Here is a 105,699-nt window from a genome sequence, read left to right on the forward strand (position 1 = left end):
ATTTTACAAATAAGAAAACCCAAACCCTAAGATCTGTGTGGTTTGAGCAAGATGACGTGTTCACTGTGTGGTACAGCCGGACTGGGAACATAGATTGTGTGTCTCCAGGGTCCCTGCTGGACCACTACGCCATGCTGTCTCTCAGAGCAGGGATCTGCGGGTCGCGTCCATGGTATTCCCAGTGCCCACAGCAGTGCCTGCTGCCTGGTAGATACTCAATAAATATATGCTGCCTGGATGACGAAATACCCGTCACCGACGAAATACCCTTCACCTACGAAAGACAAACCCTGTCCACTTGCTGAATATGGCAAGAGAGGTCCTCTAGATAGGATTCGCCCTTCTGCAGACTCAGCTCTTGTCGGCCATCCTGCTGTGTCCAGAGCACACCAGGGATGGGAAATGCCCTTCTCCCATTGTTTTCTTGGTGAACATGAAAACCCTAGTAACTTTCAAGCGTCACCTCCTCCATGAAGCCTTTCCTCCCCCACAGCAGAATTGGCCCCTCCCACCTTTGTGCCCTCACAGTATCCTGTGCAGACCATGTATATATCCTGCACAGACCTGATGTCCATCATGGCATTCGTCCTGCTTTACACCTCATGTGCATATACGGTTACTATTAGATCCTTTCACTGTTTCAAAGGGCCTCAGTTTGGAAGCTAATCAATTTGAGGAGTGGCAGAAAAAGCAGCTATCAGAAGACGTGGTTTATGGTTCCAATTTCATTGCAAACTAGCTGCTTGACCTTGGCCCAGCTGCTTAAGATCTTTGGGGCTCAGATTGCCAGTTTTTAAAATGAGCGGGTTGGAATACACGACCTCCGAGCTCCATGGCAGCTCTAAGGTTCTGTGATTCAGAGCTGATACCCCCTTAATAGACGAGGACCTCGCAGATACTATAGGGACGAAGTTAGTGCTGCAGCAAGTGAACACCAGCAAGTCCTGGAAGAGGGAGATGCACTGCCCTAGTTCCCCAAGCTGTGGGAACTGTCTTCCTCTCTCCCTTCTCCAGCTCTGCCACACTATTGTTTGCCTATGCAAGTTGGCATTTTCCAAGTAGTCGTGTTTTTTTTCTTCTCTCTTTAGACTGTAAGCTCCTTGAGGGCAGGGTCCAAGTCTTATATTTTAAATCTTGAGGACCCAGCAGGTAGTTAGAAATTGGCATGAATTTTGTGATTGATCGTGATAATAGTCATACAGAGACCGAATCAAATGTGAGACAGTGGGTGGCAGGTTTAATCAGAAGTGTACCAGGTAATGAACAGAAAGCAGTGGAAATTAGGGGCATTGTTCTAGTATCAATAGCATCCAGATTACATGCCTGTGTATTAAGGAGCAACTTAAAAGCATATAGAAAGAAATATGGTCCTTTAAGAGGAATAACTAGGATTCAGAAAAAGGAAGCCGCTGCAGATTCTATATTTATCTTCTAGCAAGCTGGAATTGAGAATTCAATTTGCCTACTTTTCTGAATTTGTTGACTATAAAAATGCATAAAATATAGAAAATAGTAAATGAGTACGAAATACTCAAATGAAATAGAAAATGCTGAAATATATTATAGAGTATACTAACTTTTGTGAAAAACATGAACCTTCACCAACACAAACATAATGAATTAAAAACACAGATGGGTAAATCTTGTGATCCGTTTCAATAATAAAGGATTAAGGTATAGATGTAGTGTCTCCCACATTCCTTATACCAATAGAATTACACCGGAATAGAAAGTGAACTAAGGATATGCAGCTCACCAATAAGAAGATAATTAGATCAACCGTAGAAACAGATCTAGTAATGACGATCAGATCAAAACAGGAACTCTAAGCTGTGGCAAATCAGGTATAATTGCAAAAAATACACACAGAAATCTCACCTTAAAAGCAGTCAATATTTTCTTGCAGTCCCCCAGAGAGTGTGAAAAAAGATTTAGCCAGAAAGCAAAAGAGTACTGAATACATTTCAGAGTTTAAATATTTAGCAAGCATTTTGGAAAATAACGATTGTCATTTTAAAATTGCACACTTCAAATATAATGAGCAATATAATTAAGGACGCATTTTGAAAAAAAATTGACTGGAGATATTAAGTTTATAATATCACATCAAAAGCTGTGCTCCAGGGGCATGCCCAGTGGCGCAGCAGTTAAGTTCGCACATTCTGCTTTGGTGGCCCCGGGTTCGCCGGTTCGGATCCCGGCTACGGACATGGCACCACTTGGCACACTATGCTGTGGTAGGCGTCCCACATATAAAGTAGAGGAAGATGGGCACGGATGTTAGCTCAGGGCCAGTCTTCCTCAGCAAAAAGAGGAGGATTGGCAGCAGATGTTAGCTCAGGGCTAATCTTCCTCAAAACAAACAAAAAGCTGTGCTCCAAAACGGACTCTAAAGATGACACCCAGAACCTGGAGACAGCAGAAAGCCTAGGTCACAAGAAAAGCTGGAAGAAAAAGAGAGTGAAGAACTTGGCCTAAGAGTCTCACACTTCCCTCCCGGCTCGGTCTGCAGTAGCAGGGGCTTTAGTTTCCAGCACCTCTATGCCAGACGAGGTGACAGCTGCAGGGACAGACTACCTGGAATAACTGCTATGGCATACCCTCTGCTCCAGATGAAACGCGCCTCTCCTACTCTATCAAAACCAAACTCCTCTGGACAGGTTCAGCGCCCTCCAGCCTTCACGCTCCTCTGTCCCTCGAAAGCGTTATTCATCAATCCAATAACCATGAACAATGAGTGCCAACTTTGCCCGGCACTGTTCTAGGCACTGTGGATGCAGCGATGAATGTGAACAAGTTGCACAACACTCCCTGCCCCGTGGGGCTGACACCCCAGTAGAATTCTACACCCAGTTCTTACTGTCTACAGTATCTTCCAGCGATTCACTGTCATGATTGTGCTCTGAGTATGTCACATCTTCATGGTATCTCCTCCATGATGTGAAGTCTTCAAACGTAAAAGCCAAGGTTTCTTTTTTTCCTTTTGTGAAGAAGATTGGCCCTGAGTTAACATCTGTTGCCAATCTTCCTCTTTTTTTTCTGTATGTGGGATGCCACCACAGCATGGCTTGCTGAGTGGTGTGTAGGTCTGCACCCGGGATCTGAACCCATGAACCCTGGGCCACCAAAGCAAAGTGTGTGAACTCAACTACTACATCACCCAGCCAGCCCCAAAAGCCAAGTATTCTAATTTCAAAGTCTCCTTTCTCCATCCAAGCACTGAATTTAGTGTTGGGCACAAGGTACTCAGCAATAAAACAAATCCTTCACGTAGGAAAAAAAGAAATAAAAAGAAATAGAGCAACCAGTAATCTTTCCTAAATAAGTTGTCTTCCAGCTTCCAAAGGGCATTTGTGTCCATTAGTCCATTTGACTCCACAATAATCCTAGGAGGGGACACGGCAGGAGTCATTATTTGTGTTTTATTAAAGAGAGAACTGAGCTCTCACCAGGTTAAGGGACTGGGCTAAAAACACACAGCTGGGAAAGACCCCTCACAAAGCAGCCTTAGCTGAAGCTGACAAAAGGCAGTGAAAGCCCTTGGAGAAGACGGGCAAAGATCAGACCCACTGGGAGGATCTAGGAACAGGCCTAAGTGTTTAGGCAGCTGGCCCTTTGGGGACGAGTCTGGGGCATTGCAAGACTACCACCAACCCAGCCAGGGAACAAGCACAAGGTCGCAAACAGACCCTGCAACCCCAGGGTGCCAGAAACTTCCCCCTACCGGGCACAGGTGTAGTGAAGCACAGGGTGCCGCATCTTTCAGCCTACTCTCTGGGAAGGCAGGAAGTCCCTTCCTTTCAGAACTGGAAGTGAGGGTGGCCCGGCCCCAAGGGAAGCTAAGGCTGCGAAAAAAGCAGGTGGGTCCCAGATGCTGCTGCAGCTGCCCCAGCAGCCAAAGTCAACCCCATGAGTCAGGAGAGGCGGGTCTGCACAAAGGCAGGCCATATGCCTGGAAAAAATGGCAGCAAGGAGGCACTGGGCCAGGGAGGGCTGTGGTCCCCTAGTCCCAAGGAAAGGGTGAACCATGTTTCATGAAACTTATAAGAATCTCATGTGCCATCCATGTTCAATGATAAGAGAATCTGCAGGACGTTTCTGACTTCCTTTTTTTTTCCCTGATCAATTCAGATCTTACTTCCAGACTCAAAAGAAAACTTTCTATCCCTTAAAACTCACAATCACCCAACACCAAGTTTTTATCCTTCCTAGGGTTGACACGTAAGTATGTGATACTGATTTTGGAAGGTCTTTTGCAGGATACAAATGTGGCTTGGACCTTGCCTTCAAGGAACTTATAGTCTAGCGGAGGCAGATGGAGGGAGATGTTCAGGAAATGTTAAGTAATAAAACTAGAGAGTATGTGATTAAATGCACCAAACGATGGGTAAAGGTAAGTGGGCAAGCAAGGTCTACGCTGCTGATGACGGAGTAGGTGACAATGGCCGACTCGGAGAAAGGAAAGAACACAGCAGGTGGGGAGCAGCAGAGTGATGGAGAGAAGGACGGAAAGAAAGAGACCGCAAAAGGAAGGTGATGATGAGAGAGAGGCAGACAGAGAGAGTCCGGGAAGAGAGGAATATGGAGATCAGAGACACCGGGATGGGGGAAGAGAGACTAGGAGCTGGGCAAGAGGAGAAGCTATGAATAAGTCACTACTTATACTCTATGCAAATTTGCTTAAATATTGAAGCATCTTTACTCAAAACTTTCCTTAAAACTAGACGTCAGAAGCACTGTAAATGCTCATCATCGGAGGCTATTATGTGCCAGATACTGAGCTTTAAGACATTATTCATTTCATCCCAAGAGATAGGTATTTTTCCCACTTTATAGATTAAAAAGCAAAGCTTTGAGGAGTTGATTAGGACCGAATAGCTAGTAGCCAGCAGAGCAGACCTGTAGTCGCTGATGCCAAAGCTTTTTAACCACGGGTTATGTTACCTCCCAGGAGATCTTCAAGACCAACTTCTTTATTTTGGATTAGACTTCCACTCTTTGGGACATCCTGGCTTCCTCCTTAACATTCAAGGCATGCAGAGAAATTGGAAAGTTTAACTTAGTTGACCAGACTACAGAGTTCTCTTTTCCCCACTGAAGTCTCCCAAAAGGAGGAGCTTTGCTTAGCTTTGCTCCTTCTTGGCTTGCTCAAGAAGGCAGAGATTTGTTAATATCTTATTAAGGCACAAGCTTAATCCAGCCAGGGGTCCTCTTCTCAATGCTTCTAGAAGGAATTTTTCTTCCTTTCTACCACTCTCTCCATCTCCCTGCAGCTGCCGTTGAAGCCATATAGTTCATACTTCTAGTGGCCTTCTTGGGGAATCCCCAAACTCTATTCTCCTTGAAAACGGCTCTTTTAGGGCAAAGCAGTGAGCCTCCAATATGCCTTTGCCCACCATTGTGATTGTGGGAGAAATCACTAGCCATCTGCCTATTTCTTACCTCGCCCTGCACATCTGCTTTCGAATATTAACAAAGCCTGCTTGTGGAGAAACCATTCTATCTGTTTAAACGTGGTTTCCCCCAAGGCCGACTAGTTAACAAATGGTCTTCAACTGGAAAAGAGCTGGTTGCAATGTGACAAACCTTTCCTTGCAGTCCTGTTCAAACTAAAGTATTACTATTATTATTCTTGGAGCCTTCTTAGCTTTCTTCCCAGCACACCCCCCTGAGTTAAACCTGTCATTGGCATCCGCTTGCTGAAGGTGAGCAACTTGGTGTTGAGGGTTAATTACTGAAGGGGCTCTAGACCTCGAGAAAAAGGGCAAGACCAAGTTGAGCAAGTTGGGCAAGACCTCCTCCTCTCTCTATTTGCCCCCAAGTATCCCGTGGGTTATAGGGATGAGTGGGAAGGAAATAAAGCCGTTTATTTTGCAAATAGCAATGAGGCCCGACAGTTACTTAATCTGACAATGGCAAAAGTCTTATTCTCCCGCTTAAAAACAAAACAACCAAGCTGCTTTTTCCTCCACCTACAGAGAGCCAGAGGCCTATGGGACCATATCTGGTAGCACCAATGTGAAAGACTGCTGTTTTTAAAACAGATCTTACTATAGTCTGAAAGACTTAAAATGGCTCTAGACCTGATGAAGTTTTGGTGAAGATGTTCTTATCAGTGCCCCGAAAACTTAAGAAGTCTGAATAAAACTGGTATGGGAATAAAGAATATTTCCCAATAACTGGAATGCAAGAGGGTGATACCATGTTAACTTTTTGTTGCTGTTTGTGAGATGTTGTAGTCTGCTATGGCGGAGAGCTGGACTCCTCCTTTTTGGAGTAATTATGCAAGCTGCATAACCTTTCTGTGCTTCTATTGTCTATCTTTAAAATGCGTATAATGCTATCAGGCAGTTTAGCTTGTCGCCTAAGGATGTTGTGAAATAAAGGAGAGAATGTCTGTAAAACTCCCTAAATTTGCATGTAGAAAAACCTCGTGTGGTAATAAATAATAATCCCTTAGGTTTACACAGTGCCTTTACCCTGGAGTTCAAACCTTGCTCGAAATAGAAGGTATCATTATTTCAATTGTCTTTCTCTCACATCTTCCTAAGAGTTGAAGGTTGTTTATGGAAGTTCCATGATTCACTCCATGCCCTTCCTCTCTCCATCCCCATCAGGGGTTAAAGAGTGGGAAACCAAGGCAGGGAGCAAAGATCTGTGTGCTACCTCTCAGCAGGGGTGTAGTGAAGCCAATAGTGCCGACCCGGAGGCGTAACGCCCGAGCCACGGTCCTTGATGGGATTTGTAATTTAAACGGGCCCCAAAGCACGAGATTGGCTGGGGAAATGCCCTGATCGCTGCCGGGCTGCTCGCATGGCGTTGCTCAGATACCTCTGGCCGGGCTCCGTCGACGTCCCCAGCCTGCGAGCCCGTCGGGCAGCTGTCGAGCCGCGGGAGCCCGTTCGTGGGCAGGGCCGGCGCGGCTCGGGCGGCCGCTGCCCCGTCGCTGACCCTCGCGCGAAGCTGCGCGCACCGAGAGGAGACATCTTCCCGGCTGGGCCTCCCGCGCCCGCTGCGGCCCCGGGCGGCGGGGTCGGCCCGGTGGCTGGGGCGGCCCGCGCACCCCTCCATGGGGGGCGCCCCGACTCGCCGGGGGCGGGGTCACGTCCCACCCGGGCCGCCGGGGGCACCGGCGCTGCGGAAACCCGAGCGTGGCCGAGGAGCGGGGGCTTCCAGGGCCACCTCCCCGGGCGCCTCGGGCCCGCGGTGGGCGCGCCGGCCGCCGCCGCCCCCGGGCCGTCGCGGAGACCACTCTGGCGCCCGGCACCTGTGGACGCCCTTGTCAAGCGCCTGGAGCTCCCCCGGGGAGCCGAGCCCAGGACAGACATGCCAGCCCCGTTTCCTGCCCCTTCGGAGCGGCGAGGAGTGGGTGAGGCGGGGCCGGGCCGCTGCACCGAGGAGCCCCGAGCCCAGGGCGCACGGGCCCCGCGGCGGGGGCGCCGGGGCCTGCCCGGGGATGGCGGGCAGGCCGGCCTCGGCCCAGCGTTCGGCGCGCGAGGGGAGGGCAGCCGGCGGAAAGGCGCCCCTTCCCCGCGCCCCCTCGCCCTGGGCAGGCCCGAGCGGGGCGCCCCGGTCGGGCCGGCCGGGCCCAGCGGCCTGACCCCGGGAGACCCCGCTTTGAGGCGGGCAACGGCTGCCCTGGCCCAGGCCGCCCGGCCCTCAGGTTGTGTGACTGTCACGGGCCGACTGGGGCAGAGGGCGGATGAAGGGGAACGGGGCGCTTCTCCCCACTGCGTGGGGGGGTGGTTGTGCTTTGTGGGGGGTCGGGGGTCACCACCCTCCCCGGAGAGGTGGGGGAGGGCCGCCGGCGCAGCTGGCCGGTGAGGGGCGGGGTCACAGAGGCGAAGTGTGTGTGTTCGAGCGAGGGCGTGTGGGGGGGAGGGCGCGCGCGGAGGAGGATCTGTGGCCTGCGCGCAGGCGCGAGCAGCGGGCCGGGCCCGAGCCCTGGAGAAGGCCGGCGGGGAGCGGGGGCGGTGGGCCGGCGGGAGGGCGGGCAGGCTGACGCGAGGGGGGGCGGGGAGCCGCGTCGGCGTCGCCGGGCGCGGGCGATTCGAGGCCGGCGCATCCGCGCGTGCGCGCGCCGGCGGAGTGTCCGCGTTAGAGGGGAGTGACGCGTGCGCGTTCACGTGCGCCCGGGAGAGCGGTAAGGAGCGAAGGGAAGCTTGAAGGGGGGTGGGGGGTGGAGAGGCGAGCCGGAGGAGGGGTGGGGAGGCGGCGCCTGCGCAGTGCGCCGCGGAGGAGCTGTGTGTATGTGAGAGTCTGACGGGTTCAAAATGGCGGCGGCTGCTTCAGCGGCTCCTCCTGTGTGAGGGAAACAACACCCCTCCCCGGCAGCGGCGGCGGCGGCGGCGGCGGCTGCGGCTCGCAGAGCACCTTCCCAGCGGCCGGGCCTGTCGCCGCTCTGTCTATCCTGGGCAGGGGGCGCTCCGGGAGGAGGGGCAACGCCAGGGGGCCCATCCCCCGGAATCCCTCCTCTGCGACTGGGGAGTAGCCGGGGGCTCGTCCCGCAGCGCGGAGCCCGGGCTGAGAGGGAGACGCGAGGGGAGCCCGGGCCCCCAGCCCGGCGCGCCGCGCCGCTCCCGCCCTCTCCGCCCCCCGGGGCCGGGGCCCGCGTTCCGGGGGGCCGGGGCGGCGCGGGGAGCCTCGGGCCGGCCGGTCTCAGCTGATCGGCCGCCGCTCCCGGGCTCCGGAGGCGGCCGGGCGGCTGCTGGCCGAGGGCACGGCGAGGAGGGCGCTCCCCGCGGCCGGGGCTGGCCCGGGGCTCGGGCTCGGCTGCTGACCGCCGGCCCGGGGGAGGCGGGGGCGCCCGGGCTCGGCGCCGAGGGGTCGCGCTCCCCTCTCCTGACGCCTCCGACTCCGGGTTCCAAAGCCAGAAGAGGAGGTTTGATTCAGCAACTGTTTCCTCTCTTTTCCGGGTCGCTCCGACCCTTTCTGGATACTGGGCTGATCTACGGAAAAAGCCGAAGTCGACGTTTGGGATTTAATTTTTCCTCCCAGTTTTTGGAATCTTTTACTTCTCACTTGGACAAGAACTCACGAGCAAAATCCCCGGTGAGATTCCCCCTCCTACTCCCCCCCCCCCTTGGAAGTTTGGTTCGCTGTGGGTATCTAAAGACTTAATGTAAAGTTTCTATTTCTTTTTCCGATGGGTGAACCATTGAAACGCTTTTCCCTGGGGGAGCCCGGCGCGACTTGCCGTTTTTCCTCTCCGGCCCTAGCTGCTCGCAAGCCCGGCGGTCCTCGGCCAGGGGGTGCAAACGCGGTTTCCCTCTCGCCTTGGGGCCAGGGCTTCCTCCGGGAGGGCTCTGCCACGAACTGCTCTCGCAAACTGTGTCATCAGGTCCTCTGGTCTCGTAGCAGTTTTGAAAGGATGCTGTTAACGTGGCCGTCATGTAGTTACAAAAAGGAAAAGAAATCTGCATTTCCTATGGAAGCCATTATCCATGAGAATATTTAGAAAAAAGAAAAACGTTTCTTGGTATTATGGATCAGCCGTCGCGCAAACCAGTCTTGATTTAATTTTTGGAAAAGATGTATTTTCCTTTTATCTGTAGGTAGGATCGTTCGTTTTATTACTTTATCCAGAAGGATCTGGTGGGATTTTTGTCCCTGATTTGCAACTTTCTTGAATTTGTTTCAGAGTTGTCCATATCTTGTGTTGGGGTGGAGGGTTGGTTTGGGAATGAAAAGATCCGGCGAGACTAGGAAGGCAGGCGACGATTGTGTACGGCTTTACTAGAGGGGTATGGGAAATTGTTTGAGAGTCATTTTTTTGAATTTTAATTTCTTGTGCTCTTTTTATATAATCTGTCCTTTTTCCCTTTAGTGTCTGATTACCAGTGAGGGAGAACTAATTTGGTTAGGATCTGGATTAGTTCAGTGCCTGCTTCACCTGGTCAGCTCTCTACAGAGAAAAGTCCTGCCCTCCTCCTTTTTTTTTTTTTTTTTTTCCGCTAATGCTGCCATGAAGGGGAGTCTTACTTATTGTAATCCTGAGGGGAGAAACAAGTGGTATGGCCCGTCCACAGGGAACTGAAACCAACACCTCCTTTTGCCTAGGCCTCGGACAGTTGTAATGTAATTAACGTTGATCTTGACATGGAACCACTTGCCCAAGAGCAGGAGAGGTCCCACAATGGTGAAGAAGAACCAGATTCCTCAGAGAGCCTTTAATTTACACATTTCTTAAATGCTCCTTTCTGTGAAAAGAAAGCTTGAGTTTGAGGATGAGTTCTCATCTCTACTCATATCATTATTCTTTAGTGTTGCAATCTGGTTCCTAAGGAGGAAGAGGAAGGCAGCCCTGGAGTGGTTTCTTTACAGTAATTTCAACAGAAGAGTGAGAGATGGAACCCGAAGAAGAAAGGATTCGTTACAGCCAGAGATTGGTTAGTATTTTCTTGTCATTTTTTTTTCAATTTTGAAGCAGAATAACTATTTTGTTTCCATTTGTGAACATACTGTGATTAAAACTTTTCAGGTAGCTTTTCTGTGCACCAGGGGAAGAGAGAAGGTATATTAATATCTCATTTGGTTTTTAGGCCAACTAGTTAGAGCCTTAATATTCATCCTATTTGGAAATGGAATTACGTGTAGCCTTTAACTTTTGTAGAAGCCGTTGTAAATCAAAGGATTTTGTGGATTACAACATGACAAGGATTCCTAATTTTCCGATACTGACATTGTAATAAATTTAATTTAGATTAGAAAGTAAATTTTAGGATCAAAACTATTTGAGAAAGGTTAGTTCTATATTTTTAGGTTATGGTGTGCCAAGATTTGTGGCTTTGAGCTGGGGAGTAGAACTGTGGATTTTTTTTTTTTTTTTTTTAAGAGTTAACACTGGAGGGTTGGAGGGGATTAATTGAGAATCGAGAGAAGGTAGAATGCTGGATGCTGATAAAGTGCCGTGTTTTGTATTTTTGGAGGGATGTATGAGATACATCTTGTTGAAAGAAATTTTTGCTTAGTGATGATTTGGAAGGAGTTAGCTTGTGTGTGCGTATGAATGCTTGCTCTTTTAGGCCCTGCTTTCCTCTCAAGGTTTCCCTGTTGGAGTTTAAGAATTTGATTTCTGTTTTTCCTAGTGAAAGAGAGCTTTATTAATATTCTCACCATATATTCATTTCAGAAATTTGAATTTGTGTTTGTAGAGTGGAGTATAAGGAAAGCCACAGAATTGTATGTATTATGTGAAATTTGGTGATCTGGAACACCTAGAATACTAAAGGAATTTACAGTGGTTTTATTTGGCTCTGCATTTTACACTGAGTGTGGAGGAAAAAAGAGTGGTTCTCTAATCCATTTTCTGATGATCTCCACTCTTTTGAGGAAAAGCTACTTTTTTTCTTTTTAATGTGACTGGTAAGAAGGTATGGAGTGTATTGGCAATTCTATTCAGCAGGCATGTATATGTTCTGGCAAGCCTTATTTCAGAGTGTTGCCTCTAGTCTCCCAGTCCATGTGTTACAACTGGAATTCTTTATCTCTGACTTTAGGAATAAAGTGTATCAGTAGTGGAATTTTGTATATTTAGGGATTTTTTTTTTTAACAGATTGGCGCCTGAGCTAACAACTGTTGCCAATCTTTTTTTTTTTTCCTTCTGTTTTTTCTCCCCAAATCCCCCCAATACACAGTTGTGTATTTTAGTTGTAGGTCATTCTAGTTGTGGCATGTGGGACGCCGCCTCAACATGGCCTGACGAGTGGTGCCATGTCCGCGCCCAGGATCCGAACCGGCGAAAACCTGGGCAGCCGAAGAGTGGCACGCGAACTTAACCACTCGGCCGTTGGGCCAGCCCCTAGGATTCATTTTTGTTTTGACATTTCTTGAATTAAACTTTTCTTTGGGAAAAGTAAAGAGGACATTGCAAAACTCTCTGCCCAGGTAGTTATTGCGGTATGGAGTTCATTTTTATGTCAAGCTTATAGAATTGTTGAGTTGTTACGTATAATGGATCTTGGGATCCAGTCTTTCAAAGGAAGAGCCTTTCAGCAAGCAAAAGTTTTCACATTTTTTAATAAGGTAGGGAGGTGTAGTGGTAAGGGGATCTGAGGAGTCTGACTTTTGTCTTGATAAGATACATATTTTTTTAATTGCAAAGTGATTGCTACCTGTTGCACACTTTAACCCTTTTCTTATCTAGCATGTTTTTGCTACCTGAGCAGTGTTGTGTAAGAGGGTACATCCAATATTTTGGGGGGGGTCTTTCTTACTTAGAATTTTGAGTAATCATCTTGAAATTTAGGGTCACTGATACCTGTTTTCCTTTCTGAGATTATGTGACAAATTATACCTGAAGTGTAAATCCCTTCCATAAGATAACTTGTCCTGAGAGCGGGTTGGCTTATTTGAGTGTCGGTGTGCCTAGCAAACTCTTAATGTCTCTGTGTCTGTGGTGAGTGCTCATGTTACAGAGTTCTCTACTAAGTTAGATCTTATTTGAGGAATTTTAAGACTAACCTAAAGGCATAAAGGCTGATTTTTAAAGTAGTGAGCTGTGTATTTTTTAACACTGTGTCTATCTTTAAAGTAGGTCAAAGTATAGAACTTATTTTGTTCCGCAGTTATTGGCCCTGGAACATAAAGTTTGAAAGAGAGACAAAACAACAGGTTGACTAATTTGGCCTAGTGGTTAAAGTTTGTGTGGTCTCATACAATGTTTGTTTGTCAAATTGAATTGAATCGCCTCGTACATTGATTATCATGTTATTGACTGTTACTTCCATGTTGTTTTAGGGGACAACCTAAATGGTCGTCCCTCTGTGACATACTTTCAAAATAGCCTCTTGGGAGAGAAAACATAGTAGCAGTATTAAAAGTCTGAGTCCAAACTCATTTTCGAACACGAATGACTTTTTTGTATTCAGAACTCTTTACCTATCTTTAAAAAAAAAGTTGCATTCTTACTAATAAGGATAACTATTCATGATTGAATAGATCCTTTTAATGCTTTTTACTAAAATAGCCATTTCAGCTGCACAGGCTGAATTTGGTAAAGTGAATTTTAATGTGTTTATATCATCTTTGTGACAAGTCTTTTTTTGTGTGTGAGGAAGATTGGCCCTCAACTAACATCTGTTGCTAATCCTCCCCATTTTGCCTGAGGAAGATTGTTGCTGACCTGACATCTGTGCCAGTCTTCCTTTATTTTCTGTGGGATGCCACCACAGCATGGCTTGACGAGCAGTGCTAGGTTTGTGTCTGGATCCAAACCTGCGAACCCCAGGCCACCAAAGTGCAGCGTGCAGACTTAACCCCTGTGCTACCAGGCTGGCCCTGACAAGTCATTTTTTAAAAAATTAAAAATAGCTAGTTTAAAAAATACTGGCCTGTCTTTTGCTAAGCTGTTACTTACCTATTAGATGTGGAAGAGATACCTGTTACATGTGGAAGAGAATTGTACCTTTGAAGATGGTGTGTATGTGTAGATTTGGGGCATAATCTCTACTTCTGGAACCAGAATACTTATTTTGCAGTGTAGGCAAAGGACAAGGGAGAGTAAACAACGTTTGACTTTTCTTAAGCAAGACATACGTTTTATGGTCTTTTTTTTTTTATGAAAAGAGTAGTAGTTTTGTATATAGATTCCTAGAACAAAGCCAGATGATCTCCAAGGCAAGTTGATATACCTGAGGAGGTCTTCAAGAGCGAGGGGTAGAAGCTTCAGTTTTGATGATAGGTGGATCTTTGGTTGTCCTGAGGTGAAGAGGATTTATTTCTGTATTTCTGGTAAATTTATACGTAGGACCTTATTGAGAAACATTGACAGGAACTAAAGATGGAACTTTTTTTCTTTCGTTTTCTTCATTTGTTTTCAGGAGCCAAAGTTTTGGAGTAGTTTTGGATATTTGTGACTGTCTGTGTGTATTTAAGTATTTATTTATAGAGAATGTTCAGCATAATATCTTACAGTTAGTTTCTTCATCTAAAATGTTAAATCCTTAGCAGTTATAGTTGATGATCTTTTAGGTTTTTGAAATCACGCTAATCCTGAGTAATCCTTATTATTGCATGGAAAATAAGGGCAAAATAATGTACATCTGAAGTAAATGCTTAACTGAAGATTTTTTTTTTGAGGAAGAATTAGTGCTGAGCTAACATCCACTACAAATCCTCCTGTTTTTGCTGAGGAAGATTGGCCCTGAGCTAACACCTGTGCCCATCTTCCTCTATTTTATATGTTGGATGCCTGCCACAGCATTGCTTGATGAGCTGTGCGTAGGTCCATGCCTGGGATCCGAACTGGCGAAGCCTGGGCTGCTGAAACAGAGTGCACGAACTTAACCACTATGCCACCAGGCCGGCCCCTAAATAAAGATTTTTATGCTGTGTATTATGATGACCTTCAGTTTTAACTTGGGACTTTATTTTAATTGGGAAAGATGACCTTTGTCATATATTTTAATATATTGGATTATAATATCTGCCCTCAAGCTGTATAGTATATTATGCGTATAGTTACATTTAGTATGGAAAAAATTCACTAGCCCCTGCCAAAGGCAATTGTAGAAACAAATGAGTACCTAAATCAATGTAAAAGACAGTAAAGACAGGCTCCTTGAGGGTAAAAGAAATTATGTAACCTGAATATTTTTTTTCTCTTGAATTCACCAAGGCCTGGTAGTGTTATCTGAAGGAGGAGATGTTGATTTACTTGAGAACTCAGTTTTCTTGTCAGTCTTGATGATGAGATTAAGAGATTTTCTAAAGGATGTTATTATACTATTAGATGTTCAATCTTGTTACATATGGTTCTGTCTGAAATAGCTAAATCATTTATCCGTTGCAAGAAACTGGGGGCACTGAAGCCCTGATGATATTCTCACCTTGCTTTGGGTTGCCCTCCCCAGATTGAGCAGCAGTTACCAGATTATTCTTGTACAAACAGTCTCACTTTGAATGACCCTGCTCTTTTTGACCAAGAACGGACTGGGCAAAATAAAATCCTAATTTTAATCCATTTTTTTCCCACTATCATGGAAGTGTCATATTGTTAACTAGAAAAAAATTATAGGTAGTCTAAATTGTTGAATTTGCTCCTTTATAATTATTTCATCAGACTTCACCTTCAGTCTGTGTAGATGGAGGAGTACGTTGTTCTGGGTGTTGCAGCCTCCTTCCTGATCATGTAGGAAAAACTTGTTGCCCATTTTTGGGTGTTTCACAGTGCGGATAATGAGGAAGCTAATTCTTTATTCTTATGCATCAGTCTTCCACAGTAAGCTGTATTTGGGGGACCCAGAATGAGGACTATATTTAAGCCATATCACTTTCTGTTGTTTTATTTTGCTGAACACTGATCACTACCATACGTAAGTTTGTGTGTATCTTTCCATTAGAGTGTAAGCTCCTTGAGAGTTGGAACTCAGTTTTTGTTTATGGTATGTACTGGACGCTTCCAATAGTGCCTCACACGTAGAAAGTGCTCAATAAGTAGCCTCAAAAAAAGAGAAAGTACTCAGTGTACAACATAGAAATTGCTCAGTAAGTATTTGCTGATATTATTGAAAGCCCTGATAAATACTTTTCTTTGCTACCGGTTTTCTTGAGTGCTAGGAATAGACCACTAGAATGGTGGAGAGTTTGGTGGACAGGGCTGAGCAAAATATCTGGGTGCTGGGTCTTCGAGTGTGTGTAAGAACCAAAAACAGCTATAGCAGATAAAAACTTATACTTAGCGTACGTCCCAGATGAACACGTTAATAGTATTTGGGCCGTTAGAATAAGTGAGAAAATATCTAGTTAAGTTTAAAAGGTCACTCTGAATTCTGAGTTCTCCAGCTTCTCTAATCCTGTCCTAAACTCTCCATGGCAAGGTTTTTGCTGACTTTTAGACAACCTTAAAGTTGTGAAGCTGTGAGTGACGGTGTTTGTGTTGTTCTCAAATCTTGGTTTCGGCAGTTAAGTCGGGAAGGTGATATATTTACTGCAGACTATGCAGAGGGACGTAACGTTCTTTATTTTATGCCTTTTTTTAATTTTTCTTCTTGGGAAATGGATATCCTTAATCAGAGTTCATTAATTTATTTATCTCATTTTTGGAATAATACTGTGTTTTTGCATTGTGCCTTCATATTAACAAAGGTTAGAATTCAATAAACATTTATTCTGTGCGAAGTACTAGATAGGTTCTTTCATATACGTTACCTTATTTAATGCTCAAGACAACACTGTAATGTAGATGGTATGGTTTTAAACCTTAATTTTTTTTATTATGGACATGGAGGCTTAGGGAATGCCCTCGACTTGCCCGAGATCACAAAGTTGGTGAGGGGTAGAACCAGACCTTGAAGCCCATGTTTCTTCTCTCACACCATATCATCTCTCTTGTGATGTATTTCATACAGAAAACAAATGATACCCACTCTTGTTGTAGGAAGTTGTAGACTGAGTACTTTCTCTTTTTTTGAGGCTACCTTTTTTTTTTTTTTTTGAGGAAGATTAGTCCTGAGCTAACATCTGCCGCCATTCCTCCTCTTTTTGCTGAGGAAGACTGGCCCTGAGCTAACATCCGTGCCCATCTTCCTCTACTTTATATGTGGGACGCCTGCCACAGCATGGCTTGCCAAGCAGTGCCATGTCCGCACCCAGGATCTGAACCGGCAAACCATGGGCTGGTGAAGCAGAACATGTGAACTTAACCGCTACGCTGCTGGGCTGGCCCCTTGAGGCTACTTTTAAAGTTTCTCCCCTAACACATGTCTGCTTAAAATCCTAAATGAGATCACTACAAATATTTGACAGCCAGTGTTTGATCATGTTTTAAAAAAAAAATTGGCACATTCTTTCTTTTTATGAACTTTCGACTTACTACACTTACTCTATTAAAACAGCACTGTTTGTGCAGTTTGTGTGTGTGTCGAGCCTGTTATTTATGCATGTCACTCATATCATTGTTTTCTCTTTTTTTTTTTTTTGAGGAAGATTGGCCCTGAGCGAACTATTGCTAATCCTCCTCTTTTTGCTAAGGAAGATTGGCCCTGAGCTAACATCCGTGCCCATCTTCCTCTACTTTATACGTGGGACACCTGCCACAGCATGGCTTTTCCCAAGCGGTGCCATGTCCGCACCCAGGATCTGAAACGGTGAACCCCAGGCTGCCGAGAAGCAGAATGTGTGAACTTAACTGCTGCGCAGGTGGCCCTTGTTTTCTGTTTTAAATTTTAGGTTCTTGGGGTTTTTCTCTATCTGTGATACTTGGTAAAAACTTAAACCATAAAGATAAAAGGCAGCAGATAGTGACCAAATGAGTGGTTTTGGCAAATAACAGTGGTGAAGGCCTCCTTCAGTTATGTAGAGAGGAAGAGGGAAGAGTGTGGGCTTGCTGGAGGTAAAGACAGCATCAGCTTTACTATGGAGTGGGAAGCTTATAAGGCCTATTCTGAGGGCAGCCATTAGATTAGTAGGACTAAAGTAGGTTTGTTTTGGGAGGCACTATTGATAGTGTTGGAAACACATTTTAAACAATTATGAAAGCCAGGTGTGAATAATAGACAGCCATTAGCAATTGTGGCTTGTTTTTAGTTGAACAGTAATTTGATCAAAGTGATGTTTGAGTAATATTTTTGCAGTTTCAGATCAGGGAAGTGTCTAGAAGAATATTGAAATAGGTTACCTCTTCAGGTGATAGGTACCTAAACTCTAGGGCAGTGGTTCATTGAAGTGTGATGTGATCCCCTCACCAGCAGCATAAACGTTATCTGGGCATCTGGGAACGTGTTAGAAATGGAAATTTGGGGACCCTGCCCCATACTTACTGAATCAGAAACTCTGGGCTTGGGGGCCCATCAGTCTGTGTTTTAACAAGCCAGGTGATTCTGATGCATGTGGAAGTTTGAGAAGCACTGCTCTGGGATATAGGTAGTAGAAATGGAAAGGAAGGGATAGAAGCAAGACACGTTGGCAGTGGAGGACTGACAAAACTTACTGATGGATAAGAGCATGTTGTGGTGGGGAAGAGTGCTTGATTGGGGATCATGAGCCCTCAGTCCTCGTTATCAGCTCTGTCACCAACTAGGGTTTTCAACAAGAGAACTGACCTGTCACTGGGGGGTTGTGCTAAGTGATTTCTGAGGATTTTGGAGGTAAAAGCAAATGAAGAATTAAGGTAGACTCTGAGATTAAGTCTGGGTTACCAGAAACTAGACTGCTTATTTGATCAGAGGGAGGAATTCTTGAAAGGGGGAGGAGAGAACACGAGTGGATGTTGTAGACAGTTGAAACAAATTTATTTAAAGCAGGGGTTCTCAACTGGAGGTAATTTTTCCCCTTGGGACATTTGGCAGTATCTGGAGACGTTTTTGATTGTCAGACTAGGGGAGTACTACTGGCGGTTTAGTGAGTAGAGGCTAGGGATACTGCTAAAACATCCTAACTGCACAGGTCAGCCTTCCACAGCAAAGAATTATCTGGTCCAAAATGTCAGTAGTGTGAGAATGAAAACTCTGATTAAAAGGGGAATATTCAGTAAGTAAGTTCTATCTATGTTTCCATCCTGATTATCTGCTGTTCATCTTAGAGTTTTATGTCTAATACAAAACATCTCAAAAGCACTCTCAGATTGTATTTCCCAGGGCTTTGCCCAAAGTAAGCATGAAGTGGGATTTTTCTGTTGAATTTTCACCAAAGTAACTTCATGCTTATGGCATATCCTCAACCCAGTTGCAGATTTCTTTATTAATCCTTTTAACTTATCCTAAGATCAACTTATTTGGGTAACCAAATTAAGTATTCACTGTCTTGAGATCAATGGTTAAGTTACAACAAAAAATTTCCTTCTGATATTCTCTTTGAAGGACAGAAAGATGAGATAAAAGCTGTGTGTTGATGTGAGCAGATATTGAAATATTAGGAATTGCCCTGTAGCTGAATAGTCCATGACCGTTCCTGAGAAACAGCCTCATGAGCTGATTGTGGCCTTCAGTGTGAATTCAAGGTAGCCCCAGTCTTACTCCATCTCTTTGTATCCCTGGATCGCAGAAGTTAGGAACTCGTTTGTGTCAGGGCACTAGTCTGGTCAACCTATTCTTGTTTCTGACAGAGATGTCAAGAGGCTGTAGGTTCGTAGAGATAATGATCATTTTATAGTAGTTTCCAAAGTACTTCTGTGTTTCTTGTGTCTTTTGATCATCTTAATCTTTTGACAATCACAGTTCTAGAGGTTGCCAGAACTTGGCGATGGTGCTACCATGTTGCACAATTCCAGAAGATGCCATTCACGTATCTTAAAGATTTTATTTTTCCTTTTTCTCCCCAAAGCCCCACAGTACATAGCTGTGTATTTTTAGTTGTGGGTCCTTCTAGTTGTGGCATGTGGGACGCTGCCTCAGCGTGGCTTGATGAGTGATGCCATGTCTGCGCCCAGGATCCCAACCAGTGAAACCCTGGCCTACCGAAGTGGAGCGCGTGAACCTAACCACTCGGCCACGGGGCCAGCCCCTCACATATCTTAATCTATGTGAAAGATGCCCTTGGAGTGATGCAGTGTACAAAAAATGGTGACTCTTTTTGGATGAATAAGGTAAAGGAAAAGTCATCCTGTATATTTGGAACAAAAAGTGGGGCGAGCCCAATCTGATGGCTACTAGTACACGTTAATTGAGTGTACTAGGTGCTTGGTACTGGCACTTTACATATGTTAACCAATTCTCAACAACCCTTTGAGGTAGGTTCTGTGATTCCCATTTTCTAATTTGGAAACTGTGGCATGGAGGAGTTAAGCAACTTGTCTGAGGTTCTCCAGCTAAGAAGGGAAAGAGCCAGGATTCAGAGTAGACAGTCTGACTCCCAGGCCTACTAAGCAGTACTGTTGCTTCTTTGACTTTGTTGGAGCACAGTTTGTAAATGTTTTGCTGATGGATTTAGGGTGTTCCCCAAGTCCTCCTTTCTCATTCAGGAGATTCATTCACTTAAATGTTTGTTGAGTGCTTACACTGTGATGGGCACTGTATTTGAGCCTTGTCTTTTTAGAACTTCCCAATACGGTGGTTTCTGATAGTGCTGAATGCTTTGAAGAAATTAAGAGAGTGATGAAATACCTATAGAGGGGGGATCACTCCTTGAGCTTGGGTAAGGCTCCCTGAGAAGATGGCATTTTGTAACTGAGACCTGCGTGAAGAGGAGCCAGTGTTGTGAAGTTCAAGGGCTTAGGGGACCAGATCTGGGTCAACAGAGCTCTAAGTAGAGGGACCAGCTAATGCAAAGCCCTGTGGTAGGAATGAGAAAATATTACAAGCACTTAACCATGTGTCAGACACCATGCAAGGCTCTTGGGGGGATACACTGATGAGCAAGCATGATCCTCTGCCATGAAGCTTATAGTCTGGTAGAGAAGTCAGACATTAAACAAATACTTATACTAGTAATATTAATTATAGTTAAGCAAAGGACTACAAAGTAAATACAGGATGCAATGAGAGTGTATAATAGGATGATGTAATCTAAACTTTGGGAGTGGGAGGAGGTATCAGGGAACACTTTTCCTGAGAAAGCCTCTAAAGCTGAGACCTGAAGGGTGAGTAAGAGGTAAGCAGGCATAAAGGAGAAGTGATTAGTTAATGCAAAAGCCCTGAGGTTGGAAGGAGTCTGACATGTTTGAGGAACTTACCAACCAAACAAAGCCAAAAATGCCATTGTAACTAGAGAGAAGGGAATGAAGAAGGGAGTTAAAATCTTGATAAGATAGTAGGGGTCAGGTCCAGTAGGACTTTATTCTGAAGGCAGTGGGAGGGCGCCAGTTCAGCAGAGAAGTAGTATGCTTGGACTGAGGTCAACAACTATATTATAGAGAGGATCGGGAAGAGAGCAAGAATGGTTTTGGTAAGGCCAATTAGGAGGCTGCTGCAGTGGTTCAGGTAAGATATGATGGTAGTGTGGTTGAGAGTGCTGACAATAGAATTAGAAAGGTTTTGAGAAATATTTAGAATATAGACTCAAGGATTTTGGTTCATTGGCTGTGTGGAGGGTGAAGTTAAGGGGGTACATACGAGCATGATTTCCAAGTTTTTGTCACGTGAGTGGCTTGTGCTGCAGTTTGTTTGTTTTTTTTAAAGATTGGCACCTGAGCTAACATCTGTTGCCAATTTTTTTTTCTTCTTCTCCCCAAAGACCCCCAGTACATAGTTGTATATCCTTCTGGCTCTGGTATGTGGGACGCTGCCTCAGCATGGCTTGATGAGCTGTGCTAGGTCCACACCCAGCATCCGAACTGGTGAAAACTCTGGGCTGCCAAAGTGGAGTGTGTGAACTTAACCCCTGAGCCATGGGGTCGGCCCTGATGCAGTTCTTTTATTGAGATAGAGCACACTGAGGAAGAGCAGGTTTGGAGGTTGAGGGGAAGAGCATAAGTTCAGTTTTGTGTAAGTTTGGATAGATTGAATATGAGGTGCCTGTGAGACATCCTGGTAGAACTGTTGAGTGGGTAACTGGCTATGACTCTGGGCCTCAGGAGGGGCTTACTGGCATACAGCTGGGTCTCATCGGCGTACGTATGGTAGCTGAAGTTGGGTAGACATGAAGTGACTTACAAAGGGAGTGACAACAAGGAGCCGGAGAGGTATGAGGAGAATCAAGAGTACAATCATGTGCTGCATAACAACATTTTGGTCAACGACAGTGATCCCGTAAGATTAGTACCATATCGCCTAGGTGTAGTAGGTTGTACTGTCTAGGTTTGTGTAAGTGCAGTCGATGATGTTCGCACAACAATGAAATCACCTAATAATGCGTTTCTCAGAACATTTGCCTGTCATTAAGCAGCACATGACTGTAGTCGTGTCTCGGAAGCCAAGGGATTGTGGTACTTACTCTTTATCGGGCACTGCTCTAAGCATTAGTGTGTTTTTACTCATTTAATGCTCATAACTCTATGAAGTAGATGCTTTTGTTATCTTTATTTTATACATCAGAAGAATGTCACAAGGAGGGACTATATAATTTTCCCAAGACCACCAGGTAGTAACTGGAGAAGGAGCTTTTCAAACCTAGGTTTGCCTGGCTCCAGTTTGTGTTCTCAAAGACCACTTTATACTGGTGGTGTTTCACAGAGGACAGAGGGGTCCGCTGAGGTGGGTGCTGCTCAGAGCTGGAAAGATTTCCAATGGATTTGGCAACAAAGAGGTTATTGGTGACTTTATACAGGAGTTTCAGTGGCATTTGGGGGCAGAAGACATTCTTCAAAATAAATGTGAGATTAAACAGTGGCAGTGAATGAAGAGAAAGTTCGGAGAGGTTTGGCTGTGAAGAGAGAAGGGAAGCAAGTTAAAGTGCAGGGTCCAGAGAATGTTCTCTTGGGTTTTTGTTTGTTTGTTATGTTTGGTTTTGTTTTAAGATGGAAGAGACCACAGCATTTTTTTATTTATGGCATTAACTGTTACTCCTTCCTCTGTGATCCTCCATATTTAATCATTTGCTAAGGCCTGCTGGATTTCTGATACTCATCTCCTTGTAGTTCCCACTGCCACTCCTAGTTCTGACTCAGTCTGGACTATTGTAGGAGCTTCCTCCTTAGATTTTTTTTTCTGAGTATCTTTTCTCTTATTTCTTATGTTGTGCTTTCAAGGTTCTCATCATGTTGTTCTCATCCTCTATGACATTCCCACTCTGTAATCACTGGTAGTGTGGATGCACACTGGACCTTGGTTCATGAGACCTAGCTTTGAATTTCAGCTTATAAACTGTAAACTTGGGTGAGTTACTTAACCTTGATGAACGTTTTCTTGGGGGGAATAGTGAAACTAAAACTCACCTTTTGGAAATAGTTTATAAGTGCTTGGTTAACTTGAAAGATTTTGCTGTTGTAGGCACAAACTTACCCTGGTATTCAGGCCTCAATTCGCTCTTATAGTCTTATTATCTACTCTTAACCTATGTATGTTCCAGCCAAACCAAGTTACCTGCTTGTTTTTTCCCCCTGCTTGTGATAGCCTGTCTCCTGTCCCCACCCTAGTTCTCATCCTCTAAAGCCCATTTGCAGTATTTTCCTAATCCCACGTATTGAAGGAAACCTCTTTCCCAAATTTTCGTAATATTTTCTCCCTCCCTCTCATGATATCTAACCGGGTACAAGGTAGAAAGTGTAATTGTATCTAGATTATATTCTCCTTGAGGACAAGGCATGACTTCCCTGGCACAGCGTCGTTTACAATATTGAGATTCTAACATTACTGGTTAGTTAACTTTGTCTTGAAAACAAAGTAGAATGTAATGAAATTAATTTACTCCATTCTGTGGTTAAGTGCTGACAGTTACTAGGAGCGTGGTGGTCAGAACAGAATCAGAGAGAAGGGGAGCCAAGGAACAAGGATTTGCCATATCTGATTGCCCCACTTGTTCTGGTCATTAGAGAGAGGAGGGACAGACTGCTCACGTTCCTTGACACCATCCAGTTACTGCTGCTCTTGTATTGTGCTCACCACGCTACTTTCATAATTAATTTGGTTTCTCTGTTTCTTCATAATGGGACATGGGTTCCCTGGATAACGGGTATGAGTATTCCCACTCAGTGCTGGGCATTGTGAAGAAGTTAACTGACAGTCCTTTTGTCTTACAGAGTTGAGTACTAGCCTACCAAGATCCCTCCTTTGAACTTTAAAGGAGACAGAAATGTCCACTTAACAGTAATGGTGTCTACAAACATCCTCCTTTGTGCCAAAAAAACATGGTATGTAGAATACTAAGGTACTTCAGTACCTTAGCTCAGACCCTTTTCTCAAGGAAGCATTTCTTTGACTAGGTCAGACCTTCCTGTTGTAAGTTCTCATGGTATGGAGTACCTGTTAGGCACAGCACTTACCAAAATTGCCGCTTTATGTTTACATGGGTTGTCATTTGATTGTTTCCCTTTTAGAGTGTAAGCATCATTAAAGGCTACTACAGTGCCTTTTCTCACCCTTTTATCCCCATGCTTGGTACAGTACCTGGTCCACAGTAGGTGCTCAATGTTTTTTTTTTTCCTGCGAATGTGCATATCTAAAATCCCGTCCCTTTCACGCCATGCTATCTTCTTGGTAAGCTCCTAATTATTCTCCAAGGCCCCCAGATGTTCTTCTCTTAAATTCTTCCCAGTTACATTCCCAAGGCACTTCGTATGCATCTCTGTTGTGGGACCAGTTACTTTGTGTTGTAATTAGTTGACCATGAGTCTCCCCACCCAGCTCGAGTAGACTTCAAGGCAAGGACCATGTCTTATTCCAGTGCTCAAAAAATGTCTACTGAATTGAACAAAAATGTGTTGTGCACTTCCTAAAAATACATAGAACATATGTAGCATAAAACTGAACCCCAACAATAGAAAGAACCTTAGATTGGTAATCAGGAAGCCTATGTTAGTTATCTAAGCTTTATTTTTTTCACCTGCTCTGTCCTTCTCAGTTCTAGTGGTTTGAACCAGTTATTTTCAAAGTGTGATCCTAACCACATCATAGGGAACTTGTTAAAAATGCAGATTCTTGGGTCCTATCCCAAACTTGCTGAATCAGAAACTCAGAGTGGGACCCGGCAATCTATTTCAACAAGCCCGCCAGGTGATTCTGATAGATGGTATAGTTTGAGAACCATTGGAATTACTTTAGCAGTTTGTTTTTCTGTGTGTTCAAAAAAATGAGTTAACTATCTTAATTTAAACTTCATAGCTTAAAATTTTTTTTTTTAAGATTTTATTTTTTTTTTCCTTCTTCTCCCCAAAGCCCCCCGGTACATAGTTGTGTATTCTTAGTTGTGGGTCCTTCTAGTTGTGGCATGTGGGATGCTGCCTCAGTGTGGCTTGATGAGCAGTGCCATGTCCGCGCCCAGGATTCGAACCAACGAAACACTGGGCCGCCTGCAGCGGAGCGCGCGAACTTAACCACTCGGCCACGGGGCCAGCCCCTTTAAAATTATTTTTAAAACTTTTCTTCACATGTGTTTCCTACCAGTTGAATTTGCCGACATTTTTCTAAACCGATTATAGCTATGTAGGCAAGGTATCTTTGAATCAGAGGCAGTAGCTTCAGAAGTATTGGAAGACTGTGGCTTAATGCTGCTGCACAAAGCAAAGTGTGTGTGGGTGTGTTTATGTATATATATGCGCAGCCAGCACACAGACGTGCTTCTCTCTATCAGTGGAAACTTCTCCGTGGTAAGTGATTAAGGGAAGGGAAAGATAAAGCACAGGCCTTCATTAGGCAGACTTGAATGAGTGGCATGGCAGAACAAGAAGTATCAAAAAGTATCAAAAAGGTTGCTTTTGGCAGTAGCTGGTATACATAGTTTTTTTTACCTCCTGTACTAAGGAGCTTTCTTAGCAATAAATGTTTGCCTCAGTTTTACCTGTGGCAGGTGGTTGTTATGGACTGAAAAGTGCTGATTATTGTTGGTATTCATTTACTTCCTGTAGAGGGAGTTGTACACTTTACTGCTGGAAACCTTAATAAGGGCATATCTTGGATGCATATTTTGTGTCTAGCACTATGGTAAGTGCTTTGTATGTGTGGCCCATTTCCACCATTGTTTTGGCTTAGTATGTTGAGTTTAAATTTACTCTCTGTTAGATAAAGGGAACCTTTTAAAAACAGAGTTCCTAACAAAAACTCCTTTTAAGATATAGTGATGCTGCTGGTTGAATGCTTTTAGGATTTAGTAAACAGTATTACATTTGCTCCATTTACCTCTTGTTATAAACTTTAGTTATAACTCATCTCAGACTTTCTAAATTGAAAACATTTATTTTCTTTCGTTTTTCCTCACATGGAAGTTGCTTCCCCCCCCCCCTTTAATTATTATAATTTCCTTTCCCCAGATCTTTTCTACCTATTTAACTATTTCTTAGTGTGGTTACCAAAATTATAAGAATTGTTGTATGTTCAGAAGTTTTGTTCTTTTTGGTCTTTTGCTCATTTATTTATTCAGTAAGCATTGTTGGGTGTACTGTTGGTGTTTAATGAATGTGCTGGGTATACAAAATGAATATCTTGTACCCTGTCCTCATAGTCTGATAAGAGCCGTATAAGCAAATAATTATGTTATGCTGTGATAAATGAAATTTAGCAGGTACGAAGTACAGAGGCAAGAGAAAGGAGGGAGTGACTAAGGAGAAAGTCTTCAAAGAAGAGATAACTACTGAGTTGGATATTGGAATATTAAGAGTTGTCCAAGCAGGCCAGAGAGTGAGGAAGGAAATTCCAAGCAGGGGAGCCAGCCCATCCAGAGGTTAAGAAGTATGAAACAGCACTACAAGCTCAAAACAGCATAAGGATCAGTGTTACTAGAACATAAGAATGGGAAGGGATCTGAGATGGGGAGAATCTGAGTCATGTTAAGTTGTTTGTACCTTGCGCAGTAGGTAATGGGGAGACATTAGAGGAACTGTAAACATGGGGGAGACTTGATCATACTTCTCTTTTAGCAAGATCGCCCTTGGAGGATGCTGGGGAGGATAAACTAGTGAAGGAAGAATTGCAGAGGCAGGGAAATGAGATAAGAGTTTACTATAGTAGTTTAGAAAGAAATGATACCTAAAGCCTTGGTACCAAGAATGGAGATGGAGGAGAGATTGAGTTGAGATATTTTGGAACAGAGTTGATGGGACTTGATGATCGTGTTAGATGTTCTTGGGGAGGGGGATGACTCCTTGGTTCTTGGCTTGAGTTCTTGGTTGATGGGGGGTGTCACTAATTGAGAGAGAATACCATAATTTTATACAAAGGTAAGAATATAATTTTGATTTATTTATATTAATCTTTATGTCTATAGTAGCGTATTTAATTCACCAAGTATTTATTGAGTCTACTTTATGACGAACCCTACCAGACATTCTGGGCTAATGTCAAGAGGTATCCACATAAATTTGGATGACTTTTTACTAGGTAAAACTAGTTCAGAAACCATTATGCAGTCATGTGTTTCTTAACAACAGGGGTACTTTCAGAGAAATGTGCCATTAGGCAATTTCGTCATTGTGCGAACATCATAGAATGTACTTACACAAACCTAGATAGTATGGCCTACTACGCACCTAGGGTATATAGTACTGATCTTCTGGGATCACTGACACATATGAAGTCCATCATTGACCATGTTCTGGCGCATGACTGTTTTAATTACTACATGGATTATTTAATTTTTCTCTAGGCCTTTTACCCTATGCTTGCCCAGGTCAAAGGCTCATAATTTAACACTCATTCACTTAGCTTTTTAACCCCTCCCTGTTTGGAATGTTACTCCATGTTGTCTTCTATATCATTTATGAAAATATTGGGAACTGTCCTAAACGTTATGTTGTGGGAGACACAAACATCTGGAGACATCCATTAACTTCTGTCTCTTATTTCCTTATTTTTTACCAGTTCTTCATATGTGATACAAAATTCTTCCAGAGTGTCTATTTTAAAAATTCTATAGAGAAATCTTGTTAAAGGTTTTTATAATTCTAAATAAACTGTATTTCTTGACTTTCTCCCCTTAAGGAGTCCATGTGGCCATTGTAATAGCACATTCGGGAAAGCCCCTGTTGACATTTATGCCATCCTAAGTCAAGTTGGAACTTTGAGGGACTCTCAGTTACCAGTCATGAGCCAAGGGACTCTACTGGATAAAAGTAGAATAGGAATTTCTAGCACCATTGTCCAGCAAGTGCATGGTGGTGGTGGTTTTAGATCTGGAAAGTGCCAGGTCTCTAGGCCTCTTAGCCTTTCCTGTGTAAGAACAGCCTTCTCTCTCATTTTTCATAGATTGAGCATTTTCTAATCATCTAGATACGTCTTAATTTAATGAGAGACTTAGTTTTAAGACCCATGAAACAGAAAACTATTGTTTTACATATTGTTATACATTAAGATGTATCATTAAGATGTGTAAGATACATCTTAATTTAACGAGAGACTGAGTTTTACGACCGTGAAAGCAGAAAACTGTTGGCTAAAATTTGTCAATCTTCTTCTGTTTTAATAATCGTTTGAATGATTTGTGTATGCCTACCCATATTAATCTAGTTCATTGGCTTCTGCCAAAGCTCTGATGGGACTAGAACGGCAAGTTGACACATGTCCATTTGCATCAAAATCTTGTCTGTTCATTTTACAAACTTCTGATAGGTTCATTGCCACAGGACTTTAAACTAGGCTCATTGGCTTAGATGTGAAACAGGCTGTATTCAGTTTCTGAAAAGGAGAATTTCCTTTGGGTATAATGCTTTTTTATATGCTGTTAAATTCTAAAGATAGATTATTGGCTAGTTGTACTACGGAATTAATTTGATATTAAAAAGATTCCTATTGAAATAGTAATTAAATACAGAGGTAATACAGAAGACTTGAGAAAAATTCAAATAGGATTTTCCCATGGGTAAAATTTTGTTTACCGGAATATAATACTGATGACTCTTCCCCTATTAGAGTTTTTAATTTCTCCCCTCAACTTTGATAGATTTGATATTTGAGGAAGAAGCTTAAAGGATTTTCCCTTCTCTAATGATAAAAGTTGTTGTATGTCTGGTTGTGAAAAATACAAGAAAGTTACTCATAATTCCAAAATTAACCATCATTAGTGTTTTAGCCGATCTGTGTGCAGTTTTCCCCCATGCATAAAAGTATTTTTGTGTAGCTGAGATTATGCTTGATATAATTTTATATCTTGCTTTCTAAATTTATCATAATCATTTTTCATGCCACTGAAAACTCTTGTAAGTCTTGTGAAAGTTATGATGTGATTTCCTATAGTTTATTTGCCCATTTTTCTGTTATTGAACATTAGGTTGTTCAGTAACCTTTTGTTCAGTAGTCAAGAAACTTTTGGGGGGCCTTAAAAATAAAAATGCAGTGAGCATAATTGTGTTTTTCTTATGTTTCTGAGTATATCCTTATCATTCTTAGAAATGCAATAGTTAAGGTTATGAACATCGAAGAACTTAGTGTGGAAAAATTTAAACATACACCAAGTAAACTATAGTGTAATGAGCTCCCATATACCCATCACCAGCTGTGACAATCATCAACACAGAATTCTTTCATCTGTATCCTCCACTCTCTCTCAATTATTTTGAATTAAATCCCAGACAGTTTTATTTATTTCATCTGTATATACTTCAGTTAGGTTTATCTAAGTTTTTAGTAAAACTTAGTATTTGTTAAAAGAAAAAACCTTACTATTTATTAAGTATAATGCACATACAGAAAAGAACATAAAACATAAGTTTATAGTTCAGTGAATGATCGCAAAGTGAATACCCTTGTAACTAACGTAACTAACACTCAATGAGATTTGGAATTGCCGCCACCTCAGAAGCTTCTTCATGCCCCTTCCAATCACTAATTTGTTTTTCTTCCCCAGTTGAGACTTCTAGCACTATAATTTAGTTTTACTTGATTTTGAACTTTTAAAAAATGGAATAATACAGAGTGTATTCTTTTGTATTTGTCTTGTTCTACCCAAGATTGTGAGATTTTTCCGTGTTTCTCTATAATATAAAGCCTTTCTAAAAGCATAACCACATTACCAGTAACACAGTAAAACAATGAACAGTTTCTTGATATCTTCATTGTTCAAATTTCCCTAATTATCTGTTTAAAAAAAAAAAATGGTTCGAATCATGAGTCAGACGGGTCCATCCACATGTTGCGCATGGTTGATATGTGTCTGAAGTCTCTCTTAACCTGTAGGTCACTTCTCCCCTTTGTGTTTTTCTTGTGGGAAAGTGTGATCCCTTGTCTTGTAGAATTCCCCGCTTTCTGGATTTTGTGGTTGCATACCCATAGTGTCATTTTTTAAAGAAATTGAGATATATGTAACATACAATAAAATGTACAGGTCTTGTGTTCAGTTTGGTGAGTTTTGACAGTGTAATCACTATTTGAAACAAGATAGAGAATATGTCCATCTTCATGGAAGTTCTCTTGTCCCCCTTTGCAGTTAGTGTCCCGTTTCATCCCTGTATCTGACTTCTGTCACCACAGACGAATTTGCCTGTTTGGTTTTCATGTATATGGAATCACAGCATGTGCTCTTCTGTGGGGGGCTTCTTTCACTTAACATTATGTTTTTGAGATCTGTCTGTGTGTTCCCATAGTTTGTTCTTTTTTATTACTGAATATATTCCATTGTGTATATATACACCCACAATTTGTTCTCTTTTTGATGGACATTTTAGGTTTTGAGTTTGGGGCTGTTATGAATAAGACTGTGATAAATATTCTTGTACAAGTCTTGATGTGGACATGTCACTTTCTTGAGAAAATACAAAGGAGTAATTGTTGGGTCATATGGTAAATGTGTGTGCAACTTCATAAGAAATTGCCAAACTATTTAAAGTGCCGTTCAGTTTTATACTCCCGCCGGTGATGCATGAGAGCTGCACTTGCTCCGCATCCTTGCCAGCTTTTGGTTTGTGATGTTAGCCATTCTGCTGAGTGTGAGGTAGTATCTCATGACTTTAAAGTGTATTTCTCTGATGTTGAGTGCCTTTTCATATGCTTATTGGCCATTCGTGTATCATCTTTGATGAAGTGTCTATTCAAGTCTTTTGCCCCCTTTTTTATTGGTTTGTTCATCTTTTATTTGTCATTTGTAGTTCTCGTATATTTGGATACAAGTTCTTTCTTAGACCTCTGTGCTGCAAATACTTTTTCCCAGTCTGTGACTTATCATTTTATTTTCTTAACAATATATTTTGGTGAGCGGAATTTTTTCATCATTTTTTCCCTCCTATGATTTATTTCATGCTCTTTAAAATTTGATCCTCAAGACAACCCTTTGAGGGAGAATATGCCCAGAGAGGTAAAATGACTTGTCTTAAAGTTATACAACTACTAAGTGGTAGAGCAAGGCCCGGAAACCAGGTCTTTTTCCTTCAGGTTGAATTTCTTTCCATGACACCATATTCTCCCTCTTTCTTTTCCCATGACCTGAAAATGATACTGTACTCAGTTACTTTCTCTTTTCTTAAAGTTCTCTGGCCTCTTTTATTTTGGGACCTTTGCATATGCAGTTCTTTCTGAGTTGAACGCTTGTCCTCCTCTCTTTACTTCTATTTATCCTTCAGGTTTCAGCTTAGATGTTACATCCTGTGGGAAATTTTTGACATCTCTCTCCTTTCCTGCCAGATAAAATTCCTATTCTCCCTATTGCTTTAACATTAGATTCTTCTGCTGTCATAGCAAATAATACCCTAGTTGTCTTTCCACTTATTTTCTCTAGATTCTGAGGGCAGGAACCATGATAGTCTTATTTACCAGAATTATTGACAATATTCTGGTAAATAATTTTAACACATGGTAGATGCTAAAACATATAATGAATTCAATTGAATATATTCTCTCCCTATCTACTTGTGACATATTTTTTTTTGTACTGTGTCCTTAAACCCTATGGCATATTTAATTTAACATTTTTGTGTAGCATCATGATGTTCCTTTTTTTTTTTTATTGCGGTAGCATTGGTTTATAACATTATATAGATTTCAGGTGTACATCATTATATATTGATTTCTGTGTAGATTACAACATGTTCACGACCCAAAGACTAATTACAGTCCATCACCACACGCATGTGCCTAATCACCCCTTTCACTCCCCTCACTCCCCCCTTCCCCTCTGGTAACCACCAGTCCAGTCTCTGTTGCTATGTGTTTGTCGTCGTTTTTATCTTCTACTTATGAGTGAGATCATACAGTATTTGACTTTCTCCTTCTGATCTGACTTATTTCACTTAGCATAGTACCCTCAAGGTCCATCCATGTTGTCACAAATGGCCAGATTTCATTGTTTCTTATGGCTGAGTAGTATTCCATTGTGTATATATACGACATCTGCTTTATCCATTTGTCCATTCATGGGCACCTAGGTTGCTTCCAAGTCTTGGCTATTGTGAATAGTGCTGCGATGAACATATCTTTATACATTTGTGTTTTCATGTTCTTTGGATAAATACCCAGCAGTGAAATAGCTGGATCATTTGGTAGATCTATTTTTAATTTTTTGAGGAATCTCCATACTGTTTTCCATAGTGGCTGCACCAGTTTGCACTCCCGCCAACAGTGTGTGAGGGTTCCCTTCTCTCCACATCTTCTCCAACACTTATTGTTTCCTGTCTTATTAATTATAGCCATTCTGACAGAAATGAGGCGATAGCTCATTGTAGTTTTGATTTCCATCTCCCTGATGGCTAATGATGTTGAACATCTTTTCATGTGCCTGTTGGCCATCTGTATATCTTCTTTGGAGAAATCTGTTCAGATCTTTTGCCCATTTTTTAATTGGGTTGTTAGTTTTTTTGTTGTTGAGATGTACGAGTTCTTTGTATATTTTGGATATTAACCCCTTTTCAGACACATGGTTTGCAAATATCTTCTCCCAATTGTTAGGTTATCTTTTCGTTTTGTTGATGGTTTCCTTTGCTTTGCAGTGATGTTCCATTTGTAATTGTTGAATTCCTGAAAGGATTGTAATATTATTTTAAAGTGAGGGTTATAAAAATTTATTTTGTATTCCTTTTATACCTAGGAAGTAATTCAGTAATTATTCGGTTATTGAATTGAATATTTGACTGACTTTAGGCAGTTTTCTTTATCCATTTACTTTATTTTTATCTATTTACTTTTACCGTTGACACTGTCTTACACCTCTAAGTTAAACTATTTAATTGCCTGAAAGGTATTACATCTGAAAAACTAATGTATAAATTTCATAGCTGCTATCTTTGACTTTGAACATCAGGTATTATTGATTCCAGCTTTCTTTCATAAAGAGTAGATAGGTTCTTAAAAAGTAACTTACAGAATTTACTGAAGTTGACGATTGTTCTGTGGTTAAGTTAAAAAATATCCGTATTCTTAGAAAATAAACACTTAAACATTAAGGCTCAAAAGGCCATAATATATGCAACTTAACTCTCAGATGATTTGGGAATAAATGGGAAAAAAATGCATACATATATATAAACACACACACATATACACTCATATATATCCACATATATATGTACAGGCAGTCCTCACTTTGCATGGTAGCATGTGACTGTAAAAATGACCCTGCAAACTGAAACCGTGCAAGATGATCAGTGAGAAAAATTGTGATGTGACCTTGACAATTTTTGTCAAAATGTTAAAAGCTGTTTCATTGTTGGTTTCAAATATATGGAGAAATGAAAAAACAGCAAAACTGATATTTATTTGGTATACTGTGTAATTTAAAGCATTAGAAACATTGAATATTGAAGTGTTTTATTTCTTTGTTAAAAACTTTTCAAAGTACTTTGAATAGTGCTTATTACCTCCTTCCTGTTGTGAAACTTATGATATGGAACAAACGTCTTTTGGATGTCTTGGCTTCCAACTTTTTATCCTTTGCACTTTATTTATTTCTTTCCTCTCCAAAGCCCCAGTACATAGTTGTATATTCCAATTGTGAGTCCTTCTAGTTCTTCTATGTGAGCCACTGCCACAGCATGGCTACTGACAGAACAGTGGTGTGGTACCGTGGAAAGCGCCAAACATTAACCACTAGGCCATCAGGGCTGGCTCTGTCCTTTGCACTTTAAATGTCGTGAAATAGCTTTGAGAGTTCCTGTATGTTTTTTGCTGTTGTAAGTTCCTCTAGGACATCTTCATTCTTTTTATCATAATCACTCTCCTTGCTTATGTTGATAAGTTTGCTTGCACTTAGTTCCTCTGATGCATATAACTCCATTTATTTTCTATTCAGATTTCACTTCTAGCATTATCACTTTTTATTTCTTTTCTTCGTATTCATCTTTGTAGGCCAATTCCCTCTTTTGACTATCCATTTTTGTAAAATGTGATGTGGGTTTATCACTGGGAGACTAGGAGGCAATGTAACTACATGCTTTGTTTGTATGTAAACTGAATAACATACCCAGTGACTTATCACCAACAGACTTTAAAAGAAGTGATGTGATTGGCCGCTCATCGTGCTGGACATCTGTTATTTACATAGTGATTTGTGGACTGAAGAACTAGCAGTAAAGTTTGTACTTGATGCAACTACTCACAGTTCATATACCATGGTAACTGAAACTTGAACTGTGTTGTTGAGCGACTGGTATTATTTAATTAAACTGTGGTAACTGAAATCTGTGCATATTAGGACCACGCAAAACAAGTACTGGCAGTGTAGTGTGTGTGCAGAGGAGAAGGGTATGGGAGGAGGGCGGAAGGGATAAAAGGGTATATATGTATGGTGACGCGTAAAAACTGGGCTATTGGGGAAGCCAGCCCCATGGTGTAGTGGTTGAGTTTGGCCCGCTCTGCCTTGGTGGCCTGGGTTCACAGGTTTGGATCCCAGGCACAGACCTTTGCAAACAATGAAATTGCAATCAATGGTATCTGTTAGAATTTTCAAAACTTAAGTTATGTTACCAGCTAGTTCTGTGTATTTCAAATCTGACTGCTTTTTAATTATACAAATAAAACATGAATGCTTTATTAAAATATATATAAATTTACATATAAAATTAAAGTATTACAGATAAGGCTAAAGAGCCCCTTAACCACTTCAACCTCAGTCCCTTCCCCAGAAGTAACCATTTTATCAGTTCATGTATCCTTCCATGCTGTTGTCTTTGCCTTTGTATACACACATGTACACAGACACATACACACGTGTGTATATTTTCTTCTTCACACATCAAGAATAAGATAGTGACTAGTAATTTTTTAAATATTTAAATATTACAATTTATTAAATATTACAATTACTAGTCAGTAGAATCTGTATTTACAGGCTCACTAACCAAAGGATAGCAAAATTCAACAATATCTTATGTAGTGTCAGATCTTGGGCCAAATTATAGAATTGTTCATAACCCTAGAAAGGTTTAATCAAAGGGAATAAGCTAGAAGAAATAAACATAGCTCCAGCTGTTTAGCTCGACAGTACACATTTGCTTTTCTTGCCATAAACAGAGCAGAATGTATGAAATTCATGGTCTCTCACTTTACCTTAAGTTCCACAACTAGGAGTCAAAGATATTGTTTGTTAGTCTGACAAGTAAGAAATGATATTTCTTTTTCTCAAAAATGTGAAAATCTTGCCACCATATTTTTTATATGGCATATTAAAATGCTATTATTGATTACATGTGAAATGACTTATTGGATTCAATAAAATATATTATTAAAATTAATTTCACTTTTAAAAGAATATGGCTACTAGAGAAAAATTACATATGTGGCTCACATTATCTTTCTGTTGGACCCTTCTGGTCTTCAACAACCTACACCAGGGATAAGTACTTCTTTTTTCTTGCTGTGAATTTCATATGGGTCATTCCATAGATGTTGAGTGATTTTAGTTTAATAAGAATGTTTAAGCCATTATTTAACTTCTATGGTCAGATTTTTTTCCCCTTGGGAAAAAATTTATAAGTCAGTGGGAATATAGGATTATAGTGCCAAATTTGTGTGTGTGTGTGTATGTGATGTGCATGCTTGCATACATGTCTTGTTTCCTGGAAATTCTTCTTGTAGTACTCATGGTGCCTCTTACACCCATGTTTACAAGAAACAGGTCCTGCCAGTCTTCCTACCTGATTAAGCCTGTCCTTGGAAAAGCAGTGCTTTTCTGTCCCAGCAAAGGACCCTGGAACCAGCCATATTCCTCAACCCAGTTCTTACAATCCCTTACTCCCAAGGAATGTGGGACATGAGGCTTAATATGTCGGCAAACTTTGTATTCATCTGTCTAGAGCCAGTTTTCTACGTTCATGAAATACATTTCCCCCCAAACTTTTTTATTTTGAAAAAGTTCTAATAGAGAAAGTTGAAAGAGTAGTAGAGTGTACGTTTGTATATCCTTCACCTAGTGTTCCCAATTGTTTTTTAAAAATGGTGACATTTCTTTATTTCTGTGTATACTTTTTTGGGGCTGAATTATTTGAAAGTTATTTGCATATCATGACACGTTACCCCTAAATATTTCAGCATGCCTCTACTAAGAATAAGGATATGACCTTACCACAAATCTGTTGTCATACCTAAGAAAATGAAAATAATCATGATATCTAATATTCACATTTTCCTAAATGTCCTAAATAGCTTTGTTCTGACTTTTTTCAATTGTAGATTCAATCCAGGTTTATGCATTGCATTTAATTATGACTCCCGGGGGCTGGCCCCACGGCCAAGTGGTTGGGTTTGCACACTCCCCTTCGGTGGCCCAGAGTTTCACCAGTTTGAATCCTGGGCATGGACCTAGTACCACTCATCAAGCTATGCTGAGGTGGCATACCACATAGTAGAACTAGAAGGACCTATAGCTAGAATGTGCAACTATGTGCTGGGGGGCTTTGGGGAGAAGAAGAAGAAGAAAAAAAATTATGACTGCTTTGTCTCTCTTAATCTGGAATAGAGGTTGGCATACTACAACCCACGTGACAAGTCTGGCTAGTCACCTGTTTTTGTACAGCCCACCTGATAAGAATAGTTTGTTTTTTTTTTAATTGAGTTCATAATACTTTACATTGATATGAGATTTCAGTTGTACATTATTTCTTGTCTGTCACCACATAAGTGCTCCCCTTCACCCCTGTGCCCTCCCCCTCCCGCACCTTCCCCTGGTAACCACTGAACTGTTTTCTTTGTCCATGTGTTTGTTTATATTCTACATATGAGTGAAATCATCTGGTGTTTGTCTTTCTCAGTCTGGCTCGTTTCGCTTAGCATAATTCCCTCCAGGTCCTTCCATGTTATTGCAAATGGGATGAATTTGTCTTTTTTATGGCTGAGTAGTATTCCATTGTGTGTGTGTGTGTGTGTGTGTGTGTGTGTGTGTGTGTGTGTATATACCACATCTTCTTTATCCAATCGTCAGTCGATTGGCACTTGGATTGTTTCCATGTCTTGGCTATTGTGAGTAGTACTGCAGCAAACATAGGGGTGCATATGTTACTTTGGATTGTTGATTAAGAATAGTTTTTACGTTCTTTTCCTGTATTGTTTTTAAAAACTGAAGTAAAATTCACATAACATAAAATTAACCATTAACCATTTTAAAGTGTACAGTTCATTGGCATTTTGTACATTCCATATATTGTGTAATTTGTCACCTCTATCTAGTTCCAATACATTTTAAGTACCCAAAAAAGAAGCTCTGTACCACCGCCCCCTCCCGCCCCCCGCCAACCCCCCAGCTCCTGATAAGCCCTAGTTGACTTTCTGTCTCTATGGATTAACCTATTCTGGATGTTTCATGTAGGTGTGAATCATATAATAAGTGACCTTTTGTGCCTGGCTTCTTCCACTTCACATGTTTTTGAAGTTCATTTACGTTGTAGCGTGTATCAGTATTCCATTCCTTTTTATGGCTGAATAATACTTCATTCTTGTGGATGTATATCACATTTTGTTTATCCCTTCATTCATTGATAGACGTTTGGGTTGTTTCCACCTTTTGGCTATTTTTAATTAATTAATTAATTAATTTAAAGATTGGCCCTGAACTAACATCTGTTGTGAGTCTTTTTATTTTTTCCTCCCCAAAGCCCCAGTACATAGTTGTTTATCCTTGTTGTAAGTCGTTCTAGTTCCCCTGTGTGGGATGCCACCACAGCATGGCTTAATGAGCAGCATGTAGGTCTGTGTCCAGGACCCAAACTGGTGAACCCCAGGCCACCGAAGCAGAACATGCGAACTTAACCACTTGGCCATGGGGCTGGCCCCCTTGGCTATTTTTAATAGTGCTGTTATGAACATTTGTTTACAAGTATTTTTTTAAATACCTGTTTTCAATTCTTTGGTTTTTACATTTTTAAATGGTTGGAAAAAAAGAATAGTATTTCATGACGTACGAAAACCGTATGAAATTGAAATTTCAGTGCTGTAAATAAAGCCATACTTATTCATTTGTGTGTTGTCTGTGGCTGCTTTCCTGCTGCAGTGGCAGAGTTGAGTAGTTGTGATAGAGACCATATGTCCCACAAAGCTTGAAATACTCTTTGGCCCTTTACAGTAAAAGTTTGCTGACTCTAAACAGTCCCTCTGTTTTTTTGTGACATGGACTTGTTCTTTTTTAAACTAATAGACTTTATTTTTAAAGCAGGTTTAGATTTGTGGAAAAATTGAGCAGAAAGTACAGAGAGTTTGCACATACCCCTTCTCTGCCCCCCAGTTTCCCCTATTATTAACATCTTGCGTTAGTGTGGTACATTTGTTACAGTTGATGAACCTGCATTGACACAACATTATCGCCCGAAGTCCATAATTTACATTAGGGTTCGCTCTTTGTGTTTATAGTTCTGTGGCTTTTGACAAGTGCATAATGTCATGTATCCACCATTACAGTATCATACAGAATAGTTTCACTGTCCTAAAAATCTACTATGCTCTCCTTAGTCATCCCTCTCCCCCTTCCTCTCACACCAGCAGCTACTGTTTTCACTGTCACTGTAGTTTTGCCTTTTCTAAAATGTCATATAGTTAGATTCCAAATATAGTATGTAGCCTTTTCAGGCTGCCTTCCTTCACTTAGCAATATACATTTAAGATTACCTTCATGTCTCTGTCTTGACAATTCATTTCTTTTTCTTGCTGAATAACATTCCATTGTATGGCTGTACCACAGTTTGTTTATCTGTTCACCTATTGAAAGACATCTTGATTGCATCTAAGTTTTGGCAATTATAAATAAAACTGCTGTAAACATTTGTGTGCAGATTTTTGTGTGGACATACATTAAAAAGATAGACTATTTTTTAGGGCTGTTTTAGATTCATAGCAAAATTGAGCAGAAGGTACAGAGATTTCTCATATATTCCGTGCTGCGATATGCACAAAGCTTCTTCCCCTATCAAAATCCCTCACCAGAGTGGTATATTTGTTATCAATTGATGAACCTACAATGACACAACATTATCACCCAAAGTCCTTAGTTTACAGTAGGATCCACTTTTTTTGTTGTACTCTGTATGGGTTTTGACAAATGTATAATGACATGTATCCATCATTATGATATTTATACGGAATCTTTCCATTGTAAAGGTATGTTTTTCCCTTTGCAGTTATTAATTGATCTGTGGGATAGTACTTTGGTCATGTAACAAATGAAATATTTGAATCTATATTTGTCAGGCATATGCTGGGTTCTGGGGAGACAGCAGTGAAAAGAAAGTTCTTTACTTTCATGGAATTTGCCTTTTTTCCTCTAAATTTGAAGACAGTAGTAGAATTGGGTCTGTCCTTGGCAGGGGGTGCATTTGCAGTTTAGGGTATGTTCATGTGAGAAAAATAGGATCATTGAAAAAGTATATGCTACTAAGTATAGAGTTTCAGTATGGGATGCTGTATAAGTTTGGGAGATGATTAGTGGTGATGGTTGCCTAACAGTGTGAATGTACTGAGTGCCACTGAACTGTACACTTAAAAATGGTTAAAATGAGAAATCTTACATTATATGCATGTTACCACAATTTTTAAAAAGTATATGTAATTATAATGCATCAGTCAATTTAACTCTGCCTCACTGCCTTTTCTCTGATAATTTTCCTCAGATTTCTGTTGGTCTGTTTGCAGTAATTGGGAGAGAAACTCTTTCTGAAATAAAATTCTGTAGTTCAGTTCTGGTAGAGAGGAAGAGGCGGTGATGTTATATTTCACCCGCTGCCTTCAGTAGAGTTTGTCTTTGTGGCCTCTCAGGAGACCATTGTTGAGATCTCTGAGTGTCCTGGATTGTGCCCAGGCTATGGGTGGAGCTTCAGCTGTTGGTGCAGACAGGCTCTGCCTTTCACTATGTGCTGTTTCCATTTGTTACAGTTTGCCAGATGCAGGCCTGCTTTTGCCAGGATATGAAGAGAGATCTACAACTTGAACCATTGTCTGAATGCTGCTGTTTTGACCCAAGAAATCCTATAGATTCAGGATGAGAGCAATAACCATAATGCCAGCAACAAAGTGATTGTTGACCAGTTTGCGGTGAAGGCGGACTTTTCATTTAGGAAGTAAATCCTGTGATTAAGAGCAATAGCTCTGTTTAGAGGGAAGGAAAGAGCACCTTTCTCTGTGTCTGATGGAACTTGGGTAACCTCTCTTGCCTTCCTTTTTTGCATGAATTGACTGGTGGAGAAGGTGTTGGGAAAAGCTTTAGTGATGGCTGTAGCAACAGCATATCATAGTAAGGTGAACTGTGACTGTCTTGAATCCATAGAAATTTTGTCCATCTGAAACCTTTAATTGCCTGCATGTTGGAGAATATCCAGCTTATCACAAATTCTCAGCAGTCTAAGATTATAGGTTATGTGTGTATAGCCTTTTCTTTGACAGTAGAATAGAGAAATTCGTATGTTACAGCACAGTGTTTTTCACAGTTCTTGACTGGCCTGCAGTAGGAAATACACTTCATGTTACAACCTATTACTGTCATACATATGGATATACATAACTGTAAGAAAAGTGACAGGAAATGGTACTTACCCATATTGTGTTTTCTGATATTTTCCATTTCATTCTATTCTGTTATTTCATTAAAAAAATGCGTATATGATCCCACTTGATTTTTATAACTCATGGTTTAAAAAAGAGTGATATGGAACAGTGGTTCTCAAAGTATGGTATATACCCAGGGTTCTTTTACAGAGGTCTGTGAAGTCAAAATTATTTTCATAGTAATGCTAAGATGTTACTTGCCTTTTTTCTCTCTCATTCTCTAATAAGTGGAGATTTTTCCAGAAATACAGTGGAGGTTTCCAGAACTACATGATGTGTGATGATGACGTTGCTCTCAGGGCTAATAGAATGTGTATTTGTGTATTCTTGTGTTTTCTAGAATTTTCTAAGGCGGTAGGATATAAATGAGTTTTTTTCAGAGATTAACTCAGTTTTCAGTACTCATATTGTGCTCTTACTAGCACTTTTTGATTATACCTGCTATAATCTCTTTAACCTCTGTGTGGTGCAGTGAATCATTACATTGAAATCCTGGAGTTTTCATTGAGCTCATGTGGAAATACAAATACAGTTGGTTGTCTTGGTTTGCAATTATATATATTTATAAAATTCCTCAGTTTTAGTTTGTAATCAGTAAATATTGACATATATAACCGACATAAACAAACGGTGTTTGGGGTCCTCAGTAATTTTTAAGAGTGTAAGGGGTTCCTGAGACCAAAAAGTTTGAAAACTTCTAGTGTAGGGGTTAAGAAAGTAGACTTTTTTTTTTTTTTTTTTTGGCATGGAGGGGAAGTCACACTCTTGCGTGTGTGGTAAAATAATATAACGTGAGATCTATACTCTTAATAAATTTTTAAGTGTACAGAATTGTTAACTATGAGCACAATGTTGTACAACAGATCTCTAGAACTTTTTTTTTTTAAGATTTTATTTTTCCTTTTTTCTCCCCAAAGGCCCCCAGTACATAGTTGTATATTTTTAGTTGTGGGTCCTTCTAGCTGTAGTGTGTGGGACGCCGCCTCAGCATGGCTTGGTGAGCAGTGCTATGTCTGTGCCTAGGATCCGAACCGGTGAAACCCTGGGCCGCCAAAGCAGAGCGCGTGAACTTAACCACTCAGCCACAGGGCCAGCCCCTCTAGACTTTTTTCATTTTGGGTAACTGAAACTTCATACACATTGAACAGCAACTCCCCATTTCCCTCTCCCCCTAGTCCCTGGCAACCACCATTTTACTTTCTGCTTCTATGAATTTGAATAGAATGTAGGCTTGTTTTTAATAACAGTTGGACCTGGATTTGAGTCCCACCTTGGCTACTTGTTAAGTACTCCTGGCTCAAGTTACCCAACCATTTTGATTGTTACTTTCTTCATAACTAAAATTGACATTTTACTATGTTACTTCATAAAGTTGTTGTGAGGATTAAATGAGCTAGAAAAATGGGCTTGAAAGTGCTTAGTACATAGGAAGCATTTTTGTGAGCTATTATTATAATAGAAGATGTAACATCTAGCCACATTGATATTTAGCTATAATAGCATTTCTTAGCAACACTCACCTGTGTGAAACTGAGTTGTCTAAACCTACTCTAAGTTCTTGTTCTGATTCTTCTCTTGCCTGTGCCTCTAGACTTTTCTTAATTGAGTTTTGTTTTCCAAATTGTGAGCTTCTTGAAAATAGCAACTCTCTTCTATTTCTATTGTGTCTTAGACAGTACTCAGCCTGTAGTATGCACTCAAGACACGTAAGTCCTAGTACAAAGGCCATGGGACACACAAGCTTAGAATTCTCATGAGAACAATAGTGGGAAAGAGCTTTTTAGGTCCCTGTTCTGGTTCTTTACTCTGTCTCTCTTAGGAACTTTCTTCCATTACTGAACAGACTTCCTGAGAAGTATAGTGAAGGGCCGGCCCCGTGGCCGAGTGGTTAAGTTTGCGCACTCCACCGCAGGCGGCCCAGTGTTTTGTTGGTTCGAATCCTGGGCGCAGACATGGCACCGCTCATCGAGCCATGCTGAGGCGGCATCCCACATGCCACAACTAGAAGGACCCACAACTAAGAAGATACAACTATGTACCAGGGGGCTTTGGGGAGAAAAATGAAAAAAAACAATCTAAAAAAAAAAAAGTATAGTGAAGAATGAATTATAATTTATTAAATCATTTCAGTTTCTTTGGTTAATCCCATTTCTCTTGGCAGTGTGAAATTCTAACGTAATTGCCGTACCTTTCACCAGGGTTTCTCTCATTACATCCCAACAGTACAAGAGAATCATACCAATAGATGCCAAGTAATTCAAATTAAGACAATCTAATTCTTGTTACCTGTGACTGTATATAGTGGTGACTTCTCCTTTAGCATCTTCTGAGATTTAGAGTAACACAGGCAAGCAAGTGTGAATTTTTTTTGAGTTAGGAATTGAACTGTGTTCTGGAACCTTCTGTTTTTGTCATGCACTCCTCTTCTCTCCTTGAGTCTGTCTTCAGCCTTCTGCTCTAGTCTGTCTTCATGTCCAGAAACTTGTTCTTGTATAAGCTTATTGCTGTTCTCTCTACACTTCCTCTGTTCACACGTGACCATTCCTTCAAGTTCCCTCTATCCAGAAATCAACAACAATAGAACCAACTCTACTACTTAGAGCAGGGGCTTCTCCCAAATAACACCGTCCAGAAATGGTCATTTCATATTAAACTGCTGGCAGTGTGGAGGTGGAGAGGATACACTTGTTGGATTTCATAAAATTTCATCTGTAGGATTAGACATTTGGTGTGAGGAGATTTAGAGATGGTAGAATCATAAAAGAGCTCCTGAAAGGGGTAGACTTGGGGAACTTATTAGAAGCCTGCCACTTGGGATGATAAAGAAGGAGAAAAGCTTATCTGATGTTTAATGCTATTTGGGAAGAGGCATATGAAGTATGACTTGTCTCTAGCCACGTAGACCATTTTTTTTGGGCAAGATAGTTGGTTTCCCAGTCCAGTGTTGATTCATGTTCAAAACCACAATTGCTGATATATTTTGAGTATGTGCTGGCTACTTTATGTCTTTTATTTTCTTTAATCCTCATACAGTCTTGTGCAATGACTTCTATTTTAATTATTAAAGTAGCTCATATATAGTGAGAGCCTGAACCAGGATTTGAACCCTGGAAACCTGGTCCAGACCCCGCCAGTGCTCTATACAGTTCCTCTTTTTATGTATAGGACACTTCACAGTTTGCAGAGAACTTGTACATGTGTTCTCATTTAAACCTCACAACAATCCTGTGCATTAGGTGAAATTCTTGACATTTTCACACGAGAAAATGAAAGCTTAGGGAATTTGAAGCTCAGAGTGGCAGTACCTAGACCCAGGCCCACACTCACTTCTGACTCCAGTTCCTTTGTTCTCATTACATAGTTTTGCTAAAGATAATAAATAATAAATAGGATCATACCTGAAGGTGAATTTTCTAAGAATTTTAACTTGGTTGAAGTTGACTGTTATTGTTTTAGATGTGACACTTAAGTCTGGAGAAATTTAGCAAAGATGTATCATTAACATGCTATCTGGTAGCTTGACTATAACTACTTTATTAAGTATTCCTCTTGGTGTTAGACCTTTTAATGCTGTGGGTCAGTTTACCACTCTTTTTTTTTTTGCTAAGGAAGATTAGCCCCGAGCTAACATCTGTTCCCAATCTTCCTCCTTTTTTGCTTGAGGAAGATTAGCCCTGAGCTAACGTCTGTGCCGCTCTTCCTCCATTTTATATGTGGGTCACTGCCACAGCATGGCTGATGAGTGGTATAGGTCCCTGCCCCGGATCCGAACTTGTGAACCTGGGCCACCAAAGCAGAGTGTGCTGAACTTAACCATTAGGCCACAAAGCCAGGCACTTACCACTCTTATATTAACATTCCTAGGTAAATTCACAAGTGAAGACAGTTTTCTGTGCTTCACCTTTAGTTGGCACAGGTGGGTGACTGAAAACTTAGAAGGAATGAAATCTTGCCAGAATTATAATGTAGTCGTGGTAGTAGGAGAGGGGAGGAATATATGTGTTTGTGGGAGACAATTTAAAATACCAGCTCTTGAGGGGCTGGCCCTATGGCTGAGTGGTTAAGTTTGTGTGCTCTGCTTCAACGGCCCAGGGTTTCACCAGTTCTCATCCTGGGCGCAGACCTAGCACTGCTTGTCAAGCCATGCTGAGGTGGCATCCCACACAGCAGAGTCAGAAGGACCTACAACTGGAATATACAACTATGTACTGGGGGGTTTTGGGGAGAAGGAGAAGAAGAAGAAGAAGACAAAGAAAAAAAAGATTGGCAACAGATGTTAGCTCAGGTGCCAGTCTTTAAAAAATAAGTAAAATGAAATAAAATAAAATACCAGCTCTTGATTTTTTTGCCAGTTCCTTCTAGGGCTTCTATTTCCAGACATGAAATTTCGTGACTCCTCTAAATCTCAAGTTTGACCATTTGGAAAAGAGGTCATATGTTGGTTAAGAGATTGACCTTTGTCTATGAATCAAAGCATTAATCACATCTCCGGAGACAAGGGTCGTGGAGGAAAGCATCCTGCTGAGTGGAATGTAGCAAGGCTGGAAATAGTTGCATTTATACAGTATCTTCTGGCTTCAGGTGACTGCTTGCTGTCTCCCTATACTCGCCTACAGACTTAGGAGAAGCAGCGTGTGTGACACATTTCATGGTTTATATCATTTACTGAGCACATGCCTAGAGTTAACTGTTTTTCAGAACAAGCTGTCCTTTAAGGTTCGCAGTACCTTTCTCAGTGACTGGCGGAAAGGTCACTCTTACTTCCCCTTTAGATTTAAGATAAATGTCTAGGGGCTTTTTCTTTTTCTATAAATTGTTCTTGCCTAACAAATATACTAATCTTTACCTTCTAGGAAATAAAATGACATGGCTTGCACCATTTATCGTGCTAATGACTTATAGTTGCATCAGTTACAGAAGATGGTGAAAAAACCTAGGCTTTACCTTTGTTTCTGTGTTCTGGGTGCCTGTTGCTATAGAACCAAATCAGGCCATAAACAGAAGTGTTCAGGGAGTGTTTGAGTCTCAGTGGATGTTCATTGGCTAATGAAAATAAACTTAAGAAATTGGTTGAGTTGAGGGAAAAACTGAATATTTTTTATTTCATTATTGTTTCCATTTTTGGTGGGTGGCATTTTTTGCTGTGTGCTGATAATTTAAAGATTATTTCCTAATAATTAGGCCTTCTAAAATTCCCTTCTTTTCTGTTCTAGGACGTAAATAGTTAGAAAAAGCAAACATTTTCTATTCCTTTTGGGTTATGATTTCACTTAGACTTACATTAAATGTCAGATAGTAAGAGTGGTTAAGTTTAAAGATTGTTCTGGGGCTACCAAAAGGAAGTGAAGATTTGAAAGAGTGGGGTAGAAGGTCGAGTAAGGAATTACACATCTTTACTTCACAGTTACTCAAGAAATACAACCTCAAGGTGACTTGGACGTTGACAAATGCTGTTACTTGCTTATTTCCAGTTTCTCTGATAGTTTGACTAGTCTACTTTTGGAGGATAAAGTAATTGAACATTTGCGTGTTGATGGAAAGTATAATATTGCTGAGTACTGCTTTTGCCAGTATCCAAGGAGAAGAGTGTATGTATATTCTAGTAAAAACTTTTAGGGGAGCAAAAATGTGCTTTTGATATAATATTTCAACTCAGATTATTTTTCTTCAAGATGGTGTTGAGATGCCTTATCTTCATCCTGAATTTCAGAGGGTAATTTTGCTACTTGTAGCCGCAGTTTTTTCCTTTGCTGAGTTCTGGTGGTAGGATGGTTCATGTGCAGCAAGCACACTGAACAGTTGATTATGCCAAGTGGTATGTAGAAAAGCAGGCAATGTTGGTGGAAGAGATCCAGCTCTTTAACTCGTTTCTCAGCCAGTTGGTTTTGTGGAGGGCATATTTGTGGTCAGGGTAAGTGTATCCTTACTCTTGCAGAGAATTTTAGGATCATTCTGTATATAGTAGGTATCTGATCCTATCTCTGAGGGAACTTTTAGGGAAAAGGTCACTTTGTGTTGTATATCCCTCTTTGAGCATTTTGCCTTCTCAGCTGTCTTTTTTTTGTCTTCCCAAATCAAGAGAGACTTAGGTGTGAATAAGCTTCTTGCCAAGATGATGCCTTCCTTTTATGGGTTACTCTGGCTGGTTGTTGGAATTACTGTGATCTGCTAAAGTTTTTTATGTAGAGAATGTGTTCTATGTGCTATTGATCTCTGCAGAAGTTGGTCTAAGTTAGCCCAGAACATATTTGAAGGCTGACCTAAGTGAACTTTCAACTAAAGAAATACAAGCCTTTTCAGCCATGTCAATTGATCAGTACACATTCTATGTAATATATTAAAACACTTATGTTAAAACTAAGTGTGTGTTCTCCCTTTATCCTTGTGTTGAGGCATTTTACTATTTTAGGGGCAATAAGTGTTACATAGAGCAAAAGATAAAAACTTGGTCCCAAAGTTCAAGTGCAAGGCACTAATTCTCACTGTTTTTGTACAGTTTTAGGGTATGAGTTTAGGGTATTTGTTTTAGGATATTCCCATTAAAATCTCTCATGAGGTGTAATAAAAATTAAATTTTCTAAACAAAGATTATAAGCTTTTATTTTTGAAAAATGTTATATCTGTCTATATATCTATATCTTACTAATAAGGAGACTCTGAGAAATCCAGTAGGGTGAAGGGGAAGCCAGAAAAATTTGAAGAGGTCACTGCTCTAGAGGAGCAACATAGAGTGTATCCATAGTCTTTGGAACTTAGTAGATGTTCAGTAAAGTTATGTTGAATGAATAAACATGTCCTCATATGTTACTGCGTATGTGAGGCCTTCACCAACCCATCTGTGTTAGTTGTTCTTCCTCCTGGATTTCAGTAACGTTTGTATCTACCTGTCTCAATACATCACATTGAATTGTAATACTATAATTTATTTATGTCTGTCTCCCCCTACTGGCCGATGACCTCCTTGAGGGCTAGAACTGTGCCTTTTTATCTTTGAATGCAAAACACCTGCCTATTATTCCGTATTCACTGTATCCCTGTCTTATGAATGTGTAAGTGTTCACATAATTTTTATAGTATACACACACACACACACAGATACACACAAGGGAGGGGGGCATAGGTAGCAATCAGTCTGTATATGTATCTGCCGCAGTGTGTGACCTTGCAGTAATGTTAGGTTTTCAAAAACATGGAAAGAAAGAAAATGAGAACAACATTTTAAAATTCAGTTGATTTTTGGAATATGTATGTGTTCATATGTTTGTGAAGGGGGCAGAGTAATAAGTGAGCTTGTTTCTTCTTTTGGAGTGTGTAAGTGCATTGTAAGGCTTTCAAGTGGGACTTAGGTATATGTTGTAAAGGTTCAGATTTAATCTATATAGCTTTATAAATTTATAAAAATATGCCCCCAAACTTTTTTTTGTAGTAGTATCATGATGTGGGTTCATGAAAATCCAGTTGTTACCTGACTTCTTATACCGTCACCAGCAAAGAGGCTCTGTAATTAAAATATTTCTCTCAGGTAATGGTAAGGTAGATCAGAATCTTAGAGAAAATAGGAGATGAAGAAATTAATCTTGGTAAAAAATATTGGCAGTTTCATCTTTATAGAAGGTGTGTAATGTCACTTCGACTGCAAATACAGAGAATGAGAACCAATTTTAAAAGCATACACAATAAATATACTAAGTTCAGAGCGCTCTGTGATATAAAATGGTCCCAGGTTAGGAACAGCCATATTTTTATAGGAATAGCCATATTTTTATTTCAACCAGGATAGCCGAATGACCAATAAAATAATTTGTCAAGTAAAAACTAAAATTAGTAATCAGGAATTGTGGAATATTAAATAAACAGGGCATAGCTGGAAATGTAGTGTTCCTTAGTAGATATCAGAAACCTCCCACCCTGGGGAAATCCTTTGCTAATAACTCTGTCTACCAAGCATAGTTTTCTAATTTATAAACAGTCTCCTTTGTTGCCAACAGGTCCCACCACTTCACCTCCTCTCTCTGCCAGTGCCATTTCAGCTGGCTAGGGTCTCTTTCCTTTGACAGTTTTACTTCTAGCTACCTCAAGCTATTGGTCTGGTTGAAGTTTCATTCTAAACTCGTTTCAGTGGTACAGAGCAGCAGTTAGGACTATTGGCGTTAAAACCAAAGTGTCTGGGTTCAAATCCCAGCTTTTTACCAGTCACCAGCTTTGGAACTTGGGCGTTACTTCTGTCCTTCATTTTCGTTGTTTGTAAAGTAGAGGATAATTATCTATATGATCCCTATATGGGATCTTGGATTTAGATGTGTTAATTCATGCAGAGTGTTTATTACAGTACCTGGCACATGGTAAGCACTCAAACATTAGCTGCTATTACTACTGCGGTTTTTTTTGCTCTGGCATCATAGTCTGTCTTCAGAGCAGTAGCCCTTCTGAGTGTCATTAAGAAAAATAGCAACAGCCTTTTCATACTTTATACAGCTTCTTCCGTCTCTGACTCCTTTGTGCCCCTGGGGGAATGGGAATTGCCTAAGCTCTCTAGAAAGAACTGCCTCTTACCTCTGGTTGATTGAGATACATGGAAGTTTGTTTAATATGGAGGCAATCGGGGGACAGGAGGACATGAGGAACGACAGGAGGAAATGTAGAAGTCCCTAGGAGGGCTACCCTGCCAACCCACCAAAAGGTCTCTCTCACAGTCCTTGGTCGGGACAGAGGGGGCTGAGTCTAGAATTAGATATTCTTTGAATGAGGACAGACAGACCTGGGGGACTGTTGTGTAGCAAATTTTCAAAATGGCATAAAGTACATGGGCACAAGACTGAGATTTTAACAGGAATCAGATTGTGGAGGACTTTATTTTGGAATACAAAGGACCTTAAATTATTTACCTCCAAAGGAAGATTAGAATCTGGAGATGTTAAATGATTTACTTAACTGCCCAAGACCGCACAGCAGAGCAGTAATCATGTGCAGCACACGACGCATGTATGACGGCAGTCCAGTAAGATTAGTGCCATGCAGCCTAGATGTGTAGTAGGGTGTACCATCTAGGTTTGTGTAAGTACACTCTCTGATGTTCACGCAACAACATCGCCAAACGATGCATTTCGCAGAACGTATCCCTGTTGTTAAGCAGCGTGTGGCTGTAATGTTGTCTTTCAGTCCACGAACACGGTATGTTTTTCCATTTATTTATTTAGATTACTTATGAAGTTCTTCTTTAATTTCTTTCAACAACATTTTGTATTTTTCCAGTATAGAAGTTTTGGGCTTCCTTTGTTAAATTGATTCCTTGGTGTTTTTTTCATGCTGTTGTAAATGGAATTGTTTTCTTTTTCTTTTTCTTTTTTTTCAAGATTTTATTTTTTTCCTTTTTCTCCCCAAAGCACCCCAGTACATAGTTGTATATTCTTCGTTGTGGGTCCTTCTAGCTGTGGCATGTGGGACGCTTCCTCAGCGTGGTTTGATGAGCAGTGCCATGTCCACGCTCAGGATTCGAATCAACGAAACACTGGGCTGCCTGCAGCAGAGCGCGCGAACTTAACCACTCGGCCACGGGGCCAGCCCCTGGAATTGTTTTCTTAATTTCACTTTTGGATTTATTATTGATAGTGTTTAGAAATACAACTGGTTTTATTAGCTCTAAAAGTTTTTTTTGTGGATTCTTTACAACTGCCTATGTATAAGATCATGTCTTCTTTTTGTTTTTTTATGAAGAAGATCAGCCTTAAGCTACCACCTGTGCCAATCCTCCTGTACTTTGTATGTGGGATGCCTCCACAGCATGGCTGACAGTGGAGCAGGTCTGCGCCCGGGACTGGGATTTGAACCTGTGAACCCAGGCCACTGGAGCAGAGTACTCAGAGCTTTAACCACTTGGCCACAGGGCCAGCCCCCAAGATAGTGTCATTTTTGAATAGAGATAGTTTTACTTTTTCCTTTCCAAACTTGTATTCTTTTTCTTGCCTAATTGACCTGGCTAAACTCACAATTCACTGTTGAATAGAAGTGCTGAGAGCAGACATCCTTGTCTTTTTCCTTATCTTGGGGGGAAGCTTTCAGTCTTTTACCATTAAGTATGATGTTAGCTGTGACTTTTTGGTAGATGCCCGTTATCAATTGGAGGGAATTTCCTTCTATTCCTAATTTGCTGAATGCCTTTTATCATGAAAGGGTGCTAAGTTTTGTTTCTCTGCGGTTTTGAATGCTGTTTCTAAATCTATTGAGATGATCATATAGTTTTTGTCCTTTATTCTATTACATTACTTTTATAATAAAAATATTAAAGAAAATTAGATATTAAAAGGAACGGAGAACCTGAAGACCCATTACCTATCACTAAAAGTTAATGAACGTGAACTGTTGGCTTCCAGTATTTCTTTCCTATACATGCTTTTTTAAAAACAATGTTGCCATATTACAGGCACAATTTCATGTGCTGATTTTTAAACTTAGTATTTCATAAGCACTTTTCAGTGTTATTTGTTGTAATAAGCATGTTAATGGTCACATTGTATTCACCAGAGTATGTATTAGCCCTGCTAGCTTAGCCATTTTCCTATAGGACAAGTCTGGTTTTATCTGACTTTCAAAAATGATTTCTCTCTTTCTCACCCCTCACCACTCCCCTAAATATCTAAGAGGCAGATGGTTGCTGGCGTCAGTGAATATTCCCTGCTCAAAATTCCTAATTTCCTGACTCTTATCTGCTGTTTTACTTTTTGGGTATATTACACATCTTCACTCAAAAGCAATTTGTACTTTCCGGGGTCAATAGTGAGTTGTGCTCTTGGATAACATTTTGAGTGAAGCTGTGGTTGGAATAGATTTCAGTGCTCAGTTTGTGCCTGCTGTTACTGTGACACTGGATTCAGTGAGAGCGTCCGTGGGAGGCCAATAACTTCCTTTAGGCTGCCTAAAATCACCTGTATGAAAAGCAACTAGAATAAAAAAGCACAGCACGCTAGTAAACCATTTTGAATTATTTGGTAGTGTTGGTGGGGCTGGAGGAGATTAGTGGCTGCTTTCCTTAGTGTTAAAGTAGCCTTGCCTTTTAGGTTTCACCTGTAGCAGAGTATGTTATTGCCTCCTGATTTCTAGGGTTACTGCAAGGATTGAATATCTTTTTAAAGCACTTAGAAATTTGCTATACATGTTTTACTTTCATCAGGATTTACATTAAGATGAGGGATAGAAAAAACCTCTTACAGTATTAAAACCATCACAAGTGGGGGCTCACCCGATGGCGTAATGGTTAAGTTCGTGCACTCTGCTTTGGCGGCCCACTGTTCAGAAGTTCGGATCCCAGGCGCAGACCTAGCATGGCTTGTCAAACCACGCTGTGGCAGCATCTTACATAAAATAGAGGAAGGTTGGCACAGATGTTAGCTCAGCAACAATCTTCCTCACAAAAAAACAAAAAAATAAATAAAAACCCTACGCAAATGATTTTCGCATTATTGCTGACTTCCCAATTGCAGTAATCAAAACAAGAATTCAAATTCACTTTTCTGTTGTCTTTAAGAAATAGGCATGGCTTAGCTGGAGCAGGAGCCTTCCCTGTATATCCTTATATTCTCCAAACTGAAAGTACAGATGGAAGAAGGCTGCTTCTTGAATATTGAAAGAACAAAAGCGTGTAAAAAAAAAAAAGGAAGGACTGAGGAACTTCTGGCTACCACGTTAGAGATGTTGGGACAATAGGGTGACCGCGTCCTTCTGTCTGAAGAAGAATCGTACCGGTAGACTAGGAAAAGCTGAAGTTTGAAAACATGACTGGGATGTTTTTTGACAAGCATAGTAGAATTTACAGTGCAAGTGAGTGCTTTCTAAAAGTGATTATTTTGGGAAACTACATTTATTCCGATGGTATTGCCCTTGCTCTCTGACTTGCTTGGAAATCATCTTTTGGAGTTCTCTTCAAAGACGCACATAGGAAATAAGGTGAGGAAGAAAACTGAGTGATGTCTTTTAAAAACACAAACTCGTGTTAGAAATTGTCAGTGAAAATATCTCCTCTCCTGAAAATAAAGGTACCTAAAAATATTTTGAGCAGTGATGGCATTATTGGAATAAGTGAAAGGTCTACCAAAATTAGGTCTTGTTTTGGCTCTTGAGCTGCAACTTAACGGCAGCCAAGGTGCTGGGTCAGGGTGTTAGAAGGCTTTTGGCCAAATATGGAGAAGATTAGGTGTCCCTCAGTGTTTCTCCCCAAAACTGGTAAGCTGAGTCTTGCTCTCCTCTGGTTTGAAACAGTGATTTTTATTTCCTTTAATTTTTATTTCTTATGACTCATTGTGACTCTTTTCCTGACCCCCATTCTCCAAGAGAACTTTCTCCAGTGTCTCATTTTCTTATATATTTAAGTAAATTCAGGTGCTATGTAGCCAATTTTAGATTATCAGTATCTGAATTTAAATTCCGGGTTTGGTTATTCTTAGCACATACTAGCATAGTAGGCTGCTTTACCCTTGCCTCCAGCATTCCCACACCAGTTGTCCTGTGTCTATGTAGTCAAGAAATTTCAGCAAATTTTAACAGTGGCTAAAGTAAAATATACTAAAAGGTAAATTTGCAGCATAAGCAACATATTATCTTTTTAGAAAATAACAGCTTATGAAGCATAACTCGCATACCATAAAATTCACCCGTTTAAAGGGTTGCACACTTCAGTGGTTTTTAGTATATTCACATAGTTGTGCAAATATCACCACTATCTAGTTCCAGAACATTTTCATCACTCCTGAAAGAAACCTATGCCATTAACAGTCACTTTCTCCCTCTCCCACTTCCTTTGCAACCACTAATCTACTTTCTATTTCTGTAGATTTGCTGAATGTGGACATTTCATGTAAACATAATTATACAATATATTTTTGTGTGTGTTTGGCTTCTTTCACTTAGCATAATGTTTTCAAGATTCTTCTATGTTAATAGGACATATCAGTACTTATTCCTTTTTATGGCCAAATAATACTCCGTTATGTAAATATACCACATTTTGTTAAACCATTCACCAGTTGATTGACATTTGGGTTGTTTCTACCTTTTGGCTATTATGAATAATGCTGCTGTGAACATCCATGTACAGGTTTTTGTGTGGACATGTGTTTTTAATTCTTTTGGATATATACTTAGGAGTAGAATTGCTGGATCATATGACAACTGTTTTTTTTTGAGGATCTGCCACCTATTCTCCAAAGTGGCTGCACCATTTTGCATTCCCACAGCAGTGTATGAGGGTTCCAGTTTCTCCACATTCTCACCAGTACTTGTTATTGTCCACCTTTTTGATAATAGCCGTCCTAGTGGCTATGAAGTGGTATCTCATTGTGGTTTTAATTTGCATTTTCCCTGATGGCTAATGATATTGAGCATCTTTTCGTGTGCTTATTGGCCAATTGTGTATCTTCTTGGGGAGACATTATCCTTAAAGGTAGATATTGATGGTCTGCTGTTTGTAATGCTGTTTAGGTTAACTTTCTTCCTATAGCTGATGTAAAAGAGTTTTTGCTTCATTACTTCAAATGTTTTAGTCTGTTTTTGAAGGTTGTTTTAGAAAGCTAATCTAGATACAGCTTTTCCCTATGAAAAAATTGTATTTTGTATTCTGGCCTGAAATGTCTGTATAGACAGTTTTTCCTCACTCTGATAAGCAATGATAGACAAAATGTTTAGTAGACCCTATTTGGTCATGTTTTTATTGTAAATTTATATCTCTAGGTTCAAAGAGTTAGCAGAGGTAAAATTCACAAGCAGGGAACCCAGTGGCTCATTAAAGTTTTGTTATATTCTGTTCATTCTGAGAATATTAGCTGACCTTTAGTTGACAGAAAGATCTATGAGACATGTAAAATTGATGCTTGATATAGCAACTGAAGTTGAAAGTAGCACTTTGCACATGTAGGGGAAACTGTGACCACTTTTAGATAGGCATGAAAAAATACGTCATCTCATCCTTATGTCCCTCTCTCCCCAGCGTGGTACCATGCGACGGCGCTATGAAGATGATGGCATTTCAGATGATGAAATTGAAGGGAAAAGAACTTTTGACTTGGAAGAGAAACTCCACACCAACAAATATAATGCAAATTTTGTTACTTTTATGGAAGGAAAAGGTCAGTATCATTTTGATTCGGACCTGAAGCCCCTTGATATAGGAAATTTTAGACACTGGCAACTGTGGACTCAGCATCTGTGCAGCTAAAATACTGCCTGTCAATGCTATGATGCTGTTTACTTTTATTTTCTCTTATTACACAATGCCTCTCATGCACACACCCCACCCCCAATCCTTCCACCCTGTGAGTCATTCTCTGCTACGTGAGAAGAAGCAAGCATTTATTAAAGCAGGAGCATTGTGGGAGCCAGCCCTGGTGGTCTAGTGGTTAAGATTTGGCGCTCTCACCATTGTGACCCAGGTTCGTTTCCTGGTCAGGGACCATACCACCCATCTGTCGGTTGACCATACTGTGGCAGCTGCATGTTGCTGTGATGCTGAAAGCTACGCTACTGGTATCTCATACCAGCAGAGTCACCCATGGTGGACAGGTTTTAGAGGAGCTTCCACACTAAGACTGAGAAGAAGGACCTGGCCACCCACTTCTGAAAAATTGGCCATGAAAACCCTATGAATAGCGGTGGATCATTGTCTGATCTAGCGCCGGAAGGTGAGAGGATGGCTCAAAAAGACTGGACAGGGTTCAGCTCTACTGTGGACAGGGATCACGATCAACTCAATGGCAGTAACAACAACAAAATGTTGTTGGAGCTTTTCCCTAAAGGCCTCTTCCTTCTTCTCCCATCCCTTGGTTTGGGTTTAATTAAGAATAGTACAATATGGGGCTGGCCTGGTGGCGCAGCAGTTAAGTGTGCACGTTCTGCTTCTCAGTGGCCTGGGGTTCGCCGGTTTGGATCCCGGGTGCGGACATGGCACTGGTTGGCACGCCATGCTGTGGTAGGCATCCCACATATAAAGTAGAGGAAGATGGGCATGGACGTTAGCTCAGGGCCAGGCTTCCTCAGCAAAATGAGGAGGATTTGGCAGTAGTTAGCTCAGGGCTAATCTTCCTCAAAAAAAAAAAAAAAAAAAGAAGAAGAAGAATAGTACAATAAAAATCCTTTTATGCATGTACTTGCCCCACCAAAACAGAGGTGGGATTCCATGTGTACCATGCAGCTTTCCTCCTTGGCAAAATGATAAGGATGTCATAATATGTATTGTAGTGGACAGAATTAAATTTTTTTGGCTAAGAGGCAGGGTGATGATAATTTTCTGCTTAGAATTTATGAGATGACTTATTAATAGTACTATTCCCGTTAGTTAAATTCTGAATTTACTGTGGAAATATAGACTTAGCAAACCCCTTGAGCCCTTCTTCTCAGTGTGCTTTCCCTATGTCCTAAGAGATGCTTCTTGAGACAAGCATGTATTGTCTAATAGAGCAAACTGTTTACACAGAAATAGCAAACACCATCTCTACCTTATTACTTAGGATCATTTTATGGTCCTTTTATCTTTTTCCAGCTATACCTCTTGCCTTTCTAACAATTGTTTTCCTATGGTGACAGATTTTAATGTAGAGTATATCCAGCGGGGTGGCTTAAGAGACCCTCTGATTTTCAAGAATTCTGATGGACTTGGAATAAAGTAAGTGTTCTCAGCCTGATTGGGTGTGGTTGCACAATGGCCATGTTACCCCCATAACCCAAATCAGTGATGATAGAAAATAATTTTCCATTTAGTTTTAAAAGTGTGTATTTTTATTCTTTTGTTACAAAAACAATTCATGGTTGTTACAGGTAAATGAGAAAATATAGATGAGTTAAAAAGAAAATAAATTTAAAATCTCCTGAAATCTACCACCCTGAGATAATAATCACTGTTAACATTTTGTTGTATATTCTTTTTTCGTATTATATACATACGATGTACACATGTAATCATTTATATTTAAAAAACATTTTTAAATCTAAATATGAAGATTGATGTTCCTCGATGAGGAGTTCTTAGTACTTTAAGAAAAAACTCACACTGACTAGAGAAGTGCTTCCAATTTACGCTTACTGGTGTTTGTTTCGTAGGATGCCAGATCCAGACTTTACTGTGAATGATGTCAAAATGTGTGTGGGTAAGTATTAAGCTTGTGGCCTTTGTGTCTTTGAGGCAAAGATTTAAAACTTAGGACTGAGTCCTAAATCTCTGACTGAGATTTGAGGCTTAGGAACATTGAAGTATATATTTGATTATAGTATGTACTACTTGAAGTAGTTTCTTGATTAGAAACTACTGTTTCATTAGCAATTGAGAATTTTCTCAAAGGGAGTTAAAAAGTTTCCTCATTTAGTACTCATTAGACGGAGAACGTTTCAACCTCTGCTTCTTTCCTAGCTACCATTTTTATCACTGTGCATCCATCCTCTCCGTGAAGAACCTGCCTTCCAGGGCAGCCTACCCAGGAAAGTGAAATTTTCTATCTCTGAGCCAAGAATGCTGCTTCATTCATATCTGTGATTCTCTTCTTCCCTTAGAAGCAGTAGAGAAATTTCCAAGAAATTTCCACCAATGCTACATTTGATGGTTTGGCCAAGGTTTCAGTTTTCTAAGCTGAGAAGTAGATACATGAAAATTTCTCTTCATCAGTGACGGTTTAAACTTGAGTCTTTAATCGGATTTGTATTTTATTATATTCAAAATTTAGGAAAATAAAGCAAATTAGAGCAATGTAATTAAAGAAGAAAACTTCCTGGGATCAGTAAAGGTTCAGGTCACTTTTCTGCAGACCATTGGTGTTCAGTGTTGTTGTGAAACACACCAGGATCCTTAGGAATTCAGAGATGATCACTCTCCTGTACATGATAAGGCACTAAAGTGGATTAAAATCTTTTAGAAATGTTTCTAACAGGACATGAAACAAAAGGAGTTTTCTGATTCTTCCTCCTAACACTGCAACTTCTATTATGTTTTGTCCTCTATGCTGAAGCATAGAGGACACGTTGAAAATTAAGTGTTGCAGTACAGTCTCTTGGCCACTTGAGGGCCGTTTTTAGACATCTGGCAAACTCTTCTGTTTATCCAAGAGGTGCAAGTCACAGATACCCCAAGTAAAGGAAAGTTCTGTATTTTTCACTCTCTCACTTCTTCCGTGTTAGATTCCGGCCATCTGCTTGTCACTATGTATTCCTAGTATCTAGCACCTACTACCTCTAGAGTATAGTAGGTGCTCAATAAATCTGTTGACTAATTAAAATGCATTCCCACCCATTCTTCACAAGGCAGGGCTCTTGCAGGGGGCCTTAGAAAACCTACTTGAGTACTTATTGGTCCATCATTTGACTTCTTTTCCTAATGGGCCTCCAGGATAGTAATTCCTTGGATCCATAAGTTAACGGACCACCATAGCTTTTCTCTGTTGGTCAGGAATTCTTATGGTCTGTGGTCCACAAATGACCTGCATCAGAATTATCTGGGATACTTATTAAAAATATAGATTTCTGGGGGCCGGCCCCGTGGTGTAGTGGTTGAGTGTGGTGCACTCCACTTCAGCAGCTCAGGCTCGCGGGTTCAGATCCTGGGTACAGACCTACACCACTCATCAGCCATGCTGTGGTGGCAACCCAGATATGAAGTGGAAGAAGATTGACACAGATATTAGCTCAGGGCTTATCTTGCTCTGCAAAAAAAATATATATATACACACTTCTGGATCCCATCATAGACTTATGTGGCCTTTTATGTCTGGCTTCTTTCACTTAGTGTAATGTTTTCGAGGTTTATCTATGTTGTGGCATATAACAGTGTTTCATTCTGTTTTATGACTATTATAAGTATAGCTGCTAAGAACATGTACAAATTTTTGTTTGAACACCTGATTTTGATGCTTTTGGATGTATACCTAGGAATGGAAATTGCTGGGTCATATGGTCATTCTGTCTTTTAATTTATTGAGGAACCACCAAACTCTTTTCCATAGCAGCTTTGCACCATTTTACATTCCTACCAGCAAAATCTGAGGGTTCCAGTTTCTCTACACCCTTACCAGCCCTTATTATTTTCTTTTTTTGTTGTTTTAATTATGGCCATCCTAGTGGGTATGAAGTGGTATTTCAGGACAGTTTTGATTTAGCATTTGCATTTTCTTCCAAAATACGAAGGGTAGGTTCAGTCCATTGCCTTACATTATCAGTTGTATTTTGATGTGTATTCTGCCATATCTACGTCATTGTGGCCGTATTTCTTGTTTTCTTGCCTGTTATCTCTAACTAGACTGTAACCTCCTTGAAGGCAGGGGACCAGGTCTTAATACTGCTTCGTATATCCATCAAGTAGGGATAGATAGATAGATAGATAGATAGATAGATGGCTATATATAGTAGATATTTGTTAGTTTCTTACAATTTGAACAATAGTCTTAATGTTACAATAGCAACTTTTTATTCTTTTTCTCTCTTCTTTGACCACCATTAGCTTAACATTTTAGCGTTACTGCCTTTGCATATCTTTTATGCTGTTGCCTCTGCTTGGAACTCTCTCTGTTGAATCTTTCTTGTTGAAATTCTGTTTATTCTTTAAGGGCCAACTCAAATGTCTCTTCTCCCTCTTTTCCTAAAAGTCTTCTCTGGTCAGTCTAGTTAAAAGAAAGATATTTTCCCTTTATTTTTACTACTGTTTAATTGAGCACCTGCTTTCTGTTAAACGTTTTACTTCATTGACTAAATCTTCACAATGACCCACAGGGCAATATTATTCCCAAGTTATAGAAGAAAATATTAAGGTTCAGAGAAGTTAAATAGCTTGCCTAAGTAGTATTCGAGCTGAGGTTTAAACTTGGGTCTCTTGCTTTAAAGCTGTTGTTTTCTCCCCCTACTATTTTATACTACCTCTTGTGGCATTCTGCCTTTCGTTTTAGTTCTTATAGTTGGTTGAGAATCAGATAAAGATCTTTGTGTCCATCATGGTGTCTTTATCATTCAGTAAATATTTGTGGAATGAATGAAAAGGGGAGGTTTGCATTAAAAATACTTGAGGTTTGTGAAATAACCCTTTTAAACAAAAGAATGGACAGATTCCAATTTAATTCAGTACTCACTATCTAATGGGTCCTTTATTTAAATTGTGGGATAGATGAGGTCAATCTTCAAACCTGCAGCAAAGCAGTGTAGCTCAGTGGATGAGAGCCTTGACTTTAGAGTTGGGCTGCCTGAGTTCTTGTCTTGCTTTGCCCTGCAAGTTACCTAACACCTATTTTCTCCATCTGTGAAATGAAGATTAGTACTTAGCATTTAGAATTGTTAGGATTGAGTGAGATATTGAATATAAGATTCAATGACTGACCCTGTAGTAAATATGCCATAGGGAGTGATTGTTGTTTATAATATTGCCCATTGTCTTTCCCATTCTCTCTGATTTGATGGTCTGTTGATTCTCAATCTCAGGTGACAACTATCTCCTTGTCTATTACTAAATAGCCTAAATAAGAAAGGCTAGCTTGTTTCCTGTCACCTGTTTTTTATATTCTTGATGTATTTAAGGAAATTAGTGGCTCAGTAGTGTTAATTGATGCATCTTTCATGGCAGGGAGTCGTCGCATGGTGGATGTCATGGATGTGAACACACAGAAAGGCATTGAAATGACCATGGCTCAGTGGACACGCTACTATGAGACCCCAGAGGAGGAGCGAGAAAAACTCTATAATGTCATCAGCCTAGAGTTTAGCCACACTAGGCTGGAGAACATGGTGCAGAGGCCCTCCACGGTTAGTCTAATCATTTTCTCCATATTGTCGTTGTCACCAAGAGGGTTGTTTGTGTATTAGGAGAATTTATAACTCTTTGTATATACCAAGACGAAGATGAACAAGGCAATTTGACAAGAATAACTTGTATTTTTAGAAAGTTCAGGGCCGGCCGTGTGGCCGAGTGGTTAAGTTCGCACGCTCTGCTTCGGCGGCCCAGGGTTTTGCCAGTTCGGATCCTGGGTGTGGACACGGCACTGCTCATCAAGCCATGCTGAGACGGCGTCCCACATGCCACAACTAGAAGGACCCACAACTAAAAATATACAACTATGTACCGGGGGTGTTTGGGGAGAAGAAGGAAAAATAAAATCTTTAAAAAAAAAAAAAAAGAAAGTTCATCACTTCTGCAAATCACTTCATATAGGGAGTGACCATTCTGATTTGCATCACCAATAACTTAATAGGAATTTTTTAGAGGGCAGAGGACAAAGCACTAGTATCTTTTAGAGACCTAAAACAAGGCCTTTGCATATAATGGAGAAGAGGCTTAAAATTCATTCTTACAAGAACTGTCAGTAGGAAGTTTGCCTAATTTCTGTCCTGTAGGTTTAAACTTGCTGAGAAACTTGGGGGAAAACTGGTTTAGAGCCAGGTGATCCTTTTATGAGATGGTTTCTTGAGTAGATTCTACTCTATGACGAATAACAGTAAATTGACTGCCCGTCCTAAGGGAAAGTTAGTTTTGATTCTTAGCTTTCCTGAAGGTAGGTACTGATTTAACCTATCTCTTTGCAAAATAGTGGTTGTCTACAGACATTGAGAACACTTATTTCCCTGAGGGGGATTGATTTCACTTTTGAAATATACCTAGTCATTTTTGGACCATATTTATTCATTTAAATCCTGACTCAGAACTCTGTTGAGTCAGGTATTCCACCTGGAACAACAGAACTTGGAACGTTCTAAATCCTTTTTTAAAGTCAAGGTCTCAGTATTTTTTCCTGTCTCCACTTAAATGATCCTAATTATACCTTTTGATTTTCAAAGTTGAAATGTAGTAATTGCTTATATTACCATTATTTAATGTGTGTATACCTTCAGCTTACTAGTAAATTGCATTATTATTACTAACACATTGATATGTACAGACCAACAGGAAAATCTTCTCAATGTTTCACTGTTATCTGAAGAGACAGTATAATTTTGCCATTGCTTGTTACTGGAGATCCTACAACTAAATATAAAATTTCTCGTTAAGAAAATTTTTTCCCTCCTAGATCTAGTGACAAAACTCCTTTTTATATTATCATTTATTTGGTTATGTGGAAACACAGAAAGACAGGTGGTTAGAATTTAGCCTTGTCATTAGCCAAACAGGTCCACTTAAAGAATTTATTAAAAGGGGGATGTAAGAATCACGATAACATTATTTATGAATGTGTTGCTTAATTCTTATAGAATTTCAATTTAAAAATACTATGATTATAGCCATAAAAGTAAAACTTGACCTGGATTTTACTTTTCATTCTTAAAATTAGAAATGTGTTATTCACGCGTGAAGCCTTCTTTGTAACATCCTTAATTTGTTCATTTTGTCCCTAGTTTTAATGATAAAAATGCTACATCGTTTTATAAAAATTAGAAAAATCGTGCACCGTTAAATGAAGGAGTAGAATCCATGGAAAGGCTTAGAAATAGGACTTTTCTGGAGGGCAGAGGACAATGCACTAGTATCTTTTAGGGACCTAAAACATGGCCAGAAAGATTGAGTGAGCTATTCCCAAGGTCATCTCCTAAAAGCAAGCAAACTTTTAATGATCTTGCTATCTAAGCAGTAATTATTTTGCTGGGATATTATTTATTTATTGAGGTATTTTTCCCCATGGTACATTTCTCCATTTATCTAGGTCTTTGCTAATATATCTCAGTATTGCTTTTTTAAAAACCAACCTTATTTAGGTACAATTGACGTGCAATAAAGTGTATTCATTTGAAGTGTACATTTTAATGAGTTTTGGCAAATGTGTTCATTTGTGTAATAATCTTTTACATGAGCTACATAATCTCTTGTTCACTCTGATCTCCACACCTTCAGAGTTATCTTATTAGTTGAAGTGCCTACCACATGCTGAACGCTGTGCTGTATGCTGGAGGTACTGTGGAAAATAAGATCTTTCTTGTCCTCAAAATGCTTAGAGTCTTATGGGAAAGAAAGACCAGAAAATAGGCATTTATATATGTGCTTCAGAAGTGGATAAATACAGAGTGTCGTGAGGGCCAGAAGGAAGGACCCACCTGACCTAAATTGGGGGAAGCTCTTTAGAGGAAGTGATCCCTAAGCTTGACATGAAGGAAATAATAAGACAAAGAGAAGGAAGACTAGAATTCCAGGTGGAAGGAATAGTACGTGTGAAAGCAGGTACAAGGAGAGTACGTGTAAATGCCACTGTGGGTGCTAGCATAAAGTGGGGTTCTCTGGTGAGAAGAGAGAGAGCATTCATTGCTGTCATTCCAGCAGAACTGAGAGGTAGATTAAAAAAAATTAGCAACAGATAGAATGTGCTCATTTGTTTGGTGATGGGGAAATGAGTTCAAGGAGGGCCATGAGCTGTTTTTGCAGTGTCTGAATAAATTTGGTCCTAGGCCAATGCCACTCTGGCCCTAGTATTGGTGCAGGACAGGTAGAAACTGGTGATTACGCTACTAAGAGACTTGCCCTTATATGGATCAGGCCATTTAGTAAAAGACCTGTCCAGAGCCTAAAGATTACCTAAGAGGAAAGGTATGAACACCTTTCTACAATATTCTCTTGGTAGTCAGATGATACCTAATAATACCAAATAAAGGGAGGCCAGAATGAGTGATTTGTTGCTGCAGGTGAGAAATTCTGACCAGAGTAATTCAGCTTTCTCTCAATGAACACTTGATAAAAAATACTCATGTTCCTAACCCTTGCTCTCTCTGTCCAGACATAAGAGCTTATAGTGTATTGAGTAAGTACAGTTAGGTGTTATTCTGTTAAAGGCTTTCCAGGGGACAATACAAGGAGGTGGGAGATGCCACTACGTTAAGAGAACTGAAAGTAGATTTTGTTTGAGGGAAAGAGAGGAATCTGGGACTCATTCAGGGTTCTAGGCCCAGTGGATGGTTGGTTAAAAGTTGGCTCCCTGAGCAGAGATTCTTTGAAATGGAGCAGCAAGTTAACTTCCATTTGCTCCTTGTCATGTTTGTTTCAACTTGTGTGTTATTGGTGATCCCTTCCAAACGTTCTTCCACCGTTTACATCTAGGTGTCCACTAGACACCTGCCTCTTATCGTTAGGCACTGATTTGTATGCATTTGTCTAGGTTTGTATTGTAAGGGAAATAAATAATCAAATATATAGATGTTTTTATAAAACTTACTAGATACATATTTTTTACAGCCGTAAGTTAGATGCTAGCAGTGTCAGTACTGTGCTGGATTCGTGGTTGTTTGGCTCACACTTTGTCTACCTGAGACTGTTTCTTGGAGTTCAGTGGTTGTGTGCACACATTTGAAGGTACAGGACACATTACAGTTCAGTGTGAAGTGTTCAAATAAGTTCTGCTGCTTTTGCTTCTTATTTCTTTCAGCACATATTATTTAAAACAGATTCCTAGACTCTGATAACATTATTTCAAAAAGTTTTAACATGTACTTAACATGTAATCTTCACAATATCCCTTTGAGGTAATTATCCTCATTTTACAGATGAGTTCCAGGGGCTTACATATGATCTCAGGAAGACACGACAGACCTGGTACTTCTGATTCCTAACCTAGTAGTAGATTCTATAGCACATTGCTACAAATCCCTACTGGATTTTTCTTTTCTTTCAAACTTTTGGTAGCTTAGCTCCTCTAACAGTGTTATATCTTTTGGTAAGTTTGCAGGTATCTTCCAGACAGTACCTTTTATTGGATCAAAAAATATGCAACTGATTATACCAATACTGACACAGAAGAGAGGGCTTGGTTGGATACTACTGTGTTGTTTAATGACTTCATTTTTTTTTTTCCTCCCTGCTTCTTCTCCCCCAATCCCTCCAGAACATAGTTGTATATTTTTAGTTGTGAGTCCTTCTAGTTGTGGCATGTGGGATGCCGCCTCACTGTGGCCTGATGAGCGGTGCCATGTCCATGCCCAGGATCTGAACCGGTGAAACCCCGGGCCGCCGAAGGCAGAGCGCTCGAACTTAACCACTTGGCCACGGGGCTGGCCCCTAATGACTTCATTTTGATTACTGCTGTCTTTACGATCACGTTGATGGAACCATTAGTCTTTATTTTCAATGAATAATTATTTCTAGAATGGTTGCCTATTGACTCTAAGATTCACCAGCAGATTGTTTTAGTTTGCTAATAATTAAATTGTAGTTTTTCAGTGTATATTTTGAGAAATTCTGTTTTTCTTAACTTGAAAATTCTCTTTAATCCCAACCCTTCCTTTGAAGCCTCAGCATTTCCTCCTCCTTTTTAAAGGTGGATTTCATTGACTGGGTAGACAACATGTGGCCAAGGCATTTGAAGGAAAGTCAGACTGAATCAACAAATGCCATCTTGGAGATGCAGTACCCTAAAGTGCAGAAGTAAGTGGCTTACGCGCATTTTCCTCAGTGTGCTATGGGAGACCGAAGTGATAGCAAGGAATGGTTTGTCCCTTAGGAGCCTTGCTCCATGTCCTAAAGATCAAAAAGATGAATTATTTAGAGTAGACTTTACAATTCCAAAGGGAAGAGTGTATGTAACAGTACCATAGCCCATGATCACATAGTTAAAGAAAAAAATATGTCTTTCTGGTAAGGTGATGACTTGAAATTGCATTCCTAGCACTGACTGGGAGTTGATTAGGTGGAAGATAGAGGGAGTATAGCAGGGGAGACTGTGGCGTTGCGGTGGAGCAGGTCCTCTTTTCCCTGTCAGTGCACTAATGCTGCTGCTTTTTTTGGGTCAGGTACTGTCTAATGAGTGTTCGAGGCTGCTATACTGACTTTCATGTGGACTTTGGTGGTACCTCTGTTTGGTATCACATTCATCAAGGGGGAAAGGTACGATCAAAGCTGTCATGGGGGTTGGAATCTGAAGCTGGTTTTATGACTTCGTTCATGTATGCTTCATATCCCCTGGAAATGAATCTATCAGGAGATTAAGTTGACCTTCTTGGCCTAAAGTTCAATATGAATTAGTATTCATTTAGTCCACTATCATTACACCAGTATTGACACAGTACTTAGTAAACCTCAACAGTCCTGTTTCTGGATTCCCAACGCAGAATTCTCCAAGTGAAGGCAAGGAAGTGGTTTTGGAGGACAAGATAATTTCTCGATGTGGAAGTGTAATAAAGTAGTGGAAGGGAACACACATTTTGCATAGAGTCACATAAAGTCAGCAGATTAAAATCCACATCACCTTTCCCCGAGTGCAGGCATTGATCTGAAACGTGGCCACAGGAAGTCTTTAAGTCTTCTCTGAAGATGTCAGTAAACTTTGAAAGATTGTCCTCATTCATAAAGAACTGTATTCTAGCTTGTCAGTATTTCTGAATGCTGTGTGAAAATGCAAATCTAGAATTACTATCAGAGATTTATAGTATTATACTCTTATTGTTACCCTTTTTTCCTTCATTGGAAGTGAATGCATTTGTGAGAGAAAAATAGAGCAGGAGTGGAAACAGATAATGCTTTTAAAATGTGAGGTCCTAATCCAGAGCAGCTATACCTCCAAATCCAAAGTCATCTTGTTTACTTTGGATCCATTGAAATGCTGTCTTAAGTTTTGTCCTTTTGGTCTTGGTTACTCCCTTGGAGCAAAGCAACCCAAGCCTGTCTCTTGAAGATATTGTACCTAACTAACTGCGCTTCTTAGGACTAGAGGCCAGACAGCCAGGGGGAATAAGGGACTGCCTAGGCAACAAGCCGAATGCCCTTCTTCTCTCTGAGTCCTGGATGGGGTCCAGCTTCTACAGCCAAACCCCAGGGAAGTCCTAATGTTGTTTCATCAAGTAAAGGACAAAAAAGATCTCCCTCCTTGAGGCCTCTAGAATTTCCCAAATGGTCAAGTTCCACAGGCTGGGAAAGTTGCTTGCCTCTCTTCTCCCTGTTGGTCTTAACTTTGTACCTGTTTGTCAGTTGAGGGAGACGACTGGATCATGTCAATGGCTGTTAACAGACTGAAGTTTTTTAACTCACAGGTCTTCTGGCTCATCCCCCCTACAGCCCACAACCTGGAGCTGTACGAGAATTGGCTGCTGTCAGGGAAACAGGGAGACATCTTTCTGGGTGACCGGGTGTCAGATTGCCAGCGCATTGAACTCAAGCAGGGCTATACCTTCGTCATTCCCTCAGGTAAGGAAGGTGGGGAAAGTGGATTTTCTGCTCTAGCCGCTTTCTTTTCTTAAAGAAAAAGGAGGGGCCGGCCTGGTGGCGCAGCGGTTAAGTGCGCACATTCCCCTTCGGCAGCCCAGGGCTTGTGGGTCCGAATCCCGGGTGTGGTCATGGCACTGCTTGGCAAGCCATGCTGTCGCAGGCGTCCCACATATAAAGTAGAGGAAGATGGGCATGGATGTTAGCTCAGGGCCAGTCTTCCTCAGCAAAAAGAGGAGGATTGGTGGCAGATGTTAGCTCAGGGCTAATCTTCCTCAAAAAACCCCCAAAAAACAACTACCTCCTCTTCTAAGGGATGGCTGTGAAGGCTAGAGTGCTGCGTCAGAAATATCTTTGATCAGGTCACTAGTTCCACAATAAGTACTTGGAGCACAGATTTTGGAGTCACAGACCTGTATTGGAATCCTGACTCTGCATTTACCTGCCAATACCACTCTGGTCAAACATTTAAAATTCTTGTCTCATTTTGTTGTGTGGAGTAAATGAAAATGTAAATTCTCTTGTACTGAGCCTGGTTCATAGTAGCTGCTCCAATAAATGGGAGCAGTGTTTATTAAAAGTTTGTTATATGCTAAACACTTCACATAGGTTTTCTCATTTAATGCTTACCAACAACCATATAAAGTATAATTTGTCCTGGTTTTGCAGAGGATGTTGAGGCTGCAAGAGATTAAGGAACTTGACCAGTGGCTGAGAGGCAGAATCAGAGTAAAAAGTGTAATGTAGGAGTCTTGTACTAGTTATCTGAGAGAGCCATATTACAATGTGTGCTTACAGCCACTGCCCTCCTTTCCCTTTGTTCTAGGCTGGATTCATGCTGTGTATACTCCTACAGACACATTAGTGTTTGGAGGCAATTTTTTGCATAGCTTCAATATCCCCATGCAGTTAAAAATATACAACATTGAAGATCGGACACGGGTAAGTAATTCTCTGTAACAATTGGATGTGAATAGATTTACTCCATTTAAGACACATGTTATAAGAGATTTGTTAATAGTTTGTCTCAAAACTTCAATTTGTCTTTGAATTAAAATGCAGTGTTCAGATTTCAGGAACACCAAGAAAAAAATTTTAAGATCTGCATGCCTGGTTTTGGGGACTCCAGTTCCTTGAGGTTGTTGGTGTTTTGGATGTTTATAGGGCTAGAGAAGGACGTTTGGTAATCTCTTGAACCATGTGTTTCATTTTTATGCTCTTAGAATAATTTGGTGTAATGGGATTTATCAACTCAAGATTCACCACTTTAAAAACTTGTGTATCTTTACTCTGATTGCTACCTAATATTCAAATTATTATACTTTAATATATAAATGTGTATATTGCCTTTCTCAACTGGAGTTCCATGAGAGAAATAAGCCCTGTATAAAATGATTTGTGTGTCTTATTTTCTCAGTTTTCCCTAGGATGGTACATAGCTGATACTGTTCTGGATGTACTGTAGGAAAAAAGTTGGTTATATGCAGCAAATGCCTTAAGGCAAGAGTTGGCAAACAACTTCTGTAAGGAACTAGGTAGTAAGTATTTTAGGCTTCGTGGGCCATACAGTATCTGTCACAAGTACTTAATTCCACCTCGTAGAGTGAAATACTTAAACAGATGAGCATGGCTCAAATAAAATTTTATTTATGGACACCGAAATTTAGATTTCACATAATTTTCCTGTGTCACAAAATCCTCTCTTAGGTTTTTTTCCAGCTATTTAATTTTCTTTGGATGAAAAATTTGGATTTAAAAATGTGAAAAACACATTAAAAATGTAAGGCTCGCAAGCCTAACAAAAATAGGCAGCAGACCAAATTCACTAGCTGCTGTTTGCTGGCTGACTGGTGCCTCAGGGAAGTAGGGCTTAATTCTTTAGAACCCTAGTTGGTAAGGGCTGAGTTATGTACGATTAAAGTATAAATGGTATTGGCATTAAACAGCAATTAGAGTATAGAGCATTTGGGGGATGTGATGTTCACAACTTGCCCTCAAGTAGTTCAGCAAAATAATAGCAGTGTATATGGATAGAGATTAGCAAATGTAGGGAAAGATCAATAGCTGATGACTCTCTAGCAGTGTTTGTGGTACTGCTTTTGAAACTTTTTGGTGGATTTGAAAGTTTTCAAAACGAAAAAATAGGGGGACCGGCCCTGTGCCTGAGTGGTTAAGTTTGCATGCTCTGCTGCGGCGGCCCAGGGTTTCACTGGTTTGGATCCTAGCCACAGACATGGCACCGCTTGTGAGGCCATGCTGAGGCAGTGTCCCATGTGCCACAACTAGAAGGACCCACAACTAAAATATACAACTGTGTGCTGAGGGGATTTGGGGAGAAAAAGCAGAAAGGAAAAAAAAAAGAAGATTGGCAACAGTTGTTAGCTCAGCTGCCAATCTTAAAAAAAAAGAAAACGTAAAAAATAGTAATTAGTGAAGAATTCACAACTTTAGAAGGAATGATCATTGACCTATTTACTGTGAACATGGTCAGTTAACCATTTTGGTGCCTATTTTGAAACATTTATTTTGATTAAGAGCTAGCAATGGTCTTATACATAAGATCGATGTTGGAGTTACAGAGATTGCCCTATTAGTAGAACTGAGAGGACGCAGAGGTTTTTAAATGTTTTATAAAAGTGAATTTTTGCTTGTTAAGAGTAATGAAACTACAAAAGACAGTAAGTAGTTTAGTAAGTTTGAAGTTGTAATAATAAAAATAGCTAAAATATTTCAAAAGAGAAAAATGACAATTTCATAGTAAAATACTACTTTTATTTAACTCAGAATTATTCTAACAGGTAATACCACCTACCTGCGGTAAGATTCAGTCTGAAAACTAGTTTTTAGAAAGCGTTCCCCCTTTTTTTGGCTAAAAATTACTATTATATCCCTGGTTTAATTGGTTGCTCAGTTTGAAGGAAGAAAGAGAAAATATATTCAGGAGCATAGGTAAAATGAGTACCTTATCTCTGCATGAAAAGTTTCCTGCAGACTTAAAATGGCAATAACTGATCTCAATTTATCTACTTTTCCTAGACTTTGTTTATCAGAAAGTGTCAAGTTACAGTATCTAACCATCATATTGTTTCATTTTTCCTAAATATGGCTTAATTCTTTCATTCCAAATAAGGAACCCTTCTGTGTTTCTATAAAGTTGCATTGGGTCTCCTACATATGTACACAGAGTGGTTTTTTTATTGCTTTCTACAGCAATGTTTTATGTGCCAATACCAATCAGGCATCTGTTGAACATGTTACTAATCTCTATAGATTTATGAAGTTTAATTTAAAAGAGAATGTATAGAGGATGCTTTACAAAAGAAATATAAAGTGTGTTGTGAGTTTAAGACAATGTTTTAGTTACTTTTGCCATGCTAGTATGGGAATACACTGTTTAAACTTGTGTTGATAATTATTCTACTGATAGTGCTTAAAGGCTCAATAATTTTCTAATAAGGATTTTAAATTTTTGTTTCAAAAAATTCTAACACTCTTAAAAATTGGTATGCTCAGTAGTGTCTGGCAGCATAGGTAAAATGTAAGGAGACAGGTTGGGTGTATGATATCTTGGCTGTTATTAATACAGTCTGATGAGTTCCAAGTAAAAAAATCAAGTTTAAAGCGCTATTTTATATTTTCTTTTCTTTTCCTTTTTTTTTTTTTCCTGTCAGTATTAGTCAGCTCTTAACAGAGTCCCAGGGGACTTTAGAATTTTGGGTTGTCCTGAACTTTTAATAAAGACCTTTCCAGAAAAGTGTTAATATGCTTAAAAGGCGAGCAGATAGGCCCAGTGTATTATATTTAATTTGGGGGAACCAAGCATTGTTAATTCTTGTCTCTCTGGTCCCCCCACACCTTACCAGAAGTAAATTAATTTGACTTTTAAATAAGGGAGGAGAAACCTCTTCTAGTTGTTAACCATGTAAGAGACCCAGATTCAGAACCTGGCTCATCTGCGTTGGAAAGCTGATGAAAAGTACATGCCTTTTCTGCCTTGTGATGAGGAAAGTGACCTCATTCCACAGTGATGCCCTGTGACCTGGTGAAGGGACTCCCATCTGGATGTTTTGATTCAGGAGGACTACCTGACATGGAGCTTTGAAAAGGAGATGGGAACATTCTCAGGAGTTGCATATTCAAAACAGTCTTAAAAGTATCATTTGGTTTATCCTTTTGAAAGATGACCTCTCTAAAAGACGACAGCAAAATATGTTTAGGATAGTTCCCATTGTTGGTCTTCCTCACTGATTTTAATCCATGTTGATTTGCCTTTTCCTCGACTATGGTAGATCTAAAAGGCAATTCTTTTTATTATTATTCAGCTGGAATAATTTCATGCTCCTTTTGGGGAGAATGGAAAAAACTAAAGAGACTAATGAGGCCACGTGGAACAGTAATCTGACTTGTGGACATACCACCTTGGCAAACTATGAAGTGTGAAACAGGCAAACTGAGAGTTGATCATGGGGAAAGTACTCAGTCTCATGTCCTGAACTGGACAAAGCTTGAGGATGAATCTCTAGTTATACTTTCATATCTGTAAGGACATTATGAAAACATGTAACTTCATGTCATGTCCTGTTTTTCCATTAGATTCTTTCTTCCCTGGGCTGATGATTCAGGGTAAAACTATAGTAAAGGCAAGGGGGTTTGCCATGCCTTTGTATCTGAAGAACGCTAAAACAGTTTTCTCAATTATATTATGTCTTAGTCTAACATTTTATTCTCTGTCTCAAAACTTCTTTTTGATGCTTTCCCACTCAACCAAGACAACTTCTTGGTGGTTCTTAATGGTATTTCGGAGTACCTTTTATCTTTAGTGATTGTTTCCCAACACCAGCGTTTTCTGGGTTGACAGATACACTTAAATTCTTGCTCCAAATGCCATCTGAGGTTTGCAGGTCAACTAGAGAGAGTTTTTCTTGGGTTAATTATTTGTAGTGATTCAGTTTGTCTTTTTCTCTTTCCTTGAAAATTGTTATCGCCTTGCTTTTCTCATTATTTTGTTTCTGTGCAGGTTCCAAATAAGTTCCGCTATCCGTTCTACTATGAGATGTGTTGGTACGTGTTGGAGCGTTACGTGTACTGTATAACCAACCGCTCTCACCTAACTAAGGAATTTCAGAAAGAGTCCCTCAGCATGGGTAAGTGTTCTGCCTGCATGAACTTTCAAGACACCCTGCAGGACTGAGGAATATTCGGGAATATTCAGTAGGCTGTTGCTCAATAGTTTTGTTTTTACTTTTTGTCTTTTTACTTACCTACGTGGAAGTACCACATTCATTCATTGGAGTGAACACTAGTTACAGCTGATCTCCAACCCAGATGTGAATTAGTAGGCTGAATGAAATACTCTGGATCTCATCTTTGAGTTGTTGTTAGTACTTAGCTCCTCAAGAAAGATGATCAGTTGTCTAAAATGTCTTATTGTGTAAAGAATGGTCTTTGGCACAATAAAAACTAGGAGTGTATCATCACAATAACTCTTACTATATTCTAGGCACCTTACTAAGCAGTTCACATACATTAAGTTCTTATTAATACCTGTGAGGTAGGTATTATTATTCTCATTTTATATGTGATAGGAATATTAAGGTTCAAGGAGATTGAAAACATTGTTCATGATCTTAGAGTTAACAAGTGGAAAAGCTGTAGCTTGACCCAGATTGGTAAGGCTCTAAAATCTATATTTGTAACCTCTGTGCTTTACTGTTTCCTCAACTTCTATCAAGAGAGGTGTTTTATTGATTGGCAGGATAGTTTCAGCTATACATTTTTGGGTTGTTCCGTGTCTTAAAGTGCAGAGGAGTCAACACTGTAATATCCTGTGGTCACATGTCTCATGGAGTCTTCAATCCAAGCCAGATATTTTTTGCTTTAGCATTTTCTGCTGAGGATAGTTTATTTTCTCATTTGAAAATAAAAAATGCTCACCCAATATGTGAAAGCAGAATACGGAATTGTCTATACAGCATGATTTCAATTTTATTTAAAAATGCATCTAATCATAGTCATACACATATACATAGAAAAAGATGGAAAGAAAATGTATCACACTGTTGAGTTTTTATCCACAGGTGGAGGGATAAGGGATGACTTATTCTTTGCACCTTCCTGTATTTTCTAAATTATTAATAGTAAACATCTTACTTTCATAATTAAAGGCCAGCGAACATTTAAAAATTCTTCTTTCATTAAAACTTTTATTTTCAATTTGTTTTGACTATTAGAATCTTCCTTTTAAAACATATTCAGTTTGGAGCCAGCCCAGTGGTGCAGCAGTTAAGTTCGCACATGCCACTTCGGCAGCCTAGAGTTCGCTGCTTTGGATCCTGAGTGCATACCTACACATTGCTTGTCAAGCCATACTGTGGCAGGTGTCCCACATATAAAGTAGAGGAAGATGGGCATGGATGTTAGCTCACGGCCAGTCTTCCTCAGCAAACAGAGGAGGATTGATGGCAGGTGTTAGCTCGGGGCTAATCTTCCTCAAAAAAAAAAAAAAAAAAAAAAAAAAATCATAATATTCAGTTTGTTGGCCATGTTGCCGGGATTTTAATTTCAAAACTTAATTTTATGACCAAAACTGCTTTTTTAATATATGTGCTTTATACCGTCTACTTTTTTTTTTTTTTTTTTTTTTGCTGAGGAAGATCAGCCCTGAGCTAACATCTGTTGCTGATCTTCCTCTTTTTTTTTTTTTGGCTTGAAGAAGATTAGTCCTGAGCTAACATCTCTGCCTATCTCCCTCTATTTTATGTGGGTTGCCACCATAGCATGGCTGATGAGTGGTGTAGGTCCACACCTGCGATCTAAACCTGTGAACCCCAGGCTGCTAAAGCGGAGCACACCAAACTTAACCACTAGGCCACAAGGCTGGCCATGTATAGTGTCTACTTTTTTTTTTTTTAAAAAGATTGGCGCCTGAGCTAGCAACTGTTGCCAATCTTCTTTTTTTGAAATTTTCTTTCTTCTCCCCAAAGCCCCCCAGTACATAGTTGTATATTCTAGTTGTGAGTGCCTCTGGTTGTGCTATGTGGGATGCCGCCTCAACATGGCCTGACGAGTGATGCCATGTCTGCGCCCAGGATTGGAACTGGCGAAACCACAGGCCGCTGAAGCAGAGTACGTGAACTTAACCACTCGCTCACAGGACCAGCCCCTGTCTACTTTTTAAAAAGACAATGAAATCATAATCCCAAATTTAAGTTTGAACTAGAAGTTAATTTATAGCCGTTATCACAGGTACCTTATTTCTAGCACACAGTTCAAAGACTGGGCCCTTCTCAGTCTTTTCGAAATCCAATTGACTTTTTACCTCAGTTGTCCTGCTAGCTCAGGATCCTGTTTTGACCTATAACTGTGATTTTCAATAGCAGACAAATGGGTTGGAATAAGGAGAGAGACCATTTTTAAAATGTAAGGACTTCATTTATAACCTCAAAGCCCCTCCCATGCTACCTATTTGTCTCATTGATCGCATGGCCAAGTGGCATGTTCTTACTTCATGTTTGCTTCCTCCTGGCAGATTTGGAGTTAAATGGTTTGGAATCTGGAAATGGGGATGAGGAAGCAGTGGATCGAGAACCCCGACGCTTGAGCAGCAGGCGCTCCGTCCTCACTAGCCCTGTGGCCAATGGGGTCAGCCTGGACTATGACGGACCGGGCCAAACCTGCCGCAGCCTTCCAGGCCTGAAGAAAACCTTGTCTGGGGGCTCACCCTCTGACTCCAGCCGCGGCTCCCACAATGGCCAAGTGTGGGACCCGCAGTGTAGCCCCCGAAAGGACAGGCAGGTGCATCTGACCCATTTTGAGCTTGAAGGCCTTCGCTGCCTTGTAGATAAGTTGGAGTCTCTGCCACTGCACAAGAAATGTGTCCCCACAGGGATAGAAGATGAAGATGCTCTCATCGCTGATGTAAAGGTAAGCGCTGGTCATATTATGTGACCTACTGATCTGGCTAGGGCAGTTTCTGGATTCTGAGAGAGAAAGTACAGGAATTTTGGATAATCTCTGGTTCAGCCAGAGAGAAGTTGATATGTGCGTGTGTGCGTGTGTGTGCCACGCAGTGTTTCACTTCCTTAAGTGAGGTCAGGTCCCTGTTATGAAAATACTAACATTTGTATGTTCCGTTAGGACTTAAATTTAGTCCTAAAAACACAGATTTCAGGCTGCCCCTAAAAATAAAGGAGAGCCTGAGAAAGTATTTGTGTTAAGAACTGTTACTTTAAACAAGTTACCCTTGGATGAAGAGGCCTGTGTTAGAACATAAGTGGCTGGTAACAATCTCTAGCAGTCTTACCCCAAGCAGATTGAGAAGAAAGAAATTGTTCTATGTTGGATATGTTGAGTAGGTTTAACATATTTAGTTTCAGATTTATCCAGTATTAAAACTTGAAAACATTGGGGCAACTTGTGAGAAAATTATCATTTTAAACATAATCTATCTTACTTCTATCTCAAATTTCTTCACATTGTATATTTTTCTTCTTTTTCGAGAGGTCTCCCAGCGGTAGTAATATTGAAAGCCTAGCCCACCCCTCATGGATCTCTCTCAAGGAAATGAGTTTATTTTTAAGGAATCCAGATTTGAGCTATCTGAACTGGACAAAGTTCTTTTATGTCTTTCCTCATAAGTAACCTTTAATATGAGCACCAAAAAGCATGAAGCTGGGAATAACAGTTTTCTTTCTTTCTTTTTTTGAGGAAGATTAGCCCTGAGCTAACATCTACCACCAATCCTCCTCTTTCTGCTGAGGAAGACTGGCCCTGAGCTAACATCCGTGCCCATCTTCCTCTACTTTATATGTGGGACGCCTACCACAGCATGGCTTTTGCCAAGTGGCACCATGTCCACACCCGGGATCCGAACTGGCGAACCCCGGGCCACCGAAGCAGAACGTGCGCACTTAACCGCTGTGCCACTGGACCAGCCCAACAATTTTCTTTTTAAGTCAGTGTTTGGAACTATGTTTTGGGTGCAGGGCATTGGGTATGAGTATTAGAAAGCAAGTTCTCAATTTGTAATGTGTTATTTTTAGAACCTATCATACAGATTATTTTAAGCCACAGAAGAATTCAGAGGCAATAATTTTATGTGACCTTAAGGAAAGTGGGCTAGTATCTCATAGTACGTCTTTTCCATCCCTGATTTCTGGTTCAGGTTTTTCCTCGGCCACCACTAAACAGCTGAGGTGCTCCCTACCTTCTGCCAGCCACCTCAGGAGAGAATTCCTGCCAGGCCAGTGGCGTAGTGGTTAAGTTCGCACGCTCTGCTTCAGCGGCACGGGGTTCGCTGGTTCAGATCCTGGGTGGGGACCTAGCACCACCTGTCAAGCCATGCTAAGGTGGTGTCCCAGATAGAAGAACTAGAAGGATGTACAACTAGGATATACAGCTATGTACTGGGGCTTTAGGGGGGAACAAAAAAGAGGAAGATTGACAACAGATGTTAGCTCAGGGTCAATCTTAAAAAAAAAAAAAATTCCAAAGTCTGGGATAGGACCTGAATGTTTTTTTCTTTTTACCACTGATGTTTTAATTATATCTTATTGTTTATGCATCAGTGAAAAGGTGAAAAATTAAAGAGGCTGAAAAGAGGTCATAACCTGGTGAGGTTGATCCTCTCCAGTAGTGACAGAAGCTGGACAGTTGATTTTATAGTTTGGTTTTATAAGGTTTGTTCTAGAAGAGGCAGGTGGTATCATTGTGGTTTGTATTTAGGGGAGGAAATGACAGAGTTCCAGGTAGGTGTGGTCCTCTTTCTATAATGATTAATGTGCAGCAAAACACGCTTAGCCAAACGTTTCCAGACTCACAAACTAGATTCCGGACTCCTTTCCCACCCCTGAGTGAGCAAAGGACATTTAAATTTTTTCTTTTCCACTGTGATAAGACACATATAATTATATTTTCCTGAGAGTTTGAGTGTAATATTTTTCTTTGTTTCTACAGAAGATTTTTTTAATGTAGCTATTCCATCATGGATGCATGTGAGAAACATTAAATTGTGACTTTTGGGACTTATTAACTTGTATAATTGCCTTTAGGAACCCTAAGAAGAAAGATTTCTAAGTTTGTATCTCACTAACATTATTTTGGCCTGGATATCTGTATTTCTTTATTTTTTTTTAAATTAATTTCATTTGTTTATTTTTAACTTTTTTTTTTTTGAGGAAGATTAGCCCTGAGCCAACATCTGCTGCCAATCCTCCTCTTTTTGCTGAGGAAGACTGGCCCTGAGCTAACATCCGTGCCCATCTTCCTCTACTTTATATGTGAGATGGCTACCACAGCATGGCTTGCCAAGCGGTGCCATGTCAACACCCAGGATCTGAACCAGCAAACCCAGGGCCGTGGAAATGGAAGGTGCGCACTTAACTGCTGTGCCACCGGGCCGGCTCCCTGGATATTTGTATTTCTAGTTCATGAAAAAGAAAAATATCTTTTCAGTCCTAAAGGATTTGACTCCATTGAATCCACTTGTATAGGAAGCCTTTAATACTCCACTAATCAGTTGTACAAGGTCAAATGTCGTGATAGAAATACACAAACTGGCCCAGCCTGATGGCACAGCAGTTAAGTTCATGCATTCTGCTTTGGCGGCCCAGGGTTCACCGGTTCAGATCCTGGGTGCGGACGTGGCACTGCTTGTCAAACCATGCTGTGGCAGGCATCCCACATATAAAGTAGAGGAAGATGGGCACGGATGCTGACTCAGGGCCAGTCTTCCTCAGCAAAAAGAGGAGGATTGGTGGCAGATGTTAGCTCAGGGCTAATCTTCCCCAAAATAAAATAAAAAAAGAAATACACAAACTCCCTTAACTAAAGTACTAGAGAATATTGAAGAGGCAGAGTGGTAGGGGAAAGTGTAGAAAGATTTTGGTCAAATATTAAGCAGAATAACAAGAGCAGCAAGAAGGGGAATGAGTTAAGACGAGACATCTAAAGAGGACTCAGCATTATGAAGTGTCTAGAGGATGCTTCCTGTGTTTACCCGGAATCATGGAAAACATGGCTGCCGTCACTGGCATAGAGACCAGAGTGCGAGGACCTAGTGGCCAGTAGGATGACTGCGTAGGCTGACAATGTTTGAATTCTCCCTGCAGGGGCTTGTCCACACCTTCTCTTGTTTACCTAATACCACAGTCAAAATGCAGCTGATATCAGAAGACAACAGATTTAGATCCCAGATCTGCAGATACTTTGACTTAAGATCAAATAAACTAATTATTCCTGCACTTGAGCAGCTAGGTTTAATCTGAGCTTCAGATAATAGTAAGTTTAGAGCTTGAGTACTTTGAAAATCTGAACATCACCCAAAAGAGAAAAAGCATTGGATTGGGTTGGTGCCAACTCACTGCACAGCTGGAGGCTGCAGTGCTAGAGAACTTGGTGCTTGCAGCACAGAAGGCCACACTGCAGTAGAGGACAGAAGCAAGCCCAGGGCTTACCCTTCCTGCAGAGAGAGGAATTGTTTCTCGTAGCCTGTATGGCTCAGAAATAACTAGCAGAAGAGATGAGAGGGAAAGTGGTGAGATGAGATATCCGTAATTATATAGTCTCTGGAAGAAAAGTCAATTTTAGTGATATGGTAAAGGAGCTTTGAAGATTCTAAAATCTTAAGTTCTACAGTGTTGAAGAAAGAATCATAGAATATAGAGTTGGAAGGAGATTAGATGAAAAATATGGTATTAAAAAGTATTTATTATTGGGGTCTGGCCCAGTAGCTTAGTGGTTAAGTTTGCACACTCGGCTTCTGCGGCCCGGGGTTCGCAGGTTCAGATCCCAGGCGTGGACTTATGTACCACTCATCAAACCATGCTGTGGCAGGCGTCCCACACATAAAGTAGAGAAAGATGGGTATGGATGTTAGTGGATGTATGGATGCAGTCTTCCTCAGCAAAAAGGAGGATTGGCAGCAGATGTTAGCTCAGGGCTAATCTTCCTCAAAAAAAAAAAAAGTATTGATTATTGGTAAAGTTAAGGGGAAAGTAATCAGTATGTATAAAGTCCTATTTGGGAGAGTTGTGGGTAACCTTGACTCCTAAAAGTGTACTAAAAGGTAGAATGGAATTCTTTCCTACTGTGAGATATTCTCACATTTCTAAAATTGAGAAGTTGTGTCCTTGATGTTGAATAAAGAGGCAGGACCTGGAGCAGTATATATAGTGCAGTCCCATTAATTTGAGAAGGGGAGTCTGTGTGCATGCAGGAGGGGCTGGAGAGGGCTCATCAGCTGCTGATGGGGTCACAGCAAGGTGGTGGGAGTCTGCTAGAAGACTCTTGAGTTTTTAATCAGACTTTAGTCTGTTTGTTTAGTCTGTTTTGTTAGTGTTTATTTTGGTAATAAAGAAGTTCTTAATACATGTATAGATATAAAAAAGAAGCTTTTAATATGTCAATATATTTGGCTGCCCAACTCTCAATGAAACAAATTCAGTATTGTTGAATATTTTCCTACTTTCCTGTTATCTCTAAAACATTCGATAAGCTTAGCAAGCATGTGACTTTGGGATAGATACTAGATCTCTGAAAGCCTGTTTTCTCCTCTGTAAAATAACATCTACCTCAGTGGGGTTGTTGTGAAAATTAATGAAAATGTTAGTAAGGTACTTAATGAACAGTACCATTATTACAGAAAAAAATTAGATGTTACAAATCTGTGAAATTCATTTATTCCACCACTGTGCATAGTGCCTGCCAGGAACCAGGCTGAGTGTTGGGGTGAAGATGCAAACATGCCATGGACCAAGCTCTCAAGGGGCTTTCGTCCAGCGGTGGAGCAGGCATGTAAGTGGGCTAAGAGAGTAAGTGCGCACAGGTTACAGGTGCTGTGCAGGGCACAGGGCACGGAGCCAACACTGAGGGGTGGGTGGCAGATTCTGTCCTGAGGGAAGGTGGTGCCATTCTTCTTAATTCACCAGTTAATAAACTTTGCTGTTAGATGACACAAATTGATTACTACAACGCTATATAAATAGTAAAAGCTCTTGATTTATAAATTTCAGAATTGTTTTTGTGGGGCAATAGCTTACCACTGCTCTGCTGTAAGATTCTAACATTTTAGTTTTTAACTAGGATCTAAAAATTTATACTAGGCTCCATCCCAGGAGTATGAAGGGACTGAAGCAGAGAGTTACGGTTTCAAATAAATACAGAAACACTAATCAGAAATCTTCGTCTGATACTTTAGGGGTGATTCTGACACTGAAGAAGAGGAGAACTGGTATTGGACCCACTATTATTAGATCTTAATCCATTAAACCAGATTGGGGAAAAAAAAGCAACCTGTATAAATAAAACTTCATTTGCAGTTTTTACTGACAAGATATTTCTAATAATTCACGTATTCTTACTGAATGATATTACTGAGTAGAAAGTTTTAAATAACTGGGCTATGAGGCATATAAGGTTAAGTTAAAATAGATATAATTCTTTATAATGTTTTCATTATATTTCTGTATTATGGAACGTCATGTTCTTACTAATTCTGATCTTTGTTGCCTGTCTTTTATTCTAAATTAATAGAAGAAAAAAATTAGACCTTGTTTAATTGTGACTTGGAGACTTACTTGGAGTGAGTTTCCTAGCGCCCTATCTGGTTTTTGCCCTTTCCTGGTGGCCTCTAAAATTTGCACTTGCTACAACTTGAACTTGTGTTTTCTTTGGGAACAATATGTTTCTCGTAGTATTCATACTCTATCATCCTTCTAGGATCATCCCTCTAGGTTAGATAGCACTAAGACCAAAATAAGAATTTTTCAAGAAGACTTCTCACCCTGTTAAGAAAAGTTTTTCAAACATGATAGGCTGATTGCACTCCGACTCTTAAAGTGCAAACGAAAGGTTTAGGATTAGAATGACCATAAAACATTTCCAGGAAGAGCTCACGCTAAAAGCACAGAAGTCCCTCCTTTCCTTGGTAAACTACTGTAAAAATTAAAATATGCAGTCCCTGGTGCCAAAGCCCCAGGCCCCCAGAAAGCCTGTTAGGCTACTGACTGAAACCCACTGAAACACCTGTCCTGGAAATAAACAAGAATGCTTCCAGTATTAAGAGCTAGGTTCTTCGGGGCCTCAGATGTTCATTTCAAAGCAGCTTCTGTAATAGCCGCAAGTGCCAAGTTACGTTTGTAAGAGTCTAAAAATTACGTAAATCTGGACTCAGACTACGGTACACTGTAGCCTGAGAGAGAGCTTGTTCAGTCTGAGCTTCACCCTGGCCGTGGATTGGTGCACGGAGAGTGGGTGACACACATCACTCTGGCTGTCAGAACTGGCATCTAGGTGTCTGATAAGATGCAGGGCTGGCTGCTTCATCTAGGGCATATCAAGAATGAGACAGGCAAAACAAACGACTGGAATAGGCTAGAACAGGAAATGTGCAGGAGTGCTGGTGTCCTGAGGCTGGGGTAGTCTGAGGGGCAGAGTCAGCATAATAAGTTCTGGTCCCAGGAGACCGGCAGATGTGCCTTCCCTGGCTCCCTGCGGCTGGTCCTAAGGCAGGAGAGTAAGGCACCTTGCCCTGAGTTCGTGCCTCAGCTAGTTTGGGTTGGTCACAGTGGAGCTGCTAGAAGAGCTGTCTCGGCATTTCTGTTAGGGTGGTGGAGCTCCCAGTCAGAACCAGAGGCAGGCATCTGTTGTAGAAGTAGTTGATATTAAACAGACATATTGTATTGAATATCTCAGTATTGGTTGAAATGTGTCATTCCTGAAGCTTTTTCTGGAAACATGTATGCCGGTTCTGGATTCTAGGCTGGGAGCACGGCAGTGTGAGGGCAGGTGAAGCAGGCCGGAGTGCCGGGAGAGAAGGTAACTCCCGAGGAGCTCGGCTCCGGTGCCTGGCATCCCAGAGGCTGAACTTCGGGCCACTCGATGTTTGCCTGAGCCCGGGGAGAGAACTGCGTGTGCGCAGTCTGTGCAACAGTACGAGGTGACCCTGAGGGGAAGGGTGTGGACTGAGACAAGGACAAATGCGGGACCAGATGCGGAATGGGTTAAAGCCTTCCCTCCCACTGGCGCCTTCCGAAGTCGGCCAGCGCAGCCCTCAGGGGCCGGCCCGGGGTCTCCGGTTGCAGTGGCGGTGGGAGGGAGAGGGCGGGGCGCGGCCCAGCTCCCCTCCCCGGGCGGGCCCTCCTCCAATCGCCGAGAAGAGACCGGCGCCGAGCACACCCCTCCCGACTCTGCAGCAGGACGGCTGGGCCCTCTGCCTGACTCGCTCACTCGAGCTCAGCTCCCCCTCCTGCCATCTTCCGTTGCAAAGCATTTCTGGGAGCTGCATGTGGGTGACGCAGCAGCATTGTTCGCAGGCACAGGAAGCCGCGGCTGAGCTGAAGGGCTCGAGAAGGAGCTCAGCGCACTGCATGCTGCTCCCTCTGGGTTGCCTGAAGGGTTGTAGCCAGACTGCCCTGCCTTATGTACTCTGGGAGATTCCAGAATTTTCAAGTAAATCGGAATTTTCTTAGAGGCGGAAAACCTAACTCCTTCAGCACAACTTCCAATACAGAAAACAAAACAAAGACGCTGGGGAAACTTCAGCCAAGAGCCTCGGCAGCTCCAGAGCGACCAGAAACACAAGGTCAGGCGGGCGGCCACAAACCCTTTCTGGTGTGGGGTGAGCGTAACTGTGGGGACTTTGTCTTGGCAAAGAGGCAGAACTGCCCGGGGCCAGCCCAGGACAATGCTTAGCTGACTCCGTGTTGGGTGAGCGTCACTGCACTTGTTCACAACCTCACCTGGTGGGCTGTGCTTTTGAATTGGGTCACTTGGCTTTTGGGAATCCTTTCCCTTTCTCTTCCCAGACGATGCTGTTCTCTTCCCCTTCCTGTGATGTGTCGGGTGTGGGCTTGTGTTTGAATGTTCTCCCGAATGCCAGGAGCCTAGATAGGCGTCAGCCTTTCCGCACTCCACCCCCGCTCTCCGCTCTGCTCCCTGAGCCCCGTCCCAAACCCCCTCTGGTGAAGGGTGGTGGCTTCTTTATATGGTTTCTTGAAGGGCCTCAGCTGGAGTCTGCCTTTTTTGATGAAAGCAGGGCGTGCTTGGTTGTATGGCCCCAGTGAAATAAGGCTTGGAAGGAAATCTGCATTTCCCTCCACACCCACACAGACCCCAGGAACTGAGTCTGTATGTGTGAAGAACTGCCCCCGCCGCCCCCGTGCAGACACGGTTTCTCCACTCCCCTTCCTATCCCCCACAAAACCTTGCAGGGAGAATTAGACTGGTTCGGGTGAACTGTTAGGCTCCTTTGCTACTCTTAAACAGTCTTTCTGTGCGGTCTGTTTTGCTGAAAGTGGAAAGTCCCTGTTTGTGGACAGCTCAGTGCTCTCAGGCAGAGGAAATGGGCAGAGTCCTACTCCTCGGCAATGCGAAGTGGGGGAGGGGAGCTGTGCACTCCCTAGCACACATTTTGAATGGACCTGAATTTTTCACCCTAGGGAGATTAGGAGCCCGTACCAGAGCCTAGTCCCACGTGGCACCGCACCCCGCCTCTTCACCCCCACACAGTGTGGTGCTAACAGGAGGCTCCAGAAGAGGATGCCATAGCAACTGGAAGTAAATAAAACGCCTGCAAATGAAATCAGTTTTGGGGGAGGGTGAGAGGCATCTGGAGACTTGGCAAAAGGGATCTTTGTGGAGGAGTTTCGTGGGTATGAGTTAAAGGGTCTTTTCTGAGTCCCAACTCTGGGATTTGAAGCCTGATCCTTAGGTAAAGGATGAACATGCTTGGTAGAGAAATGCTTCATGCTTCAGAAAGTCCTGGTCTCTAGACCTAGAGCCCACAGGGTTGTGAGAATGCTTAGTAAAGATGGCCCAGGTATCAGGCATGCTGACCTGTCCAGGATCAAAGTTTAGTTTTTGCTGAAACAGTTAATACCCTGTACACACCAAAGGCAACTGGAAAGGAATCGTGTCCCTTGTCTCTGGATTTGTTCTTTTCCTGTTGCTTTTGCTTTAGGGCTCATGAGGTCAGAGGAAGAGGGATTTCAGGTTTGAGATTCAAAATTTCTGTCTAAAACATAAAACATTTGTTTCAAAATAACACTCAACCAGTGTGATTCACTGAAGTGGCACTTTCTTACTGTAGCGTTGTTCCTCAAGTCGTCCAGACTAGATTGGTTAAAGCCGGGAGAACTATTGCCCCGAAGATTGTTCCTCCCCATTTATAGGAATAAAGGCAAATAATTGACCGAGTGTGTGAGTGTGTGTGTGTAAGAGAGAGAGATTTCAGCTTGAGATTTCTGTAGTCAGCCTTCGAAGAATGGAGCCCTGGGCTGATTGAAGACATTATGACTGTTCTGTTCATATTATTAATTCAGTATCAGCTGATCTTTCTTTTTTGCCACCTTGCTGACATCTGCAAAATGAAGGCAATACTTACTACCCGCTAATATTCACCTGGTATGGAAAAGTAAAGGATCGATAGAAAGTTTACTGTCGTGTATAGAACTGTGTGACAAGTAACGCTTGTCACTACGGGAGCAAGTTGCTTCAGCGTAAGTGTTAACAGTACAGTAAGTACACAGTGCAGGGTTGGGAGCAAAGGTAAATCTGAAGTCTTGATAGTGCCGTACTAGTTCGAGTTTCCTCTTTGGTCTTCGATGTCCTCGTCTTGCAGTGAGTCTCTATGAAGGGGAACTACAGGCAGTTGCCGGCCTGCCCTTGCCCTTGTGCTTGTGGGGACTGAGGCTAAGTCTGGGTGCTGTTGGGAGTGGTTGGCTCTTTGTTCACTGTGCCCTGCTTTTTTTCTGTCTTCTCTCCTATCCTACTCATAGATTTTGCTGGAGGAGCTTGCCAACAGCGATCCCAAGTTAGCCCTCACTGGAGTCCCTATAGTACAGTGGCCAAAAAGGGATAAGGTAAGAAGCTATTCTTCTTGATCTTCAAGCTGCTGAAGCGTTTTGCTGGCTGACCATTACTGTTAAAAGAAGAACCAGAGGCAGACAGCTTTTGGCGCATTAGTATAAACTGACAGAAAATCATTACTCAGTTCTGTTTTGACTCTCAGGTTAGGGTGACTGGCTGTCTTTGGAGGTGACTCTCTTAACAGTACTATCAAACTAGGAGCCCTGCCTCCAGGTTGGGATGCCAAGGTGCACGTTTGTTCATGGGTCAGTTCCTGTCCTGGACCAGTGACTCAGTTATTTTCACAGATATGATTTAAAACTAGTTAAAAATAATTACGTATACATTTAAAAGGCCAGTGTGTTTCTGTGTTAGAGTGAGACCACACTCTCAAGATTCCCCTTAATTTAGACTCTTCAGTTTCGAATTGAAGAGAGAAGAAAGGAGTTACCCGTTAGCTGGTAAATTGTCAGTTATGAATTTTCATGCCTCTTTAATTAGATCCTGTATAATTTTTTCCCATATTGTCCTTCATCAAGGTTATTTATTAAATAAAATAAGTGATAGCATTCTCATCTTAGCTATAAGTCCAGCAAATAAATTAGGCCTTTCTTTGGTGTTCACCAGCTGAAACTTGCAGAGCCATCACATTCCAGGAGTTTTTAGGCAGAATATAAAGGTGCATAGCCAAAAGATGTCTTTAAAGAACCACCTCCTCCTTCCTAGGTGGAGGAGTCCCACTTGGCCTCTGCTTGGCCACGTGGGACTGCCTTAAGACAGTTTTGTCATTTCTGGTCGTTGAGTGTTTTGTGTCAGAAAAGTGTTTAAGGCACAGTGGGAAATTAAAGGAGTAGAAGACATAGTCCTTGTTGTTAAAAAGATCACTAGCAGGGTAAACGTGAGTGCTGAAATTAAAATTGTAGACCCGACAGATTTATCCCACACTTCAGTATTGTTGTAGTGTCTGCTCGGTAGCAGGTTGTATGCTTGGTTTCAGAGTAATAAATAAACAAGACTTGTCTTACCCTCAGACAGTTTACTGTCTTCTAAAGGATTATATTATAAGTAGTGATATTCAGGGTAAGGAAATACTGGAGGGCCCCTGGAGTGACTTTGGTACATAGAAAGCTTTAGGAAGGGGCGAATCTTACAGCTCAACAGAATGAGAGGGATGTGGCTAAAGTAGTAGCCTGGGGATTTGGCACACTTTTTCTGTAAATGTAATATGTAGGTGATAAGTAAAGATAATAAATATTTAAGGTTTTGTGGGCCATAGAGTCTCTGTTGCAACGTCTCAGTTCTGACATTGCACATGAAAGCAGCATGGGGAATACATAAACAAATGAGTGTGGTTGTGTTCCAATAAAATTTTATTTACAAAAACAGGCAGTGGGCAGATTTGCTCAAATGCCATAACTTGCCAAGCCATGTAATCTTGTACCCTCTCGAGTCCTTACAGCTACCTGATATATTTGACCTCACTGCTTTTTCTTTCCAGCTTAAATTCCCCACCCGGCCAAAGGTGCGGGTTCCTACCATCCCCATCACAAAGCCTCACACTATGAAACCAGCTCCACGGTTAACACCTGTGAGGCCAGCTGCTGCCTCCCCCATAGTGTCAGGAGCCAGGCGGAGACGAGTCCGATGTCGAAAATGCAAAGCCTGTGTGCAAGGAGAGTGTGGTGTTTGCCACTACTGCAGGGACATGAAGAAGTTTGGGGGACCTGGTCGCATGAAGCAGTCCTGTGTCCTCCGGCAGTGCTTGGCAGTGAGTGATCTGCTGGGTAAAGAATTTAGGGGAGGGGTGGTGGTGCCAAAGGGACTGAAATACAGATAGTATAGAGTTACAGAGACTTGAGAGGTGGAAAGAAAAATGTTATACTCTCCTTTTGGCTTTCTTCATTTTGTCCCTTTGGGTATGTAGTACTAAAAATGACTTAATTTAATCTTTTGGCCTTATCCGGTTTTCAAATGAGAGGCCAGCATTTAAAGAGCAAATTACTGCCGTCTGTCCCCTCTTTCACTGGATTAGAAAGGAAGAACCTGTGGGGCCAAGGACAGGCCAACTGAAAATAAACTGATCTCTCTTGGTCTCTAGTTCCCAGCTAGTTGATTCTCCCCGTCTTCTTCCTCAGCCATTTTTCCAGCCAAAACCTCTCTTCTCTCCACCCAGTCTCCATGCTCCCTAAGTATTTACTGAAGAATTACAGGAACCAAAACGCCTATCTTCAGTTAAAGGGAAGCTGAAATGATAAAGATCTAAGTCTGTTCTTCTCTTGGTTTCTGTCTTTGTCCTCTTGTAGCCCAGACTGCCTCACTCAGTCACGTGTTCCCTCTGTGGAGAGGTAGACCAAAATGAGGAGACACAGGACTTTGAGAAGAAACTCATGGAATGCTGTATTTGCAATGAGATTGTTCATCCTGGCTGCCTCCAGGTAAGGAGAGGCCTAAGAGGTCCCTGAGGTCTCAGTTGATAGAATGTCTAAAGGTACTGAGTGGAGCAGAGGAGAGTGGGACATCTGTCACAAGAGGCTGCCAGCATCCCTACTGTGGGCCATCTGCTGTGGGTCATGTAGTGGCCTAACATCTGCCCTTGATTCAAGTGTCCATCCTGTGTGTCAGGCACTGTGCCTAGACCCTGAGGATAGACCAGTGCACAAAATCGTCCTGGTTCCTGCCCGCGTGGAGCTTACAGTCTCGCTTCTGGAGGGTGTGTTTGGAGTCCCCAGGCCAACATGGAACTGCCTAATCTGTTTTGGAATGCCTCATGCCTTTAAGTATCTCTGCTACATACTTCATTGTATCTCTGAATGTTAGTTCCTAAAAAATAGTGATTAATAATATTAGCTAACATCTAGTGAGTGCTGAGTCTGTATCAGGCTCATTGCCCACCTGAGGAGCTTTAAAAAAAAGTAACAGGGGCTGGCCCCGTGGCCGAGTGGTTAAGTTGGCACGCTCCGCTGCAGGCGGCCCAGTGTTTCGTTGGTTCGAATCCTGGGGGTGGACATGGCACTGCTCATCAAACCACGCTGAGGCAGCGTCCCACATGCCACAGCTAGAAGGACCCACAACGAAGAATATACAACTATGTACCGGGGGGCTTTGGGGAGAAAAAGGAAACAAATAAAATCTTTAAAAAAAAAAGTAACAATGAAGTTCAGACTGCAGCCTTAGAGGTTGAGTCAGTTCTTCTAGAATGGACCCTGGGCCTGGATGTCTTCAAAAGCTCCTCAGGTGACCCCAGTGTGCATCCGGAGGGGAGAGCCACTGCTGTACCTGCATTCTCTTGCTTAATCTTTAAGACGACCCTGTGAAGTTGGCTCTACCCCATTTCTGCATATTTCTTTAAACCTGAAGGGCATTCGTGGTGATACTTTCCCGTCCTCCCAAAGGTGTCAACTGTGTCATGACTGCCATCTGGCTGACAGTGATTATAAGACACTGTTAGTTGTGAGAAGCAGCCCAATTTCAGAAAGATTCAAATGTGAAAAATGTGCATCTTGGAATCAATAAAATAGGGTATTCTCTCCACAATGATGATAACAGTTAATACAAAGTGTTTACTATATGCCAGGCATTTTTCTAAACACTTTATGTCATACATAATTCATTTAATCCTCACCACAACCTTATAAGATGGGCATTGTTATTCGTCCCTACTTTATGGTTGGGAACACTGTGTTGCAGAGTACAGGCCACTAGTCTCTGAATCTAAGCGGTCATAACTACTATGCCCCACAGTCAGGATCAGACCTGGCACTGTTCCTGTGTGTTCAGTTCCTTTAGCAAAGTGGCACGAGACCCTCAGGAGAATATATGTGTCAGGAGAAGAGACCCCACATTGACCGAGACTCTTGGGAATCTCCTCGTGGAGCCTAACTGATCAAGTAACCAAGAGTGAGGTCGGCCAGTTCCCCAGTGGCTGAGAGTGGGGCCGAATGGCTCTTGGTTTTTATGGACCAATATGGTTAGGAGTGGCTAATTCTTCCAGGTTCTTCCCAAACATGTGACTGTGTTACTGTTTGATAAAGGAGGCTTAAGTGGCAGGATTTTCTTTTTTCTTTTTTTTAATGAGACAGATTTTTAACATCTTTTTTAACGTCTGTTTTAACCCTCCCTGCCTGTAGATGGATGGAGAGGGCTTGCTTAATGAGGAATTGCCAAATTGCTGGGAGTGTCCGAAGTGCTACCAGGAGGACAACGCAGAAAAGGCCCAGGTAAGGGACTATCCAGATCTGTGCACTGTGGGAAGAAAGGAAGCCTAAAGCCTAGGGGATGGCTAACCTTTGCCTTTGCAACTTTGTTTACACAGTTTTTCTGATCCAGGGAGGCTATTTTTTGTTTTGTTTGATATCTTTTTTTTTCCTTTGGTTAATTGTTTTCTTTTGTTTGAGTTTTTAGTGTTTGTTTTTTGTATATTATTGAGTGTATTGTTCCACTTGGGGTCTGCAGATTCCTGAGGTCCTTTTACTCTCTGGGGCCCTAGAGAAAGAGGAACCCCAGCTGGGCTGTTTAAAGAGGGAGACAAGGTGAGCAGGGCTGCTCCTGAGGAATGAAACTCGAGGGCAGGCAGTGACCTGAGGCAGCTGGTAAATACAGTGGTGTGCTGGAGTTTCTAGTTAAGCAGGTTCACATTTTTGTCACCTTCACCTTTGTGGCCTCAAAGAAAGCCCTGCCCCTGTGCCCAAATGTATCCCACAGAGGCAGCCCCTTCCCTAGAGGGGACCGGTGCCATGACGTTGGTCCTGAGCAGCTGCAGTTGCTGGCCCAGTGGTCACCAGTAATGTCAGAGGGCCGAAAGGACTCTGGTTACTTGGGCCGGCAAGACAAGACCTGCTAAGGACACATACAGAGGAGGCAGCTGGCCTGGTGTCAGTCACCCAGGCCTGGGTAGTCTCCTCTAGGTGCACTGTGCAGGAATGGGGACAAGTGTCCTTGCCTTCTTTCTGTTTCTTCCCACTTGAGCAGTGAGCTAGTTGAATTTTCAGTCTAAATATCTTTGAGGGCAAGGATTTCTAGAGTTGATGGGTGCTGAAGTTCTCTGTATCCCACGTTCTTGCACCAGCAGCAGGTTCTTACACTAGCAGCTTTTGTATGTGTCTTCAGTGGTGGTGGTGCTGGTGGGCGCTTGCTTCCCTGCTGTAGCAGATGGTTTGGCAGATGCTGTATTTTAGTATTACTATCTAATGCATTGTAAAAGCCAGCACCCAAAAGGTGGTCATTCTCTTCCAACCATAGTGATCTAAGACTGTAAGGACAAAAGGGAGCATAGGGACATAAAATGTCTCTGTAAGAAAAATCGGAACTACTGCTGTGGTACCTAGTGGAACCTGTTGATTAGGCTTCATCACAGCATAGCCAGGGTGGGCTCCAGGAAGGAACAGGCCACTGGAGAGCAGAAGGGGCATAGGATGAGGTTGTGGTCATTTGTGCATTGTTGGCGTCACCAAAGCTGAACTCCTCATTTTCACCCTGAGCAGACTCCTCTGGGAACCGTGCAGTTCGCCACAGAGGTTCTCCCTCTCTGCCTTCTCTCTCACATGGGCTCGGTCTCCAGGGATGGGGCGGGGTGCTGAGTGGAAGCAGCAGCCTGCGAGAGTCAGGCTCAGGCACTGGCGGAGCCAAAAGTCATGGTGCTTACTGCTGTCAGATCCGGCATCCTAGCTCGAATAGTGCATGTTGGCTGCTTTTCTTCCACCGCCAGCATCTCCTCTTCACCTGAAGCACCTCCTGGGTGAAAGAGCTCATTAGAGACACAACTTAAAATGGTCAGATTGTGTAGGGGTAGAGTTGTGGCCACTTTAAAGGATGTGTTTACCCAGGGAATTATAATCCAGAAATTGGGATGTGAGTTGAATAGGTGGGCAAATGGAATCATGTGGCCCAAATTTGGATCCCACTCTTCTATACTTGGACACAAGCCTTTTTGTCACAGGTAGATTTCCCAAGTGACCTATTTTAAGGATTTTGTTCTGTAATCAGTTTTCTGTAGCACAGACATGAGTTCAGTTGCTGATCCTGGCAGAATCCAGATTATAGGCTCTGAGGAGATGACCACCCTGTGGCACGCAGGTGTCCCTTTCCCCATAGAAAAGCAGTGGTCTGTCTTGCTTCTAGTCCCCTGAGAGCAACAGTGAGGCTCACACTGTAAACTTAGAGGGTTTTGAAGAAAGGAGGCACTGACCTGACTCTTTGGGCCTGTTTTGCAGAAGCGGAAGATGGAAGAGAGTGATGAAGAAGCCGTACAAGCCAAAGTCCTGCGGCCCCTGCGGAGCTGCGACGAGCCCCTCACGCCCCCGCCTCACTCACCCACTTCCATGCTACAGCTCATCCATGACCCGGTGTCCCCCCGGGGTATGGTGACTCGGTCATCCCCTGGGGCTGGCCCCAGCGACCACCACAGTGCCAGCCGCGATGAGCGCTTCAAACGGCGGCAGTTGCTGCGGCTGCAGGCCACAGAGCGCACCATGGTACGGGAAAAGGAGAACAATCCCAGCGGCAAAAAGGAGCTGTCTGAAGTTGAGAAAGCCAAGATCCGGGGATCGTACCTCACTGTCACGCTGCAGAGGCCCACCAAAGAGCTCCACGGGACATCCATTGTGCCCAAGCTGCAGGCCATCACGGCCTCCTCTGCCAACCTTCGCCATTCCCCCCGTGTGCTAGTGCAGCACTGCCCAGCCCGAACCCCCCAGCGTGGGGATGAGGAGGGGCTGGGGGGAGAGGAGGAGGAAGAGGAGGAGGAGGAGGAGGAAGATGACAGTGCAGAGGAGGGGGGTGCAGCCAGGCTGAATGGCCGGGGCAGTTGGGCTCAGGATGGAGACGAAAGCTGGATGCAGCGGGAGGTCTGGATGTCTGTCTTCCGCTACCTCAGCCGCAGAGAACTTTGTGAATGTATGCGAGTGTGCAAGACGTGGTATAAATGGTGAGCAGGGATACAGGGATCAGGAATAGGGGTACGGGAGTAGGTGGCAGGTTTTCCATATGAGAACAGCATGCGTCTTGGCATCTGGAGGCTTGTCAGGTTCTGAAGGCTTGAATCAACCCAGTCTGTTCCCCAGACAGTGGGTCCTATTAAAGGTGTGGCCAGTTGTGCCTGCACGTGTTATCAGGGAGATTTGGCCCTTTACCTCCTCTCCCTGCTCCATACTTTCCCAGCTCTCTTTACTGGGTATAGCAAACTGATTTGGAGGATGGATTTGTACAGTTTGTGCTAAAACTTCAGAGTCATGAGTTTTCTCCCCACGTCAGCTGAACTCAATTTGTTGAGAGCCTGTGATGTGCCAGTCACTCTTCTGGTGCTAGTGACACAGATGACTACAGTTAAGCTGCGGCCTCAATTACCTCTCCATCTAATGAGAGAGATGGACATGTCTTTTCAAAAAAATTGAAGGTGCTCATAATTTCCCACAGTTAATTCTCATCCACTAAATCTGGACCAGAATTCCTTCCTCCAGCGAGCAGAGTCTAGTTTTGAAGCCTCCTGAGACTTAATTTTCCTTCTTAACGAGACCTACCGTTTCCTCTCAAGTTCAACATTAAGACACTTAGGGGAAAGAATCGCTAAAGGTGATGAGCAAAGATTTCCACGGGGCATTGCTTTTTCCTAAGCTCCTGGACCATGGGACATATCCTTTCCATATGGGTCAAACCCTGTTACAGTAGTTCTTACAGTGTAATGCCCAGACCAGTGGCATCACCTGGCACCTTTTTAGAAATCTGGGCTCTCAGGGTCCATTTCAGAACTCCTGAATCAGAACCTCTAGGGGTAGACCAGGCAATGTGTTTAACAGATTCTCTTCCAGGGGATTCTGACATGTGTTTAAGTTTGAGATCCACTGCCCTATTGTAAGTGGCTTGTTTCTGCCATAGAAGTTTCATTTGCCATTGGTGAAATTTTTTCAGTCTTGAAATAAAGACCCCATTCTTCACAAACACAAGTTTATTTCCCAAATCTGAATTAACATGTGATCTACCCAAATTCTCCTAATATTTCTCTTCGTAGGGCTAGTGGGCCTGCCTGGCTCTATCCCTCGGTTTCCGGGCTCAGCCACATAAGACTCCCATTGTGTGCCGTCTCCCCTTCCCCTGCCAGCCAGACTCTGGGCTGGGCTGGGAGGTGGGGGCTGTAAAATATTAAACAGCAGCCTGTATGTTGCAGTGCTGTTTGCGGCCTATGGACTTGCAGATTGCAGTGGAAAGGCAGGCCTCTTCCATTCAGTCCTGCTGTGGTCTGGCTAGAAAATGTAGAGAGAGCACTGAGGCAGAAACCCAAGGGTGGGAGAAGACTCTCCAGGCCTGATAATAAAGAGCCTCTTTTGGCCTGATGCAGTAATGGGCTCTTTCTAGAGCTTAAAGCAGGATGAACTGTGCAAGTGCCAATAGCGCCCTGCTTCTCAGACAGCTGGGAGTGACTGGCAAGGGAGAGAATGGAGGCAAGCCTAGTAGCTTCAAGCAGGCAGAAGTCAAATTTTTTAATGCTCCCTTATATACACTTTGGTGGGAGCCATACCATTTAATGCAAATGAGGGGTTAGAGTATATTGTTTGCTGTGTGTCCCTAATAACCGTGCTATGTTCTCAGCCCACCCAGAGTAAATCAGGGTGAACTGGTCAAGTTATCCACTACTTAACCTCTAGGGTTGCTGTAAAGGACAACCCCTCTTCTGTGAGGCAAAACAATGACAGGCGCAGTCTTTGTGTGCCTGATGAAGAACCTAGGCAGGGTGACCCTCCAGGCGCTCTGCTTTTCCCAGAAGCCTCCAGCAGCCTGTGATGGGAGCTCCTCCGACAAGGAGATCAGGTTATTGACAGCTAGTTCTCTTTCCTTCTGTCACAGGTGCTGCGACAAAAGACTCTGGACAAAAATTGACTTGAGTAGGTGTAAGGCTATTGTACCCCAGGCTCTAAGTGGCATCATCAAGAGGCAGCCAGTTAGCCTCGACCTCAGTTGGACCAACATCTCCAAAAAACAACTGACGTGGCTCGTCAATAGGCTGCCAGGTGAGCAGCCATGCGGCTGTCCTTGCAGGGACGCAGGAGTGGGCAGGAAGCTGGGTGTGGGCAGTGCTGCTCAAAAGTGCTTCAGGGCAGCAGTCCGTGCCATTGTTGCCCTTCTGCTTAGCAAGAGATTCACCTGGGGCCACCTTCACTGCCAGTCCCCAGGGCGCCACTCAACTGGCAGGCCAGTCACTGCACTAGACAACGAAGAGAATGGGATGAGGTGCTAGTGACAGCCCTGCATTCTCTGCATAGCCAGGGAAGAGGGGATTTGAGTAAGTTGTTGCCTGGGTTAGCCCCTTGCTCCCTTCGGCATTTTGAGGTCGTGGAAAGACAGGGAGTCACTCACACTTAGATTGCTCTGGTAGGAACTAAGCAATCAGTTTTGCCACTAAAGCTAGAAGATGTGATAGAGGACACCATAGGAATCTTTGAGCTGAATTACTAGCATAAGGTTAGTACGTAGTCCCTGTCCCCGTTAGACTGGGAATCCATTTCCCTTGGTCAGATCAGCTGGCAGTTGAGGCTTTGGGTGTGCTGACAGAGTGTATTATTGCCTATCTCCGTTTCCTTCCATTGCAGGACTGAAAGACCTCCTCCTGGCGGGCTGTTCCTGGTCTGCAGTCTCTGCCCTCAGCACCTCCAGCTGCCCCCTTCTCAGGACTCTTGATCTTCGGTGGGCAGTAGGAATCAAAGACCCTCAAATTCGGGACTTGCTGACTCCACCGGCTGATAAACCAGGTATGCTCTGGGCCTGACTTCTCTGTGCTTGTCTTGGGGTAGCTTTGTCTTTCAACAGACTTTGTCCTCAGAAGCTAAGGTAGTCCCAGAATGATGCTATGGAAGAACAGAAGAGTGCAAATTGAGAACAGTGATGGACTATGTACAAGTGCAGGTTAACTATTTACAGCCAGATTACCTACAAACAAAGGAGTAAGTCCATTTTGTGGGTCACTGGAGTTTGGGGCCTAGAGAGTATGAGCCTGAGGAAGTCTGGGAAGGCTTCATGGTGGAGGTGGAACATTAAAAGCTGCTTGCATGATATGGTCTAGAAAAGTGTGGGAGTGTGGGAAGGGTAGGAGCATTCCGCACATAACCCTTTTGCTGTGTAAGTGAGGCATAATCTAGCAGCTGGGAAGAAAGAAAATGTGTCTGGTTTCCCAGAAACTGCCCCCATATACTGTTCACTCTCTGCTGTGGGCAATTCTGCTTAAGCCCTGCAAGGGGGCCTGGCCAGCAAGTAGCTAAAGCTGCCTACAGCTTCAGAGCTGGGCTGGAGTTCAGAGTTTTGATCTAGGCTCTTTTCCTACCTATGCAGGTCAGGACAATCGCAGCAAGCTCCGGAATATGACCGACTTCCGGCTAGCAGGCCTTGACATCACAGATGCCACGCTTCGCCTCATCATTCGCCACATGCCCCTCCTATCTCGACTCGACCTCAGTCACTGCAGCCACCTGACAGATCAGTCCTCCAATCTACTCACCGCTGTCGGGTCTTCCACTCGTTACTCCCTCACAGAGCTCAACATGGCAGGTATGCTGCTGTGACGCTACATGACAGACAGCGCCCCATGCCTCCTGGCGGTCCCAACCCTTTCTGGAGCTTGACCAGTAGAACAGAAAGAACTTGGGTCTGTTGACTAAACCGTGTTCACTTGTTTCCTCACATCTGGACAAGGACGTGGATTTCTAGCCTTTCTTAACTGATGGGGGACTGAGGCCTCGAGTAGTTGTCAGGTGCCAGGAGCACAGCCCCCAGCCAGCTGCACTTTTGTCAGCCTTGCAGTGCAGGGACTGAGGCGGCAGGGGACCTTCAGAGACCACAGTGCCAGTGGCACTTGTGGTCTCTAAGGCAGGTAGTCATGGAACAAAGAGGGCTTTTGTGTAGCATTGTAAGGGAAAGCTGGAGAATTGAGCAGCAGTAGTAGGCTCCTATGGCTATGCATACATAGCATTGTCCTCCTTGTCACTTTCCCCACAGGTTGCAATAAATTGACAGACCAGACCCTGATCTACCTACGGCGCATCGCCAACGTCACCTTGATTGACCTTCGAGGATGTAAGCAGATCACTCGAAAAGCCTGCGAGCACTTCATCTCAGACTTGTCCATCAACAGTCTCTACTGCCTGTCTGACGAGAAGCTGATACAGAAGATCAGCTAAGACACACCCAGCCCAGACTGAACAGGAAACCGATCTTCCCTTGACTCCCCAGCCGGGAGAGCCTCTCTCCCCGGACCTGCACGGGCTCTGAGGCCAGCGTCACACTCCTTCTCTGCTCTCCTGTCCCTTGAGCCCTTCCCCTACAGGCAGGGCAGAGAGGGTGGGGGACACCAGGCTTACCTGCCTGCTCCTCTCCCTCCTAAGGAGAAGGGAGTAGCAAACTGATCCGAGGGGAAAGCACAGGCTGTGTGCTGTCAAGGTGCCTGCTCGCTTGCTCGCCCGCCCACTCGCTCGCCTGCCAGGAGGTCAGGCTCTCAGTTTGAGGTGTCTGTGCAACTGTCATCTGCGCTGGGCCCTGGGGCCCTCCTCCCCATCCATGGTCCCCAGCAGTGCCTGGTTCTGAGGAAACTCCCAGGGAAGAAAGCAGCCCTGTCTCCGTGGCCGGGTTCTCCTTGTGGTGTCCAGTGCGTGTCTCTCCTCCTTCACACTCTCCCGGCTTATGCAGGAGGGGCCAGCAGCCCCAGGAATGCCAGACCCATGCAGATCACACTGGTGCTGTTGAGGTGTCTAAAACCTCGTCTGTGTCTGCTCTCCCTCCTCTCCCCTCCCTTTAGCTTGATCCTGTCCAATGCTCGTGGTAGTTCACATAATGAGGTTATCCCACCCTAGACTTCCCCACCATGAGGTCCTTGTTGCACTTATTGGGGTTGAGGCTCTTCAGAGGAGCTGGAACTGTCTACCCCAGAGACACCCCATTTTATTGCTTTCTAGACAGATTCTGAGACAGGCACCATCTCCTTGTTCCCCTCCCTTTTCGCCCTCCTACTGCCCTTTTTCCACATGTTCCTATTCCTGCCTGAATAGGGCTTTCCCAGGATGTGTGTTCTCAGAGGGAGCAGCCTATCTCCTCCAGCTGGGGGGAGCAGAGAGCCGGGCCATGTCCCCACCTGCCTCCCGGCAGGCTCCGGGCCTCCCGTGTAGTATAGCCCCCAGAGCCCAGGCCTGTGTTTAGCCCCAGCGCTCACTCATCTGGCACCTTTTGGGGGGGGGAGGGGTGGGTCCTGCTTAGAAGCCAGTCACCTGCCCTCTGCCTGCAGCCGTGGAAGGGGGTGTGCATGTGCCTCTGTGTGTGTGGCTGAGTGTATTAGGCGTGTGTGTGGAGGGAGGGAGGGGAGCATGGTGTCTCCCACTCCACCGCCCTGTGTCAAGCCCATCAGCTGCCCCCTTTTACTTTGCATTGAACGGCCTGTCCAAAGATCCTCTCTCTAGGGCAGCAGAGAGCTTTTTGCACTTTAAAAAAAAAATAAGGAAAGAAAGAAAGGTCGAATTTCTTTTGGGTCAATATTTAAGTGTGTGAGGAGATGCTCAATAGCAGCAGCCTGTGGCAAGAGCTTATAAACGATAGACGCGGATTTGCACTCTGCTCCCCATCAGTAAGGATAGCGATAGCACAACGTTGCCCCGCCTTCTCGTCCTCCAGCCCCATCCCTTCCTGGCCCCGGTCCGGCAGCCCAGTCAGGCTCTCCTCCTCCGGAAGCCCTACAGGGGAGGGGAAGGAGCCCAGGCACCAGGGGTCTGAGTGTGAGCCACCGAGGAGAGACGCCAGCTGCACCTTTGCCACTTCGAAAGCAATAGAGGCAGAGGGGCCCCCTCTTTGCCACCTAGCCCAGCTTTGACCCTGGCATTGACTGGCTTCCTAAGAGAAAATTGGGTCCTGGGAACGGGTGGCATTGTGTCTGTTTCTTCCAATCTGCTGATTTTCTTGGCTGCGCCTTAAAAGCAGCAGTCTGCTCCCGTGACCCTCTGCCCCTTTCATTGGTCTCCAGGCCCCAGCGACCTGGGGCTGAAACTTTGAGGAAATGCCAGTGACTTATTCCAGAGTGCCTCAGTTAGGGGGACTTCTCTGTAAAGAACCCTGGGTATTGAGCAAAAACCTTATTAATATTATTGTTAATGACCTATAATTGGAAGCTTCCTGCCTTTTTTTGGTTGCTCCTGTGGAAAATACTGAAAAGATTACTTTGTTTTGTTTTGTTGTCTTTTTATAAAAGGGGAGGTGGAGAGACCCCTTCAGAGCAGGGATTGTGCCGGGAGAGTGCCTCTGACTTTGGGACATTTCATCAACAGAAATTTCCAAGCTGATGGTTTGTTTTGGGTTTTGGTTTTTGTTTGTTTTGGGTTTGGAAAAACAAGCATTTTTACCGCGCACGTAAATTGGTCAGCAGAAAAGGGAGCCCAGGAGTGGCGGCAGATGGACCTATGCCCTTGCTGGGTTTTCCTTTTCTCTGGGACTGTGAGGGGGGAAATGGTTTTTAGAGGTGAGGGTTGGTCCATGTGGAGGAAAGGAAAGTCTGGAGACAGAGGAACCCGGGAGTTCCATCGCATTTCCTGCCATCTGCTCTTAGATATGGCCTTGCCAGGAGAGCTGCCCTCCTCAGACCCCAGGACCAGACACCCTGCCTCCATCTTTCCAAGCACCGGGGCGAAAAACCACAAAGGAAAGGAAGAAAATTTATATATATATAATATAAAATCACTTGGTGATTAAAAAAATAACTGCTCCATAAATAAAACTCCTAAAGTCACTATGTTTAAAGGGTTTGGTTGTGTTTTTTGTTTTTCGGAGAAATATTGTAAATATATATTTTTTGTTGCTGATTTAGAGTCAATCTCCAATGTTGTGCTAAAGAATTTAAATTAAATGTAAGCATTAAGGGGACAAGTCATGCTATCTCACTTGACACGCTGGGATGATTCTGGGCCAGGGAAGGAAGGAAGCTAGCTGGACTTTTGTTTTCAAAACGTTCTCCACTATTGGTTTTAGGAAGAGCAAGGACATCTTTTCCTCTGACACGTGGGAATGGGAGATATTTGTGTAATAAAATTTTTAAAAGACAAAAAAAGAAATAGCCTCCAATGGGAAATATTTTGGTTTTTTTTCTTTTCTTTTCTTTTCTTTTTTTTTAATAAAAAGGCTTTAAAAACAGAAACCAAAAACTAAAACCTTTTCTGCCTTGGTGTGTGTGTGCGCGCGTGAGAGACAGGATGAGTCAGAAGGTCATGTGGGCTCTTGTGCCGGAGGCCAAGGCCAGAGGTTGCCTGCTATACACATTTACTACTTTTCTTTCCTCCTTTTTTTTTAATTTCAAAAAGCAGCACTTGCTTCTAGAAACACCACGACATTTTACTCCTTCAGGGTGAACTTTTTAATAGATGTGAACATTTAAATAGGAGGTTACCTGATCCCCTGCCCGCCTCCCCAAAGGCAGTGTTTGAAGGGGTAAGGACCCCTGCCGTGCTCTCCTGAGACCGGGCCTGGGGATTTCTGATCTTGCTGTCCCAGCAGAGCCGGAAGCCAAGGCCAACCCCCATCCCCTAAAGCTGCAGAACAGGCCCCTCGAGGACAGTGCCGCTCCAGGTCCCTGAGCAGGGTCTGGGCTCGGCAGGCTTCAGTCAGCATGTCCCACAGCATCCCACCGCTTCTCGTCACTTGCCTTTCAGCTTGTTGAGGACGAGCTTCCAGCTTGTGGGCAAGCGTGCTGGGTGCTGCCAGCAGACCGCTCCCTCACCCCCACCCCCACCCCCTGCTGCAGCGTCTCAGGAAAGCAGAAATCTACGTGGGAGGCCCTGAGGAGGCGTGCACCACCACCTTCAGGGGAGCAGGGGGAGCCCTGCCCATCCCGCTCCCAAGCCTGGAGTTAAGGACCATCTCCAATTCTGCGGCACATTCTAGAAGAGGACAGGGACTTGCATGATGGGCTGATTTCATGTCGGTTTCCTGAGGATGGATATGGATGTGACCATGGTTGGATGTTGTCAGGGAAGGAAGAGTGTCAATTTACCTCCGAAATATCTCAGAAACACATCTGCCTCTCGGTAACCTCATCCCTGCCGCCTTAGTCAAGGCCACCGTTGTCCAGAACCTTGACCACAGCAAGAGCCCTGTTTGGCCTCCCAGCCTCTAGTCCAAGCCCCTGTCCTCTGCGTTGGCAGTCAGAACATTTCTTTTATTTATTTATTATTTATTTTTCGAGGAAGATTAGCCCTGAGCTATCTACTGCCAATCCTCCTCTTTTTCCCGAGGAAGACAGGCCCTGAGCTAACATCCGTGCCCATCTTCCTCTACTTGCCTTTTTATACGTGGGACGCCTCCCACAGCGTGGCTTGCCAAGCAGTGCCATGTCCACACCCGGGATCCGAACCGGCGAACCCTGGGCCGCCGAGAAGCGGAACATGAGAACTTAACCGCTGCACCACCGGGCTGGCCCCCAGAACATTTCTTTTAAAAGATAAATTTGGCTGCTGCTTTGCTTAAAACCCACCAGGGTGTCTCAGGACAAAGTCCTCAAGCTTCCTCACTCACCGTTTGCCCCTCAGCATACTCCTCTCCACCCACATCTAACTTTTTCCAATTCCACCATCTCTGGGCCTTTACATGTGTGTTCCCTCTGCTGGTACACCTTCCTCAGTTTACATGTTACTTCCTCCAGGAAGGCATTTCCCATCCTGCTCAAGACTAGGTCATAGGCTCCCATATAACCCTGCTGGTTTTTAGGACTAACTTTAAAGTCAGTCTCCCCAGCTAGCCGGCAATTTCCCCCGGGACAGAGATCAGTGTCCCCCTCACCACGTTGTCCTCAGTAGCTGGTGCAGAGCTCGGCACATAACAGATGCCAAGAAACACTGTTGCATCAGTGTTCCCAGTAGCTCAGTTACCCAGAGGCCCGTCCCTCCCCAAAACAGTTGCCACATTCTCCAAAGTCACTTTTGCCACCACCTCGTACACCTTTCCCCTCCTTTCTTGTGCTAATGCTACCAGCCTCTTATTTTTTCTTGCCTGTTTCCAATGTAACGTGGATTCAGCTATGAATTAATCTTCCCAAGGCACACACAAAAATTTTCAGTAACTCTCCAGGATCATGTCTAAACTGAGAGGAAACTCATCCTGCCACGGGCACCTGTAAAACGGGAAGCACTGCGCGTGGCACCTGGTAGGTGCTTCTGTCTCAACGCCTCCAACTGGACATCTCTGTGGTCCCCGGGCTTGCTGTGAGGAGCCTCACCACAACTAAGAAAATCTATCCTTCCTTCAAACACCTCTTCCTCCAAAAGGCCTTCCAGTTTCCCCTCAACCAGGATTACCCTGGACATTCTGTGCCTTTTCTAGGCAACAACAACATAGTAAACATGGCTGATATCTAACAGGTCTTAGTACGTGTTGGCCACTGTGCTAAGCCCTTACATGTAGGAACTCATATAATCCTCACAGCAACCCTACTATTATCCTCATTTTAAAGGGGAGAAACTGAGATATGGACATTAAACAATTTGCCTGAAGTGTCTTGGCTCGTAAAACCTAGAGACTCCGGCTCCGGAGTCAGTCCGGAGATCTGGGGCCAAATGCTAGTGTCTACTTGGCTACCTGGCTAGTAGCCACCTGGCTTGCTAGCCTCCCAGTGTATATGTGATCTCGTGTCATGCTCACACCTGCCCCAGGGGCAGCTGTCTTCATTCTATGGATGACAAAGCCAAGGCAAAGCTCAGGGGTGAAGTGGCGGTCCTAGGGCCAGTGGCAGAGGTGGGACATCTGTGAACAGTGGGCCTGGGACAGCTCTGTCATGTCCTGCTGAGCATCCAGTCCTCTCTCCTGGCACTTTGAACTCCTCGAGGGTGGGGCTAGCCTTTGCTAGCTCTACATCCCCACTCATCTGTCCTAAGGGCCGCGGGGGAACAAGGGGGTAGAAGGAAATTTACTAAGCTAATGCAAGGTGGGTGTATGGGAGGCAGAGGCAGGATCGACTGAAGGGGTGACTGACCCGTGCAGTCACACAGGGCCCTGCACTCAGAAGGACCTCACACTTAGTTTAATGCTCTGCTGTCGCCATCTTGAAATTCTTAACAATATCTAAACAAGGGCTCCGCATTTCATTTGCAGTGGGCCCTGCAAATGATGTAGCTAGTCCTGGGGGAGGGACAATCCCAACTCTCCCAGGCCAGCTCTGTGCTAAGTGCCATTTGAGTGGCCAGCAGCAGAGCAGGCCTGGCACTTGCTGGCTGGGGAGATCCGTCCTACCACCACTTTTCCAGGTGCCCGGGCCGGGATGGAAACCTCAGTGTCGACACCCAGGCTGGGGCAGGAAACAGGGAGAGCAGGCACTGAGGTCGGGGAGCACCTGGATTTTGCCCTCAGCCTGGCATTATCACCCAACTTCTGCCTCCCCCACTCGCCCCATTCCAGAGAGTTACAGGGGGCAGGAAGGTCCAGATGCTATCCGCCCAGAGTGTGCCATGAGAGTGCTAGGATGGCAAGACAGAGGGACAGAAGCAGAAAGAGACATAGACACAAGACACATGGAGAGAAAACACCCTGAAGGACCCAGAAAAGGAAAGGCAGAGAAAGAGGTAGAGAAAGGGGGAGGGGAGATGAGAAAGGAAAGGAAAGAAAAGAGACCACGGAGGACGCCTAGAGGGAAACATAAGCGAGGCCCAGGATACTCCACGTGTGACAGTGGCCACTCCACAAGCCATCCCCCCCAGCCCAACACGGCACACACATCCTATCCGTTAATCCTCAAAACAATCCAGTGAGGCCTGGCTGAAGACGCCCCGTGTACAAATGAGAAAGGCAAGGCTCAGACAGGTTAAGCAACTTGCCTAGGGTCAGTAGAAGACACTAGCATTTGACCCCAGATCTTTTCCACACATAGCCTCCCTCCCCCCGAGACAGCAAGTACCAGTGACCACAGCGTAGGGCCGGTGGGGGCTACGAGATCATGCCTCGGACACTCACAGGCGGGCTGGGAGGGTAATGGCACAATACCGCGCGACGCGAACTCAACAGGCTTCGGCGCCAGACTGTGCAGAGCGCGCCGGGGCGCATGCGCGCTGGGGACGGCTCCAGGCGGGCGCCGGGGGCGGGACGCTGCGGAGGCTGGGGCGGGGCGGATAGGAGGCGGGGCCCTGGCGGGGGCGGGGCCCTGGCAGGGGCGGGGCGGGGCGGGGCGGGGCGGGGCGGGGCGGGGCGGGGCCGTGCTCGAGTTGAGGTTCTGAGGCGGAAAAGGAGCCTGGGACCCGGGGCAGTGCAAGACTGTGCGGTCTTCCGGAGGGTTCCTGGGAAGCAGGTCGGGCGGAGCCCCGGTCCGGAAGCCCGGCCCAGGATTGTGTGCCAGTGCCTGCGGGCCCAGGGGCCAGCGGCCGAAGGCCCTTGAACTGTGCGGAAAGGAGCGAAGGCATGGCATCCTGGAGATGTGGGAGCCTCCTGGATAACCACGGCCCTTTCCTCCCTCAGGGTCTCCGCACTTGCTGTTCCACATCCCTAAAAACCTCTTTTCCTTGCCCCTGGCAAAACTGCTTCCTTCCCATCCTTCTGGCTCTGGCAAAAACGCCCTTCCTCAGAGGTTTCCCTGACTTCAGCTGGGGAGGCTCCTGGCTCTTGTTACCTTGTCACCTGCCTCATAAGGATGTTTTGAGCATTAAATGAGATCATCCGGGCTCCAGGAACAGTGCCCTGCACAGAGCGAGAACCCCAAAGTGTCAGTGGTTATTATGTGTAGTTTGCCCATAAGTTCACTGTCTGTCTCTCCCTATGTTGGACCCACAAGGCCAAGCACCAGAGCCTGGCCTGTAGGACCTCAACCCTCGTGGGATGAGTGAGTGAGGCAATGAAGTGAACCCCCAGCATCGCAGCTGGAGCCTGGCACTGTCTGGGCCCTGAACATCGGAGAGGTGGCTGTCAATGTTAAGCAGGAGTTTCTCCTGGTCAATCCAGACGCCCCTCCTGAGGTCAGGGAAGTCCCCGGGCTTATCTTCCTGGATCTTCAAAGCCCAGCATGGAGATGGAGATGTGAGGGGCTGGCGGTGTCCTCCTGGGCCTTGGCACATGCTAGTACTCACTCCCAACCTCACTCACGCTCACATGCACACACTGTCAACTTCAAGACCTGCCCCATCCCTCCCCCACCCTCTGTGGCCCTTCCCCAACCCTTCCCCTGACCTCTTCTCCTGAGCACCCCACCTGCTCGAATCATAGTTCTTGCTAGGTTAATTGGAGGTATAGGTTTAGGGGTCTTCTTCCCCACCGACTGGGCCACCACTGAATCCTGTTTCTCTTTGCAGCCCTAACTTTGTGCTGGGCACCATGCTGGATGTGAGGGATGCAGCAGTGACCACAACAAACAGGGGCACCAAGAGAGAGCCCCTGGGCAGGAACCTTTCAATCCACAGGACGCAAGGTGAGCAGGAGCCTGCCTTGCTGGAAAGGAGGGGAAAGACGTTCCAGCCAAGGGGAATTATAAAGTCAAGACCCCAGAGGTGGAAATGAACTTGGCTTGTTGTAGTGACAGAAGGAAGACCAGAGAGACTGGAGACTAAGGGGCACAGGGATGGGGTTGGGTTAGAGAGGCAGGCAGGGACCAGACTGCACAGGTCTTACAGGCCACGGAAAGGGCGCTGGGTTTTATCCAAGTGCAGGGGCAGTCATCGGAGGTGGAGTTTGACTTAGGCTTGTAAAATCTCTGGCCAGAGGAGAGGCAGGGAGCCCAGCAAGGAGGCTGGTGCAGGCGTCAGCATCAGGCAGGAGGTGATGGGACTCGGACTGGGCTTAGCGGGGCACAGTGAAGGATCTGGGGTCCATTGTGGAGACAGACACACCAGGTAGTCGACAGGATGGGCTGGATGACAGGGTGTGCGTGTGGGGCAGGTGAGGGAAGACAGGAATCAAGGATGACTCCTAGGTCTTTGGAAGGTGGAGGAGCCGCGGCTGAGATGGGGAGGCGGGAGAGGAGCAGGTCGGACAGGGGCTGGGTGGTGGGAGCAAGAGCTCAGTGTGGGATGCATTAAGTTTGCAACACCTATTAGTCATCTGAGGGAGATGTCAGGTAATGATGTGTCTGCAGGTCTGCCAGCTGGGCAGAGATGGGTTCCTCTCCTCTTTCACTGCCAACATCCCAGCTGGAGGCTGGCACAGTGTGGGCACAGACAAACGTTTGTTGGAAGGAGTGACTGAAGCCAGGCTGAAAAGGCAAGTTTACAACTGACCTTCCTTCAACCACCAGAGGGCAGCACCACCCAAAAAAACAGCCTCCCCCAGGCCAGGGACTGGCGCCAACCTCTTCCCAGCCCAGGGCTTCCAGGAGCCGCTTTCCAGGGTCCCAGGGATTAATGAGGGACGCCTTGGAGACCCGCTCTTTCCAAAGATACCAGGCTTCAGGCTCACTGGGGCTGTAAGTTGGGCTGTGGATGGGAGGGGCTGTCCGGGTTTTTTCTGCGGTGGGGGAAGGTAGGGCCATCTTCCGGAGCAGGACGTCTGGCATTTCAGAACCAACAGGGATTCTGGTCTGACAAGTTCATCAGGCAGAATTTTTTTTAAATAGGAGCTGCTCCACAAAACCCAGGTCAGCGTGTGGCTGTAATCAGAGTCCCGTCCCGAAGAGTTGAAGAGTCGGGAGGGGCGGGAGGGGAGGTGAGAGGCCTCCTCTTGTGGCATCCTTGTGTACCTCTGGCCCTGTTCTGCCCCAAACTCCGTGTGCCACCTTGGACTGAGGAGCTCATTCACTCCTTCATTCATCAAACGTTGACTATGCCTTTCAGGTCCCGTGGTGGGCACTGGGGGCAAGAGATGAAGTGGGAGCATCAGTTACAAGTGAGAGACAGTATATATGTTTTGGGTTATGTTTTTTTTTTTGCGTACATTAGCAGTGCTGATATTAGGGTGCATTTTCCAATTGATGCAAACATTTTATAAAGCTTCATACACCCCCATTGTCAAAAACTTGAAACTATGTATCTTGCAGTTGATGATGTTTTCAAATCAAGGAAATAGGTGGTAAGTGCAGAATTGGAGATGCACGCAGTTGGGGTTGGGGGTTGGGGAAGGCTACCTGGAGGAGGCGGGTCTTAAAGGACGAGCAGGTGTTAGCCAGGAGAGAGGGCACACAGAGAGCTTCCAGACACAGGGAAGAGCAAAGGCACAGAGGCAAGAACCGGTGGGTGGGCTGGTAGGGTGACCCCAGGTGCAGAGGATGGTGGCAACACAAGCTGGAGAGGGGAGCAGGACCCAGTCATCCGAGACCTTGACTTGCAGGTTAGGGAACATGCTCACCTGATCTGCTTTGAGCAGAGTGGGGTGGGGACCTGGAGCCCCCCTGTGTTCCCCCATGCTCAGCAGCCCCAGAACGC

At 43.0% G+C, this 105,699-nt stretch overlaps 1 protein-coding gene across 4 annotated transcripts; it reads left to right on the forward strand.

Moving 5' to 3' along the window:
* The first annotated feature begins 8,757 nt into the window (after window positions 1-8,757).
* Window positions 8,758-98,430, forward strand: KDM2A (lysine demethylase 2A). 4 transcript variants are annotated; one of them, XM_005598337.4, is made up of 22 exons: window positions 8,961-9,051; window positions 10,264-10,388; window positions 23,553-23,663; window positions 54,380-54,518; window positions 55,972-56,050; window positions 56,485-56,531; window positions 59,978-60,156; window positions 64,641-64,747; window positions 65,113-65,206; window positions 66,349-66,502; window positions 67,347-67,462; window positions 71,538-71,664; window positions 74,049-74,443; window positions 84,295-84,378; window positions 85,863-86,132; window positions 86,668-86,799; window positions 88,492-88,581; window positions 90,574-91,286; window positions 93,200-93,363; window positions 93,943-94,101; window positions 94,679-94,894; window positions 95,342-98,430. In XM_005598337.4, exons 3-22 carry the CDS (start codon window positions 23,661-23,663, stop codon window positions 95,521-95,523), a joined length of 3,450 nt encoding a protein of 1,149 aa, XP_005598394.1. In that variant the 5' UTR covers window positions 8,961-9,051; window positions 10,264-10,388; window positions 23,553-23,660; the 3' UTR covers window positions 95,524-98,430. The 4 variants fall into 4 exon arrangements, with proteins under 4 accessions (XP_001497145.1, XP_005598394.1, XP_023510310.1 ...); XM_001497095.7 differs by lacking the exon at window positions 23,553-23,663 and having other exon boundaries at window positions 8,758-9,051; XM_023654542.2 differs by lacking the exons at window positions 8,961-9,051; window positions 23,553-23,663 and adding an exon at window positions 54,839-55,070.
* The last annotated feature ends 7,269 nt before the right edge of the window (window positions 98,431-105,699 follow it).

This window comes from Equus caballus, chromosome 12 (genome assembly GCF_041296265.1).
Source record: "Equus caballus isolate H_3958 breed thoroughbred chromosome 12, TB-T2T, whole genome shotgun sequence".
In the NCBI taxonomy this organism is placed as follows: domain Eukaryota; kingdom Metazoa; phylum Chordata; class Mammalia; order Perissodactyla; family Equidae; genus Equus; species Equus caballus.

Coding starts and splice junctions, on each gene's coding strand:
- KDM2A (XM_001497095.7), top strand. CDS start 10,347: ATGGAACCCGAAGAAGAAAGGATTCGTTACAGCCAGAGATTG. Junction 54,519..55,971: donor TACTTTTATGGAAGGAAAAG/GTCAGTATCATT, acceptor CTATGGTGACAG/ATTTTAATGTAGAGTATATC. Junction 64,748..65,112: donor CAGTACCCTAAAGTGCAGAA/GTAAGTGGCTTA, acceptor TTTTTGGGTCAG/GTACTGTCTAATGAGTGTTC.